Here is a 122464-nt window from a genome sequence, read left to right as displayed (position 1 = left end):
AGAGTAGTTTAACTCTATATTATAATAAGTTATTTAACGTTTTTGAATTGTTTACCCTTAGAATTTTCTACTTAATATTTTTTCAGTCTAAAGTTGATTGTGGTAACTGAAAAGCCAGAAAACAAAGCAAAAACAGTTAAACTTAAGAATGAATACATGGCTGGGTATAGTGGCACATACCTTTAATTCCAGCACTCAGGAGGCAGAGGCAGGCTGATCTCTGTTCGTTCAAGGCCAGCCTGGGCTAAATAGTGAGTACCAGAATAGCCAGAGCCATATAGTGAGTTTTCCCTGTCTTGGAAAACTTTTTAGGAAGAAAAAAGAATGAATATTTAGACTCACCAACAAAACCAGCAAATCTCTGAAGAGACCTGATTTCCTGCAGGTTTTCTCTACAGTCATGCAGGCGTTTAAGATACACATGCCTTCACTGACAGTACTTAAGAGAGACTGTTTCTCAATAATTCTAGGACCAGAAATGGAGAATAATATAGTCTAATTTAAGGTCAAGAATAGAGCTGGGTTTGTAGCTCAGAGGTCGAGCACTTGTTTAGTATATACAAGTCTCAGGGGTCCTCTCAGCAGGGGGCACAAATACACAGACACATACAAATATTGTTGTCTTTAAATATCTCATCAATACGTTTTGTTTGTTTGTTTGTTCATTTGTTTTTGGTCTTTTGAGACAGGGTATCCCTGTGTAGCTTTGCACCTTTCCTGGAACTCACTTGGTAGCCCAGGCTGGCCTCAAACTCACGGAGATCCGCCTGGCTCTGCCTCCTGAGTGCTGGGACTAAAGGCGTGTGCTGCTGCCACCACCACCTCCCGGCTAAATATGCTTTTAAATGATGCAGAATAGAAATGATCACTTTCTATTGACCCTTAATACTCTGTAGCCTTGGTTTCTAGGAGCAGAGACTGCCTGCCAATGACTACACCACAGATGACTAAACAGGTATCTAGGGAACATATCACATGGTTATGTCCCATTCTAGAGCATCAGAAGCATTTGGGATTTCTCTAGAGGTAATGGTGAGGGAAAGGAAGCTGAGATGTGTTTACTCTCAATGTAACTTCTTGTTTGCTTTTTTTTTTTTTTTTTTTTTTTTTTACAACTTTAGAGAATGCATAATTTGGCCAAATTAAAGGAACACAAACACCAAAGAACACATGGAATTTTTCAGACCTATTGAAGATATGAGCATCTACATAGGACTCATTTTAGATTATACTGACCTCAAAGCCCCCTGGCATTTTTTTCTGGTTTGTTTGTTTGTTTTGAGACACCATTTTGCTGCACATCCCAGGCTGGCCTTGAATTCACAATCCTCCTGCTTCACTATCCAGAGTGCTGTGATTACAAGTTTATAACATCACCCATCATTTTTTTTATTCAAAGGAGCAGGGCATGATGCCATACTTACATAATCCCAGTGCTCAGGAGGTTGAGGCTGGGCGGTTAGAAGTACAAGTTGAAGTTCCAGGTCATTCTGGCTTCTTAAGAAATGAAACAAGCAAACAAATTTTAACACATTAGTAAAAATAAAAGTAAATAGAAAAAAATAAATAATGATAAACAAAGGAAGGAAGAATGGATGGGGTAGGGAGGGAAAGAAGGAAGGGGAGAAAGGCAGAAAAAAGGAAGAGAGGAAGGAAAAGAAGGAAGGAAGGAAGGAAGGAAGGAAGGAAGGAAGGAAGAGAAATTCTCACTTTTAACTTGGGGAAAGACAATCCTAAATTTTCTTATAGGACCCTGACATGGAACATGAACAAAACATACATAGAGAGAACAGCACATAGTCACATGCTTAGTTTATTTATTTGACAAATACTTATTGACTGTCACTATTTCAGTTGATTAAAAAAAAATTCTTCCTTCTTTCTTGGAGTTTGTATTTTAGCTGAGGATTTCTAAAGAGTAGCCTACAAATGCTAGAATGCCATAGTTAGAAGGTAAGACAGTCCTCCTGATTTTAATTTTTGAAACCTGCTTGGTGAATGAAATTATTCTGTACAGCATTTTAGCAGTTTCCTAGGACTGTTGTTATAGACTATCACACAGACTGTTACAGACCACCACATGGACTGTTACAGACTGTAGTGGGTAGCTGTTCTAGCTATGGCCTTGAAGAATCTCCTCTAGTGAGGTTACAGGTAACTGTTACACCTGCCTATGACCTTGAAGTATATGCCCTGGGGCGTGGCCACTCTGGATCCTTAAGACCTGGGATGCATGTATATGGCTCTCTCTTCCCCTCCTCTTAGTATTGGATGGAAAAGTCTTGAATCAGGCAAATTAGCATGGGACATAGCTCAGCTTTCCTAGACCCTACAATAAGTCTTCCATGGTAGTGAGTTAATCCCCAAATAAATTCCTTTGCTCATTAAATAGACTCAAAGGATTTCTCATATTATCTGGCACCCAATGTGGGGCATTGCTAGGCTATCCATAGCCTTTTACTCACCTAAATAGCTACCATAGATGCTACCCACAGGATCCGTGATCAGCCCATGTGATCTGCCTGTGCCAGTGCCAGCGTAGATTCCTGCATTATAACAATCCATACTACTCCCTCCCTCCCAGGTTGTGTGCAGACTTCCCAGGTCCCATGCCACCACCACACAGGCTGTCACAGACCACTACACAGACTGTTACAGACCACCTCACAGACTGTCACAGACCACCTCACAGACTGTCACAGACCACCTCACAGACTGACCTAAACTTGATTTTCTGCTGGTTTCAAGGCCTGAAATACCAGCAAGTCAGCTGGGTGGCTTGCTACTGAAGCTCTAAGTGAGGGGTCTGTTCTGACTCTGTGGTTGGCTTGAGGTGACCTTCAGGCTTAACCATCTTCCTCTGTTCACATTTGCCCTTTTTTTGTACAGCAAGTAGTCAAGTTGAATCAGGATCTCTCCCTACTCCAGTACGACCTCATATTTTTATTTATTTTTTATTCATGAACCACTTTTGAGAATTTTATAATGAGAACACTGTATTTACATAATTTCTAACCTTCCACCCCCAACTCCTCCAAGGTCCCTCCATCACATGCCCCTCTCAAATTTATGTTCTCTTCTGTAACTATTATTGTTTTTACACACACACACACACACACACACACACACACACACACCCCACAACCTACTTAGTCCAATTAGTATAATGATTCACCAATGTTGATATTATAACAAATGTAACACACAAACGGCAAGATGTTAGTAACAGGGAAATTATGTGAGGAACAAGAAGTATATTGGCAGTCTATGCTTTCTGTCCTATTTTGTTGTGTAAACTATTTAGAAAACTGGTCTTTTAACTTACATGTGTACATAAATGTGTACTTGTGTGTGTGTGTGTGTGTGTGTGTGTGTGTGTGTGTGTGTGTTTGTGCATATGTAAGTGCACATATACACATACACACATGAGTATCTATGTGTAGAGGACAAAAGATAACCTTAAGTGGCATTTTTCAACTGTCACACATTCATCATTTTTAGGGGACTGGGAGGCAGGTTCTCTCACTAGTCCAGAATGTGACAATTAGATGGCCATGGAGCTTCAGAGTTCCCTGCCTAGGATTACAAGAACATGCCACCACACACAGCTTCTATTTCTCTCTCTCTCTCTCTCTCTTTTTTTTTAAACTTTGTCGTACTGGTTGAACTAACGTCTTCATGCGTGCAAGACACACCTTTTACCGACTGAGCCATCCTTGCAACAATGTATTCAAGTTTTTATTTTTATTTTTTTGGAAAGGTAAATCATACATGAACAAGATAAAAGATCTTTGCTGTCTGCACATAGCCAGAGTGTTGAGGAGTCACCCATCCGCCTGCCTCTATACCCTCATCAGCCCCTGGCCCTGCTCTGTGCCAGTCACTTGGACGTTCCTTTTGACTCTGGAGCCATCCTGTCTCCTTCACAGTGGGAAGTCTTGTGCAAGTCGCTCCCCCAGCCTGGAATATTTTTTTCTCTCCTTGATTTTTCCAAGTTTTCAGTTAACATAAGTCATCCACAGAGTAGGAGATATATTGGCCCTGCTTACAGGCTCTTCACACAGTTTCTCATTGTGATGTGGGGTTTCCATTTTCATTATCAGTCTCTTCCTTTTTTGAAGCTCCAGTCTCATCAGTTCAACACTGACTACCACTTCCAGTGAGACCTGGGCTCTGCGGCCATCTCACTTCATCTTGATAGTCAGACAGGGGTAGCTATAGGAGTTGCCGTCAGATGCAGCACATAGAAGCCATAACTAAACCTCATACAGCACGGGTATGCTATGTTTTCCCCACCAACATCTCTTCTTGAGAAAGGTTGCTTTAAATACAGGGGAAAGTATGAATGCCCTCCTCCCATAAAGACCTCTGTTTCAGATGTAGCATCCTGGAACTGTAGGGTAACCACCTGAGTTCATCTCAGCTGGGACAGTTGAGAAAAGTGATCCCGAAAACAGCGAGAATTTAGGAGGCAATTTAGAAGAGAGAGCTCTGAAAGCGTTGAGTGCTCCTGGTAGAGTTTGGAGCACAGGTGTAGAACCTTCCATTTGGAAAGAATCGCAAAGAAATGCTGTCCAAAGCTGTAGATTACCTTATGCAGGGGATGGCTCCTCAATTATCTCAAAGTAAACAGGCTTTAATTGGTGATCTGAGAAAGGAGACTTGAGGTAAGGCTTTGATGTTTCTTTTTCAGAAGGAAATCACCACAATTTCTAAGAAAAACAAAAACAAACAAAAAACACCAAGAAGTGGGAAAAGCTACAGCTTTGTGTCTGGTTTTTGTCTGTTTTGTTTTTAATGTTAATTTTGTTTAGTTTTTAGAAATTAAATACAATCAACCCAATTTAAGCAAAGAAGGAGAAATTCCAGGCAAGGGCACAGGGCTGTGAGGCGGAAAGGAAGGAGTGGGATCGGATGTTGGCTCCAGGAAACTTCTAGAAAACCCTCGGGCTGCTTCCAGTAACCTGACCACACCCACTCTTTTTCTACCAATTGTCTTCTTTCTCTTTCCCATAACGTGGGCATTGATTGTCTCTGTCCATTGGCTAGATTCACCAGATACAAATTTTGCAGCAGAAAAATGCTGTCAGGAGTCTCTCAGTCACAATCCACACTTCCAGAAGAAGTACTTTGCAAGGAATAATGTTCATCTGTGTCCTTACAACCAAGAGGAGGAGGCAAAAACATGCAGTACAGAGTCACTGCTTCCACGCTGGTGGTCTGTGTACTGTGGAAGTAGGGAGAGGAATCGCAGAAAAGGGGAATTGTCAGGAGCTACCTCCATATTCCACCAAAGCGCCACATGGGCAAATTTATTAAACCTTTACTACAAGAGGGCAGAATTTCAATCATTTAGGAAAATCCCTGCCCTTTAGAGACCTGGATTCCAGCTGGAGATCGCAATATGCATTATGCAATAAGAACACATGGCACCAGACTGAACCTGTCAATAGCCAGTTGGGATGAAGGAGAGGCTCATGGACCCTACCCTGCCAGGTAAACTTAAAAAGGCTCACTGGTGGGTTTTGAGGGAGGGAAAGGCATATCTTCCACTGAGTATCCACCAGTGAGCCCTCCAGGCTCCATTAGACAGTCCCATACCCAGGTTCACACAGAGGGTTAAGCTCAGTGAGTCACAAAGAGAAAACAAAAAGACACAAAGGTGGAAGATGGAGCTATATAGAGGAGGTGGCTTGATAGAGATGTGAGGCAGGTACGAGAGAGCGTGGGAAGCAGAGGTAGCCATACACGTGTATGAAATCTTCAAGGAACAGATATAGTTTTTAAAATGCATCAGGAAAATTTCAGCAAACAGGTAAATAAAATCTTATTTAGTAAAGTGTTTGCAGAGTCCCTACCTCTACCAAGATGCAAAGTGATATCGGAAATCAAAAGCGCTGATACCCAGCATCCTTCCTCCTTGATCAAGTTTGGAGCCAAGTGAGAAATAAGAAAAGGCAAAAGAGACTGAAGTGCTATCTTCATTACCAGCAAAGGCTGGATTCTGGGCTGCAAATTTTATGTGCAAACAAACTGTCGAAATTATTATACTCAAGAATTAGCATTCATGGAGCCAAGAACATTAGAATGGCATCCCAACTATTGAATGCCTATCATGTGACAGGTACTGCTCTACCCATGAGATACAGCTTTAAAGGAACTAATTGTCTGCCTGCAGGGGAACTAGACATACAGAGAAAGCAATACTGATTCACACTCACCTGTGTTGAATGCCTACGGTTGCCATAACAAAGTGGATCATGTAGTTTGAAAACAACAGAAGTTGGTTTTCCTATAGTTTTAGAAGCAGAAGGTCTGAGATCAGGGTGTCAGCCCTGTGGAATTCTTCTGGGACTATAGAGAAGGATCTATTCTAGATCTTTCTTTTGGAGTCTATAAGGTCAGGTCTTTAAGATGTGTTTCCCTCAATTCCCCAGTATATCTTTGTCTCCTAATCTTTTTGCTTCATAAGCACACTGGTAATACTGGATTGGGATCCATCAAAATGACCTATTCTAGCTTAATGATTTTTCTGAAGAATCTATAATAAGGAAACATTTGCAAGGACTGGAATTAAGGCTTCAACATATGAAAATTTAGTAGAGCCAGTAACACTACCAAAAAGGAAGATATAACAGGGACACACCCTTTTTCCCCTTAGTGTTTGTGTATGTTTGTGTGTGTGCAAAACAATGGAGGGCAACTTTTGGATTTTTGTCTTTCCTTCCACCATGGGGGCCTTGGGATTGAACTCAGGTCACTGGGCTCAATGGCAGATTCCTGTGTCCACTGAGTCATCTTAATGCCTGTTTTTTGGTTGTTGTTGGTGGTTTTTGTTTTTGTTTTTGTTTTTTTGACAACAGATAACTAAGTTGCCCAGGCTGATCTTGAACTCAGCCTTCTGAGTAGCTGGGATTATAGGCCCACACCAGATTAGTTCCAGACAAAATTAACAGAGAAGATGTTTCTGGGGAAGCACAACTTTTAAATGAAAGTTTTTGTTTTGTTTTGTTTTGTTTTTAAGAGTGAATCTTCAGAGCAGGTGGCCTCTGGAAGCATGCTAAATAGGGGTGACATGAGAAAGGCACCATGTCTGGAAACATGTGAGATGTGTCATGGAAGAAACAGAATTTTCAGTGATTATAGAAATTAAGTCTTAAGTAGGCACAAAGTAAAATTGGTGTGACATTATGAATTAGAGATTTATTTTGAGACTCTAGATGATGAGCCCTTTAAAATCCCTAGAAAGAGGGAGCAGTGATGACTACCATCTCTTGGGGTGAGGAATCTCAATTTGGTACGTAAGATAAGGACTGGTACAAGCTGGGGGTCAGGAAACCAAACAGGCTGGAAGCTATTATGAAGGTCCTGCCATGTAACCATAAAGCCATGCTTTAGAAACCATTCTGAAGGAGAAAAAGACAAAGTAGAAATAATTTCAAAGGAAGAATCTGAAAGAGCCCAAATCACCATTGAAATCTCTTAGTTACAAGCAATAAGTCACACTCATTAAACTCCCTGGACATGGTAACCTGGAAGAGAGCTATGTCACATCTCCAGCTCATCTGACGCTGCAATTAAAATGCATGAGGTGCTGCAAGCTTGGACTGGAAATTCTGATTGAATACTCTGGTCTCAGTGGATGGTACGTGTCTAGCTGTGCTAGCAACTAGAACATTCTTCTTTGCCTTCATCTCTCAGGCATTTCCATGTCTGAGCCACTGTTTCTTTTAGCTCAGTTGTATTATGTCCCCACAAATCCATATGTTGAAACGCTAATTCCAGTTCTTCAACTATGACTGTACTTAAAGTAGCTAAGAATCAATGATTCATTATGGGTGGGCTCTAATCTAACAGGTCTGGTAGTTTGTAAGAGGAGAGATTAGGTTACTGACATAGAGGGAGACTATGGGAAGACACAAGGAAGAGAAAGATGTATTAGCTTTCCCTTACTGTGACAAAATAGCTGAGATAGCCATCTTATAAAATGACAAGGCTTATTTCGGCTCATAATTTTGGTCAAGACCATAATTGATTGGTCCTATTACTTTAGGTATATGACGAGGTAGCATATCATAGGAAAAGAGATACACCCACTGTGTTAGTAACTTTTCTGTTGCTGTGATAAAACACTATGACCCATGCAACTTATAGAAAAAGGGCTTTAATTGGCATCTGGTTCCAGAAGAATAAAAGCCCACTGTGGTAGGAAAGTGTGGCATCAAGCAGCGGCATAATGGACTGAGTCAAAGCTGAGGACTCATATCTTAAACCACAAGTGCCAATCAGAGAGAGCACACTGGAAGGTGGTAGCATTCTTTTTACTCTGAAAGCCTGCCTCCAGCGATGATCTTTCTCCAAAAGGCCACACCTCCTAAACCACCTAAACAGTGTCATCACCTGGAGACCAAATATTCAAATGCCAGAGGCTATGGGGGAGCATCTCACCTTATCCAAACCATGACATCCTTTGTGATGGAACAAAATGGCGTTCACCTTATGACCAAGACCAGGAAAGGGGTGGGGGTGGGGGGAGAGAGAGAGAGAGAGAGAGAGAGAGAGAGAGAGAGAGAGAGAGAGACCAAGATCTTACAACTTCAACTTCCTCCTCTTTTGGCATGCTCCGAAGGTTGTAAACCTCCCATCACAACCCACATCATAAAAATTTCCATTACTTCTCAATGGTACCAAGCTGAGGACTAAGCCTTTATTTAGCACATGGGCCTTGATGGAACATTCTACATTTAAACTATCACAACAACCACTTACAAGCCAAGGAGAAAGACGGACACAAACCAATCTGCTGTTATTTGGGTGTCAGACTTCTAGCTTTTATAACTATGAGAAAACCAAGTTCCCTTAAGCTACCTTGTGTGTGACACTTTCTTATAAAGCCCTCAGCTAAACGATATACTGCTTCGCCTGTGGCCACTTCCGAGCATGTGGCGTTTCCAGGGGGCTTTCTGGATCCTCATTTCATGAGCTTTTGCTCAAGACAACTAGTGACTCACTGTTTCAGTGTGTTTTATTTTGTCCTTCCCTGAGAAAAAGAAACCTTACCATCCGAACACAGCACACCTCTGAACACAGAACCACTAGTTACCTAGTTAAATTTAACATAAATAAATGAAGTAAAATGATAGATTCGTCTTTCTGTTTACACTAGTTATATGTGAAGTGTGCAGCAGTCTTTTGTGACTAGAATCTACCTTAATGGTCACAACAGGTACAGAACATTCCCATCATGTCTCTGAGAAAGTTCTAGTAGAGAACACTTAACAGGTTTAAAAGAAAGCATAAACATCCCCATAAAGCTGTTAGAGACCCTGTATTGTTAGGGTCTACATTTGTAAGTAACATAAAACCATTTAAGGTAATATAATAAGAAAGGAGGTGAGGTAAGAAGTGGTGGTAGGCCCCATTGCCATATCCTACATGATCTGAAGGACTATGAGAACTTCCAGAGCTTCAGTAGAAGGCCTCTGTGGTCATTTCTCTTTGGACCTGCCAATGGTCCATATCTATATTCATTAATTTTTTTTAAAGACATGATCTCGCTTTGTAGCTATGGCTGGCCTGACACTTGCAGTGCAGAGACCAGGTTAGTCTTAAACTCCCAGAGATCCTCTTGTCTCTGCCTCGCAAATGTTAGAGTTAGTGGCTAGCCCATGACTATTCAATTTTTGAAAGTCAAGGAAGAGAACCCAATGTGACTGGCCCATGTGGAGATGAGGAAGTATCTGGCCAGATGGGACTGAAGAAAAGGTGACACTTAGAGTCTCAGGGACAAAGGGCCCCAGGTTTCCCATCCCAGGGTCTTCCCAAGGAAGAGTCACTTGACTGGACTACCTCTACAGGTTCCTATGTTGCAGCTAAAGGTGTATTAGTTGGTCTGGAATGTTCCATTGAACAATAACTGTTGAATGTGCTTTGATATTTACTTTTAGAGGCTCAAGCAGCAGATACCTTTCTCCTCCCTCATTAAAAAAGTTGTTCTGAAGACTTACTTCTTGGGTGCACAGATGCTGATACCAGACACTGTGGGAGGAGAGAGAGAGAGAGAGAGAGAGAGAGAGAGAGAGAGAGAGAGAGAGAGAGAGATTGAGATATCTATCTGCTTTGTTCAAAGTACCCTAGCCCCTTAAACAAGTTTGTCCCATTCAAAAGAGCAATCTGAGATCTGGAGAGGGTGTGGTTCCCTAGTTTCTGGATCCTTACCTTACTTAGCCTTCTTAATAATTTTAAAAGATAATTTTCCTACTTTAGCAATAAGGAAAACAAAACAAAACAAATAGCTTTCAAACTTGAGACCCTCTGTTCAAATCAGCCATCTTATTTTCTGTAACAAGCTCATACTGCCAAGATAAAATATGAAAGTGTCTTCTCATAGCCCCAAATATTATATTACTGAGACAAATCCTGTAATTTTCCACTTTCATGAACAGTTCATCTAAAAGGAGTTTTCCAATTTCAATCTCGCACATTCTGTTTGAGTCAGTGTATATACACCTCAATCATCCCCTAACCCCAAGCTCTGTGATTGCAGGTAAATGCCACCCAAAGACCTGAAATCCCTTTCAAATACTCCATCTTCCACGAAGAGGCCACTTCATTTCAAGAAACTCAGTTTCAATTAAAGTCTCTTCTATGTTAAATTTTAAAAAGATTCACCAGTGAATAGTTAAAATGATCACATTTGTGGTTCAAAAAATAATTTGCCAATAATTTCAGAGTTAATAGTCAGGAAACAAAGAATGGAGTATGTGGAGGGGATAGCAGTCTCAAATGAATCTCCTGGACAACAAAAGAGTACAGGTTTTAATTTGGAGTTGTGTCGCACCCAGGGCTGCGGTGATGGCATGTATTCACCAAATTTCTGGCGAAGATGAGAGGAGGTTTAGCATGCCAGCTGAGGCCTGAGTGAGGCCAGCAGCATGTTCCCACCAGGTAGAAGGAAGCAGCAGTCACAATACGTACAGTAGGTCCTCACCATTCCTCTCCCCATTGCCTAGTGGTCATTTCTAATTGCACCGACAAAGAAGTAATTGTTGCTTTCAAGAGAACCCAGTTCTTCAGCTATTCCCATGGTGCTTCAAAATCATTCCCCGATGACAAGGCTATTTGAAGGCTGAACTTAAATGTACCGCCATATTTAAAACTTGAGTTATTCCAAGAAAGCTGGTATGGGAAGCACTCAAGGAAAGGAAATGGGCCAATCATTTTTCTCTCATTGAGATTGCCTTTTCACTAGTAAACCACCTTGCATTTTTATCTCCCCAGTTCCATTCTCTTTGTGTCATGGAAGAGTATTTATTTCTGCAGCTGAATCGTGTGCTCTTTACTGCTTGGGAGGAGCAGCTTGCCTGGTCTCTTTCATGGGTGGGAAAGTGGTGCCTTTTGAGTGGTTTCTGGCCGTGGGTATTAATGCAGCCATCCCAGGGACCGCATTATCATCCACTGAAAGCCACTTCAAGTTCATTTGCATCGTACAATATGTATTTCTATATTTGTGTGGATTTAAGAAGAGCTGAAACTCATTAACATTCAAACTACACTCCGTGCTTAAAACTTCAGAAAATTCATTGACGGTCTCAAGTGTGCTGTGCTATCTTACCTTGGATGCATTGTCTATATGCATCTGGAGCTGGTGAGCACTTAGGTGACAATGTATTATAGACTGACAGAAGTCACTGGGGTTGAAATAAATGCTCTAATTATAAATAACAAATCAAAATGTGAGGAGGGGTAATGTGACATTCATATTTGTAGTGAGTAGCTCTGTGCTTACAAATGCACGGGTATGCCTACAGTTGTTAGGGCTTTTGGTAACTCAGTAGTTATGTGTTTAGGAATATCAATACCAAATAAAAGATGACACCATTTGTGTGGCGGGGTTGGGGGGTGGGGATAAGGAGAGAGAGGGAGAGAAGTATGTGCATGCTCTTGACGGTGTGTGTGCATGTCTATGGAGGCCTGAGGTTGATGGCAAGTGTCCTCTCTTACCCTCCACCTGTTTTTAGTTCCCTTTCCTCTTCCAATGATAAAACACCCTGGTGAAAGGAAGATAGAGAAAGTGTTTTATTTTATTTAGTTTATTTTAGGAGTCTATTCCAAGTTGCAGTCTGCCTTAATAGAAAAGTCAAGGTGGTAGAGACTTGAGGTGGCTGGTCATATCTGCTGTCCAGAGCAGAGAGAATGGATGCAGATATGCCTGCGCTCAGCCGGCTCTCTCTGTTTCATTCAGTCCCAGGCCCAGCCTTTAAAAGAGTGCTACCCATATTAAGAGTGAGTTTTCTCATCTTAATTAACCCACTTAAGAACATCTCTCATAGGCATGCCCACAGGCCCACACAATTCAGACAATTCCTCATTGACACTCTGATTCTAGAATATACCAAGTTGACCGTTGAATCTAACCATCCTGAGGCCTAGAGAGATGCCTCAGTAGTCAAGAGCTTTTATTGCTCTTCCAGAGGAACTGAGTTCAATTCCCAACACCCACATGGTGGATCACAATCATCTGTAACTATAGCTCCAGGGGATCTGATGTCCTTTTCTGTCCTTTTTGGGCACCAGGCACATGTGTGGTTCATAGACATACATGTATGCAAAACACTCATGTATATAAAATAATCAAATATTTTTTAAATAAAAGAAACTTGCAACCATGCCATCTTAAGGTTTTTGAGACAAGATGTCTCAAGGAAGCTGGAACTCACTAACTGGCTAGGTAACCAGCTAAGGAGCTCCAGGAATCTGCCTCCTCCCTCCCACCCTCCAGTGTTGAGGTTAGCATAGTACCAGGTCAACTTTATTTTCTTTTAACATAACTTCTTTATTGAATATTTGGTAATTTCACATCATGCACCCCAATTCTGCTCACCTCCCAGTCCCTCCTTATTTTCCCTCCCCCCTACAGCAGCCCCCAAATGAAAATTTAAAAAAAAAATCAAAACAAAACAAAGCAAGCAAGCAAACAGACAAACACAAAGAAAATAAAAAGAACAAAAGCAAAACAACAACAAAAACCTCTTCACTCCTGCCTCTCCAACACCTCTTCATTCGTCCTGGTGGCACTGGGAGCCTTGGTGTATAACACAGCATACCCTTTTGTCCAATATCTCAGTGCTTGGAGTCAAGTCCTTAGGCTTCCCTAACAATCATTTACCCACTGAGCCATTTCCCCAGTCCTTCCTTTCTGTTTTAAAAATTGGACATTTTGGTATGACTAGTTAACTTGTTATTCACTCAAAGACTTAAAAAAGAAAAACAAACAAACAAACAAAAACCCAAAATACAAGTAGTAACACATCCATAGCTGTAGTAACAAACAGGTTCAGATATTATAGGCATGGTAAAGGAATAAATCTGCCAACTTCATTAACTCCCTCCCTCCCTCCCTCCCACATACCTTCCTTCATCTCTTTCTAAAAGTCTGAACTTGGCTTCCTTCTTTTTTCTCTTCTGTCTTCTACCATGGGGTAATGCTGCAGGAAGACCTTCACTAGATGCCAAACAGATGGCAGCATTATGCCTTGGACTTCTAGCCTTTAGAGCTGTGATTAAATACATTTCTTTTCTCTCTATATTATCTAGTATTTGGCATTCCTTTATAACAACACCAAGTGACAAAACATGGCAGGAAGCCAGAGAGGAAAAGACCTGGTATGATAGCAGGGGCAGAGGAATAGGCTTAGAACAAAGTGCAGTGAGGTGGGTGTTCGAAGAGGAGCCACAGCATGCCTGAGAAATCCAAGCGAGGGTCCAGTGAGGGAAGGAGCTCAGGGCAACAGGAGCTCAAACAGGTGTCCAGAAGAGGAGAAGGGAGAGGAAGGTGCGAAAGGGAACTTGGGAAAGCCTAGAGATGGAGAGGCTATTTCAGGAGTGATGAACTGAGAATTGGCCAATGATGCGGAAGACAGGCCCAGGTATGCAAATCAAGCCTGGGAATGTAAAGAAGCTTTGCCCCAGTCCCCTGAGCTTAGGGAATTAGAGTCCCTGACCTCAAGGACAACCAGCAAGTCCTAATTTTGGAGCGTGGGCATAGGCGTTCAACAATTGCTGAAGGTGAGGAGAAAAGACGGCTGGAGGGTGACATGGACCGTTTAGTTCTCTTCCCACATGTTTTACACTAAATTGAATTGAATTAAATGAAATGTATTAATGAGAAAATAATAGAACTGATTTATCCAGAGAACTCATTTTCATCAGTGCAGACAGATGCTGGATAAAACATTCTAAGTTATGGCCTCTGAGCCAGTTAGAATTTCTGAAGGAAAAGCCAACATGTAGTCCAGATTCAACATGAATTTTTTTTCCCCCTGAGAAACATACTTTTTGTAAAATTCCTTTTAATTGGCACCTCCCCCTACCCTTTGTTCTGTTCCAGGACTTTAAACCAAGAGGTATATGGATACCATACTTGGCCGTGGGACAATGGAAAGGAAGGGCTAGTCAGTGGTCTGTGTTGTCATGGCAGCGTTTATGCTCATTTCTAGGGGAGATATGCCAAAATTATGGGATTTCAAACAAGAGACACCCTCCTTGATATTCAGTATTGGCTTCCCTTACATTCCTTTCTGTCCATTTATAAAAAACACATAAGATTAACCATAAAAAAAAATTATGTGTATATATATATATACATATGTACACACACACAAATGCATAAATGTTTACATATATATTAGAAGCTATTGTGTAATAGACATGTTTAAGCAATCTCTATTCAATAGATGATTTTAATAGTTTTTTCACAAAAGTATCGATTGATAACACAAATTGCTTCTTCCCTTGGGAAGTTGCTGTTTCACAGGAATGGTTCAAACATAGAAATAGCAAGCTAGAAAAGGCAAAAATAGAGCTTGGGAGACTGGGTTAACTGCTTATTATGCAAGCATTAGGATCCTTAGTTCGAATCCCCCAAACCCACACAAAAACTGAATGGGCATGGTGGCCCACCTGTAATCCCAGGACAAAGGAAGCAGAGACAAGGAGTACCCTAAATAGGCTGGCTGGATTGATGAGCCAAAATAGCAAGCTCAGTCAGAAACTCTGACTCAAAATATAAGGTAGAGCACTATAAACGTCAGCTCCTGGCATCCAACATATGCACACACAGGTGCATATGAACATGTTCATGCATGTGTCCACATACATGCAAAAATGTACAGATACCTATGCAAAAACAGGCAGAAACGCTTGGTACCATTTGCATACCAGGCAAGGCTCATACTGGACACCTAAGCTGCAGACATCTTGTTAGAAGGGTCTGAATGAGAACTATTTGCTTCTGTGGATACTGATCAATGGGATTTTTTTTTCCATTTGACTTTTGAGCTAAAAGAAAAAAAAAAAGCAAAGCAAAACACAAAGTTGTGATTTAAGTATAATTCTTATGGACTTTCCCCATAATTGAGAGCATAAAATAAAGTTATTCATTAATTAATTTAATTATGAACTGCATAACTTTCAATGGCAAACATCACAGTAAAGTTAAAACTATTGATCTAGAAAGCAGAGCTACTTACAGTGGGTCACTTTTTTCTCTGCAGCTTATTAAAATTCTAAAATACCTTGGCAACTTATGTTTTAAGATTAAGGTTTAAAAGTAGACCAGTTGTATATAGCTGAGAACTCTCCCTGCATTAGGAAAAGCTATTATGTCTACTTGGCACATGGGTACTCCAAAGCATGTCATTTGTCCACAGGTCATATTGTTTATATCAGAACATGCATTGTTCTGAGGTTACAATCATGTAGGTGTGAAACTGAGTACATCTACCATCAGAGTTCACAACTACTCTGGGTTGACCACTTTTAGGACCACATTCTAGAATATCGGCGGCGGCTCTCATTAGCAGCTCTCTTCTCATGTAGCTCTGTTGAAAGCCTTCTGTGACCTCCCTCTTCAAAATGTCTGGCATCCCTGGGTTATTAAACAAAACAATAAAACCACTACAATTTTCATCACAACCTCCCACTAGACCAGTCTGTGGATGCACAGTTTGTCTTTTCTGCTGGAGCATTAGCTAATTTTACTTTCTTGACTCTACCCCTCACCTTTGGATGACTGTGTTCATGTGACCATGACTTAAGAGAGTGCATTAGTTTCTTCTGAATGGCTGAAATCAAAATACCTGAGAATAACATAAGGGGAAGAGCTATTTAATTTGCATCTTGGTTTCAGACCATCCTATCAGGGAAGGCGTGGCAGAACAGCTCTGTTCATAGCAGTGGAAACATGCAACAGATGCTGTTCACATCCCATTGAGCCAGGGGGCAGAGGACAGGGAAATGTAGGTATTATGCTGGCTTTAGCCTTTTGCCACCTTTATTACTTTTGGGTTCCTAATGCCTGAGATGGGGCCACCTTTGTTCAGGGTTGGTCTATTTACTCAGCGATTCTTTCTGAAAACACAGATACACCCGAGATGTGCCATATTCCATATTCCAGGTGATTTTAAATCTAGCCAAGTTAACAATGAAAACCAGAAATCACAGAAGACTGGTTCATACTTCAATCCTTGGTCACTTGCCCTTCATTCTACATCAGCAGGGTGATAAGGACCAAGCATTATATTCATGACAAGCACAAAATGTCATATTCATCCTGGAGATTGTATCCTTTTATTGATGTGGTTAGAATCTGAGATCAATTTGAATAAGTGTGTTATAGCCTAGTCTTCTGTAATGAGCTGGTTACTACCTCCAGTCACTAGTTTGGTCACAACTGATCTGTCAAACCATCTTTCCAACTCATTCTCCTGTGTATTAAACATTCTCAGTCTGATGATATGGTGCTTACTTAGAAGTCCTTCAAAGTGATTGATCTCCTGACTAATGTATAAGCAGCCCCAGCTGGCACGTTTCCTTATTTGAGAGTGATCATAAACAGTGGTTTCCAAATAACTACCTCAATAATTTTAAAGTATGGTCATGACTTGTCAGCTTCAGACAGGGCCATCCTACAGGGAAAAAGTGCATCCTCTTTGATCCTCCATCTGAAATCTGCAATGAATCTAAATTACCTTGATGTGAAACTTTCTTTTTCTAACTTGGAGAAGTCATCCTCATTTTGAGTTTTGTCTTGCTTTGTCTTAGATCAGTGGTTCTCAACCTTCCTAATGCTGTGACACTTTAATACAGTTCCTCATGCTGTGGTGACCCCCAGTCATAAAATTATTTTCATCGCTACTTCATAACTGTAATTTTGCTACTGTTATGAATTGTATTGTAAATATCTGGTATGCAGGATATCTGATTTGTGACCCCTGTGAAAGGGTTGTTAGACCACTAAGGGGTTACAACCCACATGTTGAGAACCACTGTCTTAGATGATAGAAGATGGCACATGACAACTCTGCTGGAGAATTTTCATGTTCTAAGTTTTATCTAAGTCTATAACACTAACTGTCCATTGTATGCCATTTCTTTTAAGTTGCATGTAAACTACACTCCACACTGTGTGTCCTATCATCCAATATATAGATGCATGTACTGTTTAGCATCCCTACAGTACACAAGATGAAAACTGATATTTGTTGAGCTCTCACAAACTGGGTACCATTGTGATTATCTGTATTGATTCTTCAATCTCCGCAACTCTGTGATTTAGATATTAGTGTTATTCCCATTTTATGGAAAAAAAGAAAGAATTGAAGCTCAGAGCTACTAAGCATTCTTCACAGCTACAGAATGAAGATGTCTAGGGAACAAATTAAGAATGTCTAGTTCTCAAACCGTGAGGATATACTATTTCCTCACATATTTCCAAACAGACCCTTTAAAGCTATAAACTTAATATTTTTCAGTCAAAAGAGCATATGCTGTGAAACACAATTTAGAGACTCAGACATTCAAGGTAAATAGCTGATCTAGTCCCAATTTAAAAAAAAAAAAAACAATTTCTTATGCCTGCTTTTCTAGCTTGGACCTATTAATTTGTGATTTTTCCTTATTATAAGAAATGCTATTTCTGTTTAGGTGTTGCTAGATTTGGAAGTCATTCTTATGACTAAATATTTGTTTGCCTGTAAGAGCCTAGGCTAGGGCTATGCTGCCAGTGGGTGCTCAATAAAGATTAATGGATGGCTGCGTGTGTCTGTGTGGGAGTCTTGCACTTAGAATCTGCCCAGCTCTTCGAAAGCAGTACAAATGATTCGGGAAGATTAAAATCACAGATCACCACCCCGCTGCAATCATGGGTCTCTGGATTGGGCTTTGTCAGCTGAAGAATCCCAAAGGCTCAGATTCAGTATTGAGAATACCACTCGTGTTTTTTCCCCCTCTCTTCCGAAACAGCAAGGAATGCTGTGAAGAAGAGACACCACAGCCATTTCCAAGACTAATATCAAATATGAGAGAAAACTTGCTTTTCTGATGAGCACTAAAGAAAACTAAATATTTTTAATTGACGTGGTTTCCATTATTACATATATAAAAAGAAGATGAGTAATAAGCCACATCAGATGGTTTATTCAAACTGTCAGAACAAGAGATGAAGCCTGAGTAACTCTCCAGAGAAGCTTCTGTGAACTAGAGCAGTAGAAAGGGACGGCAAACAGCCATACGTTCATTTACTACCGAGTCATCCCTGAAAAGCTTGGCGTAACAAAAGCCATTTTCTCCCAAAGTGCATGGTGGGGGTAATCTAGAAAAGAGAAAGGAGGGCAATGACTTTAACTTACTTCACAAAAAGCCAAATGCTCATGTGTGCACTCAGAAATGTGCCTTTGATAGACAGTATCTCAGCCTTGGAACTTGGGAGAAGGTGCCTTCATTCTGAACAAGCAGCACTGGTCATCTTCAGAAACCTCAGCAGAGTTCTCGGATGTCAGAGCACTTGCATGCAATATCAAACATTGCACTGCCATGAAAAGAAGCTGGCAAAGGAATGCCCCATGCTACCACCCTTCTCAGGCTGGGCTGGATGCACTAACAATTTGTAGAGATCATCTCAGAGAGCTCATCCAATGGCCCTGACTCTTTGCACAGGTCTGGGTCTTCCTATCTGCATGGGAAGATGACTCATTTCTCAGTGCTGATCTTGACTCTAGTATGTCACATTCTCATTGATGAATTCTCTCATGAAATGAACATCTTCAATGAGAAAGCCCTTTGTGTCTTTTTAATGAACACTTATTTATCTCTATCTTTTAAAAACTCCTTTTCATTTCAGACATCCTTTCCATCAGACTCTCCTTAGTAGTTTAGAAGGCTTTATCAATTGGGATGTTTTGGAACTTGAAAGAAGAGTTTGTTACATGAGTACATTTCCTTCCACTGTGGGCATGCATCATAGGTTACCGTTTTCTTACCCTGGACAAAGATCTCTGAGAAACAACCAAGAAGGTGTCTTAGGGGGGTAGGTGTTGGCACTGTGGCCTGGAACAACCAGTCTCTGTGTTTGCTACTTAAAAATACAGAAATCAGGTAGCTCACATGAACAAAAATTCACAGAATATATATGCCAAAGGTATTGATGCACATTTATAAAAACCATTCTCCTAAAATGAAAAGTAAGATTTGGAGAGTGGGAAGGCCATTTCTCATCACCCTATCAGCACCCTAGAACCCTATCAGTAGCCTGGCTGAGGGTGAGAGAACGTGGGGCAGCTGTACCATGGGAAAGTAAGCCCAGTTCTTTAGTGTTGACTCTCCCAGAAAGCCCTCAAGGAACTGCTGACATTCCCTTCCAAGGAATCAATGAATCTGTTTCCATCTGTCTGCTCACTTGACCTTACTTTGTTTTGAATCAGAGAAGAAGGGACTTAACTGTTGAGATAAGGGGGAGTGGGGAGAGACTGCAGAATCTCGAAGGAGATGCCGAGCTGTGGAGCCTACAGGTAAGAGCACTGTTTGCTGATAGTCACTTAGGATTTATTACTTGCTTGTTATGTTATTATTTGTTCCTGTTTCTCATTTCAGATTCTCATCCTGTTGTAATAAGTTATTGTCTTCACAGCCATCATTCCGTATTGACAAGCAAATGTCACCCATGTTTGATTGACATCTATTGCTCCTGAATGCAGAAGTATGATTTAGGAATCAATTCTACTTATTTATTTAAAACCATTCGTATGTGTCAAATGTATTTGTTGGTGGGGTAACCCTCCTAAAACCCACTCTGGGGGCCTTCTATTGATAGTCTAAATTCAAGTCGTTTCTTCATCCAGCTCTTTCAACTGTTAGGGGTGGTAGCTTTTCTTTGTCATAATTTTCCCATTTCCCCTCCCCCAATGCACATCTGGGAAGTCTGCCATGGCACCTACAGAACTCTCTCTGTGTCTTATGAAACCTGGCACTTTTGCAAACACTGCTTGCTTTATTGTAAGACCTTCGAAGGCATACTGACAAGTGATTATTTCTCCTGCATGTTGCACCTTTAAGCAAATGCAACTTCAAGTCCAATGATGGTATCTTCTAAAGGGCAGCTGCAATTGGAAGCCCATAAGTCAAATGCCCATGTATGCTCTCACCATTGCGTGGCACTTGTAAAAAGAACCAGCCCTCCCCCTTTGGGGCGGTGGACACGTTCATTTAAATCAAGAAATGTCCTTTGGTTTTTAAATACACTTTACTGTTCTCAGGGTAACATCTTATTTCATTTAGGAGGCTGTGGAAGCAAATGCTAAGGTTAAAAAAACCCGCACATCTACTGTCTGGAAAATTTGAAAGGGCCCTCCTTATGTTAAAAGTGGCATTTTGAAAAACACCTGAAGCTCTGATTGTGGATGAGCCAGGAGAGAAATATTGTCATCAAACCTCCCTCCTTTCAACCTTCACTTCCACCTCCAACAAAGGCTGCTGGCTCTGGGGAAATAGATTTAGGTGTGACCCTTGAGTCTTGAGAGCTGTGGCACAGCTGTCTCCCACCCCCACCCCCTTGCATGTCCAGCTAGGGCGCTGTCATCGCCTGCGTTAGACAAGGGAGTATTCAGGATTTCACTGCTCATCCCTTGCAGAGACAGGGGGCGGGGGGGAGAGAAAGAGAGAGAGAGGCCGAAAAAAAAAAATCCCACATTGTCAGAGTAATGCCAAACTCTGTGTGAGTGGGATGAGCAGAGCAGATGCTGCAGAGAGATGCCAAAGCGGCTCCCCTTCCTCTGTGCCTTGGGTTCCTATAAATTGCTCCGGCGCGCGTTTGTCAGCCTCCTCTTCTCCTGGCAGGTGGTACCCAGGCAGAATTCTGCGTTCAGCCTCTCTCGTTCGGCTCTCGCCGCTGCTGGTTAGCTCCTATCTCCAGCTCTGAGTCTCTCTGAGCGGCTGCTCCTGCGAACAGCCCCGCACATCTCTGGGGGCGCCCGACCCGAGCTCCCTCAGCCCACTAAGGGCTTTGGGGGTGCGCTTCAATTAGAGTTGTGGTGACTGCAAAAGAGGAAGAAAAAAGAAAGGAAGAAAGAAAAAAGGCAAGGGACGAACCTAGCCAGAGAAAGAAAAGAAGCAAGGCCCAGGGGAAAAAAAAAAAGGCAACTTAAGACGGAAAGTTGGTGCGAACTGGCGCAGTCTGCAAAAAAAGGAAAAGTCGATCGCCGGCAGCAGTGGCATAAAAGTGTGAGCCGCCCCGGGCGAGCGCAGGAGGCAGCGGCTGGCTCTGCCCTCCGGGTGGCCGCGCCGGCACCCGCGGCAGCCACAGGTGCGAAGGGGCTGGCTGGAGGCGAGAGGGCGCCCTGAGCACCCCTCCCCCAGCCCCCAGCCCCCCCGCTCGGGACTTCAGATCAAGTCACTTGGTGCCCCAGCTCCCTCCCCAGCCGCAGCCTCAGCGGGGGGAGCAGGAGCCGGAGAAGAACGACCGGCGCGCGCCCGCCCAGGGGAGTTGGGGTTCGAAGGGGGATTGTTTTCGGCTCTGAGGAGGTCCCCGCCCAACCTTCAAAATTTTGTCCAAAAGCAGACAAGAGGATCGGCCCGCGCTGAGCCGGCTCGTGGGCAGCAGGAGGCGCCTGATCGCCGCCGGGGCGCTGGGGGTGGTGATGGTGCTTCTGCTGGTCATCCTCATCCCGGTGCTGGTGAGCTCGGCCGGCACGTCGGCGCACTACGAGATGCTGGGCACCTGCCGCATGATCTGTGACCCCTACGGGGGCACCAAGGCTCCCAGCACCGCTGCCACTCCAGACCGCGGCCTCATGCAGTCCCTCCCCACCTTTATCCAGGGTCCCAAAGGCGAGGCCGGCAGGCCGGGGAAGGCAGGCCCGCGTGGGCCCCCCGGAGAGCCCGGACCACCGGGCCCCGTGGGGCCCCCGGGTGAGAAGGGCGAACCTGGCCGCCAAGGCCTGCCGGGCCCGCCTGGGGCGCCTGGCCTGAACGCGGCCGGGGCCATCAGCGCGGCCACCTACAGCACGGTGCCCAAGATCGCCTTCTACGCTGGCCTCAAACGGCAGCATGAAGGCTACGAGGTGCTCAAGTTCGACGACGTGGTCACCAACCTCGGAAACCACTATGATCCCACTACGGGCAAGTTCACCTGCTCCATCCCAGGTATCTACTTCTTCACCTACCACGTCCTGATGCGCGGAGGGGACGGCACCAGCATGTGGGCTGATCTCTGCAAAAACAACCAGGTGAGCGCGAGCAGGCAGTGGGGAGGGCGGGGAGCGAGTGCGGGAAGGTGCAAGCAAGAGGGAGGAGACCCCGGAAATGGGGGTGGGAGGCCGCGAAGGAAGGGCGCGGCAACCGGCTCCTTGGAGCGAGGGCGAGGGGGACTCTGAGACTTGCTGGAGAGGTGGGGGGTCGTACGCGGGGGAGCCAGGCGAGGGTGCTTCTAGAGTGTCAGATTGGTGCTCAGCGCGCGCAATTGTGAGCCCGACCCTCGAGGGGGTGAGAAACTGGGAGTTTGGCCCCGGGACAGCTTGTGTACTAGGGGTGTCCTGGAGCTGTGCAAAATTCCTGGCCGGTGAGATCTTCAACAGCTTAGGGTCCTTTACAGCCTTTCCCGAGAACGTAGAAGGCTTCCGGAGCCCGAAATGGGCGTGTCAGGGCTCCAGATTCGGGAGAGATAGACCAGGACCCCAGGGAGAAAGGAAGGACCCCCAAGAGTTAGACTCAGACAGGACCATCTCCGTCTCAAACAGCATTCTGCCGCGCGCGCGCGCGCGCATAATGGCATGGTCCTCGAGAGGTCTTAGGCAATGAAACTCTGAGTCACTTTACACTCGGACTAGTTTCCAAACGAAAGACTGCTGGGAAAAAAGAAAAGTTGGGTTTACGCTGTAGAAGTACAGCAGCTTGTACCCCAAACACAGGAAGCTCCACTCCACTGTTCGGAGTAGAAAAATATATGAGGACGTGGTTGGGAAGGTAGCCGGTAGGGGCTCAGCCCTTTCATCACCGCAAAGCCCCGGGGCACCTTGGTAGAGGCTCTATAACCCTAGCCTTCTTGTTCACAGCCACCTTGCCTTGGTTGTAAAACAGCCTCAGACGAGTCCCAACCGGGACCAGCTCTTCAGAGCTGGTGGGTGGTGCCACAGAGGCCACTGGTCTGCAGTGTCGGCTAAGGAGACTCTGCCTTTGCCAGAGTCAAGAGCAAGTCAGTGCAAAACGGAAGCATTTTTGATCTTTTAGCCACAGGAGGGAAACACATTTCTACCTAAAAGTGTGATCGGACTTTGCACACTCCAAGTCGCTGGAGCCAGGTAGAGGCCTTGGAGCTTGCAAGCCTGCTGTGCCAGCTGAGTTCCAGAGCTCTAAACTTTGCTTACTGACTGACAGGAAGAAAGACCCCGCGACCCTGCCATCACCCTCTAGATGCTTCCTTTCAGGCAGTAATTTTGACTTAAATGGGCTGATGTGCTGCAGATCTTTGGTCTCCCCGAAATTCAGATTTTAGCTAAATCCCAATTTTCTACTGAGCACCTTCAGGGCGGTTTTGTTTTGTGTGTTTGTTTTTTCTTTGATTTTTCCCTCAGAACCCAATTTAGTGTCACAATTTTCTCAAAGGTAAAAGATGCATGTCCTAACTGTATGATACGCTTTTTTAAAAAAAAAATTTTTATTACAACTCCCTTGCTTTCTCTTTCCTGCAAATCCCTGAAGGAACCCCCAAGATACTAGGAACAACAAAAAAGGAAACATGGCCACCAGGAGGCACTGACAGGGTTGTTCATTACAGTTATTATGCATGAAAATAACACGAAGGAAATAAAAATTGTTCCCCGAACAGTGGGTTAGGTAGTTGCAGGTATGTGGCTACAAAGGGCGTGACTCAGTGTACCAAAATAGAGGCCTTGTGTCTGGCTGACCAAATGACTTACAATGCCACTCCCCCCATCCCCTCCAGCAGGCAGCCATGGGGCACTTTTTTATTTATAAATCGACTCTGTCTGACTCAAAAGTTGGTTCTGTAAAACACTACTATACTGGGGAGATATTTTTAGAGCCACCCATTAAAATGTACTAAAATTCTGGTTTTTGTCAACAAATATAGAAATGGTATATATATATTTTTTTAACTATCTGAAAACTGCAAATGCAGGAATCCCTAGGAGGAAGCACAGTGGAGTTAGTTCAGACGTTGGGGGTTGGAGGGTAGAGTCTGACATATACCCACTAGTCAGAAGAAAGCATTCTGTGTACAAATTCTAAAAGGAAAACACACATGCGTTTCGTTTTTTAAACCACTGCGTTGGTGCATGAGCTGCTCTCTGTACTGCTTGAGTGTACAGATTCTGTGGGGATCAGGAAGGCAAGTGGGTCAAGACCTCTGATGCTCTTCACTGGCTGCTTGTCAAGTTCCTGCTTCTTCAAAAAGTGGGTAGCAGGTAATTCAGAAAAAAATATATGAATAGTGGTAAACAACATCCTTCTGAATTCAGTGTGGACTGTTTTAGAGAAAAGGTTATTGCAATATTATGGCTTAGGAGTTTTGTCTTTAGAATAAAACTGGATCTTTCGGAAAGGCTGGCTGCAGCCAGGGCCAAGTGGGAAATCTTGTAAAATCTCTTTTTTATTAATTTTAAATAAAAATTTTATCCTTGATTTTCAATTATAGTCTGTATGGTTGTTTCATAGAATGACAGTTCCCCCTATGAGCTGACCTAATTTGTTTTTATAAAAACAGAAACTCAGAGATCCATGTCAGAGTGGTGTTCTATGGATTAAGTGGATTTGAGGAAGCATAGACATGAAACACCAAGGGAAGAATGCAGTTCTTCAGTGTAGGAGGGGACAATGGCTGGGTCATAACCATAGGAGGGCCATCTTATTTATGCTTTGTGTTGAATGTAGGGTCACAGATGGAAACATCAAAGGTCAATACATTAACCTGATGTACCACTTAACCTTTTGGTTATGGTTCCATGGGGGTACAATGAAAATGAAATTACCAGAACATCAGAAGCAATTAATTAAATTAGCAAATGTTGCAGTAAATATTTTATATAATGATAATCGCTCAATAATTAGACAATGCTAAAACTATCCAGCCTATTATATTCTCACAAACCTATCATTTCCTATGAAGGACCATAGTTTTCATATTTCCCATGAAATCATTAGCCTACACTTAATCGTATCAGTTGTTGAGAGGCCATCACATTGCACATTAAAGGTTAAAAAATGGAGCTTAAATAGCTTTATATAGATACAAGAAGAATTTCTAATGCTTGCATACATGTAGTTAAAAACCTGAAAAAAATAGTTTCTGAGTATAGTTAGTATAATGTCATTACTGTAAGCCACCATAATAAAAACTAAATTGCCAGAACATTAGTCATATAAAATAATTAGAGATAAGCCTTTCACTTACAAGAATTTATTAGTTATGGTAACAATGGATGTGAACTACATAGGAAAGAGCGAATACTGTGTGCTTTTATATTCATTTGTCAGGAAGAGTGATGATGTGCCATGCCAAATTAGTTCTCTCTTGAGAAGCAGAGAAATACATACTAAGGATAAAGCAGAAACTATGTAGTTAACACATTAAGAAAAAGATATTAAAGAGAATTTAGGAAGAAATAGGTATATTGGGCTGAGAAAAGGATGCATTATACTCCCAGACAAAATGCTGAAATAGGTGCACATTTAGGAATCTGAAAATAGCCTTCAGGGTGAACACATTACCTTCCTCAATAGTTTGATGGCTTCAAGGAAGAATTGCCGAAGTCAGTGGGATACATATCAGAGCTTGAAATTCCAAGTCCCATTATACTCTCAGAGTGTTATGGGTGGGCAGTCATACTGACATCATGGACACTGGCAGATAGTGGTATTTAATTGAAAAAGCCCTTTAGTGCTGCATAGGTTAAAATCTTAGGGAACTGCTCTTTATTATAAAGCCACCACACTGGCTTTCCAACAAAGGAAATAAAATGCGCTAAGGATAACCCTCTAGTATGTGGAATCACACTAATGCATTAGCAGGTTTCTGTGGTTTTACCTACTGAATTAAAAATGGTAACATTTACTTGGTTTTGTGGCTATATTCTATAGAATAAAAACTGCACTCTCTCTGTTTTTTTTTTTTTTTAAAGAATACAGTCTCTAAATCAAAGATTGCAGTGAGTCCTGGCTTCTAAAGGTTTCATGTAGGAAACGATGATGGTGGACAACATTCATAGGACCTATACTAAATATCCAAAATGCTGAATAAACTGTATTTTCATTAATAATAGCTGAGTATATTAGTTTGATGATTAATTAACACATTACCAATGTAGATAATTACTAGTTTGTATTTTAATTTTTCACATCATTAAAAGTCCACATGTTCTAAAAGTCAAGCCATAATGATGATATTCTCAGTGTGTAGATTTTCATCGCTGGGAATTAATAACTAGATGAAATAAATGAACCAAAGTCTTCAGCTTCTACAAACTGAAGATTAATTCCTGGGAAACATTATGAAGTCCAAATGCATTATTATGTAATGGTTAAAATGAATCACCTTACTATTGGTGCACATGTTTGAGTCAAGGCTTTTGAGTATAATCATGCAGCATATTGGCTTCATTATATTAATGCCAGTTAGCATAGTGTTAAGCAGTTCTAAATCCTTTAAGCTCTTCTCTCCTTAGGCTATATGATACTCAGAAAGAAAAAAAAAGTTAAAATATTACTCAAATTACTTTCCAAGTTCAGCGGTGTCCAAGAGCCTTCTCCTTTTATGGCATTTCAGCATTAATGTGAGAACATATCTTCCCATGAAAATTTAATTTGAAAACCCATCAGTTAGATTTTGAAAGACATGCATGGAAATTCTTGACTTATGTCTCATTTTTCTCATTTTGCCAAGTGATAAAATCTAGCATATTATACCCCAAGTCATACATTATTACATAGTGCAGGTTTACAAAAACCACTAAATCACTTGCTGTGTTATTCAGGGAAATACCATTATAGTGGAATGGAAACAAGCCACAGAGTAGAAGATGTGTTACTGAAATAAATCACACACAAGCCTGCCTTTTGAAAGAATTTTTCCATGGCAGAATCAAAACATGTCTAAATGAAGCTGAAGGAGAGTGTGACAGAATGTCCATATGACACATATGATAGGCAATTTGACTGTTTGCAAATGTTGATCAACTCTCTAATGAGACTAAAGGCAGAACATAAACAGATTATAGTTAATTCCCATCCTCAGAGCCAGACACAATTACAGTCACACAGATAGGAACAGCTATACAACAATACAATGCAGAACTCCTAGAGAACCAAGCAATCTCAGGTCACAAATCTACTCCCTTCTAAAAACTTTTGGATCTGGTGAGACTAAATTTTTGATTTCAAGGAACATATGATTAAATGACAAAAAGACACAAAAAAGTAAAAGGAAGTTTGGAAATGTGAGAGACATCAACAAAGATGTTTAAATGAGTTAAGCTGTTTCTGAAGAAGCCTGGTTCAAGTGGGGGGAGGGGGTTTGCTTGTATCAGATTTCCAAAGCTCTAAACCAAAAAGCTTCCCCCTTCTACCTAGTAACAGGGTGGTATTTCCCTAGGTCTTTTTGCCACTTGAGATATCAGTTTTCTAATAATTATGATGAGCCATTGAAGTACACAGTTGGAATGCTGCTGTTTGGCTTAAATTAAAATGCAAAACAATACTACCATTTCCATTTCAAAAAGTGACTGAAAGTGAAGATTCAAGGAATTTAAAAAAAGCAGTAATCGAAGAGGGAAATTGGATTGGCATGCTTTATTTACAGGGATAGAAAAGATTGCTGCAATGTCCCTTATTAAAGAAATATCTTCTCTTTTCTAGTAACACAGTTGAAGTTGTTACAGACATCCCTCCTAAAGATGTGGGACCAACAGCCACATCACGGTGCTACATCCCAGGCTATGGAATATATTATGCAAAAGGAGCAACTTGAGGGTTCTCTCCTACAAGCTCTAATTCTTGTCTCTTTCACATAGGTGCGTGCTAGTGCAATTGCCCAAGACGCTGATCAGAATTACGACTATGCCAGTAACAGTGTGGTCCTTCACCTGGAACCAGGAGATGAAGTCTATATCAAATTAGATGGTGGGAAAGCCCATGGAGGAAACAACAACAAATACAGCACGTTTTCTGGATTTATTATTTATGCTGACTGATAATGCAGAAACTGAGCTTGCTATTCTGAGTCTGAACGCTGGATTCGTGTGGCTAACGTCAGTGAATCAAGGATCCCGGGGGATGCCGATTGCAGGGCATCTCAGTTGTGTAAATGTGGGGAGATCAAATGCTACCTGACTCACATCTGTATCACTCAGACACATTATGTAAAAAAGTAATTTAACGCAAGATAAGCAGATGTGTGATCTACTACCGCCAAAGCAAATACTCCTTATTGTTAGTGTCCATGTGAATGAAGTCCTATATAGACCACAAATTTTTATAGAAAAATCTAAGACACTGAATTATTTCTTCGATATCTATGATACTTTGGTGTACTGTGATCTTGCTGCTTTTATCCATGTGTCAGCTTTGGTTCTTGTGAGTACCTGCTTAGTAAGATACTTGGAGTCTATTTGTAGTGTGGGGAAGAGTCCTTTTACCCTGCAGGAGAAGGTCTAATTGAGGTAATGCTGCTTGTCCCCAAAGATATTGTTTGCCTTGTACTCTTGTTAACTTTAGAGCTAGACCTGGGAATGATTCAACTTCAAGCCTTAACCTGGAATTTTCTGGATTTGTGGGAATTCCCAAGCCTGTGATCATTTTCACATTTTTTTCTCTTCATGTGAATTTTCTTTTCTCTCTTTTCTGGTGATAGTCTTAAGAAAATAGAGATTGAAACTGTATCATAGGATTACCCTCTAAGTGTGAAAATGTGTAATTATGTATGGTATTTAGAAACCCCGTGTGTCCATTTTGTCAATAGAATACATTTAGACTCACTTGAACAGTCAGAGAATTTTATTCTTTGGTATGAAGTCAGATAGAGGCCTTTGCCTTCTGTGGAACAAAAGATTGTTCACAACCTAAGGCACAAAGGTTTAATTTGAGCTTCTGCATGCGTCATCAAGGGGACAGTAAGTAAGGTCTTCAAACAGTTACTGCAAATCCATGGCCTGAGCTTATTGCAAACTTAACAGTTTCACATAGAACCAATATGAAAACAAAGTGTATATATTTTATATAAATATCTGCCACACACTTATTTATATACATATATGTTAGATGAAATATTATATATACATGGCTTCAGTCCACTAGGCACAGTGGCTGTACAGCTCAAAAAATAATTTAAAAAGTATACATATATCACACAGAACCATGCACAAATTATTTGACTTATTTTAGATTGAAATATATTTTAGATGATACAAATATGTAGAGTAGCAAAACAATAAAAGTGACTTCTCTTTAAGAGTTATCCAGAAAACAAAATCACAGTAGATTCAAATGCCCCACATGGCACATGTGTGAGTTAGTTGATCCCATGGTTACTGTATTCCATATGCAGTCAATATTTTAACTTCATTCTCTGGCAGACCATTAATAAGGGACTTCAGGAAGCAAGCAGAGCTCCTTCACAATGTCTATGAAACATACACATTTGAGTAGTCAATTCTTTCCTTTCTTTCTGGCAGATTGAAGCTGACAGTGTAGTGCAAACCCATTCTCTCTAGTTAAAACACACTGCCAAGAGCTAGCTCTTTAATCTAAGGGAAAGATCAAAATGCATGAGAATACTTCCTACCAGCACACAACTTCCCCTCTTACAATGGAAAATCTGTTCCCCTTTCAGTCGCCTTTAAACACTCTTTGACAAGTAGATTTCAAAACCAGAGATTTAAAAATCTGCTTGCTTTACTGGTGAAGGACATTTGCATTTTCCCCTTTAAAGGAATTGGGCTGTTCCCCTGGCTCATTTCACTTTGGTACTTTTTGTTCTAATACACAGAGAGCTTGATCAGCTATGATCAACTGAAATAGCTTTAGTTTAGCAAACCTCGTCATTCCAAGAGTTATGCATGGTGTTCCCATCTAAAGGTGGTGTTTGCTGTGTTTAAATGCTTTTGGTCTGAGTAACTGTCATGATTTATATGATAAAAAACACTTTGATCATTCACAAAGAGTAGTTACTAATTTGATTTGACCCTTCTAATATGTAAGGTAACTCACAAATGAATTGTCACTGTTTTAATTTCTATTTAATGGCAAATATTTATCAAAGATGGATTGGCGGCAAGGGATTAGAGATTTGTCTTAGCAAGGGATTAGAGATTTGTCTTAGGTATCAAATCACATAGTGAGGGTTCAAGGAATTAATTTATAAACAACAATGTACATCAATTAAGCATTTTAACTAATATTTTTGAAAAGGCTTTATTAGCAAAGAACTTCATGGCTGGATCTCTTCTAAAGAGTAGTATTTACAGACTGTCATTTCCAATAGACCTGACCTTTTCTTGGATAAATAAGCATTATTTTCTGTTTAGGCCTGAGGAAAAAAGAAATAAAAGGTAAATGAAATAAAGGGACTATATAAAAGGCAAGCATTTCTCTTTTTCTTTCCATTATAACTTATGAATTAATTAAATTGTGGCCTTTGTTATTATAACTGTAATGATTCATTAAACTATATTATGTAATATATTTTTACTTTTATGATTTTATTTTTATAATTATTATTGTGTTCTTAGACAGACTTTGCAAAAACACGACACAATTAACAGCAAAAAATGGAGACCAGGAAGCCAAAGTCAGCAAAACTGATTTATTATAAGTTTACAGAGATAGATGGAAAACACAGTTCACCTTTCAAAATATTTTTATTGTTGTGAATTGGTAATTTTATTGCAGTCTCCTTTGGGAAAAAAAAATCTCAAAATTTAACTTCCCTTGTTGCCAAAGTGATTTTAAAATGCCATATTATTCATTAAGCATTAATTAAAGAACAGCAGGATAATTAGCAGGATCATCAATATTACAGGAAACATTAGATTGCTCCAGAAGGGGGCAACTTAACTAGAGACACTTTCATTTTCCTCAAGTAGTGTAGATGATAGAGTCAGGGGGAAAATGACATCCAAATGACTCTTGGGAGATACAGCTTTAAATTACTGTTTGGGGACACGCTCTTTCGTATCTGGTTTTATTTTATTTTATTTTTTAAAGTAAAACAATAGGACTTACTTGAGCCCAGTACCCCATCATAGACCTCCCTGTGATAGTCACCCAGTTTCTTATAGGAGGGCAGTGATCAGTCATTGGCCCTGTGTAGCTTGGATTAAAGTCTCAGATAGATTGGAAATCACCGAATACTCTCTGCAAATTTTATCCTCGAGGTCTGTGTTCATCAACAGCCATCCTACTTAAACGTTAGCCACTGTCTAGGGTTGTCTATGAGGATCTTATCAACTGCTCTCTCAGCTATTCCTCTAAGAAGCATCTTAGGAACAATGTTGGTGAGAATATGCGAGTAGCCGTGACCTCCATACTTCACCAGTCGGTGCTTTGTGTGTATGTCATGTGCCATGAGAATCCGATTCTCATAGCCCTCATCCACCAGGAAGCGGACCCTGTGAAGGAAACATTAACTCATTACAGGCCACCAGCCTCACATTTTAGATGTTACCTTTCACTCATGAATGTACTGTGCTTGTAAAAATTCTGCCTTTTGCTGTGGCATATGTACCAGGAGATTCTAAACGCACACTGTGTGGTGAGGATGCAGGTGTTACTGCACGCCCATCTGAATGAGATCCTTATTCTGCACACACAGACATTTCTACCCAGCGATATTTCTGACAGTGTCTGGCACTGCTACACTAAAGAGAGCTTACAGTGGTTAGGCCATTTGAATGAATGGCCACAATAGCAATTCACTGAATAATTTTATATTTGGCTCTTCTCTCTAAAATGCTTGTCTAAGGCTCAATTTTGAAACACCATTCTCTCTCTCTTTTTAAAGTCAGTGGGTGTTTATGATTAAAATATAGAAACAAAAGAATTCTTCATAGGAATAAAATACTTAGAGTAAAATCAGCTGATTTTTCAAGTGCAAGGTCCATGCTATGTGGTTATACAGTCAATGAAGATGGGTTGGCCAAGTTCTCTGTATTCGAGCCATCTGTTCCTCTGAAGTCTATAAGAATTTTGACTTAGTAATAGTCTCCAAGCATCAGATGAAACTGACCAAAAGTTTTTAGTGTATCTTCCTTGTCAACAAGGCTGCTAACATAGCAAGCTGTTCCTTTAAATCCATAGTCAGTTGACTAAAAGACAGCTTCCTGGCTGTAAAAAAAAATGTAATCCTCTTTGCCTAGTTAAGAGCTGTAATCTGCAGCATGCGTCAGCCCCTGACAGCCACCATCTGTGTGTGTCTGCACTCTGGGCAGTGTCTGTCCCTGACCACCATGGGCCTTTGATGACAGAGGTGCATCTTGCAAACAATGGCCTTTCTTTGGGCTTCTTGTACACTCTTGTGAGTATCAGGAGTACCAATGGATGTAGGTGGATGGATCACGCTCTTGGAAAAGTCTTCTTTTGTTTTAGTCGATAGATAAGAGCATTTCTTGGTATTTTCAGGCATGAGTCCTATTTAATAATTTCAGTGGTAGTCATGGGATACTGCACACAAAAATCCAAGGCACAAAAGCCTGCCCTCTGAGAACCTTTAAAATAAGTTACAGTTGAATACTAGACCTATCTGAAGGCCAAAGGAATGTTAAGTGCCACAGGAAAGAGCCAATCTGGGTGCTGGGTAAAGAAGGCAGCATTCAGCAGGCACAAGTGGACGCCACGCCTGTCTTACAGTGGCATGGTACCTGGAACCTCACTATGTCACTAAGGCTATTTGTCCTGTTAAAATTGGTCCTGAAGTCCTGATCTGCAGTTATTTTTTGAAGAAACTGTAGTCCAGGGGGGTTAGCTAAGAGAGTTATATGATCATTTACCACACAAAGGGACAAGTTGGAATACATGTTCAGTGCTGAGCCTGAGGATAACGACACCACTGATCAGAAGGGAATGCCACAGTAAGGGGAGCTTTTGGGGTGCTCTTGCTGCCTGACTGATTTTTCTGAGCAGTTCTCAAGTTTTACCTATTTCCTTACTATATGAGAACTATATCTCCTGTTGCAGATGTAGCTCAGAAAAGCAGGTAGAGCTTAGGCCTAGTGCATCATGGGCTCTGGGCTCAACCCCCAGCACTGCCTAAAAAGGTGCAGCGGAGGCACACAGGTCTATAATGTAATCCCACCGAGAGATTGAAGTTGGAGAAGCTGGTGCAGGACTTCAGGTTTACCCTTGGCTTTGGACCACTCCAGGGTCACCCACCTGGGCTATTTCAGAGTTTTGTTTTTGTTGGTTTTTTTTTTCCCAAAAAAATATCAAAAGGAAAGCTGGGCCATTCCTCTTCAAGCTGAGGCTGTAGCTCAGTGGTAGAGTGGTATTTCTCTGAGAATTTCGATGAGTCGTTACTACAATGACCTACATACAGAAAAATTCCTATAATATACCTTTATCCTACCTGGAAACACAAGTTCTTCAATTGGGAAGTCGCAGGAGAGAATATGATGGACTAAATGTTTGTAATTAAAAAACGAGAATCCCACGAAATTGTAACACCACCCCAGAAAAGGAGACTTGGAGTCCTTCTCTCCCTATTTTGGCTAAACTATGAATAAATTCATTTTCAGAGTTGGGGGCGGGGGACACTTAGAAATCACAATGAAATCAAGGTTCCAGAGTTGTGTTATCTCTTGAGCATGATCATATTCTGGTTTCAGAAACACAATCATATGCTGACCAGAATTGGAATGTGCCTTGACATGCCTACTTGGAAATTTCGTCTCTCATGGTATGGCACCATGCAGAAGGACAGGAGTTACAAAGAGGCTGCCAGAAGGGAGGAACCACTACAGATGAGAAGGCAAAAAATCACAGTAATTATAGCAATACAAATGAGTCCATGTTTTGCAAACAAATATTAGAGAGAGACTACAAAGTGTGAAAAGGCAGAGATATAATAAGATTTGAGAAATGGAGCATAAGATTGAAAACAGGTGTTAGACACAGAATTTCTGGTTCTGAGAACCAGAGGTAGGCAGAAGTGTGTGTGTGTGTGTGTGTGTGTGTGTGTGTGTGTGTGTGTGTGTGTGTCTTCATGCCTGCACCTGGGGAACTGCAGATTCCCATGGCTGAGAAAAGACTGTCATGAATGATGTAAAGCAAGGGCTCAGCACATGGGGACAGTGGGAGTCGGGAATGCACACAACCCCAAAGGTCATTCAGTTATTATCACTAGATGAGCAGAGTGAATAAATGCATAATATTGATTTAAGGACAAATAAGCAAGAAATATACAAGCATACATACAGCATATACAGATATTTTTTACAATCACACATATACACATTATTCAATGTTTAATACATAAGGAATGCTTACATTGGCACAAGAGATAATCAAAATCACTCTTTTTGTTCTTGAATTAATAGAGCCCAAAGTAGTTAAGAAGGACTAATTGGGAAGCCGTCGGCCATTTTCCATTACCATATTCCTCCTTTACCACTCCTCCCCTTCTTCCTGTCCCAGAAGGCCTGGGAACCTCACCAAAGGCACAGGGATGCAAAGACACAACCTACTGGCCAAAGAGCTTTAGGAAGAAGAAACAGATCCAGAGTAGAAACTTCCCATTCCAAACTGCATTTAAAACATATTGAAGACATTCATCATGAAAGTTATTGGAGATCTACTTGAAAAAGAATTGTTTTTGGTGTGTGTGTGTGTGTGTGTGTGTGTGTGTGTGTGTGTGTGTGTAGGCACACCATATGCATGCAGGTGCCTGTGGAGACCAAAAGAGGGCATTAGACCCCCTGGAACTATAGTTATAGGTGGTTGTAAGGCCCTGAAAATGGGGCTGGGACCCAAACTCCAGCCTTCTCCAACAGAAGTGCTGTTAACTACTGGGCCATCCATCTCTTTAGCCCCATGTTTTGTTTTGTCTTATCTTAATGAAAGGTGATAACTTACTCTATAGCACATTACTTTAAAATCCAAGTCTGTGGACAAAGAAGCTTTACTTCTGAGTATGGCACAAATTGGTACAGCCTTAAAGAAACCTGTTTGTCCATACTAATGGTGTTCCTGACCAGAAAAATTAAAATCATTAAACAAAATAAATGATAAGAACCAACAGAGTCTGAAAAGATGTCTCAGCAGGTTAAACACTTGCTATCAGAATGAAGATCAGAATTCAGATCTTCAACACCCACATAAAAAAGGTGGGCAGATATGGTGGCCCAGTTGTAATGCCAAACTTGGAAGCTGGAGTCAGGGGATCCATGGCTAGCTAGATTAGCTGACTCAGCAAACTTTGGGATCAGCAAGAGACCTGTTTCAGTATATAAGGGGGAGAGCCATGAGGAAGACACTCATCATTAACCTCTGACCTCAACATACTCATTAATGTGCACCCTTTGCCTCAAAGACACATGCATGCTACACAGGCATACACAAAAGGAACAAAATGAGGCAATGAATTTGTTTGCCAAAGAACTAGTTCAAGTGTCAAAAACAAAAACAAACAAACAAAAAAAACGGCTTCATTGGTTGGGGTGGGGGAATACTTTACTTGTGTGGAACAGTCTTCTTTTATACAACTAACATAAAATGTATCAGTTAGCTCTCTCTACTTCATGGCACCAGAATGGAAGCATATTTCATGGTTACTGGGTCATTGTAGACAAATGCAGTACATTTAGCCTAGGAAAGCACAGAGATAGAAAGGTCACCTTCCTGAGGGAGCAACCAGTTTGTTGAACATAAGCTTGGGATAGTCCCCTCAACCCTACTGTATGCATGGTCAACTATTGATACCTGTCTCATTTTGGGACATTATTTCTCAGTTATAGTTTGCATACTCCCATTTCAACAGTTTTCTACTCAAACCCCATACTTTGGTCCTTGTTACCATAGGACCTCTCTCTCTGAAATCTCAATCTTCAGTTTCCCATGCTGGTTATTCAACCTCTTTGGACTGTTTCCACTCACCCCACTCAGTTACTGTATATACTCACCCACTTCTTTAAAGTCTCTAGATTAAATGTCCTGTTATGCTATTTCTAAATGTGCACACATTTCTTCATGTACTTACCTCCAGCTTTTACTCCCCATCTCTCATTTCAACTCTTCCTCTGTTCCCCTGGCTATCAGCTGTATCTTTCTGATAAAAATCCAAGTCCTACATTTCTTTATGTGTGCACATTTTGTGCTTCTACCCAAAATGCTTCACTAACACTACTATCAATATTAAAACATCCCCTGGGAAAACAATCAGTAAACCCTGTGCACTAGTGCCAACCCAGTGTCCTGCAACCATGATTTCCAGCCTTGAGTAGGTCTCAGAATCATGAATCCAACCCAGCAGGCATTCCTATTCTTCCTTGTTCTCCACAAGACCCTGCCTTTAATCTGCCCCTGCTTTTTCAGGAGACAATCATGGAAGCCTCACAGGAAGACTGGAGAACACTAAGGGCTTTGGCCTCAGTTCTGAATCTTCTTGCTAAGACATTTATCTGCATCAACATTGCTTTCCCAATGCCAAGGAGAAATGCTCTCTCAAATAGTGTTCTACTCATTCCCTAGATTCCACCCAGTTGCCTCCTTTGGCAGCCAGATCTATATTTCTTACCTTTTCAGATATTTTGTGTGAACATTCACTAAATATTTCCATATTTGGTACCAGATGTTCATATAAAAACTCTGCATAGTGTATTTTATATAAATTGTGTATTAATCTCTTAGGATTACCTTTCTTTCTTAGACCCATTCTCCCTGTCTCTGTCCCCCCAACTTCTGTTCTTGATAAACTGTTTAACTTGGAAAAACATTTCCCTGGGTCACCTGTTGTTGTCTAGGATCAGCTCACCTCCCTTTTTCTCTCTACTACTACCGTTTTGCCAAGAGTAACCTTCACATTCTCCACCCCCTTGCTTAGCTCCCACTCACTTCTCAAGCCCTCTACTGAGACCATACTTCCTCACTACCAGAGTCTCCTAATCTGCAATCCAGTTGCTATCCTTCAGCCTTGATCCTCTTGATATCTTCTGCATAGTGTATGTGTTCAAGTCTTTGGCTTGAAGCCTGTCTTCTCACTGAGATCCATTACCTCACCCCTGATGGTATCAGCTTGCAGACATCTTTACCCACCTGTCCCTAAGATGCTGTTATTGACTCCATTTATTCAATATCTGTGTCCCCAGGTCTCTGTCCTCTTTCTTCTCTCCATGATCTTATGTATTCCAAAGATTTGAGCAATCTCACTAACTGATTATGTCCACTTGTCTGTCTCAGTCCAGATCCTTGATCTGAGCTTCACACTCTGATGTTAGTTCTTATTTTAGGGACAATATTTAGATACTCCTAAACTAAAGTCTTCTTTGTCAATCAGATGCATTGTACAATCTCAGATGTATTTCTTCTCTCCAATTCCCTGTCTCAGTTCATTTAATCTTCAATCTTCATGTCACCCTGTGACCAAGACCAAACAACATAGCTCTCTTCGATTCCATCAAGGAATGAATGCTGTCATGATTTGTTCCATCACACAGTAGACAGTGTTGGGAAGTTGTGATGTATGGTGTTTACATGTGGCACTTGATCATTTAAGTTGTAATCACCACCTTAATGGTACATCTAACACAGCACTTTAAATGATAGTTGCAGAAAATCTTGGCTTTAGTGAGATCAACCTGAGGAAGAAGGAAGAACTGATTCTACTAAGGGGAAAGGGGGGAAATGGCTTTCATTCTTTCCTTGTTATGGCAGAGGTAGGGCATTACCTGTTTCTTGTCAGCTGTCCATCTGCACTGAACTTCTAAGGCTCTGATAGCTTTAGCCTACTTACTATGTCTCATTTTTCTTCTTGAAATAATATATAGAGATTTTCTCCCTGGAACAGCTCAGATATATTTTTCTCTGCCAATGCTGCTTTAGCCTGCTTACTATTTTCCAAATCTTTGCTAATACTCACCCAGATATGACAAGCCAAAAGGGCTGGCAGAAGAGAATGTGATGAGAGCCTCCAGCATATTTACCTTCTAATTCTTTTGTTATCATCAGGCATATCGATATCTGGGCTGAGCTGGTAATTAAGGAGCTCCGTACCAAAAAGATCATACTCCAAGTAGCAGCCAAGTTGAGCAAATTCAAGCAGTTCCTTTTTATTAAATATAGACCTAGAGACAACAAGACAGACATATTGCTAGTGCTGTTATTGAAAGCATAATATATATATATATATATATATATATATATATATATATATATATATAATAACTTTAAGGGCTGGAGATGACTCCAGATGGGTATCGTAAGCACTAGCTACCAAGCTTGATGACCTGAGTTCAATCCCTAGGATGTACATGGTATAAGGAAAGAACAGATTGCCTCAAGAAGCCCTCTGAACTCCATGGGATGAACATGCCCACACACATATGTAAAATAAATGTCATAAAACTATGACCCTTATTATGTTCAAGTTTAATTAAACTAAGTTCAATTCATTAACAGAAATATGAAGATCTAACTGAAAAATAAAGTTACAATTCTAAAATCCTTAGGAATTAGTCCTTTCATCAATTTTTCTCCTATTATCTAAGCAGAATATTACAACTCTCCTTCAGAATGGTTTTTAGGATATGTTCCATGTTTTTCTAAGAATCTTTACTAGCCTGTGTTTTCATCCTGCAGAACCACCACAAGCTATGAAAGCTGTCAAAGGTATTTGGTATCAGGTCTCACCAAGCCAGTTAGGTTAGTAATGCCAATCTGGCAGAAACAGGAAGCTTTTGCTACATGGTGGCAGAGGGGTGATTTTCTTGAGAAATGGTTCTGAAATGAATTCCAAAGCCTACATAAGTATTATTCCAACATTTTTCAAAGGGGTGATATCCATAAAATTAATATGTTTAGGGGAATGGGGGGAGGAATCTGTCTGTGAAGTGCTTGAAACAGAAATGTGAGGACCTGGGTTCAAATCCTCTGCAACATAAAAGGCCAAGTGCAGATGTAGTGTATTTATAACCCCAGAAAAGGGGGGGAGCAGGGGTGGGGAGGGAGGGAGGAACAATAAATTCTGGGATTTCAGTGGCTAGTCTGCCTACCTGAATTGATGAGGTCCAGTTCCAATGAAAAACCATGTCTCAAAAATTAGGTGGAGAGTAATTGAGGAAAACACTCAACATCAACCTCTGGCCTCCATACATGCATGTCCATACATGCATTTGCACACACATGTGCACATACTCATATGAACATGTACATACACCACAAATATGTATATGTATATATATATATGTGTGTGTGTGTGTGTGTGTGTGTGTGTGTATGTGTGTGTGTGTGTGTTCTTAAAATTTATTATTTATCAATATCTTGTCAAATTAATAGGCATATTAAAAATCTATTTTAAAATACAACCATGCAAGTGAATGGAAATAAGAAAATACAGACAGGGCAACAGAGGACAGAACAAAAGATATCTCAAGAAATTTAGATTTTAATAGCTAAAAAGGAATGCATTATATTACCCCCAAGTAACTTGGTAGACATTCAATCACACGGAGAAATAGGAAGGAATAAATAGATCCTGCCAGAATACAGAGTGGAGAATAATATAGGGAGAGGAGATCCATCAGACATGGCATTAAGGGCTAGAGAAAAAGCTGAGAGAAAGGAAGTGATTACTTGAGGCCCAAAATTAGCCTGGAGAAGAAAGAAAAAGGCCAGCTTCTCCTTACCTTGTAGGTTCTTATGTGCACTGATGTTCTACCACTTTGCAATTTCAGGCTCCAAGGATTAGCGCATGACTATATGTCTATGATTCTGCTACTAAGCAATCAGAAGTATTTTCAAAGCTTTTCTCCCAAACGGTGGAGAATCAATTAAGCTTCCCTGTGCTGTGGGGGCAAAAAGTGCTGCTTGCCATGCTTCCAGGGAGCTGGCCACTGCCTCCTCTGAGCTGTCAGGGTGTGGCTGCCTCCTTTCTCTTTCAGCACTTTAATACAAATTATAGCTCATGGTACTGTTTTAGGAGGGGGGGCTAAGGAGGTCTTCCTTTATTCCTTAAAATGCCAATCACCACTGTGCTAAGGTCTATTAATACTACTCCTTCCCCATCTTCTTACCATGGAGACAAACTTTTGCTTCCAAATTTACTAAGCTAAAAGGATATGTTTTTATGTAGTAAACATATTCTGTTTTTCCCAAAGAACCATGCTTAGAAACAAAATATACACAATTAAAATAACACGAGGGAGAAGAGATTAAGCTTAGTATTTTCTCTTTTGAGTCAAATTTGAATTGTTAATTACCCAATATGCACAAGTTACTGGATGGGGAAGCCAGAGGAGGATGGAGGCATTGACAGGTCAGATGGGGAAGCCAGAGGAAGATGCAGGCTTGATAGGTCAGATGGGGAAGCCAGAGAAGTATGCAGGCATTGAGAGGTCAGATTAGACTCTCATTTCTGTTCCTAATTTTTTTTTCCTTTGTTCTTTTGGCCCAATGCCCCAAAACACAGTTTTCTGCATTTTAAGTAATGTATTAAGGCAACAACAAAAAATATAGTTAATATAAAGCCACAGGAAAATCTTCAGTCTTAGTTCCAATTGAAAGTAAAAACCAGGGGCTGGGTGGGGGTGGAGTAGCTCAAGCTGGAAAGTACTTGCTGAGCAAACATGAGAACCTGGGGACTGATTCCAGGCACCACATCAATCCATGCACTGTGGCAGATGCTGGTAATCTCCACGCTGAGGAAGTGGATGTAGGCAGATGCCTGAAGCTTGCCATCCATACATGCTCATCTAACTGGCAAGTCCCAAGTCCCACTGAGAGACCTGTTTCAAAAAGCAAGGCAAGCACCCCTGGGGGAACGACACCCAGGACTGACTTCTGGCCTCCACATGCACGAACACACATGTACATGAATAGTCCTGCGTGTACTCCCCAGAAGTTGTGCTGTTTTATTACCTCATTTAATGTTTTCCACAATCCTCCTGGTCTTGATCTCATTGATGAACTGGAAAAGTGATATTAAGGTGCTATGTGCTAAACTCATTTCAAAGTTGGAAGCCATTCTCTTAACCATCACAATACCCAACTTGTCTCATTACCATTGCTTTTTTCACTTAATGGAAAACCTAGATGGACTGAATATATGTATAGTCTATGTCACTTAAAGCTTGGCATCTGACTCCTCTCCCACATTATCCTGAAACTGTGTGTGAAAAAAATGGGAATCAAATGGGAAGATGTGGGTAAGGAAGGGAAAACTCCAGAAGGACAAGAAAAGATTAGCTTGTAGAATGATTTAATTCCTAGGTAGGAGTATAATTAATCTGGTAAGTATAATAGGTAACATTAAGCCTTTCCAGTTATTTTAGACAGAATGACTAACATGCTCAAGAGAGGAGAAGGAACCACCTTAGCCCTGACCAGTGCTTCCTTTCTTCTCATGAGCCTCACATCGCTCTGGGCTCCTTCTTGCTGCTAAGAGGCACATAGGCATCTTCTTTCACCAGGTCAGACAAGATGGCTTGTTGATCTACCACCCATGTTGGCTGCTCCCACACCCTTCCCTACCTCAATTCACATAAACTATGCCATGGTTTGGTGTGAGGGCATGCCTATCAAAGGCTCATGTGCCCAGCTCACGGCACTATTTGCAGGTAGAACTCTAGAGAAGTAGAATACAGCAGAGATCTTCCAGTCACCGGATGATGCCCTTGAAAGGAGTGTATTTGGATGTCAGTTCCTTCTTCTTCTCTTTCTCAGCTTGGCTGTGAGTTGAAGATCTTTGTCTTGCTAAGTGCTCCCACTATAGCATTCCATATTCCCAACAGAAGAGTTTTGAGGTAATATCTGAGATCTTCCTGATCTCAGACTCTACCTCCATGACTATGACCCAGGTTCTTTCTTCTTTTTCTTTCTTTCTCTCTTTCTCTCTTTCTTTCTTTCTCTCTTTCTTTCTTTCTTTCTTTCTTTCTTTCTTTCTTTCTTTCTTTCTTTCTTTCTCTTCTGCCTCCTCTTCTTCATTCTCTTCTTTTTCTTCTTCTTTTAGAGACAGTGTCTCATTATGTAGCTCTGGCTGTACTAGAACTCACTATGTAGGCCAATCTGGCCTTGAACTCACAGAGATCTGCCTGCCTCTGCCTCCTGAGTGATGGGATTTAAAACGTTCATCATTATGATTTGGCTGGTCCAAATTTTTTATAAGTTGATTCATTTCACATTGTTGTTCTTGTCTGACTATCATCATAGAATGAAGCAGAGAGAGAACAATAATGGGGCTAAGGACAAGATAAATCCATTAGGAGACGCTCCAGCAATCTATTTCTTCTAACTGGGTACTACTTTCTGCCAGTCCATTCAGTGTAAACTCATCAGTAGACTGCAGATGAAGATGTTCCCCTGGAGACTCTGTTTCTTTTTTCTTTTCTTTTCTTTTCTTTTCTTTCTTTTCTTTCCTTTCTTTTCTTTTCTTTTCTTTCTTTCTTTCTTTCTTTCTTTCTTTCTTTCTTTCTTTCTTTCTTTCTTTCTTTCTTTCTTTCTTTTTTCTTTTTCGAGACAGGGTTCTCTGAGTAGCTTTGCACCATTCCTGGAACTCGCTTTGGAGACCAGGCTGGCTTTGAACTCACTGAGATCCACCTGCCTCTGTCCCCCACCCCCCACCCCAGTGCTGGGATTAAAGGCATGTGCCACCACTGCCCAGCTCTGTTACTTTTCAATGGCTTCAACAGCTTGTGATCAAGACTTCAACACATGAGCCCTTTGGGGAAACACTTTGTATTCAAACTACAACATAGGCATTTAATAAAATATATATAATATACACATCTCCATTTTATAGATGGTAAAGGTAAATCTTGGAAAAGATAAATACACAGCTCCCAGTGGTGGTGTGAAGAAACCCAGACTGCTTTGTGATCAGGAGGCACTGACTTCTACCAGCCTCATCCATGTTGAGAATACCTGCTCACCAAAGAAGCTCTATTCAATGCCATTGACTCTTACTCTGTGAAGAAACGGGCTTCCTGGCATTGACATCTAAAAGACTCACCTACCCACCGCTCCTTAAACTTCAACAGGGTCAACTTACCTATGTGAAATTGACACTCAGTTGGATGGCTTCCAGAGACTGGAGTTGTGCTATTGCAGTTTGTTTACCCACATGATTTTTCTTTCACTTGGAGAAGGGTTGTTCCCAAACATCAATATGAAAAAAATGGACTCTACTTGAAGTCTGTCAGGTGAGATCTCAACTCTTCCAGCCATCAGTGACATCAGAGGACATTTATAGAAGTAGAGGTGCTAACCGTAAACAGGTCGCTGCCTTCCATATTTTATATCCATGAGTAACTCTACTCTTTTCTACTCCAAGAATCCATAGATTTTAAGATAAGAGTTTAAAATTTTTCTTTTCTATACCAACTGTGACATCTAAAAGAGCTTCTGGGCTTCCAACATGGCTTCATGGGTAAAAGGCACTTATCACCAAGCCTGACAATCTGAGTTCAGTATCAGGGACCCATGTTGTAGAAATGAGTGGCTCCCACAAATTATCCTCTGACCTCCTCATATATACCATGGCTCATGTTCATAAATATACATACCTACATGCGCATGTACAGGTATGCTTTATATATATATATATATATATATATATATATATATATATATATATAAATTGTTAAAAGAGCCTTTAAATACAACATGAAGAACATTCATCTTCTGATGAATGAAATGACTTCCAAGCCATTTATGAAATATCTTGGGAATTCCAGCATGAAAATCAGACCTTTTTTAGTCAAGTATTGGTTCTTTTCACTCCTATGATATAATTTCATCTGCTGCATACTTTAAACTTTTGCTCTTCAGCTAGTGGATTAATACTACATATATTACAAAGTAACATCTATAGAGGGAATAGACATATATTTAATAAAAATATATATTAAATAAAAGATGTACTGTTATCTTCCTAGGATAGGAAGTGGCATCTGAAGTGATCTGTCCTCATTTTCAAAACACACTTACAATTGACCTAGTGTTTCAAGACTGGAATGAACATGGACGTGAACATTGATTCTGTTCTTCCTGCTCTCTCTCTATTCTAGTTATTGTCATGTCCTGAGGGATTTAATTTAACGTCAAAGTGTACCCTGAATGGGGGTAGGGATGTCTGCATAAAATGACAGTTTGGACAAGGTTTGAGGGCCTTTGTGTAGAAGAACTAGGAGTCAGAGAAAAGGCTGTGATTCCTGGGTACCTCAAAGATGGCAGCAGTACCTACTATTTGTCTGGAGGTTCCCAGTTCATCGAACTCCGGAATATACTATGTCATTTCATATATCCAATTATGCCTTGTGACTTAGCTCAGCAAACATTTGCTGTCACCTGTCCTGTGTTATCCTTTATGTTGGGAATACAAATATGAATAAAGACCTTCAGCTGTCATGCAGAGTAACTTAAAGTCTGTGGAAGAAGACAGATGTTTAAAGTAATAATTATCATGAAATGCTCCAGAGTTTTTATAGTGCAAATAAATACAAGGTGTTATGAAAGAACAGTGAATGAAAGGATTCACTTGCGCTGAGTCCTGAAGTATCTCATTTACATAAAGTTAGGTGGGGTTCCAGTGTTGCATAAGAGGTGCTCAATCCAGGGGAACATCTGTTGAGAGCTAAGAAAATAGCTTATTGCTCTTGAATGTAAGGCAATAGCTTATCAGAGGTGAAGTAATTGAGAGAGGAAACATCTATCCATTCATCCATCCATCCATCCATCCATCCATCCATCCATATACCCAGGAAACCATCCATTCACCTCTCTAATTAATAGGAAATTGTTGGCCTCCTATTACCATAACTCATGAGCTGGAGAACATAGACATGTAGCATACAGTCCTTTTCTTCAGAAAAATTAGTGTCTATTAAGGAAAAGAGACACCTAAACAAATAACTGTTTTACAGAATTGACCAAGTATCATGATAATTGTACTTCTAAGAATGAGGTTAGTAAATAGAAAAAGGCAAAAAGGCATCTTCCTGGTTCAGGAAAAACTTGGGTGAATTACATATTGATGGACTATCTTCCAAAAAGGCACAAAGAATAGAATAAGATATTGCAATAGACTGTCACATTTGTATGAGAGCCTAGAAGCACAGGACACTTGAAATAGTTCCTGGAGAATTATGGGAGATTGGATGGAGCATGAGGTGGGCACCAGAGGTCCAAGGTATTTGGATATTGGGTCTAAGCAGACAGTACTCACTGAAGGGTTTTAAATCAGAGGGAGGAACATAGTCAGGGTTGTATTTGGGAAGTTGTGTCTAGTTGACTGTGGAGACCAGATTCTGCAAGGAGGCTAAGGAATCGAGTCTTTCTGGGGGAGACTCACAGTGTTCTGGTGACATATGAAGAGGCCTGAATTCAGGCAATAAGAAGAGGAGTGGATAGCAAGAGCTGTGCTTGGAGAGCTTCAATGAGGTGGGTACATGGTAGCATGCCTGGCCTCCAAAGAATCACTCAGGCTAGTATTCAGGGTGAACAGCACTGCCACTCGTCAGAAGGAAAGCAGCAAGCAGCTAGGGTGAACCATGGTGGCCTGTCAGTACAGTACAGATGGGGAATGAACTCAGGTCAGCTAATTAGTTGAATTAAGTGATTCCAAGAACATAGGAGGAGCAGGTTCCAAAGCACACAATACAGTGAAGCTATAATTATGCCACATGAAAATGTCATTACACAAAAAAGAAACTGAAGTGTGGGTCCTGCAGAGCATAGGCAGCCTGGTCTTCTGGTACCTAAGTCCAGTGTTCTTTCCTTAGGTTGTGCAGTGACCTAGTTAGTCATCAGACATTCTGATCTATGGATTCCTCAGGCTAGAGGCTGGGAACTGTGGAGAGAGTTCTGTCTCACTAAACCAGCACATGAGGAGGTATGGACTGAATTTCTCACAAAATATATATACTCTGGATCAAGTAAAAATTTTAAAAGTTGGCACACACAGGCAAAGATAGACATTCATATGTGCAACTGCTTTATTAAAAACTGAATTTTGATGAATGCCCACTATAAAATCTAATTACCAAAAAAGTAATTTATTTATCCCCCTGACCCCTTGATGTATGTTCTATACTGCTCATGGCAGCCTTACTGCAATGAAAGCTTTAAAAAACTTTAATTTTGGACAAGGTTCTAGGCCTCATACATGGTCTGCATTCTACTTCTGTGACCACAGGGATGGAAGACACCAGTTAACAAATTTTAATTAATTAAAAATAAATGTCAAAAATCTGAGGAGCAAATATTGCCAACAGACTTTAAGACAATTTTGTATTTCAATGAAATGTTGACCAAGAATTTGAGTTTCATTCAAACTTATCATTTAGAATGGCATATTAGATTAATATATTAGCTCATGGTTACATATGAAAGTATTTAAAATATTAACATACATGTTTTGTAAGATTCTTTTTGACATTCTTTTATGGGCCAGTATTTCAATGTTAGTGATTAACTGGGAATAAAAGCCAACAGGAAAATAATTCCAAATGCCATTATCTACATTTTAATAAACATCTTACACACTTCCCAGTCCTGACTGGTCAAGTCTCTGTTTGATGATGTCATAGGAAGAACTGATGTCACACTTTAAATATTATGACTTTAGGTTTCAGTAAAAGGAACAGCAGGCCACAACAAAGAAAAACACTTCTTTAAATTAAACTAAAACCACAAGGTGGCTCTGAATTGCAAAGTGTGATTAAAACTTTAAAAGACACTTCACAGTTTATACACCCCAGGAAGAGCTTTTGACCATGAGCTTTCCGGCTGCCTCACAGCACAAAAGAGGCTGCGTTTTTTTATGTTCAGCAGTACACAGTTCAGGGGATGAAGGTGTTGAGGACAGTGAAGATAAATCTCATGGACATGACAATCCTATTTGTTAAAATGTCACCTTTCATGTGAATGGTGTCAGAGTCGTGACAAACTGCTTCAGGAAAATAATTAATAGTGGAAAGTTTGGGTAGGTAGAATGGGCCAGGAATAACACAGGACCAGGGCAGCCTTTTGCTGTGATATTGGCAGATCTACAAATGGCAATTTAGGATACTTGAAAATATCAAATACCACTGTTGTATAATTGCATTTTATTGGACAGTATCTGTACATAGAAATTAAGCTGGCATTCAGTTTGTGAAAGGCTTGGCTGGATTTCTTTCTTCTTTATGTCTCTGTGTCTGTCTTTTAGGTAGGTTCCATCTTAAAAGGAAATCCATTTACATGGCACTTTAAGAGTTAAAAATATTTTTCTTGGCTAAGGAGATGGCTCAGTGAGAAAGAGTACTTGCAATGCAAGCAAGAGGGCCTGAGTTCAAATCCCCAGACTCAATGTGAAAAGCTAGGTGTGGCAACACACCTATGTCCCTAGTGCTATGGGACCTGGAGACAGGAGGATTGCTCAGATTTACTGGCCACCAGCCTAGTGGCAGGTAGAGTGAGAGACCCTGTCTCACGGCCTCCATGTGCACATGGGCCTCTGCACATACACAAGTAATTTTTCTTAACCTCTTTGAACAGACAGATTTGGAGGCTTAAATAACTTATTGAAAGTCACTCGGCAAGCAACTGAAACATGAAACCAGGGAAGCCAGCATCTTCTCCTCTCTCTAGTGTCTAGTCTGTACAGCATTAAGTAACGAGTCATTGTAGTCAATGTCATCACATAATTTTAACTTAAAATATATTCAAAGTTTGTATCGGTAAGGACTCTATTAAAATGCATAGTTTACATAAAATGTATTACCAGAATCCACATGTCCACAAAAGCAACCAAGATGCCATGCTAAAAAGCACCTAGGTTATCATGTATGTGACATATGCACACGTGACACATACTACACAGTGAATCTTCTGTCGAAATGAAAGCAGAGGACACGCCAGTGAGCATTAGTCACTGGAGGAAAGAAAGAGATATTAGTAAATATTTTCTATTAAAAATTCTCACTTGCTCATCCTTTGTTGCCTGCACCAATTTCTTTAATCTCTCACTCTGGTTGGATCTCAGCCAAGCAACCTGACTGATGTTGTGTATTTTTTCCTGTATATTAAATGCATGCTGCACATGCTGTACAATTCACTCTCATTTGTCTTAATGCATTTTGTTCATCATGTCTACAATGCACGGAAATGCATCCTCCTAATTATAAACTGTTAAGAAATGGAGCTGTATTTATAGGCTTCTGAACACTGCACACAACTGTAGGTGAATAGTGCTCCAATGGTTCTTTTTAAGAATGTTACTGTACCATTTAGCAATACAAAGATGTTTTGTTCAATTTCCATTTGTCAGACATTTGCTTGGAACTGTTTCTGAATGACTTCAAATTAATTCATTGGAATTTTAGGAATTAAACGTGTACAGCTCCAAGGTTCCTGCAGAACTATTTTTTTTTTTTTTACCTTTTTAAAGGAAGTCTTAAGGTTGAAAGTAACCATAATTATAATTAAATAATCGCTTTGACAGAACTGCAGTCCAATGTTTGATATATACATATGGTAATTGCTCACTCAAATATTTGTACAAATTAAGTGATATTGCACTCCTTTCATTTAATTAGCAACATGGGAAAAAAAGTGTCAGATTTGTATCTTTCCAAGAGTTCGGCCAATTTGGCATGCATGATCAAAGGCAAAGAGAATGAAATGTTTTTGGAGTATTCCTGAGTTTTCCCTTCTGGTCTTTCAGATACCCTTGGGTCAAATTCCTTTACCTTCCCCAGGGAGCAATTTTCAAAGAGAATGATGTGCTCTCTTCCTACACTTAATTATCATGCCCCTAATCAGACCCTGGATGTCCATCAAAAATCTCTGGCTTGTTAAATAGATATCCATGAAGATAAAAGATTTAGGCATAGCACCTGTCTGTTGCCCTCCAGGAAGCTCAAATTTTGAACTGGCAAATAGTTCCCAAATGCTTGCTATTTGGACCTTTTATTTATTTATTCTTTTCCCATTGAGCTTTTCTCTGATAAAGTAATAATTCTGTTGTGTATGCATTGTTACAGGTACTCTAATAGTGCATTCATAGTAAACCCTGTTTGAAAATGAATTGCAAAAAGAACAGCTGTGGGGGTGTGTGGGGGGCATTTTTTAAAGCACACATAGCCCATGTTAGACCTGCCCCAAGGTGGTAATGTGGACAGCCACCACTTATGTGGCTAGTTTCTGCAGGCGGTAAAATTATTATAAATGTGTAATGGTGCAAAGACTTTCTCATTAAAAGCCCAAACAGGGATGCTGTGATTCTCTAATCCATGTTGACTTTGGGTAGACATCACTGTCAAGGACAGTCCCCTTTGATGTCCCTAAGGTTTAAATGCATAGCAGTCCAACTGCTCTTCAATAGACTCCTGTGCCTTAAGGGAAACAGATGGTTAGGGGCAAGCTTGGAACAGATTTATTTTATCAGGTTGTTGCCTGTTTAATGACCTTAACTGGCAACCAATGGTCACATGGTAACAGTGTGGTTTGGAGGGCTTCAAGGAGATGGTCATCTGTTAACTCTTTCTTTTCAGCGTCCCAATTGCCCCCTTTGGATAACCATGCAAAACATTCTTGTTGTAGTGGTGTGTGTGTGTGTGTGTGTGTGTGTGTGTGTGTGTGTGTGTGTGTGTCTGCTGGCCTGGCTGCCTATCTCTCTGTCTGAGTGTCTGGGTAAATCCTCATGCAGATTTCATAAATCTTCAGAAATATTTAACTTCTTCCATAGGATGGTGAGCACGCTAAAATGTTTTGTATTTGTGTTTTCCCAAATGAAATGTTCGTTTGAAGGGAGAACTAAAGTAATTTTAACGGGTAGTCGGGGCTGAAGATGACCCTGTTTAGTCCTGACCCTTGAGTCCCAAAGTGAGTCAAAAGGCACATCGGTCACCTCAAGCTACCACTTGCCAAACTTAACAGACCACAGCTTTAGAACCTTCTATCCTATGCCCAGAAACATGGTGGGAGAACAAAATGGCGTTATGTTTGGTTTGGGTAGTTTTAGAGACTGTGTTTTAGGGAAGGCTCCCCTTTCTTAGGTCTTCTACCCTGTGTGCAGCTCTTTTGTGGGTTGTCCTCATTCCGAAGAGCTGAAGCACCTCCCAGCAGAGCTCAGACAGCCTGTGGGAAGCTGACCTAGTCCAACTGCAGCCTGGCAACTGGTCTGCTGGGAACAGTCACTTCAAATAGCCACCGCTTCCTACACCTGCCTCCTGATCTTTTTCTGTGACTTTATTTGGTTTGTTTTCAAAAGTCATTTTCCCTGGTTGCTTCCCCACTGAAATATTTCCATATACTTCTTTGTCATGCACTGGAATCCCAGATGATCCATACCATGGGTGCAGAGTTGGTGACTGCTCTAGCAATTGCCTCAGGATGTACCCGTCTGCTCAGGGCTTGTGTGGTGTCGGGTCAATTCCGTTCAGTCCTGAGCCATACAAGAGGGAAGTAATGAACTTGCAGCCAATGAAAATCAGCTAACTATCTTTATCATTTAATATAAAGATATATGCATGTGTGTGTGTATATAATGTATATAAAGGCCCAGTAAAAAACATAGTTCAACCACTAGGAAATAAATACTAATTCTTTTTTATATTGTTTGATTTTTATAAGCCAGGAAATAATGTTGTGGTAGTTCAGGTTTATTTCACAATTTACAATGAAAACTTATTTTCTATGTGTGCCAAGCATAATTTTTCTAACTTAACATCTAACTGTGAAAAAAAGAAGGGATAGTAAGATTCTGCTTTAAGAAGCAGCTTGATCCAGTTTCAAGCAGTGTGGCAGACTAAACGTTCACAGAAAACCTTTCCAACAGAGTCCATGTAAAACACTGACTAAAACTGAAGAGAGAAAAAAGTCTCATGCTTTTAAATGCCTGGTTGGGGCTGCTGGCAAAGTTGAGACTTGTTCAGGGGCTGAAGTATCAATGGCGGTGAGAAAATGAGCAATAAGGCCAGGTAACGCAAGCACCATGTAACAAGCTTGGAGAGCTAAGGGAGCCAGGGCTTTGTAGTTAGAGTTTTCCTGCCTGGCCCACAGTCAGGACAAATCTCTCTTACCCGCCAGTCCCACAGTCTCTCAGACCCAACCAAGAAAGCACACAGAAACTTACATTGCTTACAAACTGTATGGCCATGGCAGGCTGCTTGTTATCTACTTCTTCTATCTTAGATTAACCCATTTCTGTTAATCTATACTTTGCCACATGGTGTGTGGCTTACCAGTGTCTTTACATGTTGCTTCTCATGGCGGCGGCTGGCGTTGTCTCCTCCAGCCTTCTACTTCCCAGAATTCTCTTCTCTCTTGTCCCGCCTATACTTCCTGTCTGGCCACTGGCCAATCAGAACTTTTCCTCAGTTATGATACAAGATAAGTTAGATATAAAACCTTAGACTCACAAATATAAGATAGATAGGATATCTTCTTTAATATTGTAACTGTAATTCTTGCTAGATAATTGTTTTGTTATATGTAATTGTACTATGTAAAAGTAAAAACCTTCCTTTAAAAAAAAGAAAAGGGGAAGTGCTGTGGATATCGCTCTGTGTAAATAAAGTTCTGATTGGCCAGTGGCCAGACAGGAAGTATAGGCGGGACAAGAGAGAAGAGAATTCTGGGAAGTAGAAGGCTGGAGGAGACAACGCCAGCCGCCGCCATGAGAAGCAACATGTAAAGACACTGGTAAGCCACACACCATGTGGCAAAGTATAGATTAACAGAAATGGGTTAATCTAAGATAGAAGAAGTAGATAACAAGCAGCCTGCCATGGCCATACAGTTTGTAAGCAATATAAGTTTCTGTGTGCTTTCTTGGTTGGGTCTGAGAGACTGTGGGACTGGCGGGTAAGAGAGATTTGTCCTGACTGTGGGCCAGGCAGGAAAACTCTAACTACAGGGCTTGGGACTAAACTGGGAGCAAGATCAGTCTGGAGATGTGCAGGAAGTTGCCCCACCAGTAAAAACAGCCTCCATCCCTTTCCATGAATAGGGAGTAAGGAGAAACCTTGAGCCACAGAGCTCTCAAGAGTGCATGCTTGCCTCATTCTCAGCTGATGAAGTGTAAAAGATGGGAGAGAAGTCTTGAGAATCTATAGCCATAACTGTGTGCCTCACAAGTGTAAGAGTGAGGACTCAGCAGCTGTGGGATGAGTGACAGGCCTTCCTGTCAGAAATGTGAACAACCATATTTTTCTTTTGAAGTATTTGGCATTCAGATTCATGGAGAGGGAAAGTAGAATGGTGAGCAAGTGTCCTGAATGTGACTGAACTGAATGCTTCAAATATTTAAGATGTTTTTTTTTTTTTGGCCGGAGCTGAGGATGGAACCCAGGGCCTTGCACTTGCTAGGCAAGTGCTCTACCACTGAGCTAAATCCCCAGCTCCTAAGACGATAAATTTTATGTTAAATGTATTTTTTCATAATAAATAAAAAGAAACATCTTTAAATTTAATTTAAAGTTGAATTAAGTTGACAATGGCACCCAACTCCCTACTAACAAAAACAACAACAAAAGCAAAAAACCCCAGCAAAAAACATAAAAGATGGGCCAAGAATGGAGGTGCATACCTGCTGTCTAATGCTTGGAAGGTGGAGATGGGAAGGTCTGGGGTTCTGAAGTCAGCCTGAGCTACACAGTAAGACTCTGTCTGAAAAGTAAATAAGTAAATGAACACACTTAAAGAAGAAGAAAAATAATTCACCTGTCATAATAATTTTCAAGGAGTGTGAGATATGCTCATAGTAAAACAGTTTACTCTATAACACAGGGAAACACTTCCTATGAAGGACCCTTCTACAGTGAGTCCAATAAAAAGACAATAAATTAGCTGGGCGGTGGTGGCGCACGCCTTTAATCCCAGCACTTGGGAGGCAGAGCCAGCATGGTCTCCAAAGCGAGTTCTAGGAAAGGCACAAAGCTACACAGAGAAACCCTGTCTCAAAAAACAAAAAAAAACCAAAACAAAAACAAAAACAAAAAACAAAAAACAAAAAAAAAACACAAACCAATAAATTGCATTCATCAATTATAAGATTATGCTTAATTTTTTTGTGAGACAGTATGTAGCAGGAATCTTAGAAGTTCTTATTAATAAAATCAAACCTGAGGTAGGTATTGAGGTGAATGCTGGAAGATCAGAGAGACAGAACAAGCCACAGCTTCCTCACCACACCAGTTCCTCAGCTGGTCTTGTTTCCTCAGACTGCAAGCTTCTGAGTCCTCATTCAAATGGGTCTCAGCTGAACTGTTGCTCAAAAGCCTAAAAGCTTAACCAGCCAAATGCTTAACAAGCCAAATGCTTCTAGTTTCTGGTCTACACGCCTTATATAATCTTTCTCTTTCTGCCGCGCTCCCTGGGATTAAAGGCTCGCTTTCTGGGATTAAAGGTGTGTGTCACCATGCCTGGCTGTTTCCAATGTGGCCTTGAACTCACAGAGATCTGCCTGGCTCTGCCTCCCAAGTGCTGGGATTAAAGGCATGCACCACCACCGCCCAGCTTCTGCTATGGCTTGCTCTGACCCATTTTCTAGCCACCATTTTTGGTTCTGTATCTTGTGGCTGTCTGTTCTCTGACCCCAGATAAATTTATTAGGGTTCACAATATTTTGGGGAACACAATACCACCACAACAGTATCTTACTATGTAGCCCTGGTTGGGCTGCAACTTGTTATATAGACCAGGCTGGTCATGAACACATGAAGATTCACCTGCCTCTGCTAAGATTGAGGGTGAACCAGCCATACCTGGCTTTATGCTTATTATTATTATTTTTTTTTTACAAGAAGAAACTGAAAATGCATTGAAGGAAATAAAAGTTCTTAAATTTAACCACCCAATTTTGAAAAGTAATGAAGTAGCACTTAATAAAGAAAACTTATTTTAGTATTATAATATTGAGCCAATCAAATCCCACACAAAGCAAAACACACAAAGAAAGATGGATTCCACTGGGAAGACCATAGTGAATAGGAAAAACTGAAGAAATTACAGCTCAAAGATAGAAGTGGAGAAACAATGAGAGAGATGGTCAGGGATAAGAAGGACAGGTGCAAAGGTCCTGCTGGAACTGGGTTGGTACTTATGCTATGGACAATAAACAATATTTGGAGAGATAATGGATGGAGCTTTCCAGAAGTAGTAGAAGATATATTTTTATACCAGGAATCCCAAGGACTTTTAAGTACACAATAAAAAAGATACAATGAAGTGGGACAGTGGTGATGCACACTTGAAATCCTAGCACTCGGAGGCAGAGGCAGCTGGATCTCTGAGTTTGAGGCCAGCCTGGTCTATAAAGCGAGTTCCAGGACAGCCAGGACTACACAGGGAAACCCTGTCTCAAAAAACCAAAACCAAAATGCACAAATAAAACCCACAATGAGTCCGGTCAAGAAAAACTCAGAATAATGAAAACAATGGCTTTAGAAAACTTCACCAAACCAACAAAGGAACAGACAAACCAAAGTCAGTGTTTGAAAGGGTAAACACCTGGCTTCAGCTGGTTATCAATAACAGTGCACACTGGTTGAAAATGGAAGATCGCTGAAGGGCTTAGGAAAACTAGACGCAAACAGGGTCTCCATTGGAAACGATCAATTCTATCATATTATCTATAACAAAAACCAGAACAAGGGTATTTTCAGACAAACAAAAGCAAAACATTATAACCCAGACATTTACTGAAGGAACGAAAAATAATGTCCTGGGAGTAGGTGTTCGAATGAGGATGGATATGACAAAGATTGGCTGTGTACATGCATGACATTCTCAAAGAAGAAATACAATTATTTAGAGAGAGGTAGAATTCTATAACGATTGTTAAACTAATGCTAATTTTAATACAGTTAATCTAAAGGTTTAGGATCAGCATTGGCAACATGGTTACATGTTTGTATATTAACAGTGGCCAAGCATCTGCTTATAAAGTCAAGCCTCTCATATGACATGCTGTAGGCTGAGTGCACACTCTAAAATCACACGTCTGTGTTTTCACCCTAGGAATCTCTGAAAATGACCTTATTTGAGAACAGGTTTTGTAGATTATGATTAAGGATCTTTACTTGAGCTCATTTTATTACAAGTGGGTCCTAAATTCAATAGCAAATGTCCTTAGAGATGGAAGAGAAGATGGACATAGACCCAAGGCCCAGGGAAGGCAGAGGCAGAAACTAGCTATGCAGCTAGAAGCTGAGGAACACCCGTGTCTGCTAGACAATGGAACAAGCAAGTGAGGATTCTCCCAGCAGCCTCTGGACTCCCATAGTCTTTGTAACACTTGGACTCAGACTTCATGAGCCAATCAAATCCCACTATTTTGGCTCGGTTGATGTGCTGTAATTGTTACAGCAGCCATAAATATTAATGTGCCAAGATTAGAAATACCATATTTACCACTATTTTAATAATTTCAGTTTCCAAAATTTAGGTGTTGCTAACCAAAAACAGGTGGCAGAAACAAAAGCACTGTCATTTTTTGGTTTTCTTTTCAGGGTAAAACCATTTGTTTTCTCCTTATTTATATATGCATGCATTTACTACCCCAACTGTTGGCAAATACTGAACAAGCCGAATTGGCATGTACATGATAAAAACTCATAAGAGAAAGAAATGAAGCAGACAGTAGTAACCTGTGTTGAAGAGTCAGGGAAGGTCAAGAAAGTACTTTCACAAAATGTCTCAGATAGAATGTGACACACAAGAGGGGCATGTAAACCGCAGCACTGATTTTAATTTATGCTCATTACAGGACTCCATAAATACTGCCTTCTAGGAACAGTAGGTATAATTCAGTGGTAGAGTGTGTGATGGTTGTATGTGTCAGGCCCTCTGTTCAATACGCAGAGTTGGAAAAAAATTATCTTCTGGGTAGCCATTGCATCTCCTTATGTGATTGCTATTCCATCTATCTCATAATTAGTGAGTTTTATAACTGATAACCCTTAGTTGTACAGTGCTTTGCAGTGAACTGTAAAGTAGCCCACTTACCTGTCAAGGTGGGACATAACTGTTTTAGAGATGTCTGCACCTGCTTCCTGCAATATTCGGATGATCTGAAATGGTGCACCTGGGTTCCTTCCAGGATGGATAATGACAGGACAGCCAAGCTGAGCCTGGGCATGAGCTGTCGCCTGAAGTACCTTTCTCTCACTGTCAGTCAAAGGCCAGGAGCAGCCAATTTCTCCAATAACTCCACACTTGATACTGGTTCCATCAGCTCCATGGAGAATTTCATTAATAAGGATATCTGTAAGCTGAGGAAGAATGAGGATGAGCCTATTTGATAGGTTGTGAAATACATCCAAATAAAGTCATAGTATACAAAAATATTTATTTAGGAATGTACTCCTTCAAAACTGTATTCAGAGCTAGGGGGCAGGGAGGATGGCTCAGTCAGTAAAGAGCTTGCCTCACAGTCATAAAGACCTGTGTTCCATCCCCAGAACTCAATAAGAATACTAGGTGTAGTGGTCCATTCTTATGACCCTAGCAGTGGGAAGACAGGGATAAATGGATCCCAAAGGCTCATTGGCCAGATAGTCTAGCCTAATATCTGCAGTTAATTCCAGGCCAATGAGAAACCCCATCTCAAAGGAAATGTACAATTTTCTTAAGGATGCCATCTGAGGTTGGCCTCCAGCTTCCATATACATGTCCCCTGCCATGTACCTGCACATATATTAACATCCCTCCCCCTCTCTTTCTCTCTCTTACACACACACACACAAAACACACACACACACACACACACACACACACACACACACACACACACACTCAACATTCATTTAGTGAATATTGCCTAATGAACCACACATTTTTGACTCATTTTCAAATTCAACAAGTTATTCTAAGTATCTTTTTGAGACTATTTGAGAAGCTCACAGTTTAAAGATGCTGTAGGGACAAGTAGAAAGACAGTATGTTCAGACTGAATAAAAGGGTCTTCATTTTAATCTGGGTACAGTACCTATGGATCCCATTGGCTCGGTCAACTCTATCAAGTAATTCTTTAATTCTCTCCTTCATTCAGCCTAGAAAATTCACAACACAATATCTACATTACTTGGTTCATATGTACACTAACACTAAAGCATGGTTTGACAAGTATATAATCCTTGTCATTAGCTCGGTCTTCAACTAATATAAATGTATATACTTAAAAGTTCATTGGAGCCTAATGCAGACAAAAACTTAAAACAGATAATTTTAAATACTAACAGATGTTTCACCAAGAGTTTACCTGATAGTCTGTACCTGGGAAATATACAGGGATATATACTATATGTAAACACATGCAAACTGACACATGTTGAACAGGAGAACACACACATGTGCAACAGAGAGAGCTCTGCAAACTTAGCTTCCTTCCTCCCATTCTTACTTAATATTATAAACAAGAGAACAGACCTTCTCCCACCCCTCCCGGCTTGTAATAAGAGAAGAAGCTGTATTTGCAAATGTACCAAGTCTCTGCCTGCCAAGTTTCACCCTATTGTGAATTTTCCTCACTGATTATTATAAAACCCGAGGGAAAAGCCGAAGCTGTGCGGCTGAAGCTCACGATGGAGACACGAGGTTTACAAACAGACCATAGCGGAACTGCTGAGCTCTGATCCAATTGTACAAACTCAGCATTAATGCCTCAGAACTGTCAATGACCAGTGTGTTGAGAGTGCCTTCCTCAACACTTGAAAGACACGAAATCTCACTAATTTGGGTCCTAGTCGGCAGCCGTCTTTGTGAGCCAGCTATTTTTTTTTTTTTTTTTTTTGCCACATATCCAGTTACTCCTGAGCCAGTAGCATTTCCAAGGTTCAGACTGCCCTGGAATTATAAACAAACAACCTCATAAGTAGAACTTTTTACCTGTTCCACTGACATGGCCCTGGTTGCTGCTGAGTGAGTTGCATCAACATAAAACCCAGCTCCAGCTATGATGTGGACTCCAGTTTGCTCTGCTAGCCACTTAAGTGTTTGCACGTCCCTGCTGAGCCCAGTGGTCGTGTTCTCCACCACGGCTCCTCCACCCTTAGCCTTGAAATACAACAGTTCTTCCTTTATGGCTTCTGTCTCCTGATTCAACCGAAGGTTCTCTCGATGGGAATAAGGATTTTTCTGAATCCAGAATAAATTTTTCAGCATGATAGGTTCCTTGGAGGTAGCTTCATGGCACGGAGGAGGTGGATAGTAAAAATCGTCAAAGGTCATTGTTAAATGCTCATGGGTCAAAGTGCGTCCTAGTTTGCTTGGTTCTACAAGGCCCAACACGGTTTGTACATTCCCACTTAAGGAAGACATTCCTGACAGTGTCACAAGGGTTTTCTCTAAAGAGGAAACAGGAAAACAGAATTAGAACATTTAACACAAACATGCAGTCTGTCTGTGGAGGGTGGGGTTGTGAATGTGCCAGTCTGCATAATCAATGAAACTAGAGATATGACCTCATTTATCATCTGCCCCAAGTGGGATGTGTGGATAAGATGTCCCCAGTCACTTCCACCAGGTCACCTCTGATGGATCAATTCCAACTTCATTTACTGGAAAATTTCTTGATATTCAGTTAACATTTATATTTCATTTATTTTTCCTCCCAGTTTATAGCTATGCTTCTTGGATCCTTCCACAAAAACCATTCTCCTTAATAATCAATAACCTCCATTCAAACTAGTCATGTATTCATATTACCTCATAACTTTCCACCCAAATGAAACATACAGAGGTTTCTATGCATGGTGCTGCCCAATTGTTACTGAAGTGAATGAACTACTGTTGACCTGCTGCTATGTGTCAAGCATAACATGAAATCCCTAACTTGCATGGCTTCATTGGGAATGGCCCCAAAATAATCGGGAGAGGAAGAAATGCATAACTAGTTTTGTTTTTTTTTTAATGTCAAAAGTGAGAAGAACAAACCATTTCACTTTCAAGAGTTTATCGTCTAGTGTGAACAGAAAGTAACCCTTCAAAATTCTTAAAAGCAAAACATCATAATTATAATGAAAGTGAATACAATACTGTCTGTGATGATTAGAAGTCATGACCCAACCTAGAATCTTGGAAAGAGAGTCTCAGTGAGGAATTGTCTACACTGGGTTAGTCTCTGTGTCTGTCTGTGGGGAATTATCTTAACTAGGTTAATTGACATGGGAAGACCCAGCCCATCACGAGTGGTAACATTCATTCCCCAGGCAGGGGATCCTGAACTAAATCAGAGTGGAGAAATTGAGCAGAGCACAAGCAAGCAAGCAAATGTGCATGTGGTCCTTTCTCCCCGCTCTTGATTGGGCGTGATGTGGCCAGCTGTCTCAGCTCCCACCTCTGTGACTTCTCTGCAGTGATGGACTGTCACCTGGAATTAGAGCTAAAAGAAACCTTCCCTCCCCTAAGGTGCTTTGCATCAGGGTATTTTATCACAGCAACAGACACAAAGCTAGAACACTACTGAAACAGAAATCAGCTGCTGTCTCTAAAGAGAGCAAAGACCATCTTGTCCCCTGTGCACTTCCCTTGCAGACACAGACTAAGTATTCACCCAAGTGTTTCTCAGTGACAGCGAGAGCAAGGACTCCAACTTCAGCACTTCCATGTTCAATGTACATCCCTAATGGAAGGGACTGAATGATGAAGAAGAAGATGACACTGAACCGACACCCCATCGCTGAGGGCAGGACCACCTTGGCACTGCCAGAAGCGAGGCTCCATCCAGAGGACCAGCCAGACATGCTCACAGGACCAGAAGAAACAGGCTGGGAACTGAGAATAGAGTAGCTTTTAAAGCTTTCAAAGTGTTCCTACAACACACATTCTAAATTATTTCCCCCCACATCCTTGGAAGCCTTCTCTGTATGTGAGGACATGGTGCACAAGTTTGAGCCTGTGCATGTGGAGGTCAGAGTTCAACCTCAGGTCAAACCCAGACGTCATTCCTCTGAAGGCATCCACCATGCTTTTAGACACAGAGTCTCTCCTTGGACTGGAGCTCACAAAGAAGCCTAGATAGTAGTAAGCTCTAGGAATCTACCTATGACTAATTCTGACTATGGGACTACTAGTGCCTACTAGCACACTCGGCTATTTATGGGGGTTCTGGGGATTGAACTCAGGTCTTCACGCCAACAAGGAAAGCACTTTATCCGCTGAAGCACCTTCTGGCCACATTCTATAATGATCTGAGAGACTGGTTTCTCGTAAGTAAATTAGAGACTATATATTCCATAGGAATCAGTAGAAATTAAGTAAAATGCAATAGGATACTATTCATAAAATATCAGTAAAAGTGGCACAATCTGTAATCAGCAAAGAGGAGAATTATTTTGCACTTTGACTAGATTATTTCTTTCTGCAGAAGAAAGGGTAGGGATCTGGATTGGGGGGGATCTGGGAGTAGTTGCGGGGAGAAACCATAATCAGAATATATTGTATGAAAAAATGTATTTTCAATAAAAGAAAAAAATTGTAAAAAAAATGTAATGGGTACAGTACAGACTTTGAAAACAAAGTCAGAGGTCGGGGGAAAGGTTTACAAATTACAGGTCAATTTTCATCCAGCCACTTCAATGACCTTGAACTTGGATGTTTGGGGAAATTAGCTGACAGTCATAAGAGATCCATTTATACTTTCCACAGGGAACTTCAGGGTTGTGGCCAATGTGGCTGATGAGTTTTGTTTGACAGTGTTCTTGTGCAAGCCGTTCTTCCAACAGTAGGCTGCAGCCATGGAGGCCAGAGGAACACATGGTATCTGTTCCAAGAATCAACAGACAATTGCCAGTCCCCACATAGGCAGCATTTTCATTGGTGGTCTCACTGTTCAGATGAGAGGTACAAGGAAGGTGATGATTATAGACTGGAACTTACCGTTCAAAGCTTTAGCCTTTGCTACTAAAAATAAACAGTATGTAGTTATTCCTTTGGTTGATGAGATCACAGCACCATTAATAATAGATTCAGTCCTCTATATGGGTTCATTTTCTGTTTCCTTCCATCTGACAGCATTGCAGACAGATTCAGGAGAGTCACAGGGTGGGGGGGGGCAGAAATTAGGATAAATTGATAAAACACTACCACGTCTACTAGAAAAGTACCAAACTACATACTTAATTGATATGTATTTGAAAGAGCAACATGGCACGCTTCAAGCTTACAAGCTGTGAGTCTTTGTAAAAAAAAAAAAAATTATTTAAGAAATGTCATCCCCCTTGGGAAACTCCTCTAATGCTCTCAAACAGAGCTGGCTGGTTCTTCTGTGATCACATACAATGGAACGCACACACAGAGGATAAGAAAAGATTAAGGAACAAAATGCAGGCAGCCCAGATTTAGGCGGGAATGTGCCTTTGAATGGAGCAAGACACAGACCAGGAATTCAGGGTTCCAGCGTGGCTGAGGAGCCCATTCTGCCTGTGTTCTGGCTGGAAGTCACTCCCAGCACACAAGCAGAGGGCTCTCATGACCTCCCATCTTAAGGATGATCACTTGCAGAACCAGGAATGAAAATAAAGGATGATCTGTGCCCAGGGGAATGACCACCCCCACACAAGTAGGCTTCCAGTGAGCTCCAGAACCTCCCACAGAAGTTCAGTATTATGCACAGCTGCACTGAAAAGGGATAGCTGGATCTATAAGCACATTAGACAAAAGCTTCATCTCACACCAACTGTGAAATCTGAATAATGTGTGAAAGGATAGGTCCGAAAGTATTATAATAGCCCAGGCAGAACCAACAGCCTATGGGAGTTAATACTGAGCTTCAATTTGACAGCATCTGGACTCATGGAAGGGTCAAGGCATGTGTCTGAAGGATTATCAGATTAGGTTAACTGAGGTGAGAAGCCCAAGCCCAAATGTGGGCAGAGACATGCCATGGGCTGGGATACCATATGGGGCAGAGGAAAGCTAGCTGAAGACTTGCATTCATCTTTCCAGTTTCTCTGCTGTGGGTGCTGACCAGACACTGCCCGGGTGCTTCTGCCTTGATGGATGGTATCACTCTAACCCCAGGTAAATCCTTCCTTCCTCAGATTGCTCTTGACCTGTCCTATGTCTGAGCAACAGGACAAGTAACTAATACAGAACTCTCCTAACCTTTCTTCAAATTTGTTTTTGTTTTATGAGACCAGATCTCTGTAGCTTACACTAGCTTGAACTCATAGTGATCCTCCTGCCTCAGACTCCTAAGTCCCAGAAATACAGGTGTGAGTCACTATGTCTGTCAACACTTCTAGTCTTGCTGGGTCTTGAATAAAAAGAGAACATTGAACAAAAAAATGCAAACAAAAAGAGAGTAAGAGATTGGAACAAAACTGACGAATTACAGCTGAACCCAGAGACGGTAAGTGGGATGTGATTCCTTACAAATACATGCATCTACTAACTTTTATAAGATACGTAAAAATCTGCTTTATGACCGAAGATCTGGTGGGGAGGAAGAAGCCTGGATATGACTTCAATTTCTGTTCAGTTTCACTGGAATTTTGACTGCTATTTTGGTCTGTCCATTATGATTAAGCATATTCTGTCTACCTAAGTTGAGTATCATTTTTAGCTACATTAGTGGTTAATTTATTAACTTAATTGGACCTCGATGCACCTAGGATGTTGGTAAATCCCACACCTGCCTGTGTCTGTGTGGAAGTTTCAGAGACATTTAGATCATAAGGGCTCTGACCCAGTGAACAGATTAAGCCCTGACAGATTCATAAATGTTGGCATTTGGTGGAGCTGGAAGGTGGGGCCGACAAGAAAGAGGCAGGTTACTGGCTACATGTTCTTAGAGGCCATTGCTTATAATCCTGTCCTCTTCCCCAACTCTTTCTCTCTGTTCCTGGACACAATAAGATGAACAGCCTCCTCTAGCACATTTTCCCTCAGCCATAATGGTAAGCACTACCTTGGAGCCAAATCAACCATCCCAGAGACATGTGGATCGAACTCCCTGAAGTAATTCATCAAAACTGATGTTTCCCTTCCCCCTGTCTGGTGATTCATGTCATATTCTGTGGGAAAAGTAACGGACGCAGTTGCCTTCACATTTCAGAGAGAGGACATCCAGAAGTCTGGATGCTTTGTACAGGCAAGTGCGAACTTTCAGATACACATCCTCTGCATACTGCAGACATCATACCTTGCCCTGTTTCTACACTGGTGTGCTAGCCCCAGAGCTGACTGAAGCCATTAGTACTTCAACTTAGATATAATGGTCAAATTGGCAAACTGACTTTTTTATCGAAATGATTTAAAATTGCCTACCCTGACTTCTCCCACAACAATGAAAGGTCTAGTGCCTTTTATGAAACTCTCTGCTGCATTTCACTCATTTTTCTCCATGAAAAAACCCTTACTGGTGAGGGAGAAGAGATGGAACCAAGGCCGTGTCCCTGCCGAGACCTGTAGAGCACTGCTGTAACGCAGAAAGAAACAAATCAGATGGTGCCTTGGTCTGAAATGACACCAGTTGAGATGGCAAAAAAGCAGAAGAGCAGATGGGACTTTCTAACTGGACTTGCTGGTCCTAAAAAAAATACCCTGCAAATAAATGGCCCAAATATATCAACACTTCTATTTTTTATGTGTTACATCACAGTACAGCAGTACTCTATAAACACTGCACTTAAAGCTGACATTTGATTTGTGATAAAAATATTTTAACAGCTATGTAATATTTTTTAAAGCTTGTTTGAATACTTCCATCACGTAAAGGTTCAAATCTGTGGCACGGCCTCTCCGAAACAGCACGGCTCCGGCTGTTGTACAACGGCGACCCCAGGAGTCCATCTTGCACACAACCTTTTCTCCATCCCACGTATTGTGCGCATGCTCGAATAAGGAAAGATCTAGCATAAGGATGAGGCCTGGGTATCATGTCCTATACAGGAGGGTCAGGGGAGGAAGGAAGAGAGGGAAAGAGATGCTATCAGACATACAAGTATGTAAATGGAACCCAGTATACTCCAAACTGTGAGATCAATGAAACCAAGGTTGTTCAGAGAACAAAGGAACAGCTCACATGTAATAACTGGAGGAATATGGTTTTGATCACAAGCTTATTTTTTTTTGTTACCTTTAGGCTAAAAAAGTCGACAGACAATGTAGAAATATTATGAAAGCTGGAACCATATCGGGGTGCATGACTGAGGATGTGAGGTTTAGCTGACTCTAGGTCCATCATATATTGTGCAGACTGTGGTAAGTGCCTTGTTGATTTTGTGAGCTTGCTGTTTAGTGGAACAACTAAAGCCATACTCTTGTTATAAAGAAAACAAGGTGAAAAGGAGAGGTGGCAATGGAAGAGGAGAGGAGGAAGCGGGAAGAGAGTGGTACCTTTACTAAAGTCAAAAGGAAGTGTGATGTGCACCAGTGACACCTAGAGCCAGGGAAATGTCACAGTCTACACTGTCAGGCAGTCTTACTGTATGTCCTTAATCCAGCAGAAGGTTCCACCCTGGATGGTGGGAGAATACTTGGTGAAATGCTTTGATTTCAATGCTAACAACAGTTCTGAAAGCGAAATATATACCACTCACCAGATAGGCTTGTTATAACCTCATTTCCATCATGGAGCACATTTCACACTGGGAGTTTGGGGTTTAGTTCAGTAGTAGTATGGTTGTCTATCGAGCTGAAGGCCATAGGCCCTTGGTGTGGTTCTGTAGCACTAAGTAAGTCAAAAAACAACAAATAAATATAGAAGGAAGGAAGGAAGGAAGGAAGGAAGGAAGGAAGGAAGGAAGGAAGGAAGGAAGGAAGGGAAAAAAGTCTCTGCACTGAATTTAGTCCTCAGATTTTCATACATAGAGGTGCCTTCTGTAGCAAGAGATTGTCACCCAGAAGTTGCAATACTCTGAACAAATATTAAAGTTGGCTTTGACCTGTACTCAACTGATGAAGAACTACAGCGTTTACATTTAATTCCTAGAAAACCACAAATTAGTATCTGAACTGTAATATCAGTCAGTCTCGTCTCTTTTCTCTCTCTCTCTCTCTCTCTCTCTCTCTTTCTCTCTCTCTCTCTCTCTTTCTGTTTTACAAGACAGAATCCTAGTAGCCCAGGCTGGCCCAGAACTCACTATGAAACCTAGGCTGCTCTTGAACTCATGGATATCTTCCTGTCTAGATGTCCTGAGTGCAGGATTACAGAAATGAACCATCACACCCAGCATATTCACGCAATTTTAGTTAGAAATCTATTCTTAAAGGACACAAATGAAGCTGAAAGAACAGCAGGTTTCAGAGTCCATAGTTCTTGGCTGTTCCACTAAATAATGGTGTCACTTTGGGCAAGTGGCATAACCAATCTGAATCTGTTTTTCTAACTATGAAATGAAGGGTTAGAAGGATAAATTCCCAATGCAGTCCAAGCTCCAAAGTTTTTCTTTAAATATATCTTAAAATATATGTATTTTCACACACACACACACACACACACACACACACACATACACACCACACACACAGTGTAGGAGGATGGATTTCAGGCCCAGGCCCTTCAACAGTTAAGAGAACATCAGAAGACTGGGTCCTAGCTCTGATGTTTCTTCTCTGATGAACACTTAACAGCTTCTGAGAAGCTATTTTCCTCACTTTGAAAACTCAAACATTCTCCTGAACTACCACACAAGATGGAAAGGCAAAGGCAAGTAAGAGAACACCCAAAAGCACTATTCAAATTATAAAGCACCATCTAAATGTTTGGAATTATTACGAACTTTGAATTATTTCCCAAATATTTGCTTAGTACCCACAGCCAAATGGACCTGAACTTGTTCTTTTTAAAAACTAACAATAGGGGGTTGAAGTTTATGAATCAAACCAAGGCTCTAATTTGCTTATAAATGAATTCCTGCACTTGAGACCCGGGATTGTTAAAAGTAGATTGACTGTCGCGATTGACATCAGAGCTCATTAGGTTTTTGGAAATGCCCACCAAAGTGATTAAAGCTGCGGGAGGTCCTCATTAGCCATGGGGAACTGCAACGAGAAACGCCTTTTAAAATGAATGTGTGTGTTAGTCTTCACAGATGGCCTTCAGTGAGCATGCCTCCCAACATCACCACTTCTGGGCAGCCCCCAGCCACCCTGAACCTGACCTTGCCTGTGACTCACTGTTACCAAAAAAATATGGCAGAAGTGATGGACCAATGGGATGGTAGTCTGAGGCCAAAATCTTCCCAAGCAGCCTCTTCCTTTGTGCTTTGGGGAACCGAGTTACAGTTTAAGAAGTCTTTATGTTTGCATGTGGAGGAGAAGTCCTGAGAGTGTATGGAAAGAAGAGGCTCCCAGCCATTCAGCCCCTGTGAACTCAGCCCTGTGGAAGCTACAGGAAGTTGGGTGACCATCTTCAATGCTTTTGTTCCATAAAGATCCCATACGACTTAAAGTTCACCTAGAAAGTTGTGGGAGATTATAAAGTGGCTATTGTTTGAAGACTTTGGTTTAAGGTAGTGCTGTGGACCGAACCTTGAATCTTTCCTCAGGCCAAATTGATACAATGGAATCCTCATCACTAGTGGTGGAATTAAGATATGTTGCGATTTGGAGAAGCTATGAGATCATGAAAGCAGGGCCCTCTGCAATGAGATCAGTTGATCTCCGAGTTTCTTTGCTCCGTTACCATGTAAAGACATAACAAGATGATAGGCCTTTTATGATCCACAAAGAAGATAAAAATCTGCAAGAACTGTTTTATATTTTAGGCTTCTAGAACTATGAAGTATCACGTGAGACTGCATGTCTGTCATGTAAGACAGAAAGTCTGTAATTCTTTGTTTTTGTACACCATGTGGACAGAAACAGACAGGATGCTTTTCTGCAAGAGATAACATATGTTGGAGAGCAATGCTGAATAAGTAAATTTTTAAAAGGTTTAATCCAGAAACATAGTTCTGGGGAGACTGAGGACAACCTGGGCTACACAGCAAAAACTTGTTGCAAAAAACAAATCAACAAAAGGGCTGAAAAATATTTCAAATTAGAAGAATAAAAATATTATTCAAATTAAGTCATAATTATAACCTTATCCTATTTATAATGAAGGTAAGTTGAGTGTTGGATGTGAAAAAGGGTTGGGGTAATTTTTCTGATAAATATTTGTGATGTTAAATTATTAATATGTATCTCATTAATGAAAAAGGTAAGCTTTGTAAAGGTTTGCTTGTGTCATATCAATTCTAAGCATTGTAAATGACATATTAAAAACAAAAATGGGTAGCTGGAAACATATTTCAGCAATTGAGAACTTTTTTTTTTTTTTGGTTTTTCGAGACAGGGTTTCTCTGTGTAGCTTTGCGCCTTTCCTCAGACTCACTTGATAGCCCAGGCTGGCCTCGAACTCACAAAGCTCCACCTGGCTCTGCCTCCCGAGTGCTGGGATTAAAGGCGTGTGCCACCGCCGCCCCCGGTGAGAACACTTTTTATTCTTCCAGAGAACCTGGGTTCAGTTCTTAGCATCCGTATGATGGCTCATGACCATCTGTAACTCCAGTTCCAGCAGATTTGGTGCCCTCTTCTGACCTTCTTGGGCACCAGGCACACGTATAGCACACATCCATTCATGCAGGCAAAACACTCATCTACATAAAATAATTTTTTAAAATAAAAAACCCCATAAAATATACACATTAATGCAGTGCCATACATATAACATTTTGATACATGTATACATTGTATACTATCTAAATCAGGTTAAACATTTTATAATTTCTTTAGGTGAAAATGTCAAGATCCCTATTCAAGCCTGGTGGAACACATGCTAGACTACTACCGTCTTAATCACCCTACTGTGCAATGGCACCCCACAGCTTCTGTGTCCCATCCCACTGTGGTCTAATCCTCAATGATCAGCATGTGTTCTGGTCTCTCTCCTCCTGTCTCCCCAGCCTCTGCTGACCACCCTTCTGATCTCAACTTCCACTAGATCCATTCTTTTATAGTCTGTGTACGAATGAATGAGATCTTGTGGTATTTGTCTTTGTCCTTGGCTTTAACATAATAATTCCACCTCTGTGGACACAAAAGATGGATTGGCTCCTTTCAGTCTCTGGGTTTGGGTATCTGAATTTCACTATATGTCCGCATACATTTTCTTCACCCATAAATCACTTGGGTTGTTTCTATTTCTTGTTTATTTCAAATAGTGCTGCCATAAACATGGGAGTGCTGACATGTCTTTGACGTCTTGATTTTACTTCCATTAAATATGTACCCAATGGTAAGATGAATGCTAATTCCAGCCTTGGGTTTATTCACGTGTTTTCTGTAGTAGAATATTCTAAGGTGTGTTAGTTTTGCTTAGGTTGCATTTGTTTAACTCTTTGGAGCTGTGTCCTGTGCAAAACACCTGATGGTCTAATAACGAACTGGCCAATAGCAAGGCAGGGGAAAGGATAGGTGGGGCTGGCAGGCAGAGAGAATATACATAGAGAGAAATCTGGGGGAAGAGGAGATCTAGCAGCCAGAGAAGGAGGCGGACTCCAGGGGCCAGCCACCCAACTGCACAACCAGCAAGCCTCGGAGTAAGAGTAGGATTTACGGAAGTGAGAGAAAGGGAAAAGTACAGTGACAAAAGGTGGACAGGATAATTTAAGATAAGGAAAGCTGGCTAGAAACAAGGCCAATACATAAGCAAGAAAAAGCCTCCGTGTGTGATTTATTTGGTACTGGGTGGCGGCGGGCCCCCTCCCCCACCTCCATGCCAAAAAAAAGAGTAAAAACCCCCAACAACAGTTTTCCATCATGGTTGACTAATTTCCCTTCCCCCAACAGTAAACAAGAGTTTACTCCTCATCCTTGTCAGCTCTTATTTTGTCTTTTTGATAATAGGTAGTCTAATTGGAGAAAGGTAGTGTTTTATTTTAATTCATTTGCATTTCCCTGATAATTAGTGACGTGGAGAAAATTTTCACATATCTGTTAGCAACTTGCGTATCATGTTTTGAGAAGCACCTGTTGAGCTCTATCACTCACTTTCAATCACATTTTAAAATGTCAGTTCCTTATACATTCTGGGTACCAACCACCATCAGATACATAGTTTGCAAATACTTTCTCCTTTTTGGGAAGCTTTCTCTTCATTATGCTGGTACTTTCCTTTGCTATGACAAAAGCGTTTTAGCTTGATGTCATCTCACTTGTAAATTTTTTTGTTTTTGTTCTGTGCTTTGGGGATGTAATCCATAAAAAAACGCTCTCCCATTTCAACATCCTGAAGAATCTCCCCCTGTATTTTCTTATAGCAATTTGAGGTTTTACAATTCCAGTTGCTTTTTGAATGTGGGGAGAGAGGGATCCACTCTGACTCCTCTGTACTTGAGTGTCGGATTTTTGCAGCTCTGTTTATTGAAGATTTTCCTCTGCCCAGGGCACATTCACAGCAGCCTTGCTGAAGATCAGTTGGCTGTGGACACCTGGGTTTCCAGACAGGCTCTCACAGTGGTCTACGCATCTGCTGTTATGCAAGGACATGCCACTGTAATTACTATAGTTTGGTACTTATTAAACCAATTAGGGTAACGCCTCCTGCTTTGTTCTTTTTGCTCAGGATTGTTTTGGTTATTGGTCTTTTTAAGAGTTGCCTTTTTTTTTTTTTTAGTTCATGCATATTTTGAAAGTCTTTTCACCGACTGGACAGACCATTTTGAATAGTATAAACATATAAAATATACTGTTATAGTTTTTTAGATACATGCTATACTAAAAACAACTTCCAAAGAGGGACACAACACAATACAACACCCCCTCTATATTTCAAATAGCTGTCCAAATGCTCCACTGACAGATAAGGAGGGCATCTATTAGGGATTGATGCCACCAGGTAAGACTCCAAAACATGACAGGAGAAAAGGCCATGCAATTTCAGTTTGGTTTGGTGTGAACATTTCTCAAGAGTAAAGATATAGACCAGTGAGAAGGTTCTGTGAGGAACGGCACTTGCTGCCAAGCCCCAACCTGATCCCTGGAACTCATGAGGTAAGAGATAGCAGATTTCTAAAAGTCGCCTTCTGACCTCCACTTGGGCACTGTGATGCATGTACTTACACACAAATAAACAAAATGTACTGTTTGACATGTAAAGTTATTGAAAAGTCTGTCATTTTGGATCCTAACTTAGATCTGCAGCAGCAGTACCAAATGACCGTCAGTGGTTTTCACGGACATAAATCTTGTTTCACTCATCAGGGAAGAGCTTTACATGTGAGATGGGAACGTAGTCCTTAAACACTGGCAGAAGCGGTGACACAGCAGGGTTCCTTCAGAAAAATTCCCTTGGATGACAGCTACAACAAATCTGCCACTTCACTGAGTGGGTTACGAGAATAAACACCACCACAATGAAGGCAGAAATGCCAGAGTCCCTCTTTCGGTAAAGCTGCAGAAGTGAAGGCTCCCTCTGCTTTAAAGAAAAACACTTCGGCAGTATTATCTGAATCACAGTCTGAAACATGTTACTTTGATGCTAGGAATCTGTTTTAAGGAGCTGTCTAGGCACATGTACAAATATTGACACACAAAGATTTCATTATGTCATTATCTAGAACAGCACCAAGTTCTTGGGGGCTGGAGAGACGGAGCCGTGGTGAAGTGCACTTTGTGGCTCTTACAGACGACCCTGGCTCAGTTCCCAGCTCCAGCATATGGAGACTCAGAAGGGCTTATAACTTCTAACCCTCTTCTGGCCTCCCCAGGCACTGCATGAACACTACACACATATTCAGGCACACACACACACACACACACACACACACACACACACACACACACAGTAAATGTATTTTTTTCAAAGCAACAAAAATATCGTAGAAGAGAATGGTGACATATCCTATGGAGTTTTATATAATTGGTGAAAAAATATTCAAAGAATATTTTCCACATCTGTGTGTGTGTGTGTGTGTGTGTGTGTGTGTGTGTGTGTGTTTGGTGTGGTGTGTGCATGTGTATGCACGTGTGTGGGCACAAGTATGTGAGCGCACATGCGTGTAATGTATGGACATGTACATGTGGAGGCTCAAGGTTGTTGCCAGCAATCATTCTTCATTATCCTTCTACCTATTTACTAGACAACTCCCCTCAGTCAAATTCAGAGCTCACTGATACAGCTATTCTCAATAGATAAATCACTCCATCTTTGTTTTCTGAGACTGGAATTGAAAGGTGGGCCACCATGCGTACCCAGCATTTACACAGGGTTTGGGGAACTGAACTCTGATCCTCCCATGTGTACAGCCAGCACGTTAACCACTGAGACATCTCCCCAGACCAAATTTTCAAAGAATATTTAATGATGTATAAAGATGCTCATATTGTAATATATGAAAAAAAAAATAAACTAAACTAAGTATGATAGCTATATGCCCAGTGTATACATCTGCATGAGAGTTTAAAACTGCACATACTGAAACACAGTGTTTATTGTAGGCTAGGAGAATAAGCAAAGATAGTTCATATTTTTCTCATTACAACAGTATATTCCTTTGCTTTTTATGTTTATCTTTTATATTTATAATCAGGAAAAGAAATAAAATGGGAAAAGATCAACACCTATACTAAAACCACACGTAAAAATTCAGCAGTGTGAATCCTCTACTTAAGCACAAACGCAGACAGAGATGAATAATCTCAAGAGCTCTTCCTGCTGGGCCTGCTATTGCCTCTTATGCAATATTTCACATCAAGTCCCCACCTTTCCAGTGGCTGTGGGTCAGTTTGATTAAATTCTAGTGGTTTCATTGAGTATTCATTGGGCTGACCTTGGAATCACCCTGACATGAAAGTCTGGGACTCCGGGTGGAAATTCTGGAGCCTGACCACAAATTTGGAAATGATCCAATGCTGTGAGTAATTCTTTCTTTTTCATCTAACGGACAGATAATAAAAAAATTCTTTTTATTGATTATACAGAATAGTTGTAACTTGTTACACACTTTAATCAATTTCTATCTCTAATACAGACCACCATCACTTTTTGAAGACGTATTTTAATTTCCATAGTATTTTTTTTTTTTCTTATATCACAATCAACTCAGTCAAGAGCCAAGATTCCACTTGAATACACTCCTGTATGGGCCTCACAGTAGCAACAGAGGCTGTGGGAGAGGTATTTTAAAACAAAATTGCCTGAAAAGATCAAGGGTAAATGAAAAGGAGAAATCAAGAAAAGGAATTTCAAGTCAAGATAAGGATCACAGAGAGCATCCTTGCCTAAGGATGGGGAATCCTTGGTAGATCATCAGAAAAACAAAAAAGATAATGAAGAACAGTTGTTACAGAATTAATAGAATTATATTTAGCATCTATTATGTGCTGTAGTAGACAGAGAATGGGAGATTGATGAAATGCAAGAGGGAAGCCCCACCTTCACCCAGATGCTAGAGACAACTGTAATGTCTCTTATCCATTTTCTATGCCATATTTACTGAGTTCCTTCCATTTGCCGAGTTCCCTTACAAGCTCATGACTTCTCTTACCTTGAATTGTTGCTAATGCTTCTGGGTTGATGTGACACAAGGAAACTAAGGCCCAGGAAATCTAAGGAATTTGTTAAAGGGCTGGCAGCTGAATTAGAGCATATTGTGAAGAATGTCAGTATTCATTATGGAGAGTAGTTCACAGAAAGTTTGTTCACAGTTAGCCAGAGGTTAGCCTATGATGAACACCATAGCACCCTCACTGAATGGTCACTCTGTGCCAGATACAGCCCTTGGTCACTTACATGGGACATCATACTTAGTCCCCAAACAGCTTACATGTCTATATTCTCTCTGATATTGCATCAACTGCATAGGTAACTGTTTTTAATTCATCCCTTCCTCCTAATCTTGCCGTGGGAAATCTATCTCAGTGGGAGCCATGATCATCTCACATACATAGCGTAAGGTCAGAGCATTTAATGGCTTTTCCACCTTTGCAACCCATCTCGCCAAGTGTTCTGGAATGCAAGCAAAACTGTTCTCTGCCTGAGTCCTCCTACTCTAGAAACAAGTCTTTTTAAATAGTCTTACTTTACTGTCCACTCATGCTGTATGAATGCAGTTGCTTACAGAAGCCAGAAAAGGACATCAGATTCCCTAGACTAGAGTTAGAGACAGCAGTGCTGCTTAATGTGGGTGCTAGGGATTGAATTCTGCTCCTGTGAAAGAACAGGAAGTGGGCCTCCTTCTCTGCAGGCCCCCAAATAAATCTTCACCTGGAGTTTGATAGTTTCTCCATCCCCACGCCATACCTATGCTCTGGTCCCCAACCCTGATCTCCTAAACTGCCTGCTTGTGTCTGGACTTCACAAATTCTCACCTGGTTCAAGGTCTGGAATGGGTTATCTTCCTCTTCGTAAACAGTTTGTAGACTCAACTGGCTCATATCCCTAACCCTTCCTGATTAATCTGCCTGGCCTTTCTTACAGGGGTTGGGCATCCTTTCTAATCAAAAGCTTTTCTTGATATTTCTTCACATTGTTCAAGCAATCTGAGTGATGTACTGATTTTAGGTACTAGGCTAGCACCTTGACAATGTACTTCTGCTTTATTTCTCTATTGTGATTTGACCTCTGCAGGTAGGTCTATATCTTATCTGTCCTCAGCTCTCTTCAGTGCCTGGCATGCAGGAGTGATTGATATCTATATGCTTTTGTTACAACTAAGCTGTAGTCTATAAATGACTTACATAAAGAAAACATAATGAAGAAAGGAAATTTTATTAAAGCCAAACCAAGAAAATTATAAATAGATGTAGACTTAGGATCAGAAAAAGGTGTCATAAGCTGATTGTGGTGGCTTGTGCTTATAATTCTAATAGTTAGGTGAGGCAAGAGGACTGTCTTGAGTTTGAGGCCAGCACTGGCAACATAATGAGCTCCAGGCCAGTCTGAGCTATACCTATATCAGAGACCTTACCTCAAAGAAAAACAAGACAAAACAAAACAAAAGCACCCAATAAACAAAAACTCCAACATAAACATATACTCCTCAGATGTTAAAAACTGTTAATAAAAGGTTATGCTTTTTCCTGGAATGAGTATTTAATATAATTCTGACAATAGGAAAATCTCAGGTAACAGATTCTTTTTGTTGAGAACTACATTATTTCCCTGAATCATAATGTTAAAAATTACTTAAAAGCGTGGAAAACATTTTCTATCAGTTTCTGGGTGACAGATTTTAAAACTAGGTTTGTGTCTCCAATTTGCCTATATCTTCACACTCCAGGCTCTTGGAAGACAGTGAACACAACTTTCTAGCGTATTCTTCTGTGCCCCACACAATACTATATAGGGATACATGACTTTTGTACACTTAAAAATAACAGTAAGTGACTTCATCCTGATTCCCAACCAAGTTAGTGGAAGCCAACTGTAAACCAGAAAAGCACGAAAACCAAGTAAAGCTACAGCAGTGGTGCCTGGCCACAGGGATTGCTTTACAAAGAGGAAAATGTTGCAGTGACTTTTAGGCTTATGTTTCATGTGTGGATGTGGATGGGGGTGGGTAAGTGCACATGTGCATTTGCAGAGGTTGATGCTGGTGGTCTTCCTCCATCATGTTATACCTTAGTCTTTGAGACTGGGTCTCTCACTGATGTTGGGGATCACTGATTAGGCCAGACTGGCTGGCCAGTAAGCCATGGGGTTCCGTCTATCTCCACATGTCTGTGCTGCCATGCCTGGCTTTTTTATGTGGTTGTCTGGGTGTGAACTCAGGACCTCATGTTTGCATAGCAAGCACTTTACTGGCTGGGCCATCTCCCCAACAACCCGAGATTCAGGTTCTCAATGTATCGAGCCCAGACCATCCACACTAGTATCTTTTTAAGGCAGTTTAATTTTTAAAGTCTTCCTTGAATCACAGATTCAATTGCACAACTGTGTATTAAAAGATACTCCCTACAAACTCTTCCCACATCCTTTAACTTGAAGATGAGATTAAAAAGGCTTGAGATCTACTACTCTGTTTAGCTGATACAGAGTTTAATAAAGGACAGGTGCCAGCTACATGGTTTTAGATAGTTAGGCTGAGCTTGTTTGGTGTAAAAAAGAAAAACAAGCAAAACAAAACAAAAACCAAAAACAAACAAAGCCACAACAGGATAGTTATACAGAAAAAGGTTCAGAGACACAGCCGGGCATATTAGACATGCTGCCAGCCTTCTTCTAGCCCCTGATGTGGTAGCTTGGCTGCTGCCTAACTGGACAATTGTGTGACAACCAACATGGCATGCACAATGAAGGGGACAGAGGGACATGAAACCAGCCTTACTCTGCTAACTACTAGAGTCTATTCCTGCTCTCAGAGCCACAGATGCCAACACTGAGCTATAACTGTGATTGACAACTAACAGGCACTTAATAACCAAAGGATTAATATTTAGTCTTGTATTTCCATCCTTCAGTTCCATTCCAATGGAATGTATTTTAAGACACATGCTCTCTTTAGTATTGTGCTGTCTATGAAGACTTGACAACAGCCATTGGTAGCCTTAAGACAGAAAATCATGCTATAAAAATTTATAGTGGATACCTTGATATCTAAGTGCAGAAGATCTAGGAAGCCAACATGAGGAAGCCAAGATTTCCAGGCACACACAATTTTTACCTGAATACATTTCAAGTCAATGTAGCCTATGTTTTCCAAGGATCTCCCATGTTCAGGGAGAAGATATTAAAGAAAATGAAGATGAAAAGGTGACCAACTAGGAAGCCACAGAACCCATGACACAGTGCTGGGACACAGTGGACACCAATGAGAGGTTAGTTGGTTTTTTATATTAACAGGATATTCATAAAATCAAGAATTATGGTGACATCAGGTGCAAGGCAGATGCTCTGTTGGATGTGCCTGAACAATGGTCACCAACATAATAGGTACCAAGGCTTCTACACCTGGAGAAGGAACCTGGTATGAGCAACAAAAGGCATACTAGGACTTGCAAGCAGCTTGGAAGGCCTCATGCACGGACTACATGACTAGTTCATTATGAAACACAATGACACATGGGCATGGCCCAAAACTGAGCTCTGTATTAGAGTGATAATCCAATGGGCAGTACAGGGCATGAACTGAACACTGGGGAGAGAAAGACAGGAGTGACAAGCTATGAAAAGAAACTAAAGAATCTGTTCTCGTGCCTTAGGGACAGGATTTAAGGATACTTGCCAGCTTGGAGAGCACCCTCTTCTTTTCCCCCTGATAGGAGAAAGTGTTAGAAAGATTATCAGATGAGAACAAACTGCTAAAACTTGAAAGCTGACTCAAATCAGCAAAACTTGATTACTTAGCTGATCTCTGAACCATGTGACTTAGTGATGGCGAAAGTTAAATCTTTTAAAATGGCCAGAAACACTCCAGTAATTCAACCCTGAACTCTAAAAACCCAGTCATTAATAAAGCATTGTACAAATGAATATATTTTAATAAAACTCTATATTATAGTCCCAGTTCTCTATAGAGCTAGTTTCATTCCCTTTAAGGGATCACAGAACATCAAAATAGTTATTTACAATAATAATTTCAGGTGTTTCCCTGAAGAGTTTAAGACACTCTGCACACTTTAATTAAATCTCCTAATGTCCAGGACAAGCAGGCAAGGGACGGAGGTGAGTCATCAAAAAGTACCCAACAGTGGAAGACTGGACCACAGGATGTGCTTTGAGATGAAATCCACTTATTATAGCTCCCATTTCAGCAACGAGGAAATGGAGTTCTTGTTCAGACAAGGGTGAGGAGCTCTAGTCCATTTTCACTAAAGGCAAAACACACAGCTGCAGGCTCTGGAAGTATTCCCTGGGAGACCTTCAAAAATAGTATCACACCCATGACCTGTGAGGTTTGTCTTTTGAGAGTCGACCAACATTTATTAATAAAGACCTAAAATGTGTGCCAAAGAAAATATACATCATTTTGTTCTTGGAAAAGAAACACAGGACACGAATCCCAACATGTTGTCGTGAGTGACATGTAACTGATTATGGGAAGTGTCTTAAGTACCCCTTCCTTTTTCTTTCTTTTTTGAGCTGAGGATCGAACCCAGGGCCTTGTGCTTGCTAGGCAAGTGCTCTACCACTGAGCTAAATCCCCAACCCCTTAAGTACCCCTTTCACTGTAACAAAATACCAGACAGAAAGAATTTATGGGAGTTGAGACTCATCTTGACTTCTGATTTCAGAGAACTTCCTCCATGGTTTCTTGGTCTTGTGTGCTTAGGTAGATCATCATGGTGGCAGAAGCGTACGGCAGAGAATGTTCTTCACCATACTGCATTGATGGGGGTGGGGGGGTCTGCAGGAGGCAGGGCAAACTTTAACTTCAAGTTACTTCTTCCCATTAGGTTTCACTTCCTACAATTTACCACCACCCATTAGTACCACTACATTGTGAATCCAACAAGGGATTAGTGCGGCTTCCTCTGCCTAGAGAAGTTCTTATCTTCCCTATATCTCTTGTTAACTTAGCTCCAGAGAGATGAGTGGGTACTCCCTGGTCATTAGTGGGTGTGTTAGGAGCAGGGTTGATTATGTTGCAGATACAGTGCAGCTTACAGGGCTAGATATTGAAGACTATGACATGGTTTGGCTATGGTTTAAACACATACCCCTAAGGTTCATGGATTGGGAGCCTGGTCCTCATGATACTGTGAGAAGTGGTATGACCTTTAAGAGATGGAGTCTAGGCTGGGCGGTGGTGGCACACGCCTTTAATCCCAGCACTCGGGAGGCAGAGCCAGGTGGATCTCTGTGAGTCCCAGGCCAGCGTGGTCTACAAACTACAAAGCAAGTTCCAGGAAAGGCAAAAGCTGTTCAGAGAAACCTGTCTCAAAAAACCAAAAAAAAAAAAAAAAAAAAGAGAGAGAGAGATGGAGTCTAGAACTGGCACATTGTGGATACTGCCCTTGGAACGAAGTGGAGAGTTCTTTTGGAATCCAGGTTAATTTGTATATGATTGTTATGTCACCAAGTAAGTCTGGCCCCTTCCTAGTCCTTCTGGCTTTCTCCCTGAGTAGGGATCTTTCCCTGTTACAATGACATCATGATGATGTGACAATCAAGAAGATTCATGCCCAAACTATGTAGACGCTGGTGTCATGCTCTTGAACCTCCAAAACTATGTAGATTTATTTTCTTTATAAATCACCCACTTTCAGGTATTTTGCTACAGTAACAGAAAAATAGATTATTGCAGACTAGAAAATGGAACAAGTCCTTCCTTTGACTTCTTTCCCTGCTATACTGCTTTAGATCCTAATTCAGGCTCTGAAGAGCAAACTTGTGTGCAACTGTCTTATAAAAACAAACTCGATTTCTTATAAAGAAACCTAAGAGCCCTAACTACTTTATCAGACTGATAGTATCCACTCAATCCAACTCTCCTCCAAAGTTCCAGGAGAATACATATATCCATCAGGTTCTTTTAAAACAAAAAAACAAAAAAACAAAAAACAAAAAAACAACCAGAGAGCTGGGCGATGGCGGCACACACTTTTGATCCCAGCATTTGGGAGGCAGAGGTAGGTAGATCTCTGTGAGTTCGAGGGCAGCCTGGGCTACAGAGTGAGTTCTAGGAAAGCTATACAGAGAAATCCTGTCTCAAAAAACCAAAAAACAAACAAACAAACCAAACCAAAACAACCCAGAGATACAAGCAATGAAACTGTATGGCAATATTTTGACAATGAATGGAATCTGAATCCTTGTACTGAGTTATCGCAACAACAAAATGCAAAATCCAAACCTTGGTTGGGAATTTATGGAACCACAAGCTTAAGCAAAATTTGCTTCAAGAGGGGTGTTATTAATAGGCTCAGGAAAGAAATCAGGTGGCAGGATCTGCTTAGTCTATGAGAACATGGCACCTGATACAGGAACAGATTTGGAGAAAAGACAAGTATTTGATATACTAAAAGTGTTTGTTTTATCAAGAAAAAGAGAAAGAAAGGGAATAGAGTTGGGTGGGAACGATCTAGGAGGGGCTGAGGAAGGAGAGACCACTATCAGGGTTTTTTAGAGGGTAGAGATGGCTCAGCTTCCTGCTCCTAAAGAAAACCAGAGTTTGGTTCCCAGTACCTGAGCCTGGCTGTTCACAACCACCTGTACCTCCAATTCAGGGATCCGACACCCCCTTCTGGTCTCCCTGGGCACTGTGCTCTCTCTCTCTCTCTCTCTCTCTCTCTCTCTCTCTCTCTCTCTCTCTCTCACACACACACACACACACACACACACACCTTTACAAGAAAGGTTTCTCCAATGCAATATTTTATCTTGTGCATTCCTATCACTGCTTCCTAAGACCTTGTAGACACATATATTTATTTATTATTATTACTGGACATCATTTTGCTAAATTCTTAAACAATTGTTAAGCAGAAAGTTCATTTAATTGTTGCGTAAAATACACTTAATCAAAATTGCTAAAATACTCAAGGATTATAATTTTGATCTCTTTTTTGAGATTTTATTTATGTCTGTAACTTTAAGAATTGTACTCAGTTTCTTGAATAAAAAAGTCATTTTAAGTCAAATCACAAATCTACTGCCAAAACATGTCAGATGCTGAAATGCCATCCAAGCAAAGTATGGTTTGGAATTTAGATCAATGGTTTTAAAGCAACTAAAATATTGGATATTTTTATTAAATATTAAAAAGTTTGTGTTTACAATGGAGATGTTTAAGATTCAATTAATGTTAAATGTTATGTGCCCAAGAGTTTTTAAACTGAAAGGCACTATGGAGGTCATTCAATTCCATCTCTTTGTTTTACAGATGTGAAAACTGAATCCTTTATCTTTCAAAGGTCCAGTAATCTACACCAGAACAGAGTCTCTTAACTTCTCAACCTCATGATGGTTTTGTTAAGTCATAGGAACATCTGCAATGAACATTACAATGAGTTCCCATGGTCTTCTTTAATATGGAAATGCTACTCCAAAGAAAATATAATTTATAGTTCTAGAAGCACTGCTACAACAATCTAATCCCAGCTGCACTGTTCTTGGGGTGACACAGAGAAGTCCCTGGATTGCAGTGTATTCTTTTTCCTAATTATAAAAACAAGGACTTTAGTAATTTAGATTCACCTATTTAATTTTGTTGTTGCAAGAAGCAATAATAAAAATAACCCTAAAGCATGCAGCATAGCTAAATGCAAACCAAATGCTTAATAACAAAAACCCATCTCAACTATATTTAAACCAAGAAGCAATAACCACTTGGAGTCATAATTAGGAATGAGTAGAGAGGAGCGTCTCTGTGTTCCTATAACACCCGAGCAAGCTAATACAGCTGCATATCTAAGAGGCTCTGTGGCTCCTAAATGTTCCTACTTTTCCATAATCCAGTTTTCTGTTTACCTAAGCCATGTAACAATTATATATTGAGACCAAATTAGAAGTCAGTGCCTCCTCCCAGGTGCCATCGATTCTTAAGCAGGAGGCAGTGTTAAATACCTTTGTTGATGCTGATAGACCCTGAAGAATCCACCTTGCATTTCTCCTGTAACAGAGCAGAAGCACTGCCGAGTATCATTCCCTAATAGTAAAATATAGCTTCCCAGGTGACATGCGAAATTGTCTGGCTTGAGCTGACCTTTAAAAAAAATAATAAAAATTATTGACTAGATTCTCTTGGTTAAGAAATAGATTCTGCAATGGGAAAGAGTGGGAAGTATCAATGGTTACATTATAAAAGTGTTGTAATGCAAATTTTTGAAGAAAGGCAAGTATATTAGGTATAGAAAACAGGACTATGAAGGAAGGTCTGTGATAAAATGCATGCCTGACATGCAAAACTCTGGTTCCATCTCCAGCACCAGGGTAGGTGGAAGTCATCTCTAGGGATAGAATTTTCTTTTAAAAGCAACTTTTTAGAAATTCCTTTTCTCCTTTGTTCTTATCTTTTTCAAATGTGGATCACTTTGGGTTAGGGGTGTGCTACCTAGTATGGCTGAGATTGTGGGTTCAATCCACAGGACTACAAAAATAAGAAAATAAGTATAAACAAACATGGATTACTTTTGATTTCATATATATATGTATATATGAACATATATAATTTTTATGTGAAAAACATGTTTGCTTCAGTCTCTTCTACTTGGCAAAGTAAAGTATGACGTTCACAAAAGAAATGAAACTAGAGAGTTGGGAATGTGAGTTGGTGGTAGTGACAGCGTGGGAACTGGAGCCAGTATTTTTGATTGGATTCTTGGTCCCAGCTCTCGGTGATACTTCCGCAGGGGAAGCCACTCTAGGCAGTTAGTACTAAAAGGCAGGGTTGAAAATGGCTTCTAACCATTTTTAAGCTTATACTCAACATGTATTCTTTCTTAAAGCCCACAGTTTTCCTTTCTGAATTGTATATCTTCATCTCAAATTTAAACAAGCATTGCTCTCAGTGTTTAATTACAATTTAATGGAAATAGTACTTGCATTCCAATTAGCTTTTAGTTTTCACATCACGAATATGCATCCAAGTTATTGTGTCATTATAATCTCATGTTATAATGGCTTCATAATGCAAGTCCCTGCAGGGTTGAATTAGTAGTTTCCTATGGTAATCGCCCATCACTATAATATCATAATCACATAAGCACAGTCCCCTCATGCTCCGCTGCAATCATTCTGACATTGTAAGAGCATTTTAATAGTATTAGCATAGATTCTCTAGAGAAATCATCTCATTGTCACTGCATTGCCACACAAGATTAATTGTGATGGAGCCAAGTTATGGTATAAGAGCTTGAAAAGCAAAGAGTGATGCTCAGCAATATGGAGTTCACCTCCTCCGAAGGTCAGTGCATTTTGTAATAAGGTCATCAGACAACCCTTGACTGAGATGTTAATCCTCTCCTAAGATGTCAAGGTTTGGGTTTGTTTGTAAGAACTCCAACAGTAGTAACGAACTGGCAGACAAAGCAAAAGTAGACACGGTTCCTACCCATAAGGAGTTTACAATTTAATGGGGTTTGGGTTGAATGCTTTCATGAAAATTAATGTACTCTGAAGAGACTGGCAATACCTAGGGGCTGGGTATTACTGAAGAATTTGTTGTTGTTGTTTGCAGGGTTGAGGATGGAGCCCAAGGCCTTCTGCATGCTAGGCAACCGCTCAACCACTAAGCTACGTCCCCAACTAGAAGGAATATCTAATAATTAGGGAGAGTTGAATATAGTAAGCATAACTACTCTGGGAGAGATGGAATGTGTGTTATAAGCATCTGGATGGCTCCATTGTATTCACTAATTCTGGGAAGAGAAAAGAACTCTAGGAGAATACATGGCCCCCATAACACCTAAGCACAGACTCAAAGCAACGCTGTGGGTTGAAGACTTATGTTGGGGCATGTTCCCTCATTTAAAAATATGGAAATGGGCTTAGGACCTTTGAGAGTAGGGACCCTGTGGGAGGTGACAGGATCATAACCATCCTGAGAGGGGACTAACACTGACTGATATTAGGGGATGAATTGCATCTCCCAGGAGTAGGTAAGTTTCTATGAAAGTGGGTGAGAAAGGGCTGGAGGGATGGCTCAGTGGTGAAAAGCACTTACTATTCTTAGAGAGGGCCCAGGTTTGGTTTTCAGCACCTATATGGAAACTCACAACTGACAGTAACTCCTATTGCAAGAGGATTAAATGCCATCTTCTGACCTCTATAGGCTTCTGCACACAGGTGGTGCACATACAAATACTCAGGGTCACACACATACACATTAAATCAATCAATCAATCAACAGATAAAATAAGCTAGTCTTTCACTCTTTACTTTTATATTACACACACACACACACACACACACACACACACACACACACACACACACGGAAACACAACACTTTCCAGATTCTGTAATTATATTGTCAGGCATTCTGGTCACCAGTGTCACAGGCCAAATAAACTTCTTTATCTTTATCTTTCTTTAGTATTTTCCATGCAGAGAATGGAAGCTGCATTGTTCTGGATTGCTAGATGAAGAAAGAGCCCAGCTTTCCTTATGGAGTTTCAGATCCAGCACCAGGAAAAAGAAAGTCATAGAGAGAAAAAAGCTGCCCATCCCCCAGTAGTCTCCTTGGTTTCCTGAGTTGAAACCACCGTGTAAAATGACTGTCATCGTGTCAATGACAAATGGCACACATGGCAGGGACTGGCAGGATATTGTGTTCATTGGAGGGGCCTCTAATCTCCTAGTATTCTCGGGGGACTCCACAGGAGAATTGCAAACAGATTCTCATAACTCATGAAGAATCTTCCCTGCTCAATGTTGAAGTGAGAACAACGTCACTTAGCGCCATGCCTGGCCCAAAGCAGGCATTCTATAAATGTTTATGGATGGATGAATAAATTAACTTGACTGGAAAGAATATGTGGGTTTCAGAGCCACTGCGGGTCTGAAAACACAGGGAACAGATTTGAGATATGTAGTCTCTGGTGACATTAACAGAGTAGTTACCAACTGGTAATGCTCCTCAGATTATTGCTTGTCTTCTTGGTCACGGCACATGGCAGCCTTCTGAGGGACAGTGATTGCAGCCTTCTGAGGAATGATGGTGGCTAATATTCCCTTTCTGGGATTGTGTGCACCCAGAAGACCCCAGAATTACTCCAAGGCTCCAGTTTCCAAAAAGAAGCAATAAGACTTTTTTAATTGGAACACTGTAAGGATAAAGATACATTCTCTAAGTACTCAAAGCTACTTTCACCAACAAGCTGTGGAGCAATATAAACCGATTACATAAACAGAATTAGCTGTCCTGGATCCTTTGAAGTTATTTTTAACTTAGTAGGTAAAGTCTTTACAGCCCTTGCCACTCTATTCTGCTTTGGGTTCTTGTTTAGGCATCCTGTGAAATTTAATCTCATTTCCTGGCTAATTCTTTCCAGTAAATTCATCTCATGCATTTTTCATGATGTACTGGTATAAAAATGTGTTTTTATTACATTTGGTTATCAGTTTTTATCATTTGCTCTATTACCAGATATGATCACAGGTTTAAAAAAATCAATAATTTGGGGGACTAGTGAGATAGCTCAGCAGGTAAAGATGCTTGCCACCAAACCTGAGGCCCTGAGTCTGACCCCCTAGGATCCACATAGCTGGACATAACTGACCACTTAGATATCATCTGATGTCCACATGCATACCCAAAGATATACACACATAACAAATAAATACATGTCATTTTCTTAAGTCAAGAATTTAGGATGTTTAAATGCATGAATATTTGATGTAAGAACAGAAGTCATATTTACTATATATAATATATCTTGCCATTTAGGGAAAAATATTAACTTTTCCCCCTTATTCAAGACTCCCAAAAGCAATAGAAATAATTCCTGATTTATTAGATGAATATTCCATTTCAATAAGTTATAGTATATAACATATATTAAATAATAGTTACAAAATATCTTGAATGTTACCAAAAGCTACTGTCAACTTAATATACTTAATCAAATCTTAGTCAGAGTTTCAATCCCTGTGATGAAACATGACCAAAGCAAGTTGGAGAAGAAAGAGTTTATTTGGCTTGCTCTTCCACATCACTGTTCATCATCAAAGGAAGTCAAGACAGTCACTCAAACAGGGCCAGAACTTGCAGTCAGGAGCTGATTCAGAGGCCACGGAGGGGTGCTGCTTATTGGCTTGCTCCTCATGGCTTGCTCAGGCTTTTTTATAGAACCTACAGCTACACTACATCATCACTACAAAATCAATCACTAAGTGAATGCCCTATTGGCCTGCCTACAGCCCAATCTATGGAGGCTCTCTCAATTGAGGCTCCCTCCTCTCCAGTAACTCTAACTTGTGTCAAGCTGACATAAAACTACCTAGCACAACCAATCAATATGAGAAAATGGACACAGATTGGGAAAATGATGGCTTTCTGAATACATCATAATTTTCCTCAAGAGGAATAAAATCTGGAACTTTACCAACTTCATAAATATTAAAAAGAAAGTTACTGTGCTAAAACCTTGACTTTGGACCTCAGTCTGTGGACCTCAGTTTTCTCATTAACAAAATGAAAAAGTTGAACAAAGATGATGCCCAAAGTGTCTTCCAGATCCAAGTTCTAGGGTAGCACCTGAAGAGGCAGTTTGTATGTGCCTTCCACAGTTTTTCTGCAAATTCAATATTTAAATGTTACGATAGGAATATTCCCAGTTGAGTGGCCCACACCTTTAATCCCAGCACTCAGGAGGCAGATAGGTAGGCAGAGCTCTGTGAATTTAAGGCCAGCCTGACTTATATAGAGTTCCATGTCAGCCAGGGCTATGTAGTGAGACCTTGGAGAGAGAGAGAGAGAGAGAGAGAAAAGGCAGACAGACAGACAAAAATGAGACAGAGACAGACAGAATAGATATATATGTAGTAGAAACTGTAAATCTTCTCTACAAGGACTATGAAGCCTACTGATACCTTTCCCTAAAATTCTCCTTTTACAGCATGTAGTTTTGAGTTACTATAAGCCATAGATTAGTACTAACCGATGAATGAAATCAAATGAATTTACAACCCAGAAGTTCCAGACTGTTAAGTATTTGTTATTCTTTATACTGCTCATAAGAGCAAAATAAAGCACAGTGCACAGAATGATGGCTTCATTAGCCCTCAAATAAGATGTTCAGCTGAAGCAACTCAACACTATTATTTCCCAAGTAGCTATGAGAGTTATCCATGATCTGCCTATGTACACATGTATGTGTGTGTACATATAGTTTAACAGCTATTTCCAATCATTACAGTAGAAACACAGAAAGTATTCTGAAGATTTGGTGTCAACCAAACTACCAATAAATGTTTTATTATTTAGTGGACAGTGATGTACAGTTTTAAAAATCAATAATCCACTTCAGTTTTGTTAATGTTTTAAAAGTGTTGATATACTCCTCATTGCTGGTTCAAATTGATATTAGGTGGTACATGGGCATTTTAAATGTTTTAATCAAGTACATATTTTATTCTATTCCAGGAAAAATATAATAAACACTATTGTATTTCAATTTATACATTAAGGTAAAGCTTAAGTTAAATAGTAGATTGGCTGAAATTCAGCATATAGGAATAGCAAATTCTCTTAAAGATGATACGACAATGAACCAAGTTTCATTGGAATGGGTAAAACTTACATTGTTTGTGAAAATAAACAGGACTGTCCACCTGTCTACAGCATCCTATAAGGTTCATTTTCAAGCCTGTTACAGAAGTAACTACTAATATTACCCCTAACTCATCAGAAATATAATCTTGACTTCTAGCTAGTCAAAGAAAGCTATTATCCAATTTCAACTCTCAGACCTGTTTATTGATCCTATAATTGTGGACATTATTTTAAATGATGTTTGTTTAAAGACATATATATGATATATCGTTTGAAGACTATGGATCTAGGCATTGTCAGACACAGTACAGTTACTTATTAAGCTTTGTAATATTTATAGACTGAAGCTCCACAGTTTTGTGCATCATTTGCTGTATAGAAACAACATATAAGAATTCTCCACAATGTCTGAGGGATAGGAGTATAGCACAGTGAAAACCATAGTTCTGGTCTTAGTCCCCAGAACTATAAACAAAATCAAACTAAAATATGCTGTGAAGCTATTCACTTACAGCAATAAATAATATAAACTTATTTTGGTTAGTTGTTACAAACAAAAATATAATAAAATGAAAACTATCTGATACACACACACATATCCTACAATGCCATTATACTGTATTGTGTTTTGCAATAATACACATATGCAAAATTCCATATATTCTTTGAACATACTATAGAAAGAACGAGTAATAGCCTAGGCTCATGAAGATCCATATTGCAATAAAATTGAGGATGTTTTTATATATGGCACAAGTCTAACAATGAAAAAAAAAAAAAAAAAAGAACCACACAGACCAACAGAACTCCATAGACTCTTCAAAAAGAGTATTTTTCCACCTGAAACTGTTATTTGGAAATATTTCCCTCTGTCTATCCCAAAACATTTATAAACAAAAAAATGGGAAGATCCTGCTGAGGAGAATAAAGGACAACTAAGATGGCCATTGCAATACTGAGCATAAGAGCCTTCCTTTGTGCCTCATCACCTACACATCAATACTACAGAAAAGTCTCAGTGGTGTCACTATTTGAGGTAGAAGATGCTGTACTCCTGAGGAATTGAGTTGCTACAAGATATTTCCATTATAGGAGAAAGAGGACCACTCTAAAAAACACACTTGGCTGAGTGATAATGAGTCAAGTCCAGGGCAGCACAGAAATCAATGGAAACCTACACTGGGCCCAAGACATGTGTCTCATGAGTCCAGCAGAGTTTCCACTCCTACACATGGGAGAACTTGGACAGGCATTGCCAATGACAGAAGGAGACTGGGCTTCAGAAAATCACCCCTGTGAAGAACACTCTTGCTTAATGTCAACCTCTAAGACTGTTCCTGCCACAGCAGAGCATTGGGTAGGAAGTTCAATCGTTAGTGTAGTGGTAAATTAACAGGCTCCCAAGTCAAAGACTGAATTCAAGAAACCAGATCCCAAGAGTCCAATAAACTAGTAGAAAAGCACTGAGTTGTGGAAACAATAGACATGTCATATGATAGAAAATAACCAAACACATTCAGCCGGGAAAGGCATTCTCATAGCCTTCTTGCATAAGGGTTTCAGCGGTACTTTTTCAGTGGAGGAACTGGTTTGTATTAGTTACTTCTTCATTGTTGTGACCTTTCTGAAAACAATGAAAAGGAGGAAGAAGTTATTCAAGGCCATGGTTTGAGGGTACAGTCCATCATAGTGGAGAAGGCATACCAGTAGAAGCTTGAGGCAGCTGTTCACATTGTAATCACAATCAGGAAACAGAGAGAGATGGATGCCGGTGTTCAGTTCACTTACTCCTTTTCCCCTTTTTATTCTGTTCAGGGCCCCAGCCCATGAGATGGTGCTGCCCAAATTCAGGGTGAGTCCTCCTCATTTAAACCTCTTAGGAAATGCTCTCAGAGAAAAACTTACATGTATGTCTACTAGGTGACCCCAAATTCAGCCAAGTTGAAAATGAAAATTGACAATCATATAACTAAAAGTATTCTTCTTAAATATAAGAATTATCTAACATGTGCATGTAAACTTCATCTCCTTCAGGGCCTTAAGCATCAAAGCTTGCATCATTATAGGCTGCATATATCATTCATTTCCTCTTATCCCTTTTTCTTTTCTATTTATTTGTTAGTTTTAGCCCAACCTGGCCTAGAATTTACTATACAGTTGAAAGCACATTTTTGACTTAGAGAAATCTCTTGGATAAAAACGGCTGCAAATTCCTAAGGAAATATTTAAATGGTTGCAGTTTGGATAGTAAAGTATAAAGTTGACCGTATATTTCAGCTGTTTAATAAATTCTGCCTCATTCACTGAATGATGTCACTTCATTTTTAATCTAATTATTTCAATGTTAAGTCACAGGCATAAAGTTCCTTTTCAAATATTATTCAAGAGAAGTTCTTGCATAAAGCAGTCTCCAGGGACTTGCATTCATCACTTAGCAGCTCATATTTGATAGAGAAAATTACTCCCAAAGTGGTCATTTTGAGAGACCATTACCACAGTACACTGGAGTTTTCCTGTAGATTCCTAACCTACAGCCCTTCAGAAAAAGACTGCTTGCTGAAAGGGTCTTACAGAGGAACTTCATGAAAGTGAGGTTGTCAAGGTAGCACCAACCAGACAGGACTGGGGGTTTTGTAAGGAGGAGACGGTTAGGACACAGACACACAAAGGCAGGGAAAGTGCAGACACAGGAAGAAGCTGGCCATCTGCCAGCCAAGGAGAGGGGCCTCGGGAGAAAACAACCTGGGCAGCTGACGCTTACATCTTGAACGTCCAATTTCTTGACTGTGAGAGAATTCATTTCCATTTCTGAAGCCACCCAGTCTGTAGTATTTTGTTACCTCAGATGGAACAAACAAGTGTAATCCGGGAGTAGAGGCCATCTAATCTAAACTACAGTATAGTGATATTTTATTTGTACTGAAATGTGATTTTATTTGCATGTTAATAAATAAAGTTGCCTGGGGGTCAGAGCTAATAGCAAGCCATAGCAAGAGCTGGGCGGTGGTGGTGCACACCTTTAATCCAGATCACATGACAGGCAGATCTCTGTGTATTCAAGGATACACCCAGCATGGAAACACACGCCTTTAATCTCAATACCAACCATTAAGACCTGGAGGTCTGTATAGACAGGCAGTGAAGAGGAGGTCATGTGATTGGGTTTACAACCAATGAAAAGGCAGAACAGAAAGTCAATAAAAAGACCTACACAGGAAGTAGGTCTCTTTCTGAGGGGAAAGACGACAGCGGCAGTGAAGGGTAAGAAAGGCAGTTTTGAAAAGGGGGACATACAACAGACAATGAGGAAATCCAGAGAATCATCAGGTCATACTTCAAAAACCTCTGCTCCACAAAACTGGAAAATCTAAAAGAAATGGATAATTTTCTGGATAGGTACCACATACCTAAGTTAAATCAAGACCAGATAAACCATTTAAATAGTCCAATAACCCCTAAGGAATTAGAATCAGTCATTAAAAGTCTCCCAACCAAAAAAAGCCCTGGACCTGATGGTTTCACTGCAGAATTCTACCAGATCTTCAAAGAAGACTTAATACCAATACTCTTTAAATTGTTCCACACAATAGAAGCAAAAGGTATATTACCAAACTCCTTGTATGAGGCTACAATTACCCTGATTCCTAAAGCAAACAAAGATGCAACAAAGAAAGAGAACTACAGACCTATCTCCCTCATGAACATTGATGCAAAAATACTCAATAAAATTCCGGCAAACAGACTCCAAGAACACATCAAAACAATTATCCACATGATCAAGTAGGCTTCATCCCAGGGATGCAAGGGTGGTTCAACATAAGAAAGTCCGTCAATGTAATATACCATATAAACAAACTCAAAGAAAAAAACCACATGTTCATCTCACTAGATGCAGAAAAGGCATTTGACAAAATCCAACACCCCTTCATGATAAAGGTCTTGGAGCAATCAGGAATACAGGGAACATACCTAAACATAATAAAGGCAATCTACAGCAAGCCAACAGCCAACATCAAATTAAATGGAGAAAAACTCAAAGCAATACCAGTAAAATCAGGAACAAGGCAAGGCTGTCCCCTCTCCCCATACTTATTCAATATAGTACTTGAAGTTCTAGCCAGAGCTATAAGACAACATAAAGAGATTAAGAGGATACAAATTGGAAAGGAAGAAGTCAAGCTCTCCCTATTTGCAAACGACATGATAGTATGCATGAGTGACCCCAAAAATTCAACCAAGGAACTGATACAGCTAATAAAAACCTTCAGCAACATAGGAGGATACAAGATCAACTCAAAAAAATCAGTAGCCCTCCTATATACAATACACAAAACAGGCTGAGAAGGAAATCAGAGATATATCACCCTTTACAATAGCCACAAATGATATAAAATACCTTGGGGTTACGCTAACTAAGCATGTGAAGGACCTATATGACAAGAACTTTAAGTCCCTGAAAAAAGAAATTGAAGAAGATGTCAGAAAATGGAAAGAGCTCCCATGCTCATGGATAGGTAGGATTAACATAGTAAAAATGGCGATCTTACCAAAAGCAATCTACAGATTCAACACAATCTCCATCAAATTACCAACACAATTCTTCACAGATCTGGAAAGAATAATACTCAACTTCATATGGAAAAACAAAAAACCCAGGATAGTCAAAAGAATCCTGTACAATAAAACAACCTCTGGAGGCATCATGATCCCCAACCTTAAGCTCTACTATAGAGCTACTGTAATAAAAACAGGTTGGTACTGGCATAAAAACCGACATGTGGACCAATGGAATCGAATTGAAGACCCTGACATTAACCCACACACCTGTGAACATATAATTTTTGACAAAGAAGCCAAAAATGTACAATGGAAATAAGAAAGCATCTTCAACAAATGGTGCTGGCATAACTGGATGTAAATGTGTAGAAGGCTGCAAATAGATCCATATCTGTCACCGTGCACAAAACTTAAGTCCAAGTGGAACAAAGACCTCAACATAAATCCAGTTACTCTGTACCTGATAGAAAAGAAAGTAGGAAGTACTCTTGAACGCATTGGCACCGGAGATCACTTTCTAAATATAACACCAGTAGCACAGACACTGAGAGAAACAATCCATCAATGGGACCTGTTGAAACTGAGAAGCTTTTATAGAGCAAAGGACATGGTCAACAAGACAAAGCAACAGCCTACAGAATGGGAAAAGGTCTTCACCAACCCCACATCTGACAGAGTGCTGATATCCAGAATATATAAAGAACTCAAAAAATTAGACATCAAAATGCCCAACAGTCCAATTAAGAAATGGGCTATAGAACTAAGCAGAGAATTCTCAATAGAGGAAGTTCAAATGGCTGAAAGGCATTTAAGGAATTGTTCAACATCCCTAATTATCCGGGAAATGCAAATCAAAACGACTCTGAGATACCACCTTACACCTGTCAGAGTGGCTAAGATAAAAAAAACACAGAAGACAGCTTATGCTGGAGAGGATGTGGAGCAAGGGGAACTCTCCTGCACTGCTGGTGGGAATGCAAGCTTGTACAGCCACTTTGGAAATCAATATGGTGCTTCCTTAGAAAATTGGGAATCCATCTCCCCCAAGACCCAGCTGTAGCACTCTTGGGCATATACCCAAGGAATGCTCAATCATACCACAAGGGCATTTGCTCAGCTATGTTCATATCAGTTTTGTTTGTAATAACCAGAACCTGGAAACTACCTAGATGCCCTTCAACTGAAGAATGGATAAAGAAAATATGGTACATATACACAATGGAGTACTACTCAGCAGAGAAAAACAATGACATCATGAGGTTTGCAGGCAAATGGATGGATCTAGAAAAAATCATCCTGAGTGAGGTAACCCAGACTCAGAAGCACAAACATGGTATGTACTCACTCATAGGAGGATACTAGATGTAAAACAAAGATGACTAGACTGCTACACAACTCCAGGGAGGTTACCTAGAAAATGGGACCCTAGGAAAGACACAGGGATCACCCAATGACAGAGAAATGGATGAGATCTATATGAACAACCTGGACAACAGTGGGAGTAATGAAGGGCAAGATTTGAGGGAAAGAAAGCTTAGGGGAGCAGGAGATCCCAGCTGGATCAAGAACAGAAAGGGAGAAAAAGGAATAACAGACCATGATAAATGAAGACCACATGAGAACAGGAATAGGCAGAGTGCTTGAGAGCTCCCCAGAAATCCACAATGATATATCCTCTGTAGACTGCTGGCAATGATCGAGAGAAAGCCTGATCTGATCTAGTCTGGTGATCAGATGACTAAACACCCTAACAGTCGTCTTGGAACTCTCATCCAATAACTGATGGAAGTGGATGCAGAGATCCTCAGCCAGGCCCCAGGTGGAGCTCCAGGTGTCTGACTGTTGAGAAAGGGGAGGAACTGCAAGAGCATGAATTGTTGAATCCAAGATTGCAAAAAGCACAGGGACAAATAGCCAATCGAATGGAAGCACATGAATTATGAACCAACAGCTGAGGAGCCCCCAGCTAGATCAGGCCCTCTGGATAAGTGAGATAATTGAATAGCTTGATCTGTTTGGGAGGTACCCAGTCTGTGGGACCGGGACCTGTCCTTAGTGCATGAGCTGGCTGTTTGGAACCTTGGGCTTACACAGGGACACTTTCCTCAGCCTGGAAGGAGGGGACTGGACCTGCCTGGACTGAATCCACCAGGTTGAAATGAATCCCCAGGGGTGTCTTGGTCCTGGAGGACATGGGAATGGAGGGGAGGGGCTGGGGGGAAAGTGGGTGGGGGGCGGGATGGGGGAGGGCAGGGGAACCCATGGCTGATGTATAAAATTAAAACACATAATAATAATAATAATAATAATAATATTAATATTAATATTAATAATAATAATAAAATAAAAATGAAAAAGAAAAGAAAGGCAGTTTTAAGTCTCAGCTCTCAGCTACTGCTCTGACCTCTTGGGCTTTTAACTCTGCATTTGGCTCTGTGTTTCTTATTTTAAAAGACCGTTTAGAATTACATCTACACTACGGAAATGCCCTTCTAGCTACTCCTCATGTTCAGGGTTCTATAAATGGAATGACAACTGTAGGAAAGGCGGGCCAGACACGTGCAATTCAACATAACACAACGTGGCAGATTTTGATGACATCACGTGATAGTTGAGGGCATGGCCTTCAACCAAGTAAACCAGGAAGCTAATCAAAAAACTAAACAGTATCACACAATGCATGTAGCAATGGTATGATGTGAACTAGCCCTCAATTGGGTGGGAACTTTTAGGCTTTTAGAGAACGAGGCTGACAGTATTTAACTTTCCAGATTTGCGAGCCATGTAGCAGTGTGATGGGGTAGACAAGAGATAGGTTTAAGAGATCACGAAAAGGTTTAGAATAATTTAAAGATCAATACTCGTAGAGTTTGTGTAATAGTAAACAACAACAACAACAACATGGAAATCCTTGAATAATACTGAAGACTTTGTGGAGGCATAGGCTTTTAATTACACAAAAGAGCATTAAATTAACAATAATATTTACCAATATTCTGTTCAAAATGCTTTTCAAACACCAATTACCCAATTAAGGCACTGTAAGATAAGCTGTTATTACTGCAGATTTAGTGAAAACAACTAATAATTATTGTTACAACAGTTTCTGTGAAGTAAGACAGTATTTACTGTGTGTAAGCACCCCTCACACCATCTTAATGAGGAGGGAGCAGAAGAAACAAAAGGCTGATTGTCTACATGAACTCAGCAGAAGACAGAGTTGCCTAAGAACCAAGAGTCACGGCCTGTATCCAGAGAATTAAATATGCAAAGCAGAGATCAAAATTGGCAGAAGGCTATTTATGAATATTGTCAATACTGAATATCACAGACTGGCAACAGAGAATCTTTGGTCATGCCCAGAACAACATAATTCATCACGCCAGTGCTTGGGGCAGTCATGTCCAAGCAATGTATCATCATCCTATCACAGTTTGAGCATGAGAAGAGGAGAACACTGATTGTCAACCTCTAGGGAGGCTGGATTTATAGCTGGCGCCCCTCAGAATGCAGCCTGGCTCTGCCCAAAGCAAAATGTTCCTTGCTTCACTTCTGTTTAAGTCACAGTCAAAGGGCCAAAGAGCACAGGATGCCTACAAGATTCAGTGAGCAAAGCCCAAACCTGACGCTCTGATAGCTGAGTAAGATAGTTAGGAAATCATATTGTAAATGCCCCTTAAGCTGCATACGAAAATATTAGTCAATGGTAAATATACATGATTCATTTCAAATGCCCTTTGGTGACAGAACAGTTTTCGAAATGCGTTCACTGATAACTACATTTAGGAAGGAATGTCTCTTCACAACTCACCCAGGATCATTCCTCCATACCGGAAAAGTTGGCAGCACGCAATACACACACACACACACACACACACACACACACACACACACACACTTACACACTTTTTTCCAAATAAAATTAGGAGCCTTGATTTCCACCCTTTCTGGGTATTGAGTCTGTGTGCATTTTTACTTTGACCCTGGCTGTGCTTACAGAATGTAATTAAGCATCTAAATCGGTGATTCTCAACCTTCCTGATGCTGTGACCCTTCAATACAGTTCTTCATGTTGTGGGGAACCTCCACCATAAAATTATTTTTGTTGTTACTTCATAACTGTAATTTTGCTACTATTATGAATCATAATGTAAATATCCCTGTTTTCTGATGATCCTATGTGACCTCTGTGAAAAGGTTGTTCAACCCCTAGAGGGTTTTGACTCACAGGTTGAAAATTGCTGATCTATAACTGTTATTCTTTCCACCTTTGTTTAATATCATGAAGCTGACTAGAGCACTGTGGGAAACAGTGTGCCTGTCATCCTCCCAAAAGTGAAATGGACATTAGTCACAATAAAAGCCCTGTGTAGCACCTTCCAGGCTCTCGGGGTATCTGGTGTATTGGATACAGAAATTCCTGGATGCATGGTACTCAGACCTCCTGGATTCTGTAATGCAGACTAGGTGAGTGTGCTCTAACAAACTCTCCAATCTCTGAGACTATAAGAATCTAGAATTGCTTAGAAGACATGGCTCCAGGCACACTTGTGAGGAGTTATCGTGAGTCAACTGGTTGCTGGCCATGCCTGTACAGGATTATTCTGGTGAGATTAACTGAGGTGGGATGAGTCACCCTACAAGTGTTACCATTCCCCTGGCTGGGATGCTGGATGAATAAGGAGAAAGCTGGCCATGCACCAGCATTCATCATTTTTTGCTTCCTGACTGTAGCTGCAATGTGATCAGCTGCCTCAAGCTCAGCTCCTGCTGCCATGACTGCCTCACCATGATAGAAAGTCTCCTATGAGCCAGAAGAACTCAGCTTCCCTTGAGTTCTTTCCAGGGCATCTCATCCCAGCAACTGTAAGATCAAGTAATTCTCAGAGGGTAACATGGAGTTCAATTAATCTTTTTCATCTTAATCTTGCTCTGGGAGGGTGTTTCCAGAGGGGAGAAACTGATGGGAAAGCCTGTCCTAAGTATGGGCAGCCGCATCTCATGGACTAGGATCCTGTACTGGCTAAAACGAAGAAAGGGGAGAGCCAGCTGAGCACCACCAGCATTCATCTTTCCACTTCCTGATGGTGACCACAACATCACCAGTTACCCCATGTTCCTACCATAATGCCTTCTCTGTCGTGATTGACTGCACCCTCAAACTGTGAGCCAAAACAACAAAAGGTATCCTCCTTTAAAGGGCTTCTTGTCAGGGATTTGGACAAAGAGACAAGAAAAGATGAAACCTATGTATTACCATGTAGAACTTCTCTTCTGTCTTTCCCACAACGGGTGCTGCTTTTTAAGTCATTATTACCCTGACATCTACTCAATCTTCAAGCTAGCAAACTGAGACTCATCTTTGATTGTTCCCCATTTCTTTCACTACCACATTCAATAGAAAATTCAGTGGAATCAAGATCTAAGGTACTCAACAAACACACTCATTCAGTAAATCTGCAAGAGCCTAGTATGCATGCAGCACAGACAGCATCGGCCATGGGGAAACAGCGGTAGAGGCAACAGCAAAAGACCCAGTCCTTGGCTGGCTGTGGTGGCACATAACTGAAATCTCAGCTCATAGAAAACACAGGAAGGAGACTCAAGCTTGAGGCCAGCTTGGGCTACATACTGAAGCACCAAATTGTAGCTGAAGTTTTTTTGGCTCCCACAGCCCTACAGTACCGCTGCTGTTCAGACCCAAGTAAATACACAGAGCCTTATATTAATGAAAACTGTTCAGCCATTAGTTCAGGCTTACTACTGACTAGCTCTTGCACTTAAACTCAGCCCATTTCTGTTAATCTATATGTCACCACATGTTTCATGGCTTTACCTGTGTGTCATTATAAGTTGCTCCCTGGATGGCAGGCTGGCATCTCCTGACTCAGCCTTTCTCTTCCCATAATTCTCTTTGTCTGCTTATCCCACCTATACTTCCTCCCTGGCTACTGGCCAATCAGCATTTTACTAAACCAGTGTACAAAATCATTATCCCATAGCATTTCCCCTTTTTTGTTTAATTAAAAGTGAAAGTTTTAACTCTAACAAAATAAAATTACATATAATAGAACAGTTACCAAGCAAGAATTGCAGTTACAATATCTAGTCTATTTGTATTTGGCAAAATTAAAGAAAATATTTTATCCTATATTTGTGAGTCTAAGGTTTCATATCTAACTTACCTTTTATCATAACCAAGGAAAATTATAATTATAACTATCTAGTCTTCAATTACATCAAAGACCTCAGAAGGATACAATATTATCTAAATAAACAGGAAAAGCATTGTAAGGAACTTCCAAAAATCTAGAATGACAGAGACAGCTGGCATCTTCTCTGCTCTCCTTTCTCTTCTTGTCTATTTGTTTAATTTCCTGCCTGCCTCTAAGCTGCCTTGCCATAGGCCGAATGGCTTTATTTAACAACCAATCAGAACAACACATATTCACAGCATATAGAAAGACATCCACCATCAGGGGCAACATAGGGAGATCCTGTCTCTCTCAGAAACACTTCAGTCCTCAAGTACAGGACATTCTCAAAAGAGGGAATAAATAGCAGAGTTATAAATATAGTGCAATGTATGGGAATTAGCAATATGGGGGGGGGCGGAGAAAGTGAGTATGAAGACAATAAATACTAAGCAAAATGAGGGCACTGAAAGGGTTATAGTAAACATCAGGAAGATGTACTGATTATGTGGTGTTGACAACTTCGCTTTCTCTGCCCCCACAGCCACTGACACCACCAGGCCCATTTTCAGCTTGTGTTTGGGTTTCATCAGACCCACCTTGGTATTAGTCCCCTGTTCCCTGTAGTTAGTACACAGAAAGTCACAGTCCTTTCCAAATGGCACAAATCCCGAAATAAGCTGCTCCCACCCAGACCTCCATCTTCATCTTGAACCAGACACTGAAACCTTCCAGAAGTCCCTAGAATGTATCAAATTCTTTCATGCCTCCCCTGCTCTTGTAGGTCCCAATAAAAGGGATATCTTTAAATCCTTGTTATCTTCTTAACGTCAGAATCTAAATTGGTGAGGCATCTCCATCACCAAATCCTAAGTGCACCCTCTTCACCATTATCCATCCCAGCCCCCTACTTACAAGTTGTATCTGGATATTAATTTGCTTGTTGGCTTCTCCACCCCCAAAGAGAATATAAACTCAACAACCCGGTGTCTTTATTTGTCCTGCTCTCATTATTGTCCCTGTGACTATTCAGGCGCAGAGTACATATTTATTGATTGAATAAAGTAACCCTTCCTGACCACCTTGTAATTTCAACATCAGATGTGACCAAAATATCATTAACTAAAAGCAGTATCTTATTTTCATAAATCCATAGATTATCAGGCTGAGCTAAGATTTAGAGATCAATGACCTCTATGTGCCTAGGAAAGCTAAGTAACTTCTCTACAGCTCTGTGACTACAGAGCTGGAAGCAGACAGACTCATGATATGTCCAAGTTGTTCACACCAGCAGCCACTTTCTCTCTCTTAAAATAAGATTATTTTATTTTTTATTGTTGGGGGTTGGACAAAGGGCCTTGTACACACTAGGCAAGCAGTTTGCCACTGAGCTTCAGTTCCAGTGCCTTTTGAATTTGCTATTTTGACACAGGTTCTTACTAAGTAGCCCAAGCTGGCTTGGGACTTGAAATCCTCCTGCCTTAGCCTCCTGAGTAGCTTGTGCAGGTATGTGCCCCCAGACTAGGCCACCAAAAATGATTCTTATGCGCTGTATTGCAGATCATGACCTTAGTCCCTGTTGGAGGTGGGACAAGTCTACAATAGACAAGGTGGAGACAGTCTTGGGGAGAGCATAGGCTTCAGAGTCAGAACAACAGACCCCCTCCTAACACTTCCCAGTAGTGTGGCTTGAACCTTCTGTACCTCATCTTGCTCATTTGTACCGTGAAGCTACCTGTCAAGGCTGTGTGATGAATTAGAATGTAGACTTCAGGTACCATCCCTGACAGCTAACTTTCACTAAATGTCAAAAAACAAGTACTTGGCCATCCAGAATCTAGGAATAGAAATAAAAAAAATCCATTTGCTTTTTATTATTCCAAAACTACATATGTTTTCATGACTTTGATAATTCTTAAGCAACATCTAGCCTCCACAAATGAAAACATAATTTCATAAAGACACACTTGGTGAAGCTGGAGTTCAAATTATCTTTTTGAAAATTGTTATCTGACCCATCAACAGTCAGAAATGATCAGAAATTTCTTTTCAGTGTGCACTGTGGTTTCCTTTCTTCCTCCCTCTCTCCCTCCCTTCCTTTATTTATTTTTCTTCCTTCCTTGTTTCTTTTTTCTTTGAAGGGCGTTGGTTATTTCTAGAATGGTACCAGGCCTCAAGGATAACTATTGGACATGTCTCTGTCTATGTAAACTATAAGGACTGTGCCAAGTGGGTGTTTAGTCCTCGGATTCTTTTGGCAGAGGTTCCTCCTCTGTAGCAACGAATAAAGGGAACTTAAGGACAGGAATTCTGTGCTTGTCAATCTCCTCTATGTCGGTGGAGATTTGAAGATGTCCTCAACTAGCAGGTATCACTATACCCAGGCATCTTTATAGCCATCACTCAAAGTCAGGGCTGTATAAACTTTGCTAAGAGATCTAAGGAGACTCACATAAGTGCTAAAATACATGTACAAGACGGTAAGGGCTCCAGGCTGACGGTTCTGAAGTCAAAGCTTGTTAAAGAAACTCGCGCAAGGAACAGAGGCCTCTACCTTCCATTTCCCCTTCCTTCCAGGCACAGCGAGCCCCAACAGGTCCCTAGAGCTCAGCAGTCAAGCTGAGCAGAGCAAGCAAAGCGCAGGACCCGCCCAGGATCGCCAGCTTTCAAGTTAAGAGTTTGGGAGACTAGAAACTTGGGGAGATCAGCGCCCTCTGAGCCCAGGCCAATTCCCTAAGAGCCAGGCTCCTTAAGCCAGGCCCCCTAGTCTTTGTAACCTCTCCGGAGACCTTCAGAGAAAAGTGGCGGGGCCACAGGGCAGCTTTCCTTGTCCAGTGGGGCTCCACGTGTCTCTTTGCAGACGATCCCCGAGTTCCAGACCTCAGTCCCCACCTTTTTCCTACCGGGCCCACAGCTCCTGCACCAGCTCTGGGGCGTCCTTCCTCTGCCGTGCGCCGCCTGCTCCCCTGGGAACTTGAGCTAGGTCCGCTTTCCCTTCCCTTTAGTTGTGCCCTCCCCCCCTTCCCCCACCCCTCCTCCAACTTTGTCCTTTCCTCTAGCCTTTTCCCGGCCCACTGACCCTAAGTCACGCCCTACTCCAGCCTAAAGCCACTCCCAGCGAGCTCACACCGGCCCGAGACCACACCCATTAGATTGCTGCTTTGCAAGGCCAGCGTTTAGGGCTAGGCTGGGCTGCTACCAGCTGCAGGGCCTACTAATGTGCAAGCCTCAGGCTTGTGGCTAAGGAGCTGCTCTGAAAGGCTGGGCAAGGAGCCCACCTACTCCACACCCTAACCGTCGTCCCATTTCTCTTTAGCTTGGATGATGTTAGATCCCCAAGGGGAAAGGAAGCAGCAAGATTTTTCTCCAGGTCTCAGCTCTCCATAGAACAGCATGGAAAGTTGGGACTCCTTGAGTAACTTTTTCTGTGTCCTCCAAGACTACAAATCAGAGCACTGAGCACCGGCAATTGGATATCATGCTGCACTTCTGGATCCCCCCGCTTAACCGAGAGCTCTGGTTTTGTATTCCTTGTCGGGTTTTTGTTTTTTGTTACCCTGGACTTATTGCTGCCTTTAAAATTACAGCGCTACGCTAGAGCACTCGAAGCAGACCTGGCTGGTACTTGATTATCGGTGAAACAGGCTTAGTAAACATGCACATGAGTCTGCAAAACACCGTCCTAGGAGCTGATGTCACAATACAGAATAGCACCTTTCTGGACTGAACTACCAGTTCATTTTAATCTGAGGTCCAAGGAAAATAGGAAGATCCTAGAGAGTCATTTCTAAGGAAGATAGAGGTTTGGGGGTAACAACTGATAGTTGATGAAGCCCCTTCTGGTATGCTTTAAAAACAGTGTGTTTTGTGCTGAATTTTTAAAAATAGATTTTTGTTTAAAAATTGTTACATTTTATTTATTTATTTGTGTGAGTGAAAACAATTTTCCTCAGATTTCCTTTCACTGTATGGGTCCCAGGATGGAACTCAGGCCATCTGACTGGATGGGCAAGCTGCCTTTGTCTGCTAAGCCGTTTTTGCAGACCCTTGTGCTTAATTTTTGAACAACCTACATACGATTTTTTTTTTCTCTAGTTACAGACAAGAAAACAGACTTAGAGAATGAACTTCAAATTCAAGGCCAGGAGTAAAATCCAGTTAAGTCGAAAACAACCGTGGTATCATAACTTCACAGTGGGCCCTGATTGGAGGGCAGGAAATACTTATTCAGGTCAGAAGGCACAGAAGAGAAGGTTACACAGTTCTCTTTTCCTTCTTTCCTCACTTACTTTTCTTTTTAAGCAGCGTTACAGTATGAAAAGCCCCCGAGAAAGGGACAGTAGGGGCAGATATTGAGAACAGTGTGGCTGGGTACATCCTAGAAGCAGGGATGAGAATAAACGTGGGGCCTGAGACAGAAATAAATGTGGAGGTAAGGAAGTGCAGAGTACCCTCCTATGAGTGCTGGGAGGCTTGAATCTTGCTGGAAGGAGTGGGCTCACACCGAGATTGTAGGATGAATGGATGGACCGAGGGATTCTTCTGGAGGGATTTCAGTGCCGGCTCCCACTTCTCATTGCTTTCCCTGTACCCACGAGGCCAACTGTGTACCTGTCAATGGTTGGTAAAGAGAGGCCTAAAAGCTCATTATTCATGTTATATGTTTTATCAGTCCATGCTGCCAGAGACGAATTTTGTGCACAAGGTTCATTAAAAACTGGCTTTGTTTTTTTCCTTTATGGAAGTGACTAAATTTGCTGCCTACATTAAACCCATAGAGCAGTATTCATGATGGACCTCACTTGCAGACTTAATTCTGTGGCTTTTACTCCTTAAAAAGATAGCACTAAAGCTAAAGAAAAGTGACCACACACTTTATTTATCTTTGAAGGAAACAACAACAAAGAAATTTCAAATTAGTATGCAAAATATTTACTTCCATTAAAACGTTCCCCCAGAAAAGTTAGACTGTGGATAATAATGAAACAATTTTAGCATGTTGTGTCAAGATATATATTGCTGTCTTGCTGCATATTATAAGTGATTTGTATGCTACTGCTAGCTAGATAACAAATACCATTAGATTTTAAAAATAAATAAAATAGAGGCTGCAGAGATGACTCTCCTACTGTTCTTGCAGAGGACCCCAGTTCAGTTTCTAGCCCTCCTGTTGGACAATTCACAACACGGTGTAACTGCAGTTCCAAAGGATCCACCACCTTTCTCTGGCTTCCTCAGGCACCTATACTCACATTCACAGACCCAAATATAGACATATACATGTAATTAAAAGTAACAAAATATTTACTTATTACAATTTCATATTACAATTTGTATTTACATTATTTCCCCCTTTTCATCCTCTCTACAACTTCTTCCATGTCTATGGCTGCTGTGAGGGCCAGCTTCTAGCAGCTCAGGGATTGAAGAAGAACCATGGAGTCAATGGACTAATCACTCAACTTGACTTCTCTATCTGAGGGAGTAAAGCTTAACTCTCTGGGGCCAGTGAAAAAGGGAAACACACACACACACACACACACACACACACACACCCCTAGGATCTCAACTAGGATACTGATGAATGATAAGCCTTCATCAAGTCAGAGAAACTGAAAAGGAGATGCAGAGCAGGCAAACTACTAGACAGACAGACAGACAGACACATGAGAATTTGCTGAGGGCCAAGGCTTAGTTCTTCATTTTAGTATTCTCACTGTTGCTTGTTCTACTGTATTCCTTTTCTGTTCTGTTTTTCTACTCCTGTATTTTCCTTTTGTCTCTCTTGATATTTTCCTTCTAACTAACTTTATTTTTTCCCTTATAGCTTATATATCCCAGCAAAATCTTTCAAGTAGTATTAAAATTACAGTGTGGTTACAATCTATTTTTAAGTGAATGATTACAATGAATACAAGTAAAAAACAACATGTTTTCCATATCCCTTACATGAGTAAATATTTTACATATTACAGGTGAAAAACAGCTTGTCCCAAGAACCCACATCTATTCATACCCAAGCAACTTATTATAGATTAACAAAGTGTAAGAGCAACTTATTATAGATTAACAAAGTGTAAGCAAGCAAGATGTTTTTCTTAGCTAGTTCTTTTACTGGCAGGTTGTATTTTGCAGTTACAAAGAAAGGACCAACCTTTTTATTACTTATCTCAAAAGATAATCCTATAAGAAATCTTAAAAGAATCAGAAATGTAAACCTTTATATCTGGAAAAACAGTCAGCCTCACTTTAAATCCTCAGGGTGCATACCCACTCATCAACAGTTTTTTATTTTTATTTTTTATATTAGGAAGCTGAGGGCAGAAATGGGTACAAAGAATTAATCATCACCCTTGACCACCAACCCATCCTAGCAAGAAAACTACATAAGCCAGCAATAGCCAGGTTGTCATTGGTTCTGCTCCCTGACCTCAACATGCTCCTCATTCAACTTTTAAAAGGATGCCTTGTAGTAGGAATTTTAAAAGGTCTTATTATAGGAACAAACCTGAGGCCAGTTACTGGGGTGAATGCTAGAAGATCAGAGACACAGAACAAGCCACAGCTATCTCACCCTGCTAGTTCCTCAGGTGATCCTGTTTCCTCTGACTGCAAGCTTCTGTGTCCTCATCCCAAAGGCTGTCAGCTGAACTGTGTTGCTCCAAAGCCCGAATACTTCTCCAGCCAAATGCTTAACTAACTAAATGCTTAACTCACTACATGCTTTTCTCACTACATGCTTTTCTCCTTAGTTCCTGGTCCTCACTCCTTATATACCTTTCTTTTTCTGCCCCCACTCCCTGGGATTAAAGGTTGTGTTTCTGGGATTAAAGGCATGGGTCACCGTGCTTAGCTGTTTCTAAAGTGGCCTTGAACTCAGAGACCTGGCTAGCTCTGCCTCCCAAGTGCTGGGATTAAAGGTGTGTACCACCACCACCCAACTTCTGCTATAGCTTACTCTGACCCATTTTCTAGCCACCATTTCTGGCTCTGTTCTAGTGGCTGTTCTCTGCCCCCAGATATGTTTATTTCGGGGAACACACAATATTTCAGGGAACACAATACCCACCACAATGCCTTTATGTTGTTTTCCAAGATTCTTTACCTCAAAGCTATTAACAAAAACATTTTAACCTAACCTTAATTCATTATTTAAACCTTTGTTTTAGCTATGATGCACACCAAAACCTGCAAACATACCTCTTAACACCTCTTAACATTAAGAATAATAGAACTTGAGCTAATTTAGCTTCTGGAACACAATTGTTTTTCTTAATCATTAACATAAGCCATAGTCTATACAGTTCCTCAAGAGAAACTAGCTGTGTGACATTTGTTCTTATTTTCTATCCTCTGCAGCCCCTGCTTTATCAGGGATGGAAGAAACACTATATCTTGCTTTTACCTATGTTAGTTTTCCCACTAAGTTAACCTCTATCATAGTCCCTTACTATATTTATTAAAGACCCTCGATCATCCAAATTCTATTTAAGCTAACACTATTATTGTATAAAATCATTGCTTTAGTTAAACAGTATAGCTTAGGAGGAAATCATCTTTATAATAATCCACAGGTAAAAATGTCTAGTAGAATAGGATATTTCCATGAGATAATCACACTACATTAAAGGCAGCAGGGAATCTCCCCATGCCCATTTTCACATCATGCCGGATACTAAAGAAAAATGGCAGTGGCAAACATGTAAAGGCACGGCAGTAACAAGAGACATTCTGGGACCGAAGCCCTTGGGCCTTGACCATCTAAGATTTACTCAGATTTACTCATCAGTGCCTTGCATGCTACTGGGCCCATTCCCTGAAGTCAGTTGCTGCTGCTCCTCTGGCATGGCCACCAGCACATGTCCTCCCCTTTCCTTCTCAAATTCATGGCTTCTGATTCTTTAATTACTATTCTCTCTCTCTCTCTCTCTCTGTCTCTCTCTCTGTCTCTGTCTCTCTCTCTCTCTCTCTCACACACACACACACACACACACACACACGCACACGCACACGCACACGCACACACACACACACACACACACACACACACACATAAATCTATAAATACAACCTGCTGAGTTCATTTAGTGTCACTTATATACTTATATGTATATGTGTTTAGGGCTGACCACTTAGGTTTGGTCACTTATTGGGGGAGCGCCTCCCTGGAAAGATCAGTTCTTCTCCCAGCGGCTACTAGTTGTCTGTCACTCTTCATCTAAGAGTGGGGCCTTGTGAGATCCCACCCACCACATTGGCATGTCAGTTGGTATTGCCATTTTCAGGTCTTGTTTAGGCAGCCATATTATTGAGATGTCATGGGAACAACTTCCCTGTCATGTGTAGAAGATACTATGTCACAGCAGATGCCCTAAATCTTCTTTTAAATGTCAAAAAAAAAAAATCACTGTTGTTGATATCAGAATGTATTAGCTCTATAACAAAACAAGAATAACTGAAAAGGAAGTGCTGTGATATTTAACAGACAAAAATGATACCCTAGCATCAGGCTTGTGCTCCATTTCATGATTAAGCCTTTCTTTCTGGGGACACTTAGTTTGGGGACATTTTTGAATCCTGGGGTAACAATGCCTATGATGAAATACCGAAGTTGAAAATCACATTATTAAGGGACCAAAGGTTTCTAAATCAACCTCCCAGTTAAGGATTTAGTTCAAACATGCTCTCAGTTCTATAGTGTTTGCTTTTTGTTCTCACAGGGTCTTTGAATTTCAGTACCTATACTCAGACATGCTAAATTGGCAGAGAGAGAATGAAATCAAACCCAGACGTTCATAGCCTCTTGCTATTTGGGTTAAAATGCAAAAAATACCCAGGTTTTTCACAGTCCTTGTTAATTGTTTTCATTATATACATGAACAGTTTACAGAAACACTCTAGAGGACACAACCCAGAGTAATCCAGAAAAGCATCAGGTAGGTAACAATGGGAAGCACAACCCATGATGTCAACGCTTTACACGCCATGACTATCAGGCTTAATTGTTAATTAGACGTTAGCATTTACAGGGGTCTTGAGCAGTTCTTAGTTTCAAGTTTGATCATAGTGTGGTGAACTGTTTCTATCATTTCTAGGAAACGTACTAGATGCCAGTGCATAAAAGAACCAGACCCCAAATCTCAGCATGTAATTTTCCTGTTAAATTCCTATCCATTACACAATCCCCTCCCAAAGTAACTATTCAACATAGTTTGTCTTCCTTTTTAATAATGAAGTAAGGCGTGTGTGTATAGGGCCCTGAATTCAGTCACCAGCACTTCAAAGAATAATAATTGTAGTAATGCAATAAAGGGAAAATAAATTAAAATTATTTTGACTATTAAAAATTAAATTGAAAACATATAATCTTCCAGTTAAGTGAAACTTTTACTGAGCAAAATATCCATTGGTAATTATACAGTCTTTCTTAGGGCTCAGTGACCAGCTTGTCTTAAAAGATATTTTGGCACAGCCAGGCATGGCAATCATGCCTGTAATCCGAGCACTTAGGAGGCTGAGGCAAGGAGAATCACAGGGACTTTGAGGTAAGCCGGGGCTGCCTCAGAAAACCAAAGCCTACCCTACTGTCAAAAGATTCCTCAAAAAAGAAAGAAAAGAAGCAAATCACTACGTGATTTGGCAATTTCTCTCCTTGATATGTTTCCAAGAGGTAAAATGAGTCCTGACACAGCTATTTATACATCTGTGCTCATAATATCATTATTCACAATCTCCAAAAGAAAACAGTAACTGAACTTTCCACTGTTAATTGGCCAGATAAGTGAGCTGCTATGTACACACAGTGGACAGCAAACCACTATGTGCACACAGTGGACAGCAAACAGCTATGTACACACAGTGGACAGCAAACCACTATGTGCACACAGTGGACAGCAAACAGCTATGTACACACAGTGGATAGCAAACTACTATGTACACACAGTGGACAGCAAACTACTATGTGCACACAGTGAACAGCAAACAGCTATGTACACACAGTGGACAGCAAACCACTATGAGCACACAGTGGACAGCAAACAGCTATGTACACACAGTGGACAGCAAACCACTATGTGCACACAGTGGACAGCAAACCACTATGTGCACACACTGGACAGCAAACAGCTATGTACACACAGTGGATGTCCACATAGTGGAATATTATTTACTCTTAGATTAAACCTTGAGCCATGAAAATATTGTTCAAATGTTGTTAAATATTGTTTGTTGAAATAAACTGGACTCACAAAGACAGATGTCCTGTTTTACGTGTATGACTTACTTGGAATAGTTAAATTCAGAGGGACAGAAGGTAGGATGGTGGCGCCAGGTGACAGGAGGAAAGGAACAGGGGAGGAAGAATTACTTACTGGGCACAGAGTTTCAGTTTGGACAGTGAGAAACTCAGACAGATGGACAATGGTGACAGCTGCTCAGCAACACAAAGGCTCTCCCCCAACCCCCAACGAAACAGGGTTTCTCTGTGTCATTTTTTGGTGCCTGTCCTGGATCTCGCTCTGTAGATCAGGCTGGCCTCAAACTCACAGAGTTCTGCCTGGCTCTGCCTCCCGAGTGCTGGGATTAAAGGCGTGTGCCACCACCGCCCGGCTTCACAAATGCTCTTAATGCCACTGAACTGTATACCTCAAAAAGTTTAAATGGCAAAATATTGTCTTGTTTCAGCAAAAACACTTGACCCTAAGCAGCTGTTTGTAGATAACCCATAAACGAGTGAACTGGACACTTCACTGACTTGTCTCTACTGGTGTCAAATGAAAGGTCATCTTTGTAATGGAGAGAGAGAGAGTTCAGCAGTTGAGCATGTACTGTTCTTGTAGAAGACCTGGGTTCTGTGCTCAGCATGCACATGGAAGCTTATAACTCAGGTTCCAGGGGACTTGATGCCATTTTCTGATCTCTGAGGGCAATATATGCTTCTGGTGTACATACATACACACAGGCAAACATTTATACACATAAATTTAAAAATACGTATTTTAAAGACCATGATTTTAAATTATGTCTCATTCTTTAAAGATATGCTTGTTAATTAAATTAAATTAAATGGATTTAAATCTTTTTTTTTTTTTGTCTAAAAACTCCTTTTGGAGTTTGTAAGAATGATACAATGATGTAAGATTTATCAGGTGGCTACATGACTACTGAATTTATTTCCCCTCTCCTTCTTACATCGCTGTTCTACGTTGGCCAGCATGGCTTCAATGCAGTGGTATCTGCACAATGACAACAGTAACAAAATAACTATCATTTATTGGCTGTCTGTGTGCTACTCCCTATTCTAATAACCACAGCCTTTGTGAGTGTAGTATAAATACTATTAAGACCCATCTTTTACAGATTCTCAGAGATATGAACATTCTTTTTGCTTAAAAATCTCATAATTAGATTGAGGTTCAAATCTGGGATTTGCTGAAGCTACAATTAAAACCATGAGAGCTAGTCAGCAGTTCTAAAAATGTGCTCAGTACGATACACAGCAGAGGGTTCAATAAAAATGTGTTAGTATTTAGACAAGGGGTGAATATCTGGTAGGGAAGACCAGAAGCAAGATAAGAGTTAACCTGGAGACACAGTGAGGTCAGGCTCCTGATGCAGTGTGTGGAGTTGGGGGTGTGTGGAGGAAGCAGGGAGGCAATGGGTAGCTGGTGGAAGAGGTCCATCAGTGTGTAAGGTGGACTCACATTAAAGAAGTGAGAGGTCAAGTAGTCAAGTGATTTAGAATCCCAAACATACTTCTTCCTCTTCAATAGTGTAGGGAAGAATCCAGAAGCTTTGATAACAAGGGTGTTGGAAAGGCAAGCTAACACTTTCCTTGATTGTTTCAGAATTGGTCACTTTTAGAGCCAGAGGGAGATTTTAAGAAAAAAGAAAAAAAGGAGAAACCTAGTATCTGGTCCTCTCCTCATGGCAGTAGACAAAGGACATCTCTAGGATTAAAAAAATCACCAGCTGCTGAGAAACAAGCAAACTATAGGGCTTTTCGCTCAAAGAGCTGGGAGTCTCAGGAAAAGGTGTTGACTTGGAGAAGCAGGGTGAGTTAGAAGACACTTCACAATCAGGGCACATGTGCAAGACTAAGCTCAGATGCTTGCCAAAGGTAACCGGAGTGCTGGAAAAAATTGCGTGATTTTAACATTATTTTTCTTAAGATTCTTTAAACAGACTTTTTTGTTGTTGTTGTTGCTATTGTGGTTTTTAGATAGTAATTTAATGTGAGGATGGTTTGGAGATTTTCATAAAATTTTGCTTTTTAATATAAGACATACAAATAAGTGAATGCTTTAACAGTCAATCATATGTGAATATTAGAAAATCTTGTTTTTGAAATGAGACAGAATGATATCTCAAATACCCAGTAAAGAGGTTACAAAGCCCAGTAACAAAAGGAAAAATGAAGCTTCTGCCAATTCTACTGTCCTCGGCCTGCCTCTTTCTGCTCTCACCCCCACTCTACCCCCATATTTAACTTCTCTTTAAAATCAGTTAATGGGGTTAAGGAGATGATTCAGTGGGTGAGAGCACCTGGCCTGCAAACGTAGGGACTTGGGTTGTTGAAATTCTCAGGTGTGGCCAACAAATAAGATCTGTAAGCCTAGCACTAACAGAGACAGGAGGACCTGGGGACTGCTGATCACTATCATCATGGTCTGGTTTCTATTGCTGTGATTAAAAACCATGGCTAAAATCAACTTGGGGAGGAAAAGGTTTATTTTATAGCCTGGAGTCTATCATGAAGGGAAGTCAGGACTTGAATTTAAAGAAGGAGCCTGGAGGCAGGAACTGAAGCAGAAGCTGCAGAGGAATGCTGCTTAATGGCTTGCTCCTCTTGGCTTGCTCAGCTTACTTTCTTATACATCCCAGGGCATCATGCCTAGGCGTGGCACCACCCACAGTGGGATGGGCTCTTCCACATCAATCATCTATCAAAAAAATACCCTATTGGCCAATCTGATTTGGGCATTTTCTCAGTTGAGGTTCGTTCTTCTCAACTCTATCTTGGGTCAAATTGACAAAAACAAACAAACAAACAAAAAGACAAAGGAAACAACCCCCAACCAGCACACCAGCCTAGCTACAGGTTCAGTGCGAGACCCTGTCTCAAGGGAGCAAGTAAGAGGATCACAGGGCAGGACAGTAGTCACCCTCCTCTAGTCTTGTAGTGTGCTTGTACACACACACACACACACACACACACACACACACACACACACACACACACACACACACACCCCACACACACCAGCTAATAATAATACACATGAAAACCGGATGGTGGTGGCACATGCCTTTAATCCCAGCACTAGGGAGGCAGAGCCAGGTGGATCTCTGTGAGTTCAGGGCCAGCCTGGGCTACAGAGTGAGATCCAGGACAGGCGCCAAAACTACACAGAAAAACACTGAAAACAAACAAACAAACAAACAAACAAACAAAAAACCTAAGGCAGAGACGACTTTGCCACATGATATTTAAGACCCCTGTTATCCCTGAGGAATGCAAGAGAGTCCTTGGGTATCAGGTCCTCCATTTGAACAGCTTTGAGTTTTCCCAAGGAAATGTGTTGACATCAGTCACGGGTACTAGAGACCTCCTAGAGCCAATCACACTTCATGAAAAGAAGGTGTGTGACTTTGTCAGAGTGAGATGGTAATGAAATTGATACAAGGATGATATAAGAAAGTACTGCTTTATCTTCTCCAAATTAAGCAAATAAAGACAATGATGTTAAGTCATTCGTTTTATTATTTTGAGAGGAGCAGGGTTTTAACATCCAGGGTCTGAAAATAGTGCTGTCTCTGATTTTGCAGCTAAATTTGACACATCTTTCTCTGTCTCTGCTTGCCTGTTCTAGACTCAGAATTTCAGAGTGGAGATGCTGGTGGTTGCTCTGTGTCTGCTCCCACGAGATACACTATGCTTTGTGTTAAAGCAGCCATGCTCTCGCGAAAGAGTTGCTACCACATTCCTCCACCTAATGGGCAGGATGGGTAGAAGTCTCCTGCCTTGCTTAAACATAGGCTCCTGCTCAGAGCTGCATGGAGACCTTACATGTCTGTTCATTGCTCAAGCCTCACCTTGTGGTCATACCTGCACTGAGAGATTCAGGGTCCTCAGAAGGCCTCATCTGATGATGCCTTCCTCACTAATGGGGGATAGACAGGAGGGCAAAGAGGGAACAGTGTTGAAAAGACAACCGTTGAGATGGATCGGGGCCTTATTAGGAAGGGCAAGCTTCTTCCACTCATCATTAGATTAATAAAGACACTACTTTCTGCTTTCTGAACACTGGGCAACTTCAGTATTTTTACAACAGTAAGGTTTCACAAGGACCCCTCAGAAATAGAGTTATTGCTTCCCTTTGGCAAGGGTGGACTCTTGGAAATGTTTGTTTCCCTGACTTTTTTACCTGCCTTCTTTCCTCTTTCAGGAAAATTGCCTGATTTATCAGCATAAAAAATATTTCTGTCAACATCCAGAGAACATGGAGTAAGTGTAAAAGGAGAAGAGCTATGTCAGCTTGTGCTTTTAACCTAAGACCAAACACCAGTAGCTTCAGTAAATTAAAAAAAAAAAAAAAAAAAAAAAGAAGTTGCAAGCTGCCGTGTTAATTAACACTTGATAAGGTACAAATATTTTAGCGCGTCATAGAAGGGGCAGATTGCGCCTTTTGACAGGTAGTACAAACCTCTTGTGAAAATATTTCATTGCATGTGAGTGTTAGCGTAGAAGACATGACTGTGGGGCAGGGAGAGAGAAAATAAAACAAAAATCTGAGTAAGGCAGGGCCCATTGCCCCTTCAGTCAGAAAGGGATGTGATTCAATGTCACAGCTACTGAGGAGCCGTTGTTGAATTACAGGGCTGACATGATGCTCTACCCACCCGAGCAGACCCACTACTATTCCATTTCTAGACAGAGGGGATGCTAGCATCAAGTGAACCCCCAAGCTTTTAAAACCAGCATGTTTAATTTTAAAATTATGGTGATATTTGTGCACATGCAGTCAGTCTTCACTGAAGCTTTACTTAATGGAACAAATTCATACTCCACAGTGGGGACTACCGAGGATGCTACTCAAAGGGGAAATCTTCAAACTCTTGTTAAAAGAATAAACTTAAAAATAGAGAATTTGAAATTGTGTGCTTTTGAGCAATGTTTTTTTTTTTTTTAAAAAAAAAAAAACACAAAAATTAATTTGTTTTCTGGTGAAAAGCGAAACATTAAAGTTTGATGGGCGGGGGGTGGGTGGGTGGGTGGGAACATAGCTCAGTGCATGAGAGTGCATGCTCTGCAACACAAGGACCCAAGTTCAAGTCCTGAAGCATCCACTTAAAAATATCGAGCCTGACTATGTGTGCCTGTAACCCCACCATGAGGAAAGGATGAAGACAATTAGCCGCAGCAGCTGGTCAGCAAGTGTAGCCAAAATAGCAAGCTTTCAGTCTACAGAGACCCTGTCTCAAAGTCATAAATGCAGAGCATTAGTGGAAGAAGTATCTTCCACTGTTCAGGGAACAGCATCCCTGTTCTGGCTTCCACATGGGCATGCAAGGGGGTGCACATCTGCACATGTATGCACATGCAACACACCACACACAGACTCTCACTCACACTTAAATGCATTTGGAGAGTCATATTTGGAGAGTCATGGAGGTGTTAATGTTAGGCACTGAACTGTATTCTTCAACATCTCTACGATTTTACTCCTTGAAATTATGTTCACTTATATCTGACTTAAAAATTTTTTTTATGTAGCTCTCCATGAATAAGTGAGGGCTTTAATGTCTCACCAAAATAAGAAGTATTGGATTTTTTTTTCTTGGCTAGGCTATTCACAGGCAAAAGATTTCCATGAACAAAAATCACCTTTACTTCTTCCTGTCTTTCATGCTCTTCACCTCCATTTTGGTCTTTTTGTGATTCTCATGCACCATTTGGGAATCTCTATTTATATACTCTTCCTTCATTATAAGATTTGTTTAAAATAATTTAAAATTATTTTATTTGGATGGGTGGTTTGCCTACATGTTTGTCTGTGCACCACATGGGTGTTAGATCCCCTGCAACTGTAACTACAGATGTTGTGAGCCTCTAGAAAGGCAGCCAGTGCTCTTAACTGCTAAGCCATCAGTCCAGCTCCACTGGGAAATTTCTCATACATGACTGAATAGGATTGCCATTGAGCTCACTTTCCCAACAGTACTCTCTGCCCATCTTCTGCACACCCACCTGCCATTCAATGGTCCATCAAGCCAAAGCAAATATTCCTGTTGCTTCAAGTTTATGTTCTTTAAATCCAGTTATTTTGTTAAAATAAAACAAATAAAATCCACACTCAAGTATTGAGGCACAATTGTAGACTCACAACTCTGATATTTGCATACACAATCTCCATGATCATACACATGCTCACATTAAGATACTTGTGAATTTTTATGCTTTAGATATTTGTGTGCTGATATATTGTGTACCCTAAATGTAATGATATATTGTGAACCCTAATAAACTTATCTGGGGATCAGAGGACAGAGTCAGCCACTAGATTAGACATAGAGGCCAGACAGTGGTGGTACACACCCTTAATTCTATCACTTGGGAGGCCCAGACGGATTTCTGTGAGTTCAAGGCCACACTGGGAACACAGTCAGGCAGTGGTGGCACACACCTTTAATCCCAGCACTTGAGATCTCATGCTTTTTCTTGGAGAGTACACATACCTTTAATCCCAGGAAGTGACATGGCTGGGTGGAGAATGGTATATAAGGCGTGGAGGTATATAAGGTGAGGAGACAGTAACTAAGCAGCAGTTCAACTGAGACCCTCAGGGGTGAGGACTCAGAGGCTTTCAGTCTGAGGGTTTGTGGAAACAGGATCGGCTGAGGAGTTGGTGAGGTGAGGTTGGCTATGGCTTGCTATGTTTCTCTGATCTTTCAGCATTCACCCAAATATCAGGCTCTCTCCCAGATTTTTTTATTTTTATTATTTATTTATTTTTATTTTTTATTAATAAGACCATTTAACAATTTGTGTTGAAGCATTGAAAATTTCTTCATAATGCATACACTGGCAGGGAATTTGGGATATCATTAGGCCACAAAGGAACCCTCTTTAAAGATTTAGTGCTTTTGTAACAAAAACAGCAACATGCTAGCTTACCCCTTTCCATGTGAAGAAGTAGCTTCCCAGGGACAAGCCAGCATGCTGCTGTTTCTGTTATAAAAAAAAAAAAAAAAGCAACTGTGAAGACACATTTAGTGCCACCTAGGAGCATCCCACCAGGGGCCCAGGTATTCAAACACATGAACCTTTAAGGAGCATTTCATATGAAAATCACAAAAACTAAGAAAAAAGTTGATGCATTTCACAAAGGTATTCATCAATATGACTTGAAATAAAAAGGGTCTTCTCCTTTACCAAAAGTTTACTGTTAAAAATTACCAAGGATGTTCAGAAGGACTTTGAACTGGTGAATATTTATCTAGAGGAGTAATGTCCTTTAAGAAGAGGGTGTCAAGTTTCTAAACCTTTGCTTCTTGAATGCTAAGTACACAGTGCTCTTTAACTGTGTTATCTTCTGCCTTCTAGAAATGGGCTTTTGATGGACTGAAAAGTGGGACAGAAACAGCCGTGGAATGAAGAGTTTTTACAGAAACACTGAAAATTCTCACTATTTACCAAGAAGAGAAAGAAAAAACTTTCTGGCTGATCTAAGCTTTAATCTGTGCAATTCTCCCATCAAGCCTTATGATTAGCGAATTAGCCATGTCTGTAGTGCTTGTGTTGTACAAGGATGGTTAAACAACTTGTAGACTCTAGGCAGCAAAGAATCCATAAACAAGCATCCAGCAGGTGCATCTGGGAAAATAGGAGGAAGAAGATGCTAGAGAAACAGAAGGAAGACCATGCAGTGGCAGGACCTCAGTTTGGACCAGCCATCATTGCCATGGCTTCTTCTGAGATAAGCTGTCTTCCTATCCCTAATGCCCTTAAATCTAGGCCAGAGTGCCTGGGTCCTGCTCTTTAGAGGGACCTACATATGTATACATTGGGACATGTTTAATCTTTGGGATCTGGCACCCAGTGTTGGCATAGTATGATATAATCCTAAGCATCTGTTTCAGAGACAAACATGTTCAAGCCCCAGAAAAACACCTCTCCATCTCTCTTGCTTTGTGCTTTTGAAAGGTGATAAGAGCTAATGCTGTGATTATCTGTGGGGAGCCTCTTTGTCATCCCTAGAGTTGAACAATGCTTCCAAGCACAGAAAGAATTTTAGCAGCAACTGGGTAAATAAAAAGAGAAGAATTAATTTATGGATCCATACTAGATATTATCAATCAATGTATTCTTGCACAGGGAGAATTTCCTCATCAATGCTGAGCATCTCTTTTGATGCTCGGCTTTGTCTTCTGACTGATGTTCCTAAAGGTTCTATGCTTGTGGTTTCATGTGGTATTTGCTGGAAAGTAAGGAAAACTGTGTGTTATGAATTCATTGGTTTTTTTTTTTTTTTTTTTTTACATTTCTATATGTGTTGTTCTACTCATCTAGTATTGTTTCTAGAAGCTGGATGTAGCTGTTCCTTCCAATTCTAATCAAGATTATATGTATTGACCGCTGAAAGATGAATGTGACCAAAGCCTAGCTGCAAAGGAGGCTGTAAAATTCAGTATTTGGTATTTTGAACTTCAGTAGTAAAAGGTAGATTTTGATTCATACTGATTTCCACTGACTGAATATTGTCCAAATACAAGAAAATGTTGAGAGGCTGTTAAGCTAAAGCAAGACGACAAGACAACTCTCCTGCACTCATCACATTTTAAAAATAGAATTGCCTATGTGAGTTATTGGTTTGTACTTGGATATTGAATCATTTTTTAACACTCTCATCAGAAGACTTGAGTTTGCTATCATTTGTAGACAAATTTCTAAACATTCTTATTAAATAAGAAACACAGAGCCAAATGCAAAGGTAATAGCCAAAGAGATCAGAGAAATAGTGAATAGCCAAGAGTAAACTTAGCTTACCACCTCGCTGTAGCTTCCCAAGAGAGAGAGATCTTCCTGTCTAACCTGCACTTTTATTGCCTTCCTGTTCTGCCTTCTCATTGGCTCTAAGCCCAGCCACATCACTTCCTCATCACTGCCTTTCTATACAGACCACTAGGTCTCTATGGTTGGTACTGAGATTAAAGGCATGTGTCACCCCGCTTGGCTGTGTCCTTGACCACACAGAGACTCTGCCTGCCTTGTGATTAGATTAAGGGTGTGTGCTATCACCACCTGACTTCTGTTTATGGCTTACTATGACCTCTGATCTCCAGGTAAACTTTATTTATCAATAAATAAAATATCACATTTCAGCACAAATAAAATATCACCATAATCATTCATTTTGTAATGTTGGGCTATTTTCTTTCCTCAGTACATTTGTTGGTCATATCACTTCCTTGCTGTGTATTGGGTAAAATTTTCTTACTTTTTCATTAATTTTTTAAAATTACTGACTATGTATATTTGCATGTGTGTGTGTGTGTGTGTGTGTGTGTGTGTGTGTGTGTGTGTGTGATGTGCATGTAATGCAGATGCCTATGGAGGACAGAGGATTTAGGTTCCGCTGGAGCTGGAGCACAGGTGGTTGTGAATGACCAAGTGTGGATTCTAGGAACCAAATTTAGGTTCTCTGGAAGAACTACAAATGCTCTTAACTATTTCTCCAATCCCTTCTTTTCAAAATTCTTTTATTTTTCTCCCCCCCTCTTCTTCTCTCTCTAAACTTTCTCTCCTGCTCTTTCTCCCCTACTCTCTCTCTCTAGCCCTCACTTTCCACCCCTTCTCTTTCTTTTTTGAGACAAGGTCTTGTTATATAATCCAGGGTGACTGGATTCACTATGCAGACCAGGCTACTCCTGAGCTTTCAATATTCCTTCCTCAGGGCCAGATCACAGGCATGTACTTGGATTTTTTTTTTTTTTTTTAAATCCTACTCATGGCTTCTAAGAACAGTCTTGGACATCAGTGTCCCAAAACAATGTACAAGGTCATTTTATTTTCTTTGTACATTTTTCCAAGGATGTGACTGAATGATTGGTTACCCTCTGTCACAGAGTTGTTGAAGGTGGGGCTGCTCGATTCCTTCAGAAACCTTCTAAGTCAGTCTTCCAGAAGGTCTGTTTTCCAAGTCTGGATTTCTTGGAGATTCTTATACAAATCTAGACTGGAGAGAGCCTACGTTTTCTTTCTTTAACTTGCTTTTACCACTAGTTTCTTTCAGAGAAAATGGGAAGAAGAAAACATTGGAAATCCACAACAATGACAGAATGAAGTAACTAATTACAAGCATGAAGACGCATCATGCAATAAAGATTCCCCTGTCGTTTTCCCCAGGACTTGGGACCTGAAGCAGGTTTGAAGGGAGCTTAGACACTGCTCCTCTCTGTTGTTTCTGAAAAATAAAGAAAGTGCTAGGGACTGGCAGAGTGTGATCTCTTCTTTCCTTTGAGGCCCTGTGAAATGGGGGCTTTATTCTTTCTGGAACCTTCTCTGAATCTTTTCAGGGATCAGGGTATTCATTAGCACACACAGGGTAAACAAGTGAGCAAAACTATCTCTAAATTTTCTTTCAATACTGATAATCAACATGTTGTGTTTTCTAGCAGAAGCATAAGATTAACTCAGAAGCTAAATCAAAAACAAATGAAGTTAGGGACTTTCTAAAACAAAAATGAAGATATGGGGGTTGGAGAGAGGGCTCAGTGGTTAAGAGCACTGGCTGCTCTTCTAGTGGACCCAGGTTCAATTCTCAGTACCCACATGGCAGCTCACAACTGTCTGTAACTCCAGTTCCAGGGGACTAAACACCCATGGCAAAACACCAATGCACATAAATAATAATAATTAAAAAAAAAACCCGCATTGAATCAGGCATGGTGGCTCATGTCTTTAGTCCCAGCATCAGGGAGGCAGAGACAGATGAACCTCTATGAGGCCAGCCTAGTCTACAAAATGAGTTCCAGGACAGCCAACCAAAGAATTCCTGTCTCAAAATTTTTTTTAAATAAAGGAAAAAAATAATGAAGATACAGCCAATCTCTCTTTTTCAAGCTATTCTTTCTTTTTTTGGTCAATTTGTCTTTTAAAATAAAATACACTATGTTTACTATTTTGAGCATTTCATACATGCATACAATGTTTTTTGATCATATTCATCTTCCACTGCTCCTCCTAACTCCTCTCAGATGAACTGCTCACTCCTCATTCCCTCCCAGCTTCGTGTGTTTTTTCTTCATATATCCCACTGATTACAATTAAACGTCTTTTTATTTTCTTAAAATAGAAATGTAACAGTAAAGATGGGAAAGATGGTTCAGTGGTTAAAGCACTGGCTATGAGGCCCAATGACCTGAGTTTGAGACCCATGTAAAAGTGCAAGGAAAGACCAACTCATCACACACACACACACACACACACACACACACACACACACACACAGACACACGACATTCAATGTTTAGAATAGCAAAAATACTGCATACCAGTGAAAAAAGCTATATAAATCATAGTGGATGCATATCAGGAAACAGGAAAAAGTATTGTGTGATAAAAAAGTCAAGTTTGCAATGAATTCAGATAATGTTTCCATTTATATAGACTGAAAACATCCAACATACATGCTAAACTACAAGGAAAAGCCAGAGAATAACAGACCAAAATTCGGGGCAGTAATTTCTTCTGTGGAAGATACGTATGCCATCATGCAGAGGCAAGTGATTTCATACTACCATAAATATCGAAAGTTATCTTCAGCAGTGCCCCAAACACTTTCTTATCCTGTATGGTGAACACAATGTTTCCATTCTTCTTGTAATTTATTACACCTCACACATATTATAAGTATTCTTTCATTTTCATTCAGTTTGTGTGTGTGCACATAATTAGTGTTGGTGTATACACATGTTCATATAGGTGTGTAGGGGCCAGAGGCTGCCATCAGGACCTTCCATGAATTACCATCCACCTTTATTTTATTGTTTGTTTTTGGAGACAAAGTCTCATGTAGCCCAGGCTGGCCTCAAGCTTTTTCTGTCTCTGAGGCTGGCCTTGAAATCCAGATCCTCCTGCATCTACCTTCCAGATGTTGAGGTTGTAGGTCTAGTACTCAGCACCTTTAGTTTTGAGGCAGGATCTTTCATGGAATCCGAAGCTGATCAAGTCAGCTAGGCTGGTTGGCTGATGAACTTAAGGGGTGCGTCTGTGCCTACCTCCCAGCACTTGGGTTGCAGGCACATGCTGCTATACCCAGATTTTGACAAGGGTTCTGGAGCTCCAAGCTCTGGTCTTCATGCTTGCATAGCAAGCGCCTGACCAACCTAGCCATCTCCCATACCCTCATTCAGTCTTCAATAGATGCTTCACAAGACACATGAAGAGAAACTCTTACTTTAGCAGTTCTTCCTATACAAAACAAAACAACGTGAACAGCACAAGGTAAGAGAAGATCGACAAATATGTAATGGGCATCTTTCCTAAAGGAAGGCAGAACTACATAAACACGGGTTGTGAAAGGCATGTGTTCATGCAAACGTGAACATTAGTGCCAGCTTTCCATAACATCACTTTTGAGAGCTATTATTGGTTCCTACATACAAATGACATAAATTCTTTTTCTTTATAATACTAGCAACTAGGGTTTATTCCTTCTTTTATTGATCATAGATGCAATTGTTCATGTAAAAATATAATTTTCTAGGTTGTGGCACAGTGGTGCATGCCTGAAATCTTGGCACTCGAGAGGATGAGATGGGAGGATATAAGTCTGAGGCCAGTGTAGGCTAGATATGTTCCAAGGCCAGCCACTCTGAACCTCATAACATGACTTTATTTCAAAAGTCCCAGGTCTGGGATGTACATCACTGGCAGAGCACCTGTTTCACAAGTGTATGGCCTTGACTTCAATCTTTAGCACTGAAAAAATAAACAATTCAGTACTCACAATCTGCTTTGCAAAAGCTTTTTACAAAAGAACTCCAGATGGTATAAAAGTTGAGACTAGCCAGGCGGTGGTGGCGCATGCCTTTAATCCCAGCACTTGGGAGGCAGAGCCAGGCGGATTTCTGAGTTCCAGGCTAGCTTGGTCTACAGAGTGAGATCCAGGACAGGCTCCAAAACTACACAAAGAAACCCTGTCTTGAAAAACCAAAGAAAAGTTGAGACTTGGTTTCATGGTTACATTGTTGAAACTAGGCAGTCTCTTGCCAGTAGCTAGGTAGTTTTGAGGTTTTATAAAATGATTCCTTTACTGAAGCTGCCCAGTCAGTGAGGCCCAGGGGAGATAAAATGTTCAGGAATGTGAGGAAATCAACAAAACGGCAATGATCTCTGGGATTTCAGAGCTTGCAAACCTCCTTCTAACTCTAAGGGGTTTCACCACTAACAATGGTACCATGTTTACTCATATACAAACATTCGATCACTTTCTTCTTCACCAAAGCTCTTCCATGATTGACAGTCTGCAGGTCACAGAGCCTCTGCATATGTGACCAAGTTCCTTCATTACACATAAAACTTCTCTATCTCTAAGATTGTTGTAAAATAAATGAATTTCATGCCTCATGCTAGTACATAAAAAAAGAAAATTACCTCCCTAAAAATCCAATTCTTAACATTAATAATTAAAGACATAATACTAAAATAGAAATCATTTGAAATAGAAATCATTTGTTTGATTTTGAGAAATGCACCCTAAACTTTGGTATGCATCTTCTGAGTGTTAAAGAAATGCATTTAAAATACAAGATTCAAAGTAGCTTTTGGCCACTTAGCATAGCATGGAAAATGCAAAAAGAAAGCCATATCCTTCCTTATCTCTTGCTGCTATGGAGCAATTTACAGTTTGTATATGCACCCTAATCTGTTTTCAAAAATGGAATAGACAATGCAGAAAAAAAAAAGAAAAAAAGAAAATCATTATAATTCTGAACATTTAAAGCAATGGTGGCATTTGAAAACAGAAGACATAGGATTTCTCTTCTATTAGTTGAGCCATTTGATGTATTTTGATAGGGGCAAGATCTCCTTTGTAGGTGTTTAGAAATAGAATGACAGAACTAGTTGTTAAGGGGTAACATATGTTATACTTAAAAGTGGATATTGTGGGAGACACACAGAGATGCGGAGGAGAGGAGTGAGGAAGAGCTATGGATAAAGTACTGGCCAGGACCAACAAGAAGTTGCTGTCAGATGCCCATTTGCTGAGACAATGACAAAAGCAAAGGAGCCCTGATGCATAGAGAAGCACTGTACTGCCCGGTAAGAGCCCTGCCTCGTGCCAAAGCAAATCAGACAGCTCAGCAGCCAACATGATCCAAAGCAGCCAACATTTCTCACACTAACTCATTCTGAAGCTTGGTGAAACTGTTTAGGTGAGCAGGCAGACTCCCAGAGAAAGATCCTATTAAGTCAAACTAAATTGTACCAAGTGCCTTAAAGAGACGCCTGTCTGCTTTAATTTTCCCAACACTACTCATGGAAGCTTGGTCTAATAGTTCTTGTACGGGGCTATTAGGAATTCATGAGAGAGAAAAATGCACTTGTCAGCTACCCCTTTATAATTTTGATGCCTTATAATAATATTTTTTCATGACCATTGTTACAGTAAAAGCATATATTGACCTACTACCTCAATCCCCAGTTAAATAACAAATTTTATACTTACACTGTGTTAAAAGGGCACACTGTCTAGGGTACTTATCAAATTTTACTTTCTTACTTCAAATGTGCTATTGTAAACATAAAGAATTGCTCTCTGTAAATGAAACTAACAATACAATGTATGTTTTGGGAAATCTACTTATTTAAACTAGTTGAGGTTTTAACACTTCCTCTTCTTTAGTGATACAGGCTTTCCAACAATGAAGAGATTTTCCAAGCACTTTTTCCTTTTCATGTGTTACAATAACAAGTGCAATGGAAAGGTAAAATATTATCAATAGTGTGTTTTGATTCTGAAATAGTAAGCCAGCCCATGAAAGAAAGAACAAGTAAAATCTAATGGAAATGGAGAGTTCTTTCACAAACAGATACACAGTTAAAAATTTGCAAGAAATCAGTGAAGTATAAATAGTTGATCTGGGAAACAT

The 122464-nt window shown here is 40.7% G+C and overlaps 2 protein-coding genes across 3 annotated transcripts; one reads left to right on the top strand and one right to left on the bottom strand.

Moving 5' to 3' along the window:
• Positions 1 to 21064: 21064 nt before the first annotated feature.
• Positions 21065 to 31023, top strand: C1ql3 (complement C1q like 3). Its single transcript, XM_036188168.1, has 2 exons — positions 21065 to 22559; positions 28356 to 31023. The coding sequence occupies exons 1-2, from the start codon at positions 21972 to 21974 to the stop codon at positions 28533 to 28535; spliced, it is 768 nt and encodes a 255-aa protein (XP_036044061.1). The 5' UTR covers positions 21065 to 21971; the 3' UTR covers positions 28536 to 31023.
• Pter (phosphotriesterase related) lies at positions 29322 to 100291 on the bottom strand. Of its 2 annotated transcripts, none has more exons than XM_036188166.1 (5): positions 100199 to 100291; positions 58354 to 58811; positions 56473 to 56738; positions 38472 to 38612; positions 29322 to 31949 (listed from the first exon to the last, which is right to left on the bottom strand). In XM_036188166.1, exons 2-5 carry the CDS (start codon positions 58783 to 58785, stop codon positions 31739 to 31741), a joined length of 1050 nt encoding a protein of 349 aa, XP_036044059.1. In that variant the 5' UTR covers positions 58786 to 58811; positions 100199 to 100291; the 3' UTR covers positions 29322 to 31738. The 2 variants fall into 2 exon arrangements, with proteins under 2 accessions (XP_036044059.1, XP_036044060.1); XM_036188167.1 differs by having other exon boundaries at positions 100210 to 100291.
• Between the last annotated feature and the right edge of the window lie 22173 nt (positions 100292 to 122464).

The sequence above is a fragment of the Onychomys torridus genome, chromosome 5, assembly GCF_903995425.1.
Source record: "Onychomys torridus chromosome 5, mOncTor1.1, whole genome shotgun sequence".
NCBI lineage: Eukaryota > Metazoa > Chordata > Mammalia > Rodentia > Cricetidae > Onychomys > Onychomys torridus.
The sequence above is the reverse complement of the archived record's forward strand: the minus strand, read 5'-3'. Positions and strand labels throughout refer to the sequence as shown.

What these genes read in the sequence shown, in the direction of transcription:
- C1ql3 (XM_036188168.1), top strand. Translation starts at nt 21,972, where the DNA reads ATGGTGCTTCTGCTGGTCATCCTCATCCCGGTGCTGGTGAGCTCGGCC. An exon ending in ATCTCTGCAAAAACAACCAG is followed by an intron (nt 22,560 to 28,355) that starts GTGAGCGCGAGC and finishes TCTTTCACATAG; the next exon opens with GTGCGTGCTAGTGCAATTGC.
- Pter (XM_036188166.1), bottom strand. Translation starts at nt 58,785, where the DNA reads ATGTCTTCCTTAAGTGGGAATGTACAAACCGTGTTGGGCCTTGTAGAA. An exon ending in GTTATGTCCCACCTTGACAG is followed by an intron (nt 38,613 to 56,472) that starts GTAAGTGGGCTA and finishes TGTTGTCTCTAG; the next exon opens with GTCTATATTTAATAAAAAGG. An exon ending in GATAACAAAAGAATTAGAAG is followed by an intron (nt 31,950 to 38,471) that starts GTAAATATGCTG and finishes TTTCCTTCACAG; the next exon opens with GGTCCGCTTCCTGGTGGATG.